Source organism: Mobula hypostoma, chromosome 9 (genome assembly GCF_963921235.1).
Source record: "Mobula hypostoma chromosome 9, sMobHyp1.1, whole genome shotgun sequence".
Lineage (NCBI taxonomy): Eukaryota > Metazoa > Chordata > Chondrichthyes > Myliobatiformes > Myliobatidae > Mobula > Mobula hypostoma.
In genome coordinates, this window is record NC_086105.1 from 150,355,708 (window position 1) to 150,499,886 (window position 144,179).

At 44.5% G+C, this 144,179-nt stretch overlaps 1 protein-coding gene across 1 annotated transcript; it reads left to right on the top strand.

The window, feature by feature from the left end:
- Nucleotides 1-16,576: 16,576 nt before the first annotated feature.
- Nucleotides 16,577-69,829, top strand: sbk1 (SH3 domain binding kinase 1). The gene is made up of 4 exons (XM_063059478.1): nucleotides 16,577-16,850; nucleotides 25,081-25,277; nucleotides 47,044-47,246; nucleotides 55,198-69,829. The coding sequence occupies exons 2-4, from the start codon at nucleotides 25,088-25,090 to the stop codon at nucleotides 55,984-55,986; spliced, it is 1,182 nt and encodes a 393-aa protein (XP_062915548.1). The 5' UTR covers nucleotides 16,577-16,850; nucleotides 25,081-25,087; the 3' UTR covers nucleotides 55,987-69,829.
- The last annotated feature ends 74,350 nt before the right edge of the window (nucleotides 69,830-144,179 follow it).

Consider the following 144,179-nt stretch of genomic DNA (forward strand, 5'->3'; position numbering starts at 1 on the left):
AAGAGAAAAGCACTAGCTCACACAACCTATCCTCGTAAGACATGATCTCTAATCCAGGCATCATGTTGGTAAATCTCCCCAGTACGCTCTCAAAAGTTAGAGAGAATCTGGTATTACTGAGTATTTTGAGGGCAGTGCCTTGGGAAGAATATCTTAACACTGGAGATTAATGATTACGTTAATCAACACTCAACATTAATGATCTTAGGAATGGAAGGGTTAATGTTTGAGGAGTGTTTCATGGCTCTGGGCCTGTACTCGCTGGAGTTTAGAAGAATGAGGGGGGGGTCTTATTGAATCCTACCATATCAAAAGGCCTGGATAGAGTGGATGCAGAGAGGATGTTTCCTACAGGGGGGAGTACAAGACCAGAGAGCACAGCCTCAGAATAGAAGGACGACCCTTTAGAACAGAGATGAGGAGGAATGTCTTTAATCAGAGGGAGGTGAACCTGTGGACTTCAATGCCACAGACATCTGTGGAAGCCACATCATCAGATATATTGAAAGCAGAGGTTGATAGTTTCTCGATGAGTTATGGTGTCATAGGTTACAGGAAAAGGGCAAGTGAATGGGGTTGAGAGGGATAATAAATCAGCCATAATGGAATGATGCAGCAGGTTCAATGGGCTGAATAGCCTAATTCTGCCCCTATGTCTTATGGTTGTATGGAAATCTATCGATCTAAACGAGTGTCTCCACTGTTCATCTCTCCCGGTTTACTTTACCCCACCCTGTCCTGAATTATCATTGTAATTACACCATCAGATACAAGAGTAGAATCAGGCCACTCGGCCCATCATCTGCTTCACCATTCCATCATGGTTGACCTATAGCTTTACCCCGCTCAACACCATTCTCCCGCCTTCCCTCTGTAACCTTTGTCAGGTTAAACAACAACCTGTCAACCTCCGCTTTAAATGTACCCAATGACTTGGCCTTTACAGCCGACCATGGCGATAAATTTCACAGATTCACCACCCTCTGGCTAAAGAAATTCCTCCTCATCTCTATTCTTGTCATGAGCGCTGAGGTCTCTGCAGATTGCTGTAGAGCATCGAGCTAATGCGGTTCTTGAACCCCTGTATTTACTAATCGTTCTGTTAATGAGAGCCATTAAGCCCTTGTACTTTCGGTTTAATCTTGTCACCTGTTTCCCACGTTCTATGAAGACTCTTGTTCAGCGCCTCTGCGGACTGATTGTGTCAGAGAAAATGATTTGTCTCACAACGTGGCTCAGTTGCTCTTTCCATGCTCTGTTGGTATTCCTGTGTCTAACCTCTGATTTCTGTCTCTTCATTGGGAATCTGTCATTCCTCCGCCCCTGCGTCGAGTTGTGAGCCTTGGCATTCCTCTACTCCTTTTTTTTTCAACATACAAAATATCTTTATTACGAATTCAGTGCTATATATACAAACCAGTGACTAACACAATTACCACACTACAAATAGACATTACACATTAAACCAAACTGTTTCCATCTCTGTCAGTGATGGCAATTACCCCCCCGTGGAGCCCCACGGTCCCGGAACGCCTCTATGGTCGCCGTGGACAGCGCGCGTTCCTTCTCAATATTTACCCGGGCACAAACATACCCCCTAAACATTGCTAGGCAGTCTGTCCGGGCAGATCCTGTTTCCAAGACCCACGGATGGCAGTTTTGGCCAGCCCCAGGAGCAAGTTGAAAAGGACGTCCTCATCCCCCCATGCCCCCCTCCTTACTGGCTGACCGTATATAAATAGGGTGGGGATAAAATGCAACCAGGAGGTGAGAAGCAGCCCACGCAGATACGCAAAGAGGGGCTGCAGCCTCAGACACTCCATGTACATGTGGTACACGGTCTCCTCCAGCCCACAGAAGTGACATGCGGCTGGGAGATTCAGGTACAAACTAAAGAACCTATTGCAGGGCACTGCTCTATGCAGCAGCCTGTACACTAGATCCCCCAGGTGCATGGGAAGAACACCCTCATAAAGGGACTTCCACTGGGGACCCCTCTCACCTCCAGGAGGAAAGACCGACCGCCATGGTGTGTCGGGATGGTGGACAAGGGCAAGGAAGTGGAGGGTGTGGAGCAGCAGCCCATACAGATACCTCCTACTTGCAACCCTGAATGGGACTGTGGGTGTCGAGGGGAGATGGCTCAAGTTTTGTGGACTCAGCTCTCGGATAAGATTGCGGGGCCTGGACATGACAAGCAGCTCAGCCTGGCCATCACTCCAGTCCTGTGTCCAGTGGTGAGCTGCTCTCCGCAGCTCCTGGGTTGAGTGACTCCAGCGACAGAGAAAGCCTATGGTCGTCTTCATGTGGGTCCAGTCCTCCAAGAGCGTACCGTGACAGATCTAAAGAGACGTCCCTCCAATTCTGAGGCTGTGCCCTCTGGTCCTCGACTCCCCAACTACAGGAAACATCCCCTCCACGTCCAGTCTATCTAGGCCTTTCAGTATTCAATAGGTTTCAATGAAATCCACCCCACCCCCGAACACCATTCTTTTAAACTCCAGAGAGTACAGGCCCAGAGCCATCAGAAGCTTCTATATGGTAATCCTTTCACTCAATTCCCTGGTCTGGTGTGGGAATTGCAAGGCATCTATCCACAAGTCCCTACAAAAGATTGTGAGAACTGCCCAGAGGATCATCACCTCTGTTCCACCCATCAGAGACGTGTGTCAGGAGTGCTGTGTATGCAGGGCGATGATCCCTCCCGTCTGTCTTTGAACACCGCCCCCCACCATCAGGCATGAGGTTCTGTAGCGTTAGGGCAAGAACTGTCAGGATGGGAAAGAGCTTCTTCCCCCGGACTGTGAAACTACTGAACTCCCTGCCTCCACCCACGTCTCATCACGTATGAAACACCAGTATCGATATACTGTTTACTTTTTAAACTTGCATCATAAATGTACCTTATGTTGTTCACCTTAGTCCGGAGAAACATTGTTTCACTTGGCGGTATACATGTGAACGGTTGTATGTTGTTTCACTTGGCGGTATACGTGTGAATGGTTGTATGTTGTTTCACTTGGCGGTATACATGTGAACGGTTGTATGTTGTTTCACTTGGCGGTATACATGTGAACGGTTGTATGTTGTTTCACTTGGCGGTATACATGTGAACGGTTGTATGTTGTTTCACTTGGCGGTATACGTGTGAATGGTTGTATGTTGTTTCACTTGGCGGTATACATGTGAACGGTTGTATGTTGTTTCACTTGGCGGTATACATGTGAATGGTTGTATGTTGTTTCACTTGGCGGTATACGTGTGAACGGTTGTATGTTGTTTCACTTGGCGGTATACATGTGAACGGTTGTATGTTGTTTCACTTGGCGGTATACGTGTGAATGGTTGTATGTTGTTTCACTTGGCGGTATACATGTGAACGGTTGTATGTTGTTTCACTTGGCGGTATACGTGTGAATGGTTGTATGTTGTTTCACTTGGCGGTATACGTGTGAATGGTTGTATGTTGTTTCACTTGGCGGTATACGTGTGAATGGTTGTATGTTGTTTCACTTGGCGGTATACGTGTGAACGGTTGTATGTTGTTTCACTTGGCGGTATACATGTGAACGGTTGTATGTTGTTTCACTTGGCGGTATACGTGTGAACGGTTGTATGTTGTTTCACTTGGCGGTATACGTGTGAATGGTTGTATGTTGTTTCACTTGGCGGTATACGTGTGAATGGTTGAGTGTTGTTTTACTTGCTGTTATACGTGTGAACAGCTGAACGGTTGAATGACAATAAACTTACCTTGAATTTTAACCTCTTCTGGACCCTCTCAATGCCAGCACATCTTTTCTAAGATAAGGGGCCCAAAACTGCTCTCAATACTCCAAGTGCGGTCTGACCAGTGCCTGATAAAGCTCCAGTATTACATTCTTGCCTTTATATTCTAGTCCTCTTGAAATGAATGCTAACATGTTGCTCTCCTCACCACCAACTCAACCTGCAAGCTAACCTTTAATCCCAAGTCCATTTGCACTTCTGATTTTTGAATTTTATCCCTGTTTAGAAATCAGTCTGTAGTGGTCTATGCCTTTATTCCTTTAATCAAAGTGCATGACACTGTCCTCCTTCCCTGTAATGTGAAGGGTTAGTTTACTTGCTGGTTGAAAGCTGCTTCCGTCGTGCTGCTTGTTGAACGACACATTCAGGGGATGTAGCAGCTCATTCCCATTGGTGGCCCTGTGTGCCACGGCACCAGTGTCCAGTTCCGCGTGCCTCAGGGGTATAAGAGTTGCACGTGCGAGAGACTCGTGAGCTTTCCTTTGTCTCCAGGGGCTCCTCTTCACGCTGAGGTCATGATCAGTGCTGAAGAACGGTTGGGAAAGTGTGTGGCAGATATAGGAGGGCCGACACACACCTATTTGTTTGTTGAATACTTAGTTTTGTAGCTGTAGGGTGTCTAAGACCAGAGGACACAACCTCAGAGTAGAGGGGCATCCTTTTAGTACGGCGATGAGGAGGAAGTCCTTTTGTGAGAGAGTGATGAATCTGTGGAATGTTACCACAACTGTGGAGGTCAAGTCATTGGATATATTTAAGGCAGAGGTTGATAGATTCTTGACTGGTCAGGGCATGAAGGGATACGGGGAGAAGGCAGGAGATTGGGGCTGAGAGTAAAATTGAATCAGCCATGATGAAATGGCGACACAGACTCGATGGGCCAAATGGCCTCATCCTGCTCCTATATTTTATGGTCTTGTGAACAACCTTGAGATTCGTCTTCTTGCAGGTGGCCACAAAACAAAGGAACACAACAGAACTCACAAAAAACCCACATCACAAAGAATGTCAAACTCCAATCTGCAAAAAAGGACAATTCATGCAAATGCAAACAAGTACCAGAGAGAACATGATCTGCAGAATCACTGAAAATGAGCCCACAGGCAGAGAGCCGGTCCAGCGCTGAGGTGACAAAGTAGTGACCTGTGGTCTACCCTCCGCCTCAGCATCTTAACTTTTCAATCTGACTCAGCGTGTAAATGGCTAAACACCAGTTCTCCTTTCACTCTCAAGCCCGAGCTCCACTGCTTCAACCCAGACCAAAGTCTCAACGTGGCCTCAAGTCTACTCCAGCAATGGCCGCCGCGGCCATACCTGCATTCTCAAATGCCCAGTTCACCAAATCCTTCAGAATACCGCAAAAACGCCAGGTCGTACAGACGGTTCGAAAGCACGACCCCCAGAGGGAAATTACAGGCTGCAGTGATCATAGTAGAGTAAAAGAATCTTTAGTAGAATAATTATTACTTTTGTTAGTTGCCCACAAAGCATCAGGTCAAAACATGACTGGGTAAGTCTTCCTGGGATTAACCATTAATCCTCGGTCAAACGTCTGCAGACTAAACCTCAGCCTCTGTCGTCTACCAGAGACTTTTACCAGTGGGATCCAGGAGTGAGGATCAAATTGGGTAAATGCCTTGGTTCGGTGGAACTAAGCAAAGGACAATAGAGCAACACCGGAGGAACTCTGCAGGTCAGGCAGCATCTGTGGAGGGAAAGGACAGTCGATGCTTTGAGCTGAGACCCTTCATCGGGTTGGCTGTCCATCAGATAGGAGCAGAATTCGGCAACTTGGCCCAACGAGTCTGCACAACCTGATTGCTATCTCAGGAACACACCACAAAGGCCACCTCTCACATGGCCGAGGTCACCTCACCCTGATAGCACCTTTTAAATTTATTTAGAGATACAGCACGGAGTGGGCCCTTCTGGTCCTTTGAACTGCCACCCCAGCAAGCCCTGACAACTCTGATCTAACCCCAAGCTAATCACGGGACAGCTTACAATGACCGGTTAGATTACCCGGTCTGCCTTTGGACTATGGAGACCCAGAGAAAACCCACACAGTGCACAGGGATGTACAGAGACTCCTGACAGGGGATGGCTGACACCCCGAGCTGTAATGACGCCTCCTTACTGTAGTGTAATCAAGGTCCTGCGTCTTTGCACAGTCTTTTTCCCTCTTGCTCCTCATTGTTTTGCATAATTTATGCATATTTCCTGTAAAAATGATGCCCTGTCTTATGTGTACGTGAAACTGGTGCAGATGGGCCATTTCCTACCTGTACCTCACTGTAACTGTGAACAGGACAATAAACTGAATTTGATATGCTCCTGATTTATACTTCACAATAAAGAGGTTTGCGGGTGATCACACGAGCCAGCCGGTGGTGTCGTGGCATCTGTACCGGACTTTGGGGCGAGTGGATCTGCGTTCGAATCCGGCCAGCTCCGTGCATGCTTTCCATCCGTGCTAGGCTGAGCGTCGAGCCGGCAACTCGGCCTTGTAAAAAACAGACAAACGCTAAAGAAATGGCAAAGTTACTGCCTGCAGAGTGGAACCACAGCAAGATGATCACACACTGGCTCTGTGGTTGACCATCAGGAGAACTTTACTCTGGCCTTCATTGAAAGGCAGAACTCAAGAACCCCGATCCCAGCGAGTTCATTCTGACACGGAAGTAGTCAGTAGCTCAGAGGGAATGGCCTGACCTGACCAGTCCTGTGGGACTCCAGGACCGACCCCACACCATGTAGATATGACAAAGACTTTGCTGTGGACACTTCACAGAAAAGGTGCCTCAAGGAGCAACAATTTATGTGCATTACTGAATAACATAATGTTTGTAACAATACAAACATTTTTCTTGAAGACAGAGAGGAAACAGCTGAAAACTACTGGCTTCATTGTCACAGGTGTCACACCTTCCTAAGACATTCACTCCTTGACGATTCCCTGAAATTCCTTGTCTACGTTAAGATATGTGACAGCTTCTACAAGTTCAAGCTCAAGTTTAACTACTGTTCAACCATACATGGATATCCATGAATATAGCCAAACGAAACAGCGTTTCTCTGGGCCCAAGGAACAAGACACAGTATCAATGGTCATACACGGCACAGGACACATTTAGCATGTATAAGAGAGCAGTACAATACTGTCATACAAAGAAATATAATAGCCCAAGTCCCTGAGTGTTATGTCCTGTAAATTGATGGTGCATGGGTGTTATTGGTAAAAACAAGGAATTCTCAGCAGTCTGCAGATGAGCATACACACAATCCAGCTTGTCATTCCACAGAAGGGCAGTACCTGCAGGAGGGGCCAGCTCCCAACCCGGCATGGACAGTGCGCTACACCACCTCTGGAGTCTCCTCTCCTGGGCTGCTGCAACAGGTAAGCCCACGGCTTGAGGCCTAGTCCTTGCTACAGCTGAGGACATACAGCTGTCTCCACCGTCTGCCTCGCCAAGGAAAATGGACTTGCATCAATTTACGTTATCATTATCCGACAGGGTCTTACGACCACAAGAGAAGCATCCTAGCCAATCACATGCAGTTAGACTGCACACTGACTCCAGTGTCTACTACAGGAAGGCAGAAATATGGTCTGTAGCCAGTTCAGCACCTCGCTGACGGGGTACATCTGCAGTCCCTGAAGTTCTTAATGCCCAACATTGTCTTGCAGTCGTAAAACGGACAAAAAACCTTTGGTTGACCCCAGGGAGGCTGCTGCATCCAAGCACTCCGCCATCTTACCGAAAGACTGACCTCATCTTACCAACTAAAGTCCCCTTCTCCTGCCAGTTACTCAAAATTTGACCTGATTGTGGATGAAACGTCACTAGTTTTGGAGTGCAGTGACCTGGCCAGGTAACCTGGGTTAGTGTAGTTGCCTTGTTGACCGTTACCTCCAGCACGTTTCTGGTAAACCAGACGTAGTTCACCAATAACCATAGAATCCGAGGTATTCTTTCCACATACAAAGCACAGCAGGGTAAAGACAGGACGTGGGCACCGGAGATTACGGTAAACATTGTTGGCCTCTATCATTTAACTCTCTGTATGGAGAGCATCCATAACAATGGTTTTCACTGGACCTCAGCACACAAACAAATTCACCTACTTACCCCGCAAACTTCAAACTTTTTGAACCCAACTCACTTAGTCCCAATCCCTTGTTTTCTGATTGGATCCCAGTTAGGCAACAGTTTGATGTAAAATTTTCATAGCTGTTTTTAAATGATTCACTTGTTTGGCACAGCTCACCCCTCTCCACATGGTGTACATTTCCTATGGCAGAACGTATCGAGCACATTGCTACCTCTGACCAGGGTGACCCAGGATTACAACAGCGTTTGCGGGATGTGTAACTAACTGTCTGCTGAATCGGTGACAATTTCTCTTCCCCCACACAGACGCTGCTCGACACGCTGAGTTTCTCCGGCAGATTGTTTGTGGTTCTGGATTCCACCATCTGCCATTCTGTTGTCTCCAGTGTGTACAGCCAGTGAACCATAAGCAGCAGACTCAATCAATAGTTAAGCATCAGTTAAAACAAATAGGACATAGATAACTGTGACCTTGTCCTGAAAACAGGGAGTGCCAAACCCCCAGCAGGTTTTGACAGTGTCTGTGAAGACCGGAACCCAGTTCACATATTGAACTCTTTGTCACAACTCCAGATTCCCAGCATTAGTATTCTTTTCATTATGATTTGAAATTGTACTGTTACAGAGAATTGCCTCTCTGTTCAGTTATGGGGCTTACTTTTAATCTCACCATATCCTGTTCGTACGGTGGTGAATAACAGACAATTACACTTGCTTGCACGTTACATACTGTACATAGCATATAAACTCACAGATGACACAAACTCACCAACTGACGCCTGGCCCACTTCATCGTGTTTTCCCGTGGCCTTGTCTGTCTCGGGGGCAGTTTATGAAGTCAAGTTTATTGGGTATCAGAATCAGGATTACTATCATCGGCACATGTCCAGAAATAAGTTGTCTTTGCAAAAATCAAATCGAAATAAAAAAGTAGTGAGGTAGTGTTCATGGGTTCAATGTCCATTCAGAAATCGGATGGCAGAGGGGAAGAAGCTGTTCCTGAATCACTGAGTGTGTGTCTTCAGGCTCCTGTACCTCCACCCTGATGGTAACAGTGAGAAAAGGGCATGCCCTGGGTGATGAGGGTCCTTAATGATGGATGCTGCCTTTTTGAGACACCGCTCCCTGAAGATGTCTTGGATACTACGGAGGTTAGTGCCAATGTAGCTAAGTTTACAACTTTCTGCAACTTATTTTGTTCCTCCACAGGAGCCTCCCCATACCAGATGGTGATGAGGCCAGTTAGAATGCAAAAGTCTGCATGTGTAGGGATGCCATGCAAAGCTTACCTGCCGTAACATCCACGGGCACATGGCGTCATGCAAGGAGCATCCACAAGCACATGACCGGCAACCAGTCGGTGTTTGGGATTGATTAGCAAGAGCAAATTAAAGGAAGGCAGGGGCGAAGGTAACAGCCAGTGTCTGAGTGGGCAGGGTCAGAGTGGTGATCTTGGGGCTTTAGCTCTTCGAGGCTTCAGTCAGAGAAAGGAAAGCAAGAGAAAAGCTCAGCTTTTTCCTCATCCCTTCTTTATATCTGCTCAGCTAGGACAGCACCGATGCTAGGCAGGATAGTTGAATGCTACTCTTGCAGGATGTGGGAAGGCAGGGAGACATCCAGTGACCCTGACGACAACAGTTATGAGAAATGCATCCAGCTGCAGCTTCTAACAAACTGCGACAAGGAGTTGGAGCTGGAACTAGGAGGCTGAGTGAGTGATAGAGAGGACATATAGAGAGGACGTTACACACAAGGTGCAAGACACAGGAAACTGGGTGACAGTCAGAAAGGGGAAAGGGGTTAAGGAGCCAGTGCAGAGAACCCCTGTGGCCATCCTGCTCAACAACAGGTATATCACTTTAGATACTGTGGGGGGTGTGGGAATGACCTCGCAGAGGAAAGTCACAGTGGTCAGGTCTCTGACACTGAGTCAAGCTCTGTAACTCAGAAGGGAAGTGGGAGGGGGGGAGAGGAGAGGAACGCTGTTGCAATAGGGGATTTGTTAGTTAGGGGAACGGACAGGAGGTGCTGTGGGCAAGATCAAGAGTCCTGGCTGGTATGTTGCCTCCAGGGTGATGACGACACCCCCCCCCCCCCGTTAGACTGGTATTAACCTCTGTTTACCACATCCTTCTATTGCAGAAACCCTGTGTAATCCTACCATCTCTTCTTACCATGCCTAAGCGGGAGGGTGAACAGCTGGAGGTCACGGTCCTTGCAGGTACCAATGACACGGTGGGGAGACTGACTCGGTTCGACATAGGGAGTTCAGGGAGTTAGGTGCTCAGTTAAAAGGAAGAACTTCCAGGGTTGTGATCTCAGGATTGCTACTCATGCCATATGTTAGTGAAGCCAGTATTAGGAAGGTTATACAGTTTAATACGTGGCTAAGGAGTTGGTGTAGGAGGGAGGGCATAAGATTTTTGGATCATTAGGCTCTCATCCAGGGAAGGTGGCACTTGCACAGAAGGGACAGCTTGCACCTGAACTGGAGGAGGACTAATATCCTAGCAGGAAGGTTTCTTAATGCTGCACGGTGGGGTTTAAACTAGTGTTGCAGACAGATGGGAACCAGAATGCCAGAACAGGTAGTGGAGAGGTTATGGAGGCAGATGTTGATAGGACCTCAGACCAAGACAGAAATCAAAAGGTTGAACATGGTGTGACTGGTGTCCTGAGCTGCATATATTTCAATGCCAGACGTATGGTAGGAAAGGCGGATGATAGCGCTGAAGATGAGGTAGCTGGTTTACAGACAGAGGCAACGTGTAGTGAGGAGAGGCTGCTGATGGGGCAAAATTGCAGTCAACAGGATGAGTTGTAACATAAAAGGTGGACAAAATCGAAAAAAGTGAATAAAGGACTGAAGGTGTTATATTTGAATCCACGCAGTGTATGGAATAAGGTAGATGAACTCGTAGCAGTTACCAATTGGCATGTATCACTGAATCATGGCTGAAAGAAGATTATAGCTGGAAGCTTAATGTCCAAGGATACACATTGTATCAAAAAGACAGGAAGGCAGAGGGGGGCGGCATTGCTCTGTTGGTAAAAAATTAAATCAAATCATTAGAAAGAGGTGACGGGGTCGGAAGATGTTGAATTATTGTGGATAGAGCTAACTGCAAGGGTAAAAAGACCCCCAAACAGTAGTAAGGATGTGGCCTACAAATTACAACAGGAAATAGAAAATGCATTCCAAAAATGCAATGTTACAATAGTCATGGGGACTTCAATATGCAGGGAAATTGGGAAAATCAGGTAGGTGCTGGATTCCAAGAGGGGGATCTTCTAGAATGCCTATAAGATGGCTTTTTAGAGCAGCTTGTGGTTGAGTCCATTGGGGATCAGCTGTTCTGGACTGGGTGTTGTGTAATGAACCAGAATTGATTAGAGAGCTTAAGGTAAAAGAACCCTTAGGAGCAAGTGATCACAATATGATCGAATTCTCCCTTAAATTTGAGAAGGAGAAGCTAAAGTCAGATGTATCAGTATTACAGTGGAGTAAAGGGAATTACAGAGCCACGAGAGAGGAGTTGGACAGAATTGGATGGAAAAGAACACTGGCAGGGGTGACGGCAGAGCAGCAATGGCTGGAATTCCTGAAAGAAATTCCAAAGGCACAGGATATATACATCCCAAAGAGGAAGAAATATTCTACTGGAAAGAGACACAACTGGCTAACAAAAAAGTCAAAGCCAAAAAAAGAAGGCATATAATAGAGCAAAAATTAGTGGGAAGTTAGAGGATTGGGAAATTTTAAAAAATCAACAGAAGGCAACTAAAAAAGTCATTAAGAAGGTAAAGATGGAATATGAAAGTAAGCTAGCCAATAATATTAGAGAGGATACCAGAAGTTTCTTCAGATACATAAAGTGTAAAAGAGAGACTGGAAAACGATGCTGGAGAGGTAGTAATAGGGGACAAGGAAATAGAGCACAAACTGAATAAGTATTTTGCATCAGTCTTCTCTGTGGAAAACACTAGCAATAAGGCGGAAGTTGCAGGTGTCAGGATCCTGAGGTGTGTGAAGTTACAATAACGAGACATAAGGTTCTTGGAAACTGAAAAGTCAGCGGAGGTTTGAGGTCAGAGTTTTCCTTCTCCTGGATGAGCTGCCAATCACAGCTGATGAGCCTATCTGCCTGAAGAAGCTGGTTTTAAGGCACCAGTAATCCACCTTTGCCCTTTGTCCTGTCAGTAGAAATGGTAGCTGGGCTTGGTAGCTAAACCACACGTGAAGGCCAGGAGCTGGACCTGGTCGTCAGAGGCTATTCGAGATGTATGCCACTGGGAGCATTTAATGGGTAGTGGGAGCTTGTCCCTACTATTCCACCCCTCCCCCCGGCTATGACAACCTTAAGGAACCAATTCAGGCTTCTCTATAGACCTACCAAACTTTCTGAACATCTGGCACTAACAGGGTAGAGAACACTGAACATCTGGTTTGTTATTTTCTTTTGAGATCCAGCACAGTGACAGACTCTTCCGGCCCAACGAGCCCTTGCCACGCCACCCAATTACACTCGTGCGACTAATTAATATACGAATCTGTACCATAGCATGTGGAGGAAAGCCACACGGTCACAGGCAGAATGTACACACGCCTTATCTTCAGTGACAGGAATCGAACCCAGGTCGCTGACACTATAAGGCGTCATGTTAACTGTTTAACTACCATGCCACTTTGTGATCGGCAGTTAACATTTCTCAGGTGCTCCTCTACATACGTTCAGCTGTCTGAATGTGTGAGTCTGCAGTGAGATGGCCCATCGGCCCGGAGAGCAACAAGGACTAGGCTCTCGTGCCTCTTGCAGCCACCCAGCGGGGGTGGTGTGGGAGACGGCAGAGGTGCAGCGGCCACGCTGGTGTGGGGGCTGGCCTCGCCCATCAGTGCTGCCCGCCAGTGTTTGCTTGGTGGAAGACAGGCTGGATTGCTGTTGTCTGCGGACTGCTACAGGCTTGTTTTTGCCGGCACCATCAATCTACAGGGACATGACTCTCGGGGACTTGGGCTAGATTATATTTTTTGTACATTCGCTTGTGCAACTATATAGTTGCTGCTATCTTACTTGTGCCGTGTGCTGAGGGTGGCTGTTGGTACCATGCTTTGCTCCATGGCCCTGGAGGAACACTGTGACGTTTAGCTGTGTTCATGACAATTAAACTTGAATGTGAACTTCAGTACAGGGCCTGCTCGGGGTTGTACATGCAGCAGGGTGACACTAGAGGGCGCACAGAGCCCAGCGCTTCCAGCCTGGATCCTGCTCTTCTGCCGCAGGGACGCCGCTGACTTTGGGCCTTTCCTTCTCCCAGCCTCCGCTCCCCTGCTGCCCGGGTCTCCTCATATCCCACTCCATCACTGAGGTACTGAAGAGGAGACAGATCTGTTTAAAGATCAGGAAATTGAGGGCAATGTGGAACTGATGCAGGAGAAGAGATGAGAGCTGGGGCTGACCCGCTGTGACTGGGACAGGTTTGACGGATGGGTCGAGCGGCTGACTCCTGCTCCCAGTCGTTTATGATCCCTGATTGTCAGCGCTGTGGAAAATGGTACTGCAGCGGTTACTGTGACGCTATTCCAGCTTGGGGTATCTGAATTTCGGAGCTCAATTCCGTGTGTGTACGTTCCTCCCTGTAATCGCGTGGCTCTCTTCGCACAGTCCGAAGCTGTGCTGGCGAGTAGGTTAATTGTGAGCGGTCCTGTAATTAGGCTCGGGTTAAACCGGGGGGTCGGTGGGCGGCACAGCTCATCGGGCCTGTTCCATGCTGAATCTCTAAATAAACACAAAATAACATAAAAGGTGGTACATCTATTTAAAGATCAGGGAATCGAGGGAACTGGTGCGGGACATGAGATGGGGCCCGGGGCAATCAGCTGTGACCATGACAGGCTTGATGTAGCCTGGCCATCTCCTGCTCCCAGCTGCTTATCAGCACGGTGGGAAATTTGACCCAATGGGCTGAGCCTCATTCATGGCGGGGCACGAATAGTGGAGCTCACTCCAGAATGGGGTACATGAAATACCGAACGGTACATCACACGAACAGGCCATTCGGCCCACAATATTGTGCCAATCCAATTAACTTATGATCAAATGGCCAACTAAACTAATCCTCTCTGCCTACATAATGTCCATATCCCTCACATTCATGCGCCTATCTAAACATTTCTTAAAAGTCTCTAATGTTTCTGCGTCTAACCCACCCCAGGCAGCACGTACCACTCTGTGTGTAAAAAAACTTGGCTCTCACATCTCCTTTGAAATTACCGCCTCTCACCTTTAATGCATGCTCTCTGGTATTAGACATTTCAACTCTGGGAAAAGATACTGTCTGTCTACTCTATCTCTGCCTCTCACAATCTTATAAATCTTTATCGGATCTCCCTCAGTCTCCAGCGCTCCTGAGAAAACAACCCAAGTTTGCCCAACCTCTTGCTGTAGCACAAAGCCCTCTAATCCAGACAGCATCTGATGAACCTCAACATCCTTCCTATAATGGGATGCCCAGAACTGTTTGCAACGCTCTAGATACTGCCTGACTAGAGTTCTATAAAGCTGCCACATAACTTCCTGATGTTTGAACTCAATGCCTCGACTACTAAAGATAAGCATGCCATTTGCCTTCTGAACCACCCTAACAACCTGTGTAGCCTCTTTTAGGGAGAAATAACCTTGGACCCCGAGGTCTCTCTGCTCATCAATGCTGTTAAGGGTTTTACTGTCTCTTTACGTTTGCTCAAGGTGCAACACCTCACATTTGTCTGGGTTAAACTCCACCTGCCATTTCTCTGCCCACATATGCAACTGATCTATAGCTCACTGTATTCTTTGCCAGTCTTATCCACAACACTGCCAATCTTCATATCATTTGCAAACTTACTAACCCAGCCATCTAAATCCGTGTTGGTGATGAGGGGGGAAGGGGTTATCTGACTCCCTTCAATAGTATGGAGGAGGTATTGGGGAGTCACCAGTATTGGGACAAGGAGGAATTCCCCAGAACAACACCATCCACTGGGTATATCTTTCTCTTGTTTGCTCTCCCCAAAGGATTCCCACATCAGGGGTAAATCCCATATGCCACAGCTCTGCCAATCGTCCCAGGTCACCTGGCCTGTCATACCCCAACCACCAAACCCCCTCACCACCGACTAGAATAGTTTAAAAAATGAAAGATAAAGATTAGCCTTATCTGTACACCAGAATATACCGTGAAATGTGTCGACATGTCTGAGGATGTGCCGAGGGCAGCTCGCAAGTGTTGCCGCATTTCCAGCACGACACAGCCGCCGTGTCCACAATTTACTAACCCTAACCCACAAACACCAGGGATTCCGCAGACGCTGGGAATCCAGGGCAATTCACGCAGAATGCTGGAGGAACTCAGCAGGCCAGGCAGCATCTATGGAGAGGAATAAACAGTCAACATTCCAGGCCAAGACCCTCCATCAGGATCAGTTATGATGAAAGATTGGACAAACTTGGGTTGTTTACACTGGAGGCTGAGGGGAGATCGGACAGAGATTTACAAGATTATCATAGATATCGAGCAACACGCAGAAATGCTGGAGGAACTCAGCAGACCGGGCAGCATCTATGGAGAGGAATAAACAGTCTCTTCCATAGATGCTGCCTGGCCTGCTGAGTCCCTCCAGCATTTTGTGTGTATTGCTTTGGATTTCCAGCATCAGCAAATTTTCTTGTGTTTGTAATTACGAGTTTAATTAGTTTGTCACAACTGATATTATGCTGTACCAGAAACACCAATTCCTAACAGAGAAAAAAAACCCTTAGCTTCAAGATAGCAACAACCTCCTGGGTTGAGGCAAGAAATAAAGACAGTGGTGAGCTGTAAATATGTGGGATGTTTGCAGGATGTTCCACCAGACACTGAAGTGGTACTGGAGGGAGAGTTTCAACCCTGTCAGTTCAGAGTGACAGAGCTCCTCCCAGCCCCTGTTCTGTCTCTGTTCCTTTCTCAGATACTGTATTGTATCTGCACCCACCACCCACCACCCAGAGCCCGTGTAGTCCAAATCCTAAACATGAATTCCTGACCTCTTCCTATAGATGCTGCCTGGCCTGCTGCGTTCACCAGCATTTTGTGTGTGTTGCTGTAATTTCCAGCATCTGCAGATTTCCTCGTGTTATGCCACAATGTTATATTTTGCTTTGCCAATCCCCTCCACTGCTCTGGTTCAAGTTATATATCTTCACCCCCCCCCCCCAATCATTCCCATGTACTTAATATTCTTTTCTACAGAAATAAATCTCTTCTGGTGGGATAATTCACATAAATTGGGTTTGGTAACGAAGACTGTTTCGTTGGTGAATTGGTAACTGCATTAAAATCAGTTGTACTCCTAGACCCAGGAGGAGGGACTTGAGACCAGAATAACCTGGCGCTAGGACCCAGCGCTGTGAAGGAGAAAGGACTCGACGCCTGAACGAGAACGACGCTAGGATCCCACGTTGAACGGGGAGGGTTAACGCCTCACTCAGACGGGCGCTAGGACCCAGCGCAGTACAGAAAGGGTTTAATGCTTGACTAAGACGTGCGCTAGGACCCAGCGCTGGTGTGGGGCGCAGCATTATGTGAATGAGCGATAGTGAGCTGTTGTTCCAGTGGGGCAGCGAGCCGAGCCGAGTCGAGCGGAGCGGCATGAGGGTCGGCGTCAGTCCTGCAGCAAACAAGGAGGGCAGAGCGTGAAGCCCATCCCGGAGAGACAGGCAGCGGGCAGAGAGGAGACGGAGCGGGGACAAAGGAACACGACTGGGACCCTGGCGGTTGCTGAGGAGGCGAGGGGTGTACGGTCACTCTTGCAGCCGCGGTCCGCCCCAGGGAGGCACCCCCACACTTCCAACTGGGCAACAGACAGGAGAGGCTGGACGCGCCGCGGGAGCGGGAGCATGTGGAGGAGGCTCGGGTGTCCAGGAGCTGCAGGTGAGCGCGCCGGAGCCTGCCGCCGCCCATTCAGGTGCTTACAAGGAACACAAAGAGCCTTCCCCCCTCCCCTCCCCAGTTGTGGCTGGGCTCCGGCTGTGGGTCTGCTCGTCGCCGGCTGCCCCGGGAGGTCGCTGCAAGAAGGTCGGAAGCGGCTGCCGTTTACCCACTCGGGATGGTTTGACACGGGCAGTGATCCGGTGGGTTTCCCGGGCCCGGGGCGCAGGCAAATTCAGTGTGAGGGATCGAAGCGCTTGTCAGAGTGTCCGCGGTTCGAGCCCTTCCTTCTCCCGCACTTGAGTGTCCACTTGTTTTTTTTCCAGGTTTCACCCGTTACAACCGGGAAGAGGGGGCGGGGATTTCCAGCGCCCACCCACCGGGATCCTCCCTCCAGTGCTCGCTGTTCTCCCGGGGTGCTGGCGGTTAAACACGGCGTTCTCACTCGGCACGGCCAGTTGAACACCCAGAACACAAGCGCAGCCCCCGGATGAGTTTTGTTTTACCTGACGGATTGTGTCTCGGATTTATCCCAGTCCCGCCTATCTGTCACCCTTGTAGGAGGCTTTCAGGTCTCTCCACGGACTTTAGAGTTCCGTAATGCCGAGACTCAGTTCACCACGGAGTTTCCACCCGGTTAAACTTTATATGGCTCCGGTCTCGGGTTACACCCTCCTTCTCCCGGAGCACAGTACCATGGTTTCCCGCCCGTTCCGATAGTTTTAAACCGAGGTCATTAACACAAGAGATGCTGGAACTTCAGAGTAGCACACACAAAATGCTGGAGAAACTCAGCGGGTCAGGCAGCAGCGATGAACAGTCGACGTTTCGGACCGACAACCTTCATCAAAGTCCTTAATCCTCTCCATAGGTGCTGCTCGACCTGCTGAGTTCCTCCAGCATGATCATAAACCGAGATCCCGCGAGTCCCCATCGAGTTACCATAAACGTCCCGGGACACAAGCGATGTTCTCCCCTGTGTTTGCCTCCCCCGCCTCGGATGTTAACACAGAAGCGGGAGATGCTCAATTAGAGCGGTGGGATGTTGCCGTGCGCGCACTGGCCAGGGTGCTGGCAGATCCACGGCGCACTTTGGGACGTCCAGCGCGACGTGTAGAACTGCTGGGTTCTACCGGAAAGTCTTTCGGAGACTTCTCTGCAAGCGTCCTCATGGTTTGTGGCGATCTGACTTGACCCGACATCTGGGTCCCACGACCTCACCCTCCGATGACGCCCAGTTGCCGACACGGGGTACTCGCGGAAGGGGTGGGAGTGGATGTCTGACGAATGCTGACCCAACTAGTGACCCCGTGGACAAGAAGGTCTTGTTTACCAGATCCTTTCACCAGAGCGTGTGTGTGTGTATCAGATCCTTTCACCAGAGCGTGTGTGTGTGTTTCTTGATCTTATTGTATTTCTGTGTGCCGCGTCGGAACAATTACTGTTTCTTGTTCTCCTTTACACTTGGGTACAGGAAATAACATTGAGCAAGCTTGAATCTTTAATCCTACTCACTGGTCCACAGTAGACACGGACATAGAATGGGGAAGGGCTCACTAGTGAAGCCCTGGGAACGAAAGGTCCATGTGCTTATTCGAAGCCCATGCCGCGCGAACCGGACTCAGGCCATCTCCCAGCATGTTTTTCTGAAAGAAGCTGATCGAATTTGCATTTGAATGAATTGTAGAGTTTCCCAACAGTGTGGAGAGTGGGTAGCTCGTGTCGGTCTGAGTGAACCCTGCCCTATGGCAGGAAACAATCTGGGGGTGGTGGGAACTGGCTGAAGGGGAAGAAATATCAAATGCCCCGAGTTAATGGAGCTGATTAAAATCAGCGGCTGCCGGATGAATGTGCTGAATTTCAAATACTCTCGTTTAACCTGGCTGACGCAAGTAATGGAATTATGTCATGTCCTCAGAGAATGGAAGTGGGGAAGGAGAGAGACAGGTGCAGTACCTCCAACCCGCACTCCTGTGGGAAGTCATTAATATGAAGCTTGCCTGTCTTTGACCGAGATAGAATGTGTTCCAGTTTGTTCAGATGCTCTCTGTTCTGACCGCCTTGTTTTCCCAGCCACACTCTCCTCTGCTGGTCACTGGACAGGAGGGGTTCTCGCCCTGCCGTCCCCTCGGCCCGTGGCGTGAGCCTGCTCCACAGTCACCTGAGGGTCTGCTGATAGACAATCCCCGAGGAGAGCGTCATGCTCGACTTGAGAGACGGCACTGCTTGTACTTACACTGGAACTGTCTGCACACACAAAGTGCTGGAAGAACTCAGCAAGTCAGACAGCATTTATTAATATATCTAAAACAATTAACGTTTTGGGCTGGAACCCTTCATCAGCACCGGAAAGGGCAGGAGCAGAAGCTTTGACCTCCATGTACGCTGCCTGGCTTGCTGAGTTCCTCCAGTACTTTGTGTTTCAAGATTTCCAACATCCGCAGACTCCCTTGCGTCAAAGGAGCAGAAGTCGGCCATTCGGCCCATCGAGTCTGCTCCGCCATTTTATCATGAGCTGATCCATTCTCCCATTTAGTCCCACTCCCCGGCCTTCTCACCATAACCTTTGATGCCCTGGCTACTCAGATACCTATCAATCTCTGCCTTAAATACACCCAGTGACTTGGCCTCCACTGCTGCCCGTGGCAACAAATTCCATAGATTCACCACCCTCTGACTAAAAAAATTTCTTCGCATCTCTGTTCTGAATGGGCGCCCTTCAATCCTGAAGTCATGCCCTCTCGTACTAGACTCCCCCATCATGGGAAACAACTTTGCCACATCCACTCTGTCCATGCCTTTCAACATTCGAAATGTTTCTATGAGGTCCCCCCTCATTCTTCTAAACTCCAAGGAACACAGTCCAAGAGCGGACAAACGTTCCTCATATGTTAACCCTCTCATTCCCCAGAATCATTCTAGTGAATCTTCTCTGTACCCTCTCCAACAACAGCACATCCTTTCTTAAATAAGGAGCCCAAAACTGTACACACTACTCCAAGTGAGGTCTCACCAGCGCCTTATAGAGCCTCAACATCACATCCCTGCTCCTATACTCTATTCCTCTAGAAATGAATGCCAACATTGCATTCGCCTTCTTCACCACCGACTCAACCTGGAGGTTAACTTTAAGGGTATCCTGCACGAGGACTCCCAAGTCCCGTTGCATCTCAGAACTTAGAATTCTCTCCCCATTTAAATAATAGTCTGCCCGTTTATTTCTTCTGCCATACACTTTCCAACATTGTATTTCATTTGCCACTTCTTTGCCCATTCTCCCAATCTATCCAAGTCTCTCTGCAGACTCTCTGTTTCTTCAGCACTACCGGCCCCTCCACCTATCTTTGTATCATCAGCAAGTTCGTCACCTGAGTGGGAAGTGGATGAGGGAAATGAGAGCTGGAATTGTCTGCGGCAGCCGAGAGCCGTAAGCAGCAGGCCTGTACTCCCTGCTCCTTCTGATGAGGAGCAGGAATGCTCATTTCACATTCTGTGTTCCTCAAGTTCATGGTAAAGGGAGCTTAAACCTACAATCTTTCTCATTGGTCATGGCTTGGACAGAAATCTATCTAGAGTCACAGTACAGACCCTTCAGCTCACAATGTTGTACCAACCTTTTAACATCCTCCAACATCAATCTATTCCTTCTCTTCGACATAGTCCTCCATTCTTCTGTTATCCATGTGCCTATATACCAGTCTCTTGTGATATTTATTTATTTAGAGATACAGCGTGGACCAGTCCCTTTTGGCCTGATGAACCACTGTGCCCAGCAACCTGTTTATTTAACCCTCGTCGAACCACAGGACAATTCACAATGACCAATTGACCTACTGACCGGTACGCCTTTGGACTGTGGGAGGAAACTGGAGCAGCAGGAGGAAACCCACACCTCGTCACAAAGAGAACGTACAAACTCCTTCCAGACGGCACCAGAATAGAACTCTGAACTCTGACCCCCGGGGCTGTAGTAGTGCCACACTGACCTCTAGACTACCTTGGCATGCATATTTTAAAAGTGTTAAGTTCCATCATTTACATCGAACTTCACCACAGCACCAGGATAAGTTATGGATAGTTACCTCTGATTGATCGTTAAAAGCTGCAGAAAGTTGTAACTCAGCCAGCTCCATCCTGGGCACTCGTCTCCCCAGCGCCGAGCACATCTTCAAAAGGTGATGCTTCACAAAGGCAGCATCCAACATTCAGGACCCCCGGCCCCAGGACATTCTCTCTTCTCATTGCTACCATCAGAGAGGTGCAGCAGCCTGAAGACTCAATGTTTTAGGAACACCGTCAGATTTCAGATTTTATTATTACGTATTGCTGCCGTAGAGCAACAAATTTGGTGACATGCCATGGTAGAGTGGAGGTTTTGTGCAACACTGTAACAGTTCAGGGTGATTTGGAGCTCAATTCTCGCACCGGTCTGAAGGAGTCTTTGCACCTCCTCCCAGTAGAATGTGTGGGGTTTCCCCGGGTACTCTGGTTTCCTCCCATGGTCCAAAGACATGTCGGGTAGGTTAGTTGGTCTCTGTAAACTGTTCTATGAGTAGGCCAGGGTAAAATCAAGGTTGTGGGGTTGCTGGGCAGTGCGGCTGGAAGGGCCCATTCCACACTGTATCACTCAACAGATAAATACTGAGCCTGACCCTGATTTACTGTTGTTACCACAGAGCTATACAAGCATAGAAAAATAGACCGCTCGGCCCAACTGATCCATTCTGACCCAGCTGCCCAACTGAGCCTGTGCCATTTCTGTCTGTTAGGCCCACATCCCTGTAAATATTTCCTATCAACATGTCCATCCAGTGTCTTTTAAATATCGTAACGGTACCCATCTCTGACACGACAGCTCATTCCATATTCTCATCACCTTCTGTGTGAGGTGGGTGGGGGCATTGCCCTTCACCTTTCAATCTTTCCCCCCTCACTTTAAACCCATGCCCTCTAGTATTGGGCTCCCCTCCCCCACCAGCCGGCTGACTGCAATGGGATATATAATGGGCAAAAATCTGACGTTTTCCGCTGTTCCCCAGAGATTCATTACTGTGCAAAAGTCTTGTGCACCCCAGAGTTTTTATATAAATTTTGTTTTAGATATTCTGAATTAGTGTGTCAGTAGAAAAGTGCAAGAAATGTTAATTTTCCAAAAAAATTATATATTATATTAGAGAGAATTCTTATTTCATTAAAGAAAGTAACATTAATTTAAGGTTCATCCATCGTCATCGATGAAGACCTCGACGCCATTAGTACTTTTTACAAGGTCGAGTTGCTAGCTCGACGCTCAACCCAGCGCAGATGGAAAGTGTGCAAGGGAGCCGGCTGGATTCGAACTCGGGACCCCTCGCCCCGAAGTCCAGCACTGATGCCACTACGCCACCAGCTGGCTTTGATGGTGTCGAGACTAGCGTGTGACTTGGATTTAAGTGAGGGAGAGTTGTGCAGCGTCAGCCTTGCTCTCTCTTCCCAATTCCCATCTGGATCCAGTGGCAAGACAGAGTGAAGACGGCTGGAGATGGGACTAGGCGCAGTGGATGATCAGGACATCTTCTGTGTCTTGTCCTGCTCTACATGTTCCACGATGTTCGCAGAGACCAGCTTCTTGACAGTTGGACCTTCCGCTGGTCTCGTCCGCCCAATCCGCCGGAGTCTGTCTTCACATGCTGAGATAGACAACTCCCTATCTCACCGAGGGTTTGAGACCCGTCCGCTATCCTCACCTGGTTTAGCCGGCTTGTTGAAGCCGTTGCCCGGGGTGTGGCCGCTGTCGCATGCAAACAGCTACGGGGAGCCACAGGTGAGAGCTGAGTGCCAGGTGGGGACCAAAGGTGGACTAACCGCCCTGAAAAGGACGCGACATGTTCGCCTACCAGAGGTGCTACCCCTCCCTGACACCCCACCCCAGGGAAAGTAACATATTAAGTAATAGACCAGTTTTCAAATAAAATGGTAATTACTTTGCAGGTATGTAGCCCAGTATATGATTAAACAAAGATAACAAACAGGTGCTAATGATCAATGACAGAATGAGTTGAATGAATTAAACTGATTAACAAATGGAAATGGGTGTAGAAGGAATCAAACTGGGTGAAGGACAACCAAACTAAAAGGTGAGGGTGTGCTGACGTGAGTTAAACCTTCAGATCATCAATTCTTACACCATGGCAAGACTGAGCACAGCAACAAGTCACAAGGTGGTCATCCTGGTCTCTCCCAAGCAGAAATTTTGCAGCAGACAGGACTTTCAAGATGTGCTGCCCAAGCTGTTCTGAAGAAGCATGGAGAAACAGGTGAGGTTGAGGAACAGAAACACAGTGGTCGGCCATGGAAACTAAGCGCAGCAGAGGAGAGTTACGTCAAGCTAATGTCCCTCCTAAACTGGAAGAAGTCCAGTACTACCAGCTCTGAGCTCACAGAAACCACTGGAACCCAAGTACACCCCTCTACAGACTGGAGAAGTCTTGATAAAGTCTTCATGGAAGAATTGCTGCCAAAAAGCATTCCTCTGAAGTGGAAACAAAGCCAAGAGACTCACCTATGCACAAAAGCACAAGGACTAGGGTGCTGAACAGTGGCAGCAAGGCTCTGCACTGATGGGTCAAATGTTCAAATTTTTGCTCCAACAGGACCATAAGGTATAGGAGCAGGATGAGGCCATTTGGCCCATCGAGTCTGCTCCGCCATTTTATCATGGCTGATCCAATTTTCCTCTCAGCCCCAGTCTCCAGCCTTCTCCCCGCATCCCTTCATGTCCTGACCAATCAAGAATCTATCAACCTCTGCCTTAAATATACATAAAGACTTGGCTTCCACAGCTGCTTGTGGCAAAGAATTCCACAGATGCACCACTCTCTGACTAAAGAAATTCCTCCTCATCTCCTTATGAAAAGGATGCCCCTCTATTCTGAGGCTCTGTCCTCTGGTCTTAGACTTCCCCACTATTGGAAACAGCTTCTCCACATCTATTCTATCATCATTCAGTAGAAGGCTGTTTGTCTGTAGAAGAGCGCTACATGGAGGAGAGTCTGCAGCCACCAGTGAAACACTCTGCAGGTTTGGGGCTGTGTATCTGAAAATGGAGTTGGTGATCCAGTCAGAATTAATGGAATTCTCCATGCAGATTCTCATCCATCAGACAATATCATCAGGGAGGCATCTGATCAGTCCCAACTTCATTCTGTACCAGGACAATGACCCAAAACACACAGCCAAGGTCATAAAGAACTATCTTCAGTAAAAAGAAGAACAAGGGATTCAGCAACAGATATGGAATGGGCTCCACAGAGCCCTGATCCCAACACCATCGAGGCTGTCTGGGATTACTTGGAGAGACAGAAGCCAGCGAGACAGCCAAAGTCTGCAGAAGAACTGAGGCAATTTCTCCAAGATGCTTGGAACAATCTACTAGCTGATTTTCTTATAAAACTGCACTAAGAGAACTGATGCAGTTTTAAAGGCAAAGAGTGGTCATACCTAATATTGATTTGATTTAGTTTTTTTTTTACTGTTTACTGCTCTTTTTAGTAATTTTTTTTGATATTTAGAAACTTTTCATTTCTCTAGTTTTCAAGGCATCTTTGCTTTACAAATTTTCTTTACACATCTAAGACCTTTGCACACGACTATAAACTCGCCACTGAAATGGCATGTAATGCTTTAGTGAATGAGATTGTTCCTGTGGTTTTTTTAAAAAAACCTATTGGTACTCCCTTTCTCCCTATCCCTTTGCTTCTACCCTCTGTCTGGTACCGTTTCTTCTTCCCAGTGGACATGGCCAACTCCCCTCTCCTATCAGATTCCTTCTTCAGCCTTTTATCTTTGCCGCCTACCATCTCCCAGTTTCCCACTTCATCCCCATCCCTACCGATCCACCTTCCCCCTCACCTGGGTTCACCTATCTCTTGCCAGCTTGTACTCTCTCCTCTCCTACCGTCTTCCTTTTTGGCTTCTTCCCCCTTCCTTTCCAGTGCTGAAGAAGCCCAAAACTTAAATTGTTTAATCCCCTCCCCTTCCCCCATAGATGTTGCCTGACCTGCTGAGTTGCTCCAGCATTGTGTGTGTGTGTGTGTGTTGCTCAAGATTTCCAGTATCTGTATAATCTCTTCTGGGGAGAAGGTGTCTGGACTGAAAGCGGGAAGGTAAAAACCCAATGTCCAGGATTACTGTGTCAAAGTTGCCCCCTGCCACCACTGGCCTGCTAATCGCTTATCTTCTGACACATTTCCAGTGCTAGGATGAATGTTTGTGGGACCGAGCAGGAACCAACCCGGAGCTCGCACAGCATGGTGGGCGTAACCGACGACACGCAGGGTTTGACCGTGCGGAGCCTGCTGACCTCGGACATCCACAAACACTACGATTTCATTCGAGAGCTGGGAAAGGGGACGTATGGCAAGGTGGAACTCGTGATTCATAGAGTCGCAGGTAATGTGAGACGGTACACAGGCTAACCTCATGGTGAGCTGGGCTTGTCAGTGATGAACAACGCACCAGATACAGTTGTAAAGTGAGTGAACGCCGTGAGTTTCTAATGGGTCTGTCTTTCAGCAGAGCCTCTCGGGCAGAGATAGACAACAGGTGCAGGAGCAGGCCATTCGGCCCTTCGAGTCTGCACCGCCATTCACTGTGATCATGGCTGATCACCCACAATCCATATCCAGTTCCTGCCTTATCCCCATAACCTTTGATTCCACTATCTTTAAGAGCTCTATCCATCTCTTTCTTGAAAGCATCCAGAGACCTGGCCTCCACAGCCTTCTGGGGCAGAGCATTCCATATATCCACCACTCACTGGGTGAAAAAGTTTTTCCTCAACTCCGTTCTAAATGGCCTACCCCTAATTCTTAAACTGTGGCCTCTGGTTCTTGGCTCACTCATCAGCGGGAACATGCTTCCTGCCTCCAGCGTGTCCAATTCCTTAATAATCTTATATGTTACAATAAGATCCCCTCTCAGCCTTCTAAATTCCAGAGTATACAAGCCCAGTCGCTCCAATCTTTCGACATATGACAGTCCCGCCATCCCGGGAATTAACCTTGTGAACCTACGCTGCACTCCCTCAATAGCAAGAATGTCCTTCCTCAAATTTGGAGTCCAAAACTGCACACAGTACTCCAGGTGTGGTCTCACCAGGGCCCTGTACAGCTGCAGAAGGACCTCTTTGCTCCTATACTCAATTCCCCTTGTTATGAAGGCCAGCATGCCATTAGCTTTCTTCACTGCCTGCTGTACCTGCATGCTTACTTTCAGTGACTGATGTACCACACAGAAGCAATTGTATGGTGTTTGCCAGCCTCTGTGGCAAATCTTTCTCTGCAGCACCTGACTGGGGGCATCTGGGCACTTGACAGCTTGGGGGTGGTGTGTGAAATAGGACAGAGCCTCTGAGTATGTGTAAGATGAGGGTGGTGAGGAGCTGCAGGGTCTGGGTGCTGATGCTGGGAAGTTCATAAATGAATGGTGGATAGGAATGTCAGACTGGGTAACAGCTTCTTTCCCCAGGCTATGGACTAATGAATACCCTGCCGTCATCGAGGTCTCGTCACTAGGACAGTGAACTGCTTATCTGTGCTGCGCTTTACTACTTGCGTTTTGAATTATATTTTATTAACTCATTTACAGTATAATATTTTGGTTTATGTGCTGTGTGTGTACACGTTGTGTGGGTGCACCATGGTCCAGTGGAATGTTGTTTCGTTTGGTTGTATACATGACAATAAACTTGAACTTGAAGTCATTCTAGGGAAGTGTGAGGAGGACACACAAGACAAGTAAGTATAAAATTAAAGAAATGTGGTGAGATCTTGGATTGTGCATCCACAAGTCACTGCACAAAGAAAGGCAGAAGATATACAGTGGTAGTTATGAAAGGAAACAGGAAACAAGAGAAGATCTGCTGATGCTGGAAATCCAAGCAACACACAAAGTGCTGGGGGAACTCAGCAGGTCAGGCAGCACCTCTGGAAAAGAGTGAACAGCTGATATTTCGGGCTGAGACCCTTCAATACTATATAGACCTCATTGTTGGGGGAAAAGCTCTGTTCAATTCAGGCTGCCACTTCCGTTGTATCCTGGGTAATGGACTACTTGACTGGCAGACCACAGTTCGTGCGGCTTCACAGCTGTGTGTCAGACATGGCTAGAAACAGCACTGTACTGGCTCCCTTCCTGTTTACTGTGTACCTCAGACTTTAGATACAATCTGCAGAAATTCTCTGACTCAGCAACAGTTGGGTGTATAAAGGGTGGACAGGAGGATGAATACAGGGTGGAGGACTTTGTCAAATGTGCAAGCTGAGTCATCTGCAGCTCAACATCAGTCAGACAAAGGAGATGGTGATGGACTTTAGGCAGACTGAGCCTGCATTGCTCCCTGTTACTATTGATGGTGAGGATGTGGATGTGGTGAGGACCTACACGTACCTGTGGGTGCACCACGATGACAGACTTGAGTGGAGCACCAACACAGAGGCTGTGTACAAGAAGGGCCAGAGTCACCTCTACTTCCTGAGGAGACTGAGGTCCTTTGGAGTATTCAGGCCTCTCCTTCACATGTTCTGCCAGTCTGTTGTTGCCAGTACAGTCTTCTTTGTGGTGGTGTGCTGGGGCAGTGGCATCAACACAGGTGATGCCAACAGGCTCAATAAACTGATTAGAAAGACTGGCTCTGTTATAGGAGTCAAACTGGACACACTGGAGGCTGTGGTGGAACAGAGAACCCTCCAGAAAATCCTGGCAATTCTGAAAAATGTTTCCCAGCCTCTGCAAGTCACCTTGTCTGAACAGAGGAGCACTTTTAGTAACAGACTAGGACAACTGTGCTGCTCCAAAGAGCGCGATATGAGGTCATTCTTACCCTTGGCCATTAAACTCGATAATGAGTCAACCTATAGCAGGGGAAGTGATGACCCCCTCCTGTCAGACTGTCATTAACCTCTGTTTAGTTCTGTTTACCACATCGTTCTATTACAGAAAACCCTGTGTAATCTTACCATCTCTTCTTATCTGGACGGTGTGAATATGCACCCATTACTGTATAATATGCTAGTTCTTGCACTACCGTCTTATCACTGTAACTCTTGTAATTTTTTACTTGTAAATCTTGTACATCTTATTTTTAAAGTAACTTTTAAAATTCTTCTGATGTTTGTATCTGTGTTACTGTGTAATGCTACAATGACTCTGTAATTTTCTTCAGGATCAATAAAGTATCTGTCTATCTTCATCAAGACTCAAGGAGTAAACAGTTGACATTTTAGACCGAGACCCTTGCAAGGTTACTGTATCAGAATGTAAAAGTAAGCATGTAATGCTGAGGCTTTGTATGGAATTGGTCAGACCGCACTTGGAGCAGTTTTGGGCCCAAGTCTCAGAAATGTAGTGCTGGCATTGGAGGAGGTCCAGAGGAAAATTATGAGAATGGCCCTGGGAATGAGGAGCATTTGAAGGTTCTGGGCCTGTACTCACTGGAGATTAGAAGAACGAGGGGGGAAATCTCCTGGCATGTCATCTGAAGCTTTGATGAACTTCTATAGATGTGTGATGACTAGTGGACTACATTGACTAGTTGCATCATGGCCTGGTATGGCAAGACCAAAGCCCTTGAATGGAAAAGTCTATGAAAAGTAGTGAATACATCTCAGTCCTCACGGGTAAAGTGTCCCCACTACTGAGCATATCTACATGGAGCGTTGTCGCAGGAAAGCAGCATCCATCATCAACGACTCCACCATCAGGTCCCTTAACCATCACCTCTTGAACCAGAGGGGACAAGTTCATTCAACTTCACTCACTCCAGTAGCGAACTGTTCCCCTATGGACTCGCTTTCAAGTACTGTTCATCTCGTGTTCTCTATTTATTGTTATTGTTGTTATCTCTCAGTTTATTGTCCTTTGCACATTAGTTGTTTGTGCATCTTGAGTGCGGTCTTTCATTCTATTGTGAATGCCCACAAGAAAATCTGATGGCTATATATGGTGGCATATACGTATGTACTTTGAATTTCAAACTTTTAAAGGTGAGCGGAGGAACATATGGGGGAATGTCAGAGGTATGTTTTTTTTTACACACACAGAGGATTGGGTATGTAGAACGCACTGCTAGGGATGGTAGTGGACGCAGATACATTAGGGGCAGTTATGAGACACTTAGGCAAAGAAAAATGGAGGGCTAAGTGGAGAAGGTTAAAAGGTCGGCACAACATTGTGGGCTGAAGGGACTGTTCTGGGCTGTACTGTCCTAAGTTCCATGTGGTGACTGGGTGGATCGTAGGGGTCATTGTGGATGAGGCTGAGGGATGCTGGAGTTGGTCTACGTGTTGTTGGGAGGCAAGTGCACTGGATTTGCTTGTCAAAGACCAAGGTCAGGACCCTGACACTATGAGTTTACCACTTGGACTTTTTCGAACAGTGATCAGAGGTGAAGCCACTGAGTTTCTCTCAGCTTGCTTCCCCGCTTCTGCTAAGCGACCTGGCACACTTCACAGCCCGGGGTGTCGTGTCTCACAAAAGAGCTCGTGCTGAATGTACTGAGGGTCACGCCCTGTCAATGTCACTGCGTACAGCCTCGCCTCCTCCAAGCCCATTGTTCGCCAGCTGGCTGTGGCAGGGAGCTGGCTGAGTGTTGTCAACAAAGGGAGAACTCTAAATGTTTGAAAGACAGCATCTGAGAGTGGGTTTGTACAATTGACGCCCTCTGCTTCTGACTACGCTCTGAATTGGCCAATTCCTTACTCCTTTTAATTAGCCTATTTTTCAGTGATGTAATACGGATGCTGTATGTAGGTCAGTTTGAGCTTCCTCCTGGCATGGCTACTGCTCTGACCAAGTAGAGATAGTTAGAGCCGTGAAGCTAAATTTTATTATTTTTTATTTAGCGATATGGCTCAGAGCAGGCCTTCTGGCCCAATGAGTGACACCCCCAGCAATCCACCTATTTAACCCTAGCCTAATCACAAGACGGTTTTACAACGATCAATGAAACCCACATGTTTGGAATGTGGGAGGAAACTTCAGAACCCAGAGGAAACCCATACACACACAGGAAGGACAGCGGTGGAATTGAACTCTGAGCTGCAATAGCATTGCACTTACCGCTACACCATCGTGGCGCTGTTGAAACCCCGTGCCTTGCTCGCGAACTCATAGCGGCTCTAATTCCAGTCCAGCTCTGTGCTAAGATGTCCGAGGGGTAAGAGTAAATCAGATACTTGAGTGTAAAACAGCCCTGAAAAAGGCTTTTGCTGTTTCCAAGCCATGAGGAGTTGGTTAATTGCAGCGGAGAGTTCCAAATGTGAAGATAATGAAATATTATCTGCAGCTCAATGTGAAAAAGACTAAGGAGCTGGTGGTAAACCTGAGGAGAGCTAAGGCACCGGTGACCCCTGTTTCCATCCAGGGGGTCAGTGTGGACATGGTGGAGGATTACAAATACCTGGGGATACGAATTGACAATAAACTGGATTGGTCAAAGAACACTGAGGCTGTCTACAAGAAGGGTCAGAGCCGTCTCTATTTCCTGAGGAGACTGAGGTCCTTTAACATCTGCCAGACGATGCTGAGGATGTTCTACGAGTCTGTGGTGGCCAGTGCTATCATGTTTGCTGTTGTGTGCTGGGGCAGCAGGCTGAGGGTAGCAGACACCAATGAATCAACAAACTCATTCGTAAGGCCAGTGATGTTGTGGGGATGGAACTGGACTCTCTGATGGTGGTGTCTGAAAAGAGGATGCTGTCCAAGTTGCATGCCATCTTGGACAATGTCTCCCATCCACTACATAATGGACTGGGTGGGCACAGGAGTACATTCAGCCAGAGACTCATTCCACCAAGATGCAACACAGAGCGTCATAGGAAGTCATTCCTGCCTGTGGCCATCAAACTTTACAACTCCTCCCTTGGAGGGTCAGACACCCTGAGCCAATAGGCTGGTCCTGGACTTATTTCCTGGCACAATTTACATATTACTATTTAATTATTTATGGTTTTATTACTATTTATTATTTATGGTGCAACTGTAACAAAAATCAGTTTCCCCCGGGATCAATAAAGTATGACTATGACTATAAAGACTAGCAGTTCCACTTTGTAACACAAGAGGTTCTACAGATGTTGGAAATCTTGAGCAGCACATGAAATGCGAGGGAATCGAGCAGGTCCGGGAGCATTAATGGGCATAAATGAACAGTTGAGGTTTCGGGTTGTAACTCTTCATCACAAATGATTCTGTCATCCTCCCTCACATACTGTTCTGTTCATTTCTGTCCCCAAACAGTTCTTGGGGACAGGAACTCATTGTAACCCAAGGACTGGTTGTATTTCAGTCCTAAATGGCCTACAGCTTCATTTGAGACTTTAACCCCTAAATCTAGACTGCCTCCAGGGCATATGACCTCCTGACACCCATCCTGAACTGTGCTTGTAAAACAAATTAAACACTTCAGTCTCCCATCTCCCATCAGACTGAACAGAGAGTAGAGATGGCACAGCAGCAGTTTGTGCAAAACTTTATAGTTCCAGCGATCGGGGTTCAATTCCCACCGTTGTCTGTAAGGAGTTTTTGTGTTCTCTGCGTGACCAGGTGGGTTTCTTTCAGGTGCTCCAGGTTCCTTCCACAGTCCAAAGGTGTATGGGTTAGGGTAAACGCGTTGCGGCCATGCTGGGATGGGGCCAGAAGCATGGCGCTTGTGAGCTGTCCAAGCACGATCCTCAGACTGCGTTGACCAACACAGTTCAAGATGGTCGTGGGGCCACTGCAAGTGTTGTTGTGCTTCTGGCGTGAGCTACTTAATCCCTCCTTGATGGAGGACCCATATTGGCAGGAGGCAGTCTGGTGAATATTGGTACACTTCTTCAGTAGGAAGCCCGTACAGAACCATACACCATAGTCCAGGAGTGCCTGTTCCAAGACGGATATAGTTGTGTGTCGGTACCCAGCAGCAGCGCTGGCTCTGCTCATCAGCAATCCTCTTGAGGTGTAACCTCAGCCAATGCAGCTGACTTTCACCACAGCCTTCTCAACACTTCCTCTTTTATCATCTCCTAGCCTACCCACCATCTCCTTTTATCGCAAGCGAGGAATCATCTCTTTCCTTTATAGCAACATGTAAAGTACTCAATTAATTCTTCAGGCAAGTCCTCTGCTTTCATGAATAAGTCTCTATTTTTGTCCCTAACTCTCTGCTTACAATTTCTATTCAGGATTGTTTAGTGTCACTTCCAGTACAGAAGTGTAAAGGAGAATGAAATAATTATTACTCCAGATCTGATGCAGCACAAAAAAACCCACAAAAAGATAAAGAACACAATAATAAAAAAAACACAATAAATAGAAATAATATAGCTTATATACATTGATTGTATTTCTATAAAGTGACGCTGGGTGCAGGAGTGTCTGTACACGAGGTGACTGACAGGAAATGATAAAGTAGTGGTGGTTGGGGGTATGGAGGGGTGGGTTAGTGGGTGGAGGTGTTGATCAGCCTTACTGCTTGGGGAAGGTAACTGTTTTTGAGTCTGGTGGTCCTGGATGCTATGTAGCCTCATCCCGGGTGGGTTAGTGGGTGGAGGTGTTGATCAGCCTTACTGCTTGGGGAAGGTAACTGTTTTTGAGTCTGGTGGTCCTGGATGCTATGCAGCCTCATCCCTGATGGGAGTGGGACGAACATTCTATACATTTCATGTTGGTCTACTCTCATTTCCTTGGCCTTCATTACTTCCTTTGTTATTTTCCTGAGCTTTCAGGAGTCAACTTGGTTCCCAGTTGCATTATCAAACCAGTGTCACACACCCTGCATCTGTACCCCGCCCACTCTCAACCCACTTTTTGTTTCACCTTTCAAAAACTTTGGTTTGGAGCAAAGGAGGATGAGAGGTGACGACAGAGGTGTATAAGATGACAAGAGGTATAGACTGAATGGATGGCCAGAGATTTTCCCAGCAGAAATGGCTGATACCAGGGGGCATAATTTGAAGGTGATTGGAGCAAAGTAAAGGGATGATGTTGGAGATTTTTTTTACACAGAAAATGGTGAACGTGTGGAATGTACTGTCAGAGTGGTGGTAGAATCAGATACATTACAGGCTCTCAGGCACATAGATGATAGAAAACTGGAGTGTCTGTAGGAGGGAAGGAGTAGATTGGTCTTGGAGTAGGCACGGCATCGTAGGCCAAAGGGCCTGAACTCTACTGTAACGTTCTATGTTCATTAGCTTGTCCTTTTGTAAATGTTCACTTATATTTTTGTCTAGTTATTTCCCACTGTCTTTTTTTAGGCTGATCAACTTTAGTTACTCTATATGTTCCTTTGATCCCTTTTCACAGCCAAAGTACATCAGCAGCATTCCAGATCTAAGGCAGCGTGCGGTGGTGAGAGAGGGCCACAGAATGATACCGTTACACTGTTAGAATAGAAGACATAGGAGCAGAATTAGGCCATTCGGCCCATTGAGTCTGCTCTGCCATTCCACCATGGCTGATTTATTATCCCTTTCAACCCCATTCTCCTGTCTTCTCCCCGTGACCTTTGACAACCTTATTAATCAAGAAGCTATCAATCTCCACTTTCAATGTACCCAAGACTTGTCCTCCACAGCCATCTGTAGCAATGAGTTCTCAATGTGTAAAGAAATTTTTAAAAAATGTTCTAAATGGACGTTCCTCAATTCTGAGGTGGTGCCCTCCGGTCCTAGGCTTCCCCACTGTAAGGAAATATCCTCTCCACATCCACTCTATCCAGGCCTTTCACCATTCGATAGGTTTCAATGAGGTCACCCCTCGTTCTTCTGAATTCCAGTGAATACAGGCCCAAAGCCATCAAACGCTCTTCGTATGACAAGCCATTCAATCCTGGAATCACTTTTGTGAACCTCCTTTAAACCCTCTCCAGTTTCAGCATGTCCTTTCTAAGGGACCCAAACCTGCTCACAATACTCCAAGTGAGGCCTCACCAGTGCTGAATAAAGTCTCAACGTTACATCCTTGCTTTTATATTCTAGTCCTCTTGAAATGAATGCTGACATTGCATTTACCTTCCTCACCACAGACTCAACCTGCAAATTAACCTTTCTGGAATCCTGCACAAAGACTCCCAAGTCCCTTTGCACCTCAGATTTTTGTACTTTCTCTCCATTTAGAAAATAGTTAACCCTTTCCTTCCTTCTACCAAAGTGCATGACCATACACTTCCCGACACTGTATTCCATCTGCCACTTCTTTGCCCATTCTCCAAATCTATCTAAGTCCTTCTATAGCCTCTCTACTTCCTTAAAACTGCCTGCCCTTCCACCTATCTTCATATCGTCTGCTAACTTTGCAACAAAGCCATCAATTCATCATCCAAATCATTGGCATATAATGTAAAAAGAATCGGTCCCAACACAGACCCCCGTGGAACACCACTAGTCACCTGCAGCCAACCAGAAAAAGGCTTCCTTTGTTTTCACTCTGCCACCTGCCAATGAGTCCATGCTAGAATCTTTCCTGTAATACCATGGGCTCATAACATGTTAAGTACCCTCGTGTGCAGCACCTTGTCAAAGGCCTTCTGAAAATCTAAGTACACAACATCAACCGATACCCCTTTGTCTATCCTGCTTGTTATTTCTTCAAAAAGTTCCAACGGATCTGTCAGGCAAGATTTTCCTTGAGGAAACCATGCTGAGTACGGCCTATTTTATCATGTGCCTCCAAGTACCCTGAGACCTCATCCTGAATAATTGGCTCCAACATCTTCCCAATCACTGAAGTCAGAGTGACTGGCCCATAGTTTCCTTCCTTCAGCCTCTCTCTCTTCTTGACTGGAGTGACATTTGCAATTCATAAGATATCAAACAACCAATGTGCAAGAGACAACAAGCTGCAAATTGCAGATACAAAAAGAAAGATAAATAAATAAGCAATAAACATTCAGAGCACGAGTCCAAATATTGCAAAATCAGTTCACTGAAGTGAAGTTATCCACTCTGGTTCAATAGCCTGATGGTTGAGGGGTAATAACTGTTCCTGAGGCTGAGGCTGGTGGTGTGGGTCCAAAGGCTCCTGTACGGCAGCAGTGAGGAGGGAGTGTGAACTGGGTGGTGGGGTGAGGGAGTCCTCGATGACGGACGCTGCTTCCCTGTGACGGTGCTCTGTGTAGATGTGTTCAATGGTGGGGAGGGCTTTACCGTGACAGACTTGACTGTAGTCTTTTTAGTTGAGTGTCATTGTTTTTTCCATACCAGGCCGTGATGTAAGCAGTCAATGTAAACCTCACCCCTGTGAAAGTACATGCTGACAAGATGTTCTCCAAAAGACAGAGATAAGAACCAGATTGAACGCGAAATGATCTGTGACAAATGGCAAGACTTGATAACAAGTGTAAAAGGGATCAGTGTCTGAAGCAACCTCACTACGAGCTGAACTAAAATTACAAAGTGGAAGTTCACCAAAGGAGGGTCATTCAAGCACTGATATTCCTGAGCAGAAGTCCTCCTAAATACAGAAAATCTTCACTTTGTAATTAAAGAAGAAGTGTGTCCAGACCTCGGTGGGACGTTTGGAGTAGACCACTCAGCCCATCAAGTCTGTCCCACCATTCCATATGATCATGGCTGATCTGTCCCGGAGCTCAGCTCCTATTCAAAGCCACAAACCACAACCCTCACTTCCATGATCTTGAAATATTGAGCAGCGAGCTCTGTTCAACCTACATGCAAGGTAAAGGAAGGGTTTAATACTTCCGAGTCATACCATACAAACCAGACGAGGCCTGGAAGAAAAATAATTCAAGAATCTTAGAGTAACACAGCATGGAACCAAGGTCCTTCGGCTCATCTCATCCATGTGAACCAGGTGTCTGTCCAAGCTATTCCCATTGGCCCATACTTGGCCTACATCCCTCCAGACCTTACCTAACTCCATACCTTCCATTTTAAATGTTGTTATTGTCCCTGCCTGAAGCTGTATACACCACTCACACACTCAGTGTTTCAGGAACAGATTCTTCCCCTCCACCATCAGATTTCTGAATAGACATTGAACCCATGAACACTGCCTCACTATTTTTGCACTACCTATTTAATACTTGTATAATTTTATTTTCTATACTCTTAATGTAATTTATAGTTTTTATTATGATGTATTGCAATATACTACTGCCACAAAACAACTAATTTCATAACATATTCCAAGGATATTAAATCTAATTCTGATTTTGCCCCTCTGGTGCCTTTTTAAATCTCATTCCTCTCGGCATAAACCTGTGCTCACTATTATTTGATTTCCTTTCCCTGGAGAAAAGACTGAGTGCATTCACCCCCATGGTTTTATACTCCTCTGTACGGTCATCCCTCAGTCTTCTGCACTTCAAGGATTAAAGGTCTCATCTGCCCCACCTTTCCCTATAACTCAATCAGAATTAGGTTTATTATCACTGATATGTCGTGAAATTTGTTTTCTGACAGCAGTACAGTGCAAGGCATCAACAAAATGTTAGGGGTGGCACAGTGCACAGTATCACAACGCTTTCCTGTGGTTCGATTCCCACCGTTGTCTGTAAGGAGTTTGTACATGACCGCATGCTCTTTCTGGGTGCTCTGCATTCCCCCCACATCCAAAAGGCATATAGATTGGTCAGTTAGTTGGTCGTGTGTATTTGGGCAGCGCGTGCTTGTTGGTTCAGAAAGGCCGGACCATACTGAATTTCTTGATTAGTCAAGGCATTAAAGGTTTCAGGAAGAAGGCTGGAGAAAGATAATAAATCAGCCATGATGGAATAATGGAACAGACTAGTCTAATTCTGCTCCTCTGATTTATGGTCTAAAATGACTATAACTTACAATTATACATGAATAAAATGAGAAGTTCAGATTACTTCGTGGACTGTTCAGAGATGTGATGGCAGAAGGGAAGAAATGTTTTAAGATCACTAACACCCTGTCTTTGATATTCCATATTTGGTCCAGGACATCACACCTCATTTGCCTTAGTTTCTTAGCTTCCATGACCTTCTCCGTGTATTCGTTAAAATAATCTCCTGTGGCTCTGTACGTAAATGGCCATGCTGGTCTCTAAGGGGACCTATTCTCTCCCTAGCCATCCTTTTACTTTTGATATACCCATCGAATTTCCTTAATCTTGCCCGCCACATCCAGCTCATGCCCTCTCTCTGCCCTCCTGATTTCCCTCATGTTATTCCTGCTATTTGCCTCCTTTTTCCTGAGCACATTGAAGCAGCGATCCCTAAACTTGCCAGATTTGTCCTTCACTCTAACAGGAACATTTTGTCCCAGAACACTTGATGTTGTACTTTGAAGCACCTCCCACTTGCCACTAACTGCCCCTTTCCCTGCAAGTGGTCGCTGCAGGTTGACCTCTACAAGTTCCTGCCTAATGCTTCCAAAGGTGGCACTGTCCCAATTTTTCGAGGTTAAAATGCTGAAGCCACAAGCAGCACTGCAAGGCACATCGGAGATCGAGTGGCCTGTGAGAATGGATACATTATTTTTCGGGAATATCTTGGCAACAGAAGCAGAAAAAGCAGCTGTCTGTCTAAAAAAGAACAAATTACATAGTTTATTTGTGGAAAAGGCAGATCTGAAAACATCATACCCATCGGAGATGATAAGACCACCAACTGATAACAGTAAAAGATGAACCACGTTGGACAAAGAATTGCTCATCAGGGAGCTACTTGAGCAGGAAACAAACATCCGGGAGGCAGAGAACCATTTTGATATCAATGCAGATAGATGAACAATGGAAGAGATTGCAACCTAACAAAATCCTTTCAGAAATGGGAAACCCCCTGGTGTGAGTTCATTAAGACAGAATTGTTCAAAGTCCTGAGTTTAGAGATTGATCCTAACCCCTCTATCCAAAGGGAAACTAGAAAAGAATGGCACAGGAACGGGCACTTTGGCCCACGATGTGCCGAACCAATTAACTTAGTAATCAAGTGGCTAACTAATCCCTTCTGCCGCCCCAATGTTCACAGCCTTCCATTTTCCTCACATTCATTTGCACATCTAAATGTCTCTTAAAAGCCCCTAATGTTTCTGCCCCAGGCAGCGCATTCCAGGTACCCCCCACTCTGAGTGAAAAAACGCTCCTCATATCTCCTTTGAAATGACCACCTCTCACCTTAAATTCATGCCCTCTAGTATTAGACATTTCAACCTGCGACAAAGGTTCTGTCTGTCTATCTATGCATTTTATAATCTCATAAACCTCTATCGGATCTCCCGTCAGTCTCTGCCGCTCTAGAGAAAACAACCCAAGTTTGTCAGCCTCTCAATATAGCACATACCCTCTAATTCAGGCAGCATCCTGATAAACCTCTTCTGCACCCTCTCCAAAGCCTTGATGTCCTTCCTATAATGGGGTCCCCAGAACTGTATGCAATGCTCCAGATGTGGCCAATCTGGAGTTTTATGAAGCTGCAATGTAACCTCCTGACTTTTGAACTCCATGCCATAGGCAAGCATGACATTTGCTGTCTGAACCACCCTATCAACCTGTGCAGCCCCTTTCAAGGAGCTATCAACCTGGAAAATGGACTAATTGGGTCAGAGTGAAGATTATTGTTACAATAATGGGTGTGATGTTGAACTTTTATCTTTTATGTTCTGTGGAGATTAGATCTCTGCATCGATACATTTCTGAAAATGGGTTGAGCAAACAACTGATATCCAGAGGCCTCAGGGCTTTCTATGAAAGCACGAATGCAAAGACTGAACTATTGTATAATAATTCAGAGTAGCTGTTGCAGCTATGGACAGGAACATGCATCGGAAAGTTTCAGATGCATGTGGACCAAACGCAGGCAAATGAGACTACCTCAGGACTGGTCAGTGCAGACAAATCGGGCTGAAGGGACAGTATCCTTGTTGTAAAATCTTCCACAAACCTCAAATCAGGGTGAGGGGCCAGTATTTTTGGTGTAAAAGCCTGTACAAACCTCAAATCGGGGTGAAGGATGTCGATCCTTGATGTAAAATACTATAAAAACCTTAAATCATTGTTAAAGACCAGTATCCTTGTTGTATAGACCTTAACAAACATCAAATTGGGTTTGGGAATGAATATCCTTGCTGCAAAACCTGACATTATCCTGTCGCAAAACCCTATACAAAGCTCAAATCTGTGTGACAGGCCAGTATCCTTGTTGTAAAACCCTATACAAACCACAAATCGGGGTGAAGAATGACTATCTTTGCTGTAAAACCTTATAGAAATCTATAGAAATAGAAATTTAGAAATCAGCAGACCAATTTCTGCTCAATCTGTGGGCTTGTGAAATCCTCTCTACTCTGAATTCAATATCATTAAAAGGTTCTTCACTTTTGCATGATAATTATCGAATCCTGCAGCCGAGTAGCAAGCCCTTTGGCCCATCTATTCTTTGCTAGCCTGGTTGTCGGACTGTAACCCACCACACCCTCATCCATTTGTCTGTGCAGTCTTCCCTTACGTGTTGTGACTGAACCTGCATCTGTATTGTGGGAACCTTGTTCCACACACACCACCCTCTGAGTAAAGAAGTTCCCCTCATAATCCCCTTAAATACTTCACTTTTCATCTTAAACCTGTAACCTCTAGTTGTAGTCTCACCCAACTTCAGTGGAAAAAGACTGCTTGCATTCACCCTATCTATATCCTTCATAATTTTGTCTAACTGTATCAGATCTCCCCTCACTCTCCTACACTCCACAGAATAAATTCCTAACTCATTCAACTTTCCCCTGTAACTCAGGTCCTCAAGTCCCAGCAAGTTCCTCGTAAATTTTCTCTGCATGCTTTCAATCTTACTGATACGTCACCAGCTTCAATTGTAATTTCAACATAACATCCCAACTCCGGTACTCAGTGTCCTGATTTACAAAGACCAACGTGCCAAAAGTTCTCTTTACTTGGAGTATTATGTTCACTTCTGGTCACCTTATTATAGGAAAGATGTGGAATCTTTAGAGAGGGTGCAGAGGAGATTTACCAGGATGCCACCTAGACTGGAGAGCATGTCTTTTCAGGACAGTTGTGTGAGTGAAGGAAAATGAAAGGTGATTTGATAGAGTCGTATAAGATGATAAAGACTGATAAAGACAAATGTAGGTCCCCTGCAAACAGAAACAGGTGAATTGATTATGGGGAGCAAGGACATGGCAGACCAATTGAATAATTACTTTGGTTCTGTCTTCACTAAGGAGGACATAAATAATCTTCCAGAAATAGTAAGGGACAGAGGGTCCAGTGAGATGGAGGAACTGAGCGAAATACATGTTAGTAGGGAAGTGGTGTTAGGTAAATTGAAGGGATTGAAGGCAGATAAATCCCCAGGGCCAGATGGTCTGCATCCCAGAGTGCTTAAGGAAGTAGCCCAAGAAATAGTGGATGCATTAGTGATAATTTTTCAAAACTCGTTAGATTCTGGACTAGTTCCTGAGGATTGGAGGGTGGCTAATGTAACCCCACTTTTTAAAAAAGGAGGGAGAGAGAAACCGGGGAATTATAGGCCGGTTAGCCTAACGTCGGTGGTGGGGAAACTGCTGGAGTCAGTTATCAAGGATGTGATAACAGCACATTTGGAAAGCGGTGAAATGATTGGACAAAGTCAGCATGGATTTGTGAAAGGAAAATCATGTCTGACGAATCTCATAGAATTTTTTGAGGATGTAACTAGTAGAGTGGATAGGGGAGAACCAGTGGATGTGGTATATTTGGATTTTCAAAAGGCTTTTGACAAGGTCCCACACAGGAGATTAGTGTGCAAACTTAAAGCACACGGTATTGGGGGTAAGGTATTGGTGTGGGTGGAGAATTGGTTAGCAGACAGGAAGCAAAGAGTGGGAATAAACGGGACCTTTTCAGAATGGCAGGCGGTGACTAGTGGGGTACCGCAAGGCTCAGTGCTGGGACCCCAGTTGTTTACAATATATATTAATGACTTGGATGAGGGAATTAAATGCAGCATCTCCAAGTTTGCGGATGACACGAAGCTGGGTGGCAGTGTTAGCAGTGAGGAGGATGCTAAGAGGATGCAGGGTGACTTGGATAGGTTGGGTGAGTGGGCAAACTCATGGCAGATGCAATTTAATGTGGATAAATGTGAAGTTATCCACTTTGGTGGCAAAAATAGGAAAACAGATTATTATCTGAATGGTGGCCGATTAGGAAAAGGGGAGGTGCAACGAGACCTGGGTGTCATTATACACCAGTCATTGAAAGTGGGCATGCAGGTACAGCAGGCGGTGAAAAAGGCGAACGGTATGCTGGCATTTATAGCGAGCGGATTCGAGTACAGGAGCAGGGAGGTACTACTGCAGTTGTACAAGGCCTTGGTGAGACCACACCTGGAGTATTGTGTGCAGTTTTGGTCCCCTAATCTGAGGAAAGACATCTTTGCCATAGAGGGAGTACAAAGAAGGTTCACCAGATTGATTCCTGGGATGGCAGGTCTTTCATATGAAGAAAGACTGGATGAACTGGGCTTGTACTCGTTGGAATTTAGAAGATTGAGGGGGGATCTGATTGAAACGTATAAGATCCTAAAGGGATTGGACAGGCTAGATGCGGGAAGATTGTTCCCGATGTTGGGGAGGTCCAGAACGAGGGGTCACAGTTTGAGGATAGAGGGGAAGCCTTTTAGGACCGAGATTAGGAAAAACTTCTTCACACAGAGAGTGGTGAATCTGTGGAATTCTCTGCCACAGCAAACTGTTGAGGCCAGTTCATTGGCTATGTTTAAGAGGGAGTTAGATATGGCCCTTGTGGCTACAGGGGTCAGAGGGTATGGAGGGAAGGCTGGGTTCTGAGTTGGATGATCAGCCATGATCATAATAAATGGCGGTGCAGGCTCGAAGGGCCGAATGGCCTACTCCTGCACCTATTTTCTATGTTTCTATGTTTCTATGATAAGAGGCATAGAAGGAGTGGACAGCCAGAGACTTTTTCCCAGAATGGAGATGGCTAATACAAGGGGGCATAATTTTAAGGTTGGAAGAAAGTACCCCCCTGGATGTCAGAGGTAGGTGGGTGTGTGGTAAAGGCAGATACATTAGGAACATTTAAGAAACTCTTAGATAAGCACATGGATGAAAGAAAAGTGGAGGACTATGTGGAAGGGAAAGGTTAGATTGATCTTGGACTTGCCACAACATTGTGGGCTGAAGGGCCTGTACCGTGCTGTACTTTCCTGTGATCTTAAACCAAACTTGAAAGAGCACAGCTCAGATAAGCCTCAACGCTTCTCCTTGTGTTCTACTGGTGAATGATATAACATCACACAAAGAAAAATTTCTGTGCCTTTTCTGCACAGAACAGCCTTAAACCTGTACGTACGTATTGAAACAATGCAGTGTGGAAGATACTGCCAGGAGTACGAGAGACAGACTGGTCATGTGCTTCAGGTGGGAACTGCTTTCATCACCAGAATATCAGAATCAGAATCACGTTTAACGTCACTGGCATGTCTTGTGAAATTTGTTGTGTTGTGGCAGCGGTACATTGCAATACATAATAAAAAAAAAGTACAACATATACTAAAACATTAAGTTAGTAGAGCAAATAGAGATCAAAAAAAAAAGAAAAGAAAATGAGGTAGCGTACATGGCTTCATTGTCCATTCAGAAATCTGATGGCAGAGGGGAAGAAATGCTGAGTGTGTTTCTTCAGGCCCCTGTACCTCCTTCCCGATGTCACAATGAGAAGAGGCCCATGCCCTGGGTGATGGGGTTCCTTAATGATGGTCTTCTATAGGCAAGCAAGAAATAGTGCCCTCTGAAAATAAAGTGGCTGTGGAAACTGAGCTGGTAAGCCGGGGAAGTATTGAAAGATTTGACAGAACAAATGGAGTAGAAGAGCTTTGTCCTTGCTCAAATGTGAGAAGCTAACGTAAGTACCAGTACACAAGGAAATCTGCACATGCTGGAAGTTCAAGCAACACACATAAACAATGCTGGTGAATGCAGTAAGTGCCAGTAATTATCCAGAGAGAGCAGATTTAGTTTGACTACAGCAAATGTGCCCACCCTAACCTGCCATTGATCATACATGACTTTTCCTTATCAAACCCCTATGCTGGTCTTTGATTAATGTGTAACTCTCCAGATGCTGATTTATACAGTCCTTCAGAACATTTTCCAAAAATATTCTCTGATTGGCGTTCGTTACTTCTTTAAGATTGCTTCAATCTCTTTCACCTATCCAATCTGCATCCACAATCTTCCAGACTTCTGGCACAATGCCTCTGACCAGAGAGGATCAGAAAATGGCATTGAGAACCTCTGCTCTTTGCTTTCTGGCATCTTATAATTGCCTGTGATACATCTCATTTCAAAGAAGTTCAGTTTCTTAATATTTCTCCTTTCTATGTTAATCAGATTCCACAATCCTTAACGACATCGTCTGTTTCCCTGTCTGCTCTGAGCAATGCTGTCAGCCTTCTGCTTTGAAACTTAACATGAAAGCTGGAGTCCTGTCTGCAAACGTTCCCATAGAAATATTCAAGTTAATTGTCGCCATCCGATTGCTGCGTACGGAATGTTGTTGGTACAGGATGACGGCTGCCTTGCTCTCTGGCACTACAACCTTAAAGTACACGTTAGTGTGAAGTGTTACTGTAACATCTCCTGCTCCTGTATCAATTTTCCTTTGCAGTTTGTTATCTTGTGAGAGAATTCTAACTGGGTAATGTGTGAGTCTGTCTCTACTTTGTACAACCTGTGTTGGTTGTCTGTCATATTAGACAGTGATTGGAACCCTGTATGGGAGAGTTTTTACAGTGGAAAAGCCACAGCACCAGAGCAGTTCCACTCTCCACCTCAGCGGTCTAGGTCCAGTGGTACGAGTAGTCTTCACAAACAGGGGTCTTCCTTGCTTGCTGAGGAAGCCCGTGACTAATTCTGTGCCTTGTCATGCCCCTCGCTCTCCACGAAGTGTTGCAGAACCACCTTCCTGGCCGTTGGATCTCATCCGCCCAACCCGCCAGAGCTAACTTCGCATGCTCGGGCAGGCACGTCCCATCTCACTGGGGTGCGATGCCTGCCAGCTACCCTCACGTGGTTTAGCCAGCCTGTCGATGCAGTGTACAGGGAGTAGCTGCTGTCATATGCAAACAGCTGCTTGGAGCCACAGGTGAGAGCACGGAGCCTCCAGTGGGGCACAAAGGTGAGTGAGCTGCCCCAGAATGGATACCACAAGCCACATCGCCAGAGGTGCTTCCCATCCCTGGACACCCCATACACCCCAAAAACCTGTACAACCTGTAGCCACTGTTTAACTGCTACATCCCTTCCCTTAAGCTCTGTGCCTGTTGCTTGTTGTCCACACTAAGGTTTGGCTTTAGTTGAATAACAGGGGTGTCAAACTCATTTTAGGTCAGGGGCCGGATTGGGCAAAATGCGACTTCATGCGGGCTGGATCAGTTGTGCATGCGCGTGCTCCCACAGCTTTCGTTGCCCTCGTTTTTTCAATCTGCTCTCATGTGTCTCAGTCTCTGCTATAACTACAAAGTGTTTCACTTTACGAATTTCATTTCTTATGAAGAAGATTGCCCAGCAAGCATTATTTTTATGATTGGTATTAACTTACAGTCGTAGGCTACAAAAAAGTTGTGATGAGAGAGAGAAAAAACGATGCTATTTTGGCTAAGATTGTTTTGGGAGCCAAACCCTTTCCATTAATAAACCACTTGAAATCGAACATTAGACACAAATGTAGACCTAACGAAACAAATTGTAAATGTAGGCTACACAAGTGCACCTAATTTTTATTAGCCTGCTTTCAGCAATCAAACTCAGACAATGAACACAGTTAATCTCTAATTTTTATTGAAGTGATCACATTTACAATAATAGAATAGTCAGAAAATGAATGAATCACAATATTATGACACTCAATATTTCATAATGCATTTTGCTTACATGTCGCAGTGCATCGAACAGTGTCACTCATTTTTCACTTGCTGCTTCCAGACACCTGGCATCTCTTGGCTTTAACCAGCCTGTCAACATCAGGGACCAGTTTCTGGGCAGTTGTGATTTTCATAATCTCATTTAGATGTCTGTGTGTCAGCTGCAAGCGCAGTTTGGATTTGTTAATGTTCGTTCTGGAGAACGCCTGCTCACAGAGATATGTTGTCCCAAACATGCAAAGGATCTTTAAGGCAAAGTCTGTCATCTTGGGGTACATCGGTCCCAGGTATTGATAGAATGAGTCCAGACCAACAGTCTCAAATCTATATTTGAAAGCTGAGTTACACTGAATTTCAATTAGTTCCATTTGGAGTTCCTTCGGCAGATCTGATGCTGCGTTGACGGCAAACGGTGAGCAAAATAGTGAGAATTCCTTCTTGAGCTGAGTGAACACTTGGAAACGATTCTGAAACTCACTTTTCAGCCGTGATATTTTGTCCTTGTACCTGTCCATGTTGTCACTATTCCCATGAGCGACACGCACAGACTGCAATGAGGGGAAATGAGCTGGGTTGCTCCGGGATAGTTACATCTCCCACAGGCCTAATTTAATTTGAAAGGCATGAATGCTGTCGTAGCATTCTGTAACAAGTTTGTTGTGGCCTTGCATGTTAACATTAAGCACATTTAAGTGCTCTGTTACATCCACCAAAAATGCAAGATCATGAAGCCAGTCTGGGTCATCCAACTCTGCCACTGGCTTCCCTTTTTTGTTCATGAATAGTCCAATTTCTGCACGTAATTGAAAAGAACGTTTGAGTACAACCCCTCTGCTCAACCAGCGGACTTCAGTGTGGTAGGGTAGGCCTTTTCCAATATTACTTTCGGACAAAAGAGTGTCAAATTGCCGATGATTGAGTCCCTTGGCTCTAATAAAATTAACCGTTTTGATTACTACATCCATGACATTGTCCATTTTCAGGCTCCTGCTACATAACGCCTCTTGGTGTATAATACAATGAAAATTCCAGAATTCTTGCTCTGGATTCTCTATCTGAACTTTCTCTCTGAGTTTCACAACAACACCTGCCTTTTTCCCGACCATGGACGGTGCGCCATCTGTTGCCACGCTGACAGCGTGACCCCAGTTAACCCCCAGTCTGTCCAAGACCTCGACAAGGCTGGAGAAAACGTCATTCACCGTTGTGGTGTTTGTCATGGGCACCATCTCCACAAACTCCTCGGTGACTGTCAAAGATGCATCAACACCACGAATAAATATTCCCAGTTGAGCTACATCAGTCACATCAATTGCAATAGAGAAGGCAATAAATAACTTCATTTTGTCTTTTAGTTGACTGTTCAAATCTCCTGCAAGGTCCCCGATTCTCTCTGCCACAGTATTTCGTGACAAGCTGATATTACCAAAAGCCTGACTCTTCTCAGGGCACCAGCTCAGCCGCAGTCAGCATGCATGCTTTGATGAATTCCCCCTCTGGGTATGGCTTTGATGCAGCGGCTATTTTGTTGGCAATAATGTAGCTGGCCTTGACAGCTCCATCATGAGTCTCTCGACTTTTGGTGAACACTGATTGCTGTGTTTTCAGAGCTGCTTCAAGCTCATTTACCTTTTGCGTTCTGAGTCGTCCTGCGTACTTGTCATATTTTTCTCCGTGTGACATCTCATAGTGTCGTTTGATATTGTACTCTTTTGTCACAGCCACTTGTTGCGAGCATATCAGACACACAGGTTTGCCGTTGACCTCACAGAGGAAAAAACTATCTTTCCAATTATCGTTCCATATCTGACCTTCAACGTCAACTTTTCTTTTCTTGGAAAGCACTTTGAGCCACAGCAGCAAACAGTCTCAGCCTTGCTACAGGTGTTACTTACCTGAGGAGTCTGTGTGTTTATACTGTGTCTGATGATGTAAGTGGGGCCCTAGTGGTCTTCAGTGCAGGGTGGTAGGTGCTTGTACACTGCGGGTGGTTAACTGCCGCCTGTTGTTTTCTAAGTACACACAACAAGCTGCTGGTGCGGCAGGCGGCACAGACAGCGGTGGGAGAGACAGCGGCTGCCGTACAGATACATAATAAATGGTCGTGAATATACTTTTCCCCAAATCATCCCACGGGCCAGACTGGACCCCTTCGTGGGCCGGTAGTTTGACACCCCTGTTGTACAATAATGTTAAAGATTACAGGCCTCTCTTTCCCAATCAGGCACTGCCGTCACAGTTTACTGCATCGGGCATCTTTGCATTTTCCGTCTGATATAGCTGTTCTCTTTCTGTGTCTCTCTGCAGGAATGAAAATGGCTTTAAAGTTTTTGAATAAAAGTAAAACGAAGCAGAAGAATTTCCTGAGAGAGTATAGTGTCACCAACAACCTCTCCTCCAACCCTTTCATCATCAAGGTCTTTGACGTTATCTTTGAGACAGAAGACTGCTACGTGTTTGGCCAGGAGTATGCACCAGGAGGTGACTTGTTTGACATCATTCCTCCTCAGGTGAGTCACCTAAGGACAGTCATACAGAACAGAAGCCCAACTCATCCATGCCTTACTATGCTAATTCCATTTGCCCATGTTAGGGCCATCCATGTACCTGTCTAAATGCCTTTTAAATGCTGTAATTGTGTCTGCCTCTGCCACTTCACTGACTGTATAACTGTGCTCCCTAGTATTAGGCTCCACACCCGTCTACGGAGCATGAACAGGTCTTTTGGTACATGATGATGATCATCATAATGTTATAAAATTACCTCTCAGAATAAAGCTGGCCCATCCAGACAACATCCTGTTGATTCTCCTCCCTACAGCCTTCCTGCAGTGCGTAACCAGAACCCCACACAATACTTCACCCATGGATCCACTCCTATCCTACGTTTTTCCCCAAGTTTTGGGAATCTCTGGAATTCTGCATGTAAGGCCATTTCATATCCACTTTATGTTCTAATTTCTTTAAGTTCTCTCCTATATCCGTTATAAACCTCAAAGGATTGCCTCAAAACCAAGTACCTGAATTATGGTTCCTTTCTCTTTTTGTTCAGACCTTCAACTTCCTTTGTGAGTGAAGATTCCCTCGGTTTACCATCTTCACTTCTTACCCATACAAAGACATTTATTTTTATTTTTATTTAGAGATACAGGCCCTTTTGCCCTTCAAGCTGTGCCACCAGCAAGCCCCGATTTAACCCCAGCCTAATCACGGGACAATTTACAGTTACCAATTAACCCACCGACCGGTGCGTCTTTGGACTGTGGGAGGAAGCCAAAGGACCCGGAGGAAACCCATGCATTCCATGGGGTGGGTGTACAACCTCCTTCCAGAGGACACCAGGATTGAAGTCTGGACTCCGACTCCCCACACTGTAATACCACAGCGCTACCATAGCACTCGTGCTGACCCAGGACTCTTAACGGTTTTGCTTTTAAATTCCTCCCACTTAACGGATGTTTTCCCCTCGCCAGTGGCTCCTCACAATCTCCTTTTGCCAGGTGCCGTCCTATACTGTTGAAACCAGCCTTCCCCTAATTCTATTACCAGGCGTATTTTTTTTCATGGCAAGCTTGAAACTTGCCTAACTATGGCCACTGTTCCCTCAGGGCACCTCAACCATTTACCATTTGCATTCCCTCACATAAGGCTATGTACTGTAGAACTGCCTACATTGTCGTTTTAAAAAGCTACAGTTGCTGGAAATTTTTAGCAACACACACAAATGCTAGAGGAACTCGAAGATGTAATGCTGAGGCTTGATAAGATATTGATCAGACTGCACTTGGATCGTGTTTGGGCCCCATATCTAAGAAAAGATGTGGTGGCATTATAGACGGTCCAGAGGAGGTTCATGAGAATAATTCTGGGAATAAAAGGTTAACACATGAAGATCATTTGATCAGTTTGGGCCTGTACTCACTGGAGTTTAGAAGAACTGGGGTGGGGGGGGGCGTGGAAATCAACTGAAACCCATTGAATATTGAAAGGCCTAGATAGAGTGAATTTGATGATGTTTCCAATACTGGAGGAGTCTAGGACCAGAGAGCACAGCCACAGAACAGAGGGATTCCATTTAGAACAGAGATGAGGAGGAATTTCTTGAATGGTGAATCTGTGGAGTTCATTGCCACAGATGGCTGTGGAGGCAAAGTCATTGGGTATATTTAAAGCGGGTGTTTGATAGGTTATTGATTAGTCAGGGCATCAAGGGTTCCGGGGAGAAGGCAGGAAAATGGGGTTGAGCGGGATAATAAATTAGCCATGATGGAATGGCAGAGCAGATTTGAAGGACTCATTCAACTCCTATTGCTTATGGTCTAACTCAGCACATCAGGCAGCATCTATGGAGGGGGAATAAATAGCTGACGTTTTGGGCCAAGACGCTTCATTAGGACTGGAAAAGCAGGGGGCAGAAGTCAGAATAACATCTCGGCCTGAAACATTGACCTTTATAGATGCAGCCAGACTTGTTGAGTCCCTCCAGTATTTCGTGTGTGCCACCCTTTTAATGTTCCAGACCCAAGGACAATTCTGGTCAATATTAGGAAGAGAGTGAACAGCTTTAAATTCTTGCATGCTAACGTATTGGCTGATCTGTTCTGGGCACAGCACGTAGAGGCAATCAGAAGGAGGGCTTCTGTACTCTCTCTGATTAATGCGGTTCAGCTTGTCACCGAACACTACAACAAACTTCTATAGATGTATTGTTGAAAGTATCCAGACTGGTTGCATCATGATCTGGATACAGCAATTTGAATTTACGAAGCTATAGAGTAGTGGTGCCTGCACAGTACATCACAGGTATATCTCTCCCTACCATTGGTAGCAGCTTCAAGATGTACTGCCTCAAGAATATAGCATCTGTCATCAAAGATCCCCACAATCTGGGCCGTACCATTTTCCTGCAGCCCCTATCAAGTTCAAGTTCGAATTTAATTATCACTCACCTATACACAGCATTGTTCTGGGGCCAAGGTGCAAAACACATTACCCACAGCACACAGCACACTGTGAATAGCACGTAGCACAAATGGGACATATCGTTACGATTTCAGAAAACTGTACAGTCACAAAGAGAAAAAATATATACAGTATAGCCCATCCCTCAGTGGCATGACTATAGATCAGGGGTCCCCAACCTTTTTTGCACCGCGGACTGGTCTAATATTGACAATATTCTTGCGGACTGGCCGATGGGGTGGGGGGGAGAACCGGAATATAGGTAATAAGTCAACTATAAGTCACTTATAAGTGGCTAATACACTCAATTTCTTTTCTAAAAGGGTTTATCTAACTAATTTAATATTAAACACAGCGCATATTTTCCTCGCAAACAACAGGAATTCTGCAGATGCTGGAAATTCAAGCAACATACATCAAAGTTGCTGGTGAACGCAGCAGGCCAAGCAGCATCTATAGGAAGAGGTGCAGTCGATGTCGACTGCACCTCTTCCTATAGATGCTGCTTGGCCTGCTGCGTTCACCAGCAACTTTGATGTATGTTGCATATTTTCCTCGCATGAATATAGTGATGAGTCAATTATAAGTCACTTATAAGTCAATAGCATCATAACATTTTAAGTAACGTTTGGATATTAAACACACAGCACATATTTTCCCCGTATGAACATATAAAATCATTGCGACACACCAATATCGCTGAATCAGTGGGAGCCCTGGGCTTGTTTCCCTGCAACAAGACGGTCCTATCGAAGGGTGATGGGAGACAGCGATACTTGAATGGGTTCCTTATGTCCAGTCTATTCTGCAATTTAGTATTCATTGCAGAAAATCCTGCTTTGCAGAGATATGATGTTGCAAATGGAAGCAACGTTTTCAGTGCTTTCGTGGCTATCTCAGGAATTCAGCCTTGACTTTGATCCAGAATGCCGGCAGGGATGTTATGTCAAACATACTTTTCAGCCCACCGTCACTTGCAAGCTCGAGGAGTTGATCTTCTTCCCGTGCTGACATGGATGATTCACTGGGGACATTCACAAATGGGTCACGGACCCATTCCTTTGCACGTCTTGGGTCATCTGCGGTTGGGAAGTGACGTTTGAATTCTGCCGACAGCGAAGATAGGTGAGAAGGACAGTGCAGGCTCAGTCTCTCCCAAAATCCCAGCTACTGTTGGGAACATGTTAAATATGCCCCTGTCCACTCACCGTCCCCACAGTTCCAGTTTAGCTGTGAAAGCAGACACTTTATCTGCCAACTTGAAGACAGTTGTCATTCTCCCCTGAAGTGACAAATTGAATTCATTGAGCAGGTTGAAGATGTCACACAGATAAGCGAGTTTTGCAATCCACTCCTCGTCACTGAAGTGTGCTTTCAATGGTGACTTTTTTCTTGAAAGAAATCTCTGTAGCTGCTCTCTTAACTCAAAAACCCTGGCCAGGACTCTCTCCCTTGATAGCCACCTGACGTCAGTGTGTAAGAGAAGGCGTTTGTACTCTGTATCCATTTCCTCGCAAAGCTGCTCAAACAGACGTGAGTTAAGGGCTTTTGCTTTGATGTGATTGATAACTTCAACAACGTCACTCAATATGCTGTTAAGATCAGGTGACATTTTTCAGCTGCCAGCATTTCCCTGTGTGTGACACAGTGTGTAGACTGACATTCAGGAGCAACCTCTGACTCGGGTAGTGAAACCAGACGGCCGTCCGGTCATAGCTGCAGCCCCAACTGTGCATATTCCAACACAGAATGGCCAGTCCAGTTTGCCTGACATGTAGTCATTCAAAGACTTGAATAGTTCTGCCCCAGTTGTGTTAGTTGGCAGCGGCAGTGCACACAACATATCCTCGTGCACACTGTCTTGAAATATATATCGCACATAAACCAGCAGTATTGTCGACATCGGTAGACTCGTCGACCTGGATCGCGTACCATGGTCACTCATTAAGCCGTTCCAACAGCTGTGCTTCGATGTCCTCCGCTATGTCATTGATTCTCCTTGATACTGTGGTAGCTGAAAGAGAAATCTGTGCCATCTTGTTAGCTGTAGCTTCTCCCAACAGTTCACAGCACATGTTCTTGGCAGCAGGCAGAATCAGTCCTTCACCAACAGTGAAAGGCTTCTTAGCCGTAGCAATACGGCTAGCCACTAAGTACGACGCTCTCAGAGCAGCAGCGTTTATGAAGGTGGTGACGCTCAGCACTTGCTTCTGTCCCGCTTGCTCACGATTTTCCCTCTCAAAAAAACTCAACAGGTTTGTCTGTAAGTGCAGGGTGCTTGGACTCAAGGTGCCGAAGCAGTTTTGAGGGCTTCATTGCCTCATTAGACAGCTTGTCTCCACATATTAAGCAAGGCTGCAGGACCGGATGGTGTCACGACCAGGGTGCTCAATGCCTGTGCCCCTCAGCTATGTGGAGTACTTCACCATGTATTCAACCTGAGCCTGAGGCTCCGGAGGATTCCTGTGCTGTGGAAGACGTCCTGCCTCGTCCCTGTGCCAAAGACGCCGCGCCCCAGCGGCCTCAATGACAACAGACTGCTGGCATTGACCTCCCACATCATGAAGACCCTGGAGAGACTTGTTCTGGAGCTGCTCCGGCCTATGGTCAGGCCACACTTAGATCCCCTCCAGTTCGCCTACCAGCCCCGACTAGGAGTTGAGGATGCCATCGTCTACCTGCTGAACCGTGTCTACACCCACCTGCACAAGCCAGCGAGCACTGTGAGGGTCATGTTTTTTGACTTCTCCAGTGTGTTCAACACCATCCGCCCTGCTCTGCTGGGGGAGAAGCTGACAGCGATGCAGGTGGATGCTGTCCTGGTGTCATGGATTCTTGATTACCTGACTGGCAGACCACAGTACGTGTGCTTGCAACACTGTGTGTCTGACAGACTGATCAGCAGCACTGGGGCTCCACAGGGGACTGTCTTGTCTCCCTTTCTCTTCACCATTTACACCTCGGACTTCAACTACTGCACAGAGTCTTGTCATCTTCAGAAGTTTTCGGATGACTCTGCCATAGTTGGATGCATCAGCAAGGGAGATGAGGTTGAGTACAGGGCTACGGTAGGAAACTTTGTCACATGGTGTGAGCAGAATTATCTGCAGCTTAATGTGAAAAAGACTAAGGAGCTGGTGGTTGACCTGAGGAGAGCTAAGGTACCGGTGACCCCTGTTTCCATCCAGGGGGTCAGTGTGGACATGGTGGAGGATTACAAATACCTGGGGATACGAATTGACAATAAATTGGACTGGTCTAAGAACACTGAGGCTGTCTACAAGAAGGGTCAGAACCGTCTCTATTTCCTGAGAAGACTGAGGTCCTGTAACATCTGTCGGATGATGCTGAGGATGTTCTACGAGTCTCTGGTGGCCAGTGCTATCATGTTTGCTGTTGTGTGCTGGGGCAGCAGGCTGAGGGTAGCAGACACCAACAGAATCAACAAACTCATTCGTAAGGCCAGTGATGTTGTGGGGATGGAACTGGACTCTCTGACGGTGGTGTCTGAAAAGAGGATGCTGTCTAAGTTGCATGCCATCTAAGTTGCATGCCATCTTGGACAATGTCTCCCATCCACTACATAATGTACTGGTTGGGCACAGGAGTACATTCAGCCAGAGACTCATTCCTCCGAGATGCAGCATAGAGCGTCATAGGAAGTCATTCCTGCCTGTGGCCATCAAACTTTACAACTCCTCCCTTGGAGGGTCAGACACCCTGAGCCGATAGGCTGGTCCTGGACTTATTTCATAATTTACATATTACTATTTAACTATTTATGTTTCTATTACTATTTATTATTTATGGTGCAACTGTAACGAAAACCAATTTCCCCCAGGATCAATAAAGTATGACTATGACTATCACACACAGGGGGCTTGGAGCGTGCGAGTCACCGGTTGCATTAAAGCCATATTTTATGTACGACTCATCGTATTTTCCATTGAAGGAAACTTTCTTTTTTTTTTGCAATCTTGGCCTCAGCTGTCTCTGCGTTATCATCATCGTTAGACCTTTTATGTCCCCTACCACCTCTTCCAAAGAAACTCTCAAGCGACATTTGTTTTTTACTCATCGAGTAGTTGTAGGTTAATGGCCGACTGATGACCTCGTGTGGGTAATGACCTCGCATGCATTCAAATTCAATAGTGGGCATGACAGGGAATGAGGAAAGGCGCAGCCGACTCATATCGCCAAATCATATGGTTTCCTCGTGGCCCGGTAGCACATGCTTTGGTTGGGGACCACTGCAATAGATTATCCTGGTCCAGCTTGTTCTTCTACTGAGCATACACTGGAGAGCAGCACTGAGCGAGCACCAAAAGGCAGTACTGAGTAAACACTGGAGGACAGCACCCAACCCAGCACAATTCCAGCACGCCCAGCAGAGGCCCCTGCTCTCTGCCCTGGGTGGCTGTAGGTACAGAAGCCTGGGTCCAAGAACAGTTGTTCCTGTTCAACCGTTCAGTTCTTGAACCAACCGGCAAATGTAATGATTCCTCCCCTGCACCCCCACCCCTACAGATGCTGTTGACTTGCTGAGCTCCTCCAGCAGATTGTTTATGCATCTCCAATTGGAGAATGGATATGCGCTCAGATCAAGTGGAATTCAGTCAGCTTCAGGTGTAACAGTAAAAGTTCAGTCTTTGTCACTGCTGGTCTGGAGACTAATGTACAAGGTGACAAGAGGCATAGATCGAGTGCATAACCAGAGCCTTTTGCCCAAGGCGGATATGGCTCATATGAGGGACATAATTTTTAGGTGATTGGAGGAAAGTATAGGAGGGATGTCACAGGTAAGTTTTCTACTAGAGAGTAATGACTGCAACATGCAGATACATTATGGGCATTTAAGGGACCCTTGGATTGGCAGATGGAAGATAGGAAACTGAAGGGCTAGGTTAGATTGTTCTTGGAGTAGATTAAAAGGTTGGTACAACATCGTGGGCCGAGGGGCTTGTACAGTGCCGTAACGTTCTTGGTTCCAGTTTCTTGAGTAGAAGATTTTTACATATTTTCATTTTTCCAAATGACACAGGAGGCCATTTCAACCCATCAAGCCTATGCTAGAATAATCCCATTCCCACACAAATATTCCCTATAACCTATTCTCCTCACATCCCCATCAACTCCTCCTAGATTCTGCCAGACACCCACACATGGGGTACCTCACCCTGGACAAGTAACGTACCAACGTGCACATCTTCAGGATGTGGGGGTGGGGGGGAACCAGAGCACCTAGAGGAAACTACAAGGTCGTGGGGAGAATGTGCAGACAATGCCGGAGGTCAGGATTGACCCATGGTTGTGAGATCTATGGGTATATGGCTTTATGGTTATGTGTCAGTTACGCTGCTCTGCCTTGTATGTGAACTCAAGAATCATGAAGTGCTTTGACTCTCGAGTACTAGTTGGTTGCACAGTCATAGAGGTCTTCCCATGGTAGAGGTGGAAGTCAGGACTGGCTGAATCTGACTGTGTCCTCTCTCTCTACAGGTGGGCCTGCCTGAAGAAACGGTGAAGCGCTGTGTTCAGCAGTTGGGATTGGCCATTGATTACATGCATAGCAAAAACCTGGTCCACAGGGACATCAAGCCAGAGAATGTGCTCCTGTTTGACAAAGAGTGTCGACGGGTCAAGCTGTCTGACTTTGGGATGACTCGCAAGGTAGGGTGCAGAGTGAAGCGTATCAGTGGTACCATCCCCTACACTGCTCCCGAGGTCTGCCAGGCCAACAGGACTGAGGGCTTTCTGGTGGATTGCAGTATTGACATCTGGGCCTTTGGTGTCCTGATCTTCTGCATGCTGACTGGAAACTTCCCCTGGGAGGCTGCCATGCCATCTGACATGTTCTATGAGGAATTTGTGCGGTGGCAAAGAGGTCGTCTGAATGGGTTTCCTTCACAGTGGAAAAGGTTCACAGACGAGGCCCTCCAGATGTTTGAAAGGTTGCTGGCTGTCAATCCTGACAAAAGATGCTCTGTTAAGGAAGTCTTTTATTTCCTGAAATGTGACTTGATGGTGGAATTGAGGAGAAGGGCTTCTTATCGATGTAGAACCCACTCCTCTGATAAATCAGCTGTGCCGGCACACAGACGTGAGGGATCGGCTCCCAACATGCCCACACCTTTGAGAAGAAACCTCCTGTCAGAAGCACCAGGATCCAGGTTTGCATCCACATCAACTGAGTTGAGTTTGCAAACATCTGGGAGCAGGATGGACGGAAGACAGGACAAGAGCAAAGGCCGAATGATTGGTGCAACTGCAATTGAAATCTGTGTTTAATCCCCTGATCCACTAGTAGGTGTTGCACTGGTAAAGAGAAATAGTCTGCGAATACTTTCAGTCCTCGGATGCTGCTGGGTCCTTCTTCAAAGACACCTGAAACTAGTAATATGTGGAAACAATCCAGGAGGATTCATTTGAGATGTGTCTTATGTAGAAGGCCTCATAGCCCTAGCTTTACAGTCTGCTTCAGAGGTGCAATCTACTTTTGGACAGAGCGTGGCAGAGCGCTGGAGGTGGGGTTGAAAAACTAGACCTCAATCAAACAAACATCTGATCACTGGGACCAATATTTAAACTCAGTTCACAGATTAAAAATGCAGGGTTTTGGCTCTGAGGGTCCAACTTCAGAGGTACTGGTACCATTCTGGCCCAGCCACTGCTTAATCTTGAGCCTGCAGCGTAAAGTGGTCCCTGCCTTATGCTACCGGCTGTTCTTCAGATTCATCTCGTGAGGCAAATTGACTATGAAGGGAATTACAGCCGAGTCCAGTCCCTGACACAAATGTGCATGGTCTTCTTAGATGGTTGACAGTGAGTAGGAGAGAGGAGGTCCGTCACACAGCAGTCAAGTGAAGCCAACTGGTCAGTGGCTCACTGCTTTCCCTAGGTGAAGCTCTTTAGGAATGGTTTAAAGCATGGTGTGTTACTGATTACCTTGAACATCATTTTCAAAGATGTACAAAGTATTAACATACTTCAAATATGCCATTTGATTCGACTGCCCCAATCTTCATCTCCCTCTTAGACCATATCACTTTTTCTTTCTCATGTCCTTAATTGTTTAAATTGTTTTGCCCTATAACTGGCACCGTTGTATGGCAAACCCACTCTCTGGAGCAGTGCGGTCCATATCTCACTACCCTCTGGACAAGTATTTTACTTCAGAGATTTTTGTTGGATTTACTAGTCATTACCTGATGTTCACAGTTGCCTGTTCTGGTCCTAGCATTTTCCTTTGATTGTTTTAAAGACTGATGGCTCTAAGATAGGTGGTGTAGTGGACAGTGAGGAAGGTTATCAAGAATTACAGGGGAATCCTGTACAGCTACTCTAGGTAGGTGGGCCAAGGAATGGCAGATGCAGTTTAATTCAGATAAGAGCGAGATGTTACATTTTGGAAAGTCAAATTAAGGTAGGACTCTCTGTGAATGGAAGAACCCTGGGCAGTATGGCAGTAGGAGAGGCTTTAGAAAATAAGTACATGGCTTTCTGAAAGTGGATTCACAGATAGGGTGGTGAAGAAGGCTTTCAGCCACTTTATTTCATGGTCTTCAATCTTGAAAACAAACTGATTAAACACCATCTTATCATACGGCTCTTTGGATGTCCACATACATCGTATCATAACACTTCCCTCATGGACAGATAGATAGATAGATATACTTTATTGATCCCGAGGGATCAATATGGACTCTCTCCATATACCCTTTTATGAAAGAGGAGGTGGTGTTTGCAGTTTTCCAGTCCTTGGAAAAATATGCAATCCAAAATTCTGCTATTTTCTACTTCACATCCCTCAGTAACCTAGTTTACATTCAATTTGGTCCAAGTTCTTTGTTGGCATTTCTAGAGCCTCTTTGGCTATCCTGCATTTCAAACTACATTGAGTCTTTTGTGGTAAGAGAGGAGAGGAAGTTGCATTATTAAGGAGAACATAATTTCAGAGGATATTCAGGAGGAAGTGTCCAATGAGAATATATGGTTAGAGCTGAGAAAGTGGTGGTCACATTAATGGGATTGTATAATAGGTCCCTGACAGCGAGAATAAAGGGAGTAAATATGTAGGGAGGTTGCAGACTGGTGTAGGAATAGAAGAAAGAAGAAAGCCCTTAACTCTGAGTGGAGTCATTGGGATGCCATCAATACGGCGTTTTTTTTAGCAGGCTTTCTTGTTTTTATGAGGCTGAGTTGCTAGCTCGACGCTCAACCCAGCATGGATAGAAAGCGTGCAAGGGAGCCGGCTGGATTCGAGCTCGGGAGCCTTCGCTCCGAAGTCCGGCGCTGATGCCACTACGCCACCAGCTGGCCAGGTGTAGGAATAATAGGGGTTAAATAGTAGGTAATCTCTGATATTGATGGGGATTGTCATAGTGCTAGGCAGAATGCAAGTGTGTTGAGGAACATTTTCCAAAGCAGTGCATAGATGGCTTGACAGAGAAGAGGCTACACTCAATCTCACCTCAGGAAAATAGTCTGGGCCAGTGGCTGATGTGTCAGTGGAGGAGCACTTTAGAACAGTGACCATGATTCTCTCAGCTTTACAATAGCTAAGAGAAAAGATAGAACTGGTCTACAAGTCAGATGTCCCATGTTGCGGAGAGGCTAATTTTGCTTTCATTGGACAGGAGTTTCAAAGGTTGACTGGGAGGTGCTGTTAGCAGGTGAAGGGATATCTGGCAAGTGGGGGACTTCTAAAAGTGGAATAGGAAGTGTTCAGGGACAAACATGTCTGTATAATGAGTGAAGGGCAAGGTTGGCAGGATTAAGGAACCCTGGCTGAGGAGAGATACGGAGGCTTTGGTCAGGAAAATAGAGGCATATGTTATGTACGGGTAGCTAGAACAAGCGAGTGCCTTCAGGTGCATAATTGAGTACACTTAGAAAGAAAAAAAGGACATGAGCTATCCCTGGCAGATGAGGTAGTGCAGAATCTTAGATCATCTTGGTGGTAAGAGAAGGAAGGTAGTGGTGGAGAAGTGTCTTTCAGATCAGTGGCCTTGGGCCAGTGGTGTGCCACTGTTGTTGCCATGTACATTCATGACTTGGATCAGAATGGAGGTGGCATGATATATCAGTTTACAGACAACAACAACATTCCTGGTATGGTGGACAGTAAAGAACCTTGTCTTAGGTTACGACAGGATATTGATCACTGGGAAATTGGGCAAAGGAATAGCAAATGGAACTTCGCTTGCACAGGTTTGAAGTGATGCACTTGTGGAGGGTAAACCTGGAAATGACATGCACAGCCAGTGGCGGGGGCTTATTGTGCTTCAGAATGGAGAGATGCAGGAGGACAAGCACATAGCTCCCTGAAAGTGGCAACACAGGTACTGAGGAAGACATACGGCATGCTTGCTTTCATAGACAACATTGTACAACAGTTGGGACGTTACGCTGCAGTTCTACAAAACACTGGTGAGACTGCATGGAGAATCGCGTGCAGTTCAGGCTGCCACACTGTAGACAGGAAGTGGATAAGGTACAGAGGATTCACAGAGGTGTTGCTGCAGCTGGAGGGTTTGAGCATTAAGGAGAGACTGGATAGGCTGAGACTGTTATCTTGGAGTAAAGGAAGCTGACTGGTGACCTTGTAGAGATTTATAAAACTGAGAGGTGGAGATATGGTAGTTGGTCACAATCTTTTTTCCCAGGACAGGGAAGTCTTTTATATAAAAAAAAAGAAGAGTGAGCATAGGTTTAAGATGGAGGAGGGGGAACATTTAAAGTAGTCTAGGAGTAAGTTTTGCACACAGGGGTGGGTTACAGTGGGTTCTGTAACACACACAAAATGCTGGAGGAGCTCAGCAGGCCAGACAGCATCTATGGAAAAGAGTACAGTTCCAGCATCTGCCGATTTTCTCTTGGTGGGGTCTGTACTTTGGATGAGCTACCAAAGGAAGAGATAAGAGGTTGATATGAAAAGAAAAAAAAAATTGGACAGGCACATGGCTAGGGAAGATTCAGAGAGATGTGGGCCAAATGCAGGCAAACAGGATTAGTTTAAATAAATATCATGGTCAGCATGGACAAGATGGGCTGGAAGGCCTGTTTTGTGCTTGATACTGTATGAATCTCAGTGTACTGCTGAACTTGGCAAACAGGGGATACAAGTTGTCTTTTGTATTGGTGATAGCAATCAGGCCTTCAACAGGGAGGGTGAAATCTCTAAGGTAGGAGCCGGTGATGGACAGGGTGATGTAGGTGTAGTTGAAAATGTGGATACACAAAGTTGAGAAAGTTCTCAACTATTTTTAATGTCCTGTAGTAGGAACCATGAGAATGTAAATGTGAGGCATCAACTTGAAGAAAAATGGCTTTTGAGGGACATTTCTGTGGAACAGGATTAACCTACATTTGGAAAGCCAGGATAAGATCAAACAGGCGCTGGATACTGACAACATGTCTCCCAATCCCCACCCTCCCAAAGACAGATGCTCTGATAATGAAATGAAGTTTCCAGCCTGCTCACATATCCCATTTCAAGGGAAAACTCCCCCAGTTATAATGTTGTTACTGATGCTGCTTAATTGGGGAATGAGTCACTAATTTTCTGTCTCTTTTCCTACCCTGTTCTGGATGTGTCCCTTCTGCTGGGTACCAGCACAGCATTATGTTGTGTGAATGGGTAGGTGCTTGGTAGTCGAAAAATGACATTGACCCCGTCTGACATAAAGGCAAAAGAGCAAGCTGAGATGGACAGAAAGTGGGGTGAAGGACGATGCCGGGTAAAGGTGGACATCATGTTGCCCAAACTTCAGGTACATTTCTATGTTTAAGTCCAGTCCTGTAAGCTTAACTTTAGAATTTGCAGAGTATTGTGTGCAGTCTGATCACATACCTACAGGAAAGATATCAATAACATTGAAAGAGTACGTGGAAAATTTACAAGGATGTTGGTGGATCTTGAGTACCTGACCTGTAGGGAAAGGTTGAACAGGTTGGCACTTTATTCCCAAGAGTGTAGGAGAATGAGGGGAGATTTGATAGAGGTGTACAGAATTGAGGGCTATAGATAGGGTAAATGCAAGCAACTTTTTTCCACTGAGGTTGGGTGAGACTAGAACTAGAGGTCATAGCTTAAGGGTAAACAGTAAAATATTTAAGGGGAAGGGAAACATCTTCATTCCGGAGTGGTGAGATGTGAAACAAGCTGCCAATGGATGTGGTGGATACAGATTAATTTCAACATTTAAGAGAAATTTGTATAAGTATTTGGATGAAAAGGGTATGGAGGGCCATGGTCCGGGTGCAGATTAATGGCACCAGGCAGAATAAGAGTTTGGCACAGATGGGCCAAAGGGCCTGCTTTTGTGCTGTGCTGTTCTTGATTCTATGAAATAACCATATAACAATTACAGCACAGAAACAGGCCATCTCGGCCCTTCCAGTCCGTGCCAAACTCTTACTCTCACCTAGTCCCACCGACCTGCACTCAGCCCATAACCCTCTATTCCTTTCCTGTCCATATAGCTGTCCAATTTAACTTTAAATGACATCGAACCTGCCTCAACCACTTCTGCTGGAAGTTTGTTCCACACAGCTACCACTCTCTGAGTAAAGGAAGTTCCTCCTCATGTTACCCCTAAACTTTTGCCCTTTAACTCTCAACTCATGTCCTCTTGTTTGAATCCCCCCCCTACTCTCAATGGAAAAAGCCTATCCACGTCAACTCTATCTATCCCCCTCATAATTTTAAATACCTTTATCAAGTCCCCCCCCCAACCTTCTACACTCCAAAGAATAAAGACCTAACTTGCTCAACCTTTCTCTGTAACTTAGGAGATGAAATCCAGGCAACATTTTAGTAAATCTCCTCTGTACTCTCTCAATTTTATTGACATCTTTCCTATAATTCGGTGACCAGAACTGTACACAATACTCCAGATTTGGCCTCACCAATGCCTTATACAATTTCAACATTACATCCCAACTCTTAAACTCAATGCTCTCATTAATAAAGGCCAGCAAACCAAAAGCTTTCTTCACCACCCTATCCACATGAGATTCCACCTTCAGGGAACTATGCACCATTATTCCTAGATCCCTCTGTTCTACTGCATTCTTCAATGCCCTACCATTTACCACGTATGTCCTATTTTGATTAGTCCTACCAAAATGTAGCACCTCACATTTTTCAGCATTAAACTCCATCTGCCACCTTTCAGCCCACTCTTCTAACTGGCCTAAATCTCTCTGCAAGCTTTGAAAACCTACTTCATTATCCACAACGCCACCTATCTTAGTATCATCTGCATACTTACTCATCCAATTTACCACCCCATCATCCAGATCATTAATATATATGACAAAACAACATCGGACCCCGTACAGATTCCTGAGGCACACCACTAGTCACCGGCCTCCCATCTGACAAACAGTTATCCACCACTACTCTCTGGCTTCTCCCATCCAGCCACTGCTGAATCCATTTTTACTACTTCGATATTAATGTCTAATGATTGAACCTTCCTAACTAACCTTCTGTGTGGAACCTTGTCAAAGGCCTTACTGAAGTCCATGTAGACAACATCCACCACTTTACCCTCGTCAACTTTCCTAGTAACCTCATCAAAAAATTCAATAAGATTTGTCAAACATGACCTTCCACACACAAATCCATGTTGACTGTTCCTAATCAGACCCTGTCTATCCAGATAATTATATATACCATCTCTAAGAACACTTTCCATCAATTTACCCACCACTGACGTCAAACTCACAGGCCGATAATTGCTAGGTTTACTCTTAGAACCCTTTTTAAACAATTGAACAACATGAGCAATATGCCAATCCTGCGGCACCATCCCTGTTTCTAATGACGTTTGAAATATTTCTGTCAGAGTCCCTGCTATTTCCACACTAACTTCCCTCGAGGTCCTAGGGATTATCTTGTCCGGACCCGGAGACTTATCCACTTTTATATTCCTTAAAAGCGCCAGTACTTCCTTTTCTTTAATCATCATACTTCCCATAACTACCCTCCTTGCTTCCTTTACCTATTACATATAGCCCAGTAAATATAGTGTTCATCGATATGCCTCACTCGTGTTCAGAGTGTTACATTTGTAAGGTTTATATTTGTTATTAATTCTTAGAGTTAATCACACCAGTATTTCAATAATATGCAGCAGTGGGTTTATGGAAATTGTTTTCCGTATCCACTCGATATGTAAAAACCCAGCAGTAGATGTACACAGCAGTAACCATGAGGATTTAGGTTCCTGGTGTTTCCCTGCAAATGAGAAATCACGCTTTGTATCATTATAAGGCAGGAGAATGGGGTGGAAAGGGATAATAAGTCAGCCATGATGGGATGACAGAGAAGACTTGATGGGCTGAGTGGCCTAATTCTGCTCCTATGTCTTATGGTCTTATTATCAATCCACTACAAATGAGTTGCCCAACCTCCGGCTGGAGTACAGTCCTGTTCTTATTGGTGGCACTCATAAGGAACAGGGTAGGATTCAAGTAAATTGGTAAATCTGTTCATTGTTGTCACATGTACAAAGATACAATGGAAAAATTGCCTTACATTCTGTTCATACAGATCAATTCATTACACAGTGCATTGAGGTAGAACATGGGAAACAACAATAGAATGCAGAGTGAAGTGTTAACGGCCACAGAGGAAGTGCCGTACTGGGGAAACGTTTTGGAGCGAGGTCACAATGAAGTAGTTTGTTTATTAAACTAGGGGACTGCTCAATAGTCTTATAACAGCAGGGTAGAAACTGTACTTAAGCTGGTGATAGATGCTTTCAGGCTTTTGTATTTTCACCTTGATTAGGGGGAATGTCCACGGTGGGTGGGGTCTTTGAACATGCTGGCTGTTTCATCATGAGAGTGTGGTATAGACAAAGTTCATGGAGGGGAGGCTGGAGAGACTGATATAGCCATTGAGTTGAGCTGACCATCAACCACCCATTTACAGTGATTCTCATTTAATTGTCCCCATATTCTGTCACTCACCTTCCTACAATGACTCATCTATGCATGAGGGAGGAAATCACAGCACATGGAGGGAGCCCATGTGGTCACAGGGAGAACGTGCACTGAAGGTCAGCGTTGAAGCCAGCTCACTGGCTCGAACGCAGCATCTCTGCACCCCCATGTCTTTCCCAGAAGGGTAATCAGATAAAACAGCCACATCAAAGGGACTCAGGATTCTAGGTTCAAGATTGTTTAATGTCGTTGCCAGTACACAAGTATAACAGAAAACAGAATGATTGTTACTTCAGATCCAATACAGCACAAACAAATCAACAAGATGAAAACACAATAAATATATATAAATAGATTTGTGATGCTAGCCGCAGGAGTGTCTGTACATAAGGTGACTGACAGGAAATGATAAAGTAGTGGTCGTGAGGAGTATGGAGGGGTGGGTTAGTGGGTGGAGGTGTTGATCAGCCTTACTGCTTGGGGAAAGTAACTGTTTTTGAGTCTGGTGGTTCTGGTGTGGTTGCTATGTTGTCTCCTCCCTGATGGGAGAGGGACAAACAGTCCTGAGCAGGGCGGGTGAGATCCTTTATGATGTTACTGGCCCTTTTCTGGCACCTTTCTGTATACATGTCCTTGGTGGATAGGCTGGTGTTGGTGATGCTTTGGACAACTTTGACTACCTGTTGAAGAGCCTTCCTGTCCATCACACTGAAGTTGTATACCATGCAGTAATACAGCTTTTTAGGATGCTCTCTACTTTGAATCTGTAGAATGATGTGAGTATAGATGTGCAAAGTCCAGCTCTCCTCTACCTCCTCTGAAAGTAGAGACATTGGTGAGCTTTCCTGATAGTGTAGAATGTGCTTTGCCTATTGGGAATATGCTTTGGAAAGTGAGGTAACAGCTAGTCTTGAGATATTTTATCTATTAATAAAATGAGTTTTCAGAAAATCCACAAGATAATGAACCTTGATTGTGTGTTCTCTGGCTAGAATGGGTTACAGCCTCAGAATAGAGGGATGTTCTTTTAGAACGGAGATGAGGAGGAATTTCTTTAGCCTGAGAGGTGAATCTGTGGAATTCTTTGCCACAGGCAGTTGTGGAGGCCAAGTCTTCTTATATATTTAAGACAGAGATTAATAGATTCTTGATTGGGCAGGGCATGAAGGGATATGGGGAGAATGCAGGAGACTGTGGCTAAGAGGAAAATTGGATCAGCCATAGTGAAATGGTGGAGCAGACTCGATGGGCCAAATGGCCTAATTCTGCTTCTATGTCTTATGGTCTTATTACACCCTTGTGCCACCACTATCAAAATAATAGTTGGAATTCCAATCACTTGGCCACAATGAAGATACTAATATCAGTTAAAAGTAATAGACGTTGAGACCGGGAGGTTTTGTTAATAATAACCCCAGCACTGTGGCACTACCAGAGAGATCCTTCCCACCTCCTCTGAGATTTTACAGGAACACGAGTGAAGTAAGTGCGATCCAATTTCAATCCCTGATCTTCATCGGCATTTTTGAATCTGCTTTGGTAACCTGGAGTTCTACTTCTGGTTACTCTAGCAACATGTGTGGGAGTTGGTTTGACAATGGCACCCTCCAAGTGCAGTTTGGTGGTTTGATACCAATGTTAAGGATAGTGGTTGGATGAGCTGTTGAATGACTGGTCTTCAGAGAATGGATATTTTCAGGCATGGAAGGAAAAAGGAAGCAGAAGGTTCAAAAACAAGTTTTGCTTTCGCCTACTTTATAAAGTAAAGTATAAAGTATAAAGTATTTGCCGTTAATAGAACACAGACCAGAACAGAACCATACAGGCCCTTATTCTTTGACATCCTGAGTTGCCGGCCATTGCAACAGTCCTCGTAAAAGTGGACATTACTGCCAAGAGCTTTTGTCAAATCAAAACTCCCCATTCTTGTTTATCCTCAAGAAACTAGCAGCATTCAGCAGCTGAGGCTGACCGTGAGAGATCCGGGTAAAGGGTCAGCTGCCCTTGTTTGGAGCAGCTTTCTGTGTAGACTGGTCCATCAGTAACACATGGAGCTTAACAAACTTTAACCTCATTCCTTTTCACTATGGTAATATTAAAATATTGTTAACAGGATGTGTATAAAATTATATCAATGATATAATATTAATCTGAGTGTAAGGTTAGAAACACTTTTTAAAGGAAAGGTGGTGTCACAAGGATTACTGTGACTGCTTCTCTGGTTAAATGTTACAAGCCCCAATGGAATATATATTTCTCCTTAAGCTCATTACCCGTATTGGGGCATAGGCTGCCTACAGTAGCTTACCAGAGTCCTCTATCCTGGGCCAGTCTTTCAAGTTGTCCATCAAAGATCCTTCCTCTCCCAGGGATGAGGTCTTTGGAGCTCTGTTGGTGTTTTTGTAGCTCTGGGTTTTTGTGGGATAGGGTTGCTAGTCCCATGTCCAACCCTCCTTTTGCAGCCGGGTGTGGGCTGGCCACGGCGGAGTTGATGGAATACATTACACCACGTTTTTGGACGCACAACACTGAACTGTGGTATTAGCAATGTAGTGAAGAAAGAATTTTAAATAGAGCACTTTGTGTAGAGAAGACTATAACTGTTAGTGCTGCTATAAAGGACTGTGGTCCCTCTGTGTGTGTGTGTGTGTGTGTGTGTGTGTGTGTGTGTGTGTGTGGTTTGCAATAATTTTAGAAATAGAGCTTTTGTAGATCTACTTATATAACAAGGCTCCTTTTACCTCAGTTTGGAATATGTACTGACCTCAATATTGTTGTGTTAGGAAGAGAAAGTAAATATATTGAATGTTAACCGAGTTTTAAGAACTAATCTAAAGTTCTGGTAATTCTGCTCATGTTGCTGAGAGACACAACAGCCCTTACAGCACTCTCTCCTGAATCCAACAAACAACTGCTAAACTCCCCTACATGTAGCTTATCACCAGTTCTTACATACTTCTATGCACGTGTGAATTTTTAAAAACCGGTATCTGCTCGGTGGAATCTTCTTTCAATGAAACAAAGTGGAGTGCAGTGCCCAGGGTGCTGGACAGGCAAATACATTTGAAAGATTCTCAGATAGGCACATACTTACTTCACCCATACTGGGACATGGGCTGCCTGCTGACCTTAGCTTGGCAGAGTCCCCCATCCTGGCCAGTCCTTCAAGCTGTCCCTAGGTGTAGCCCATCAAAGACTCTCTTCTCCTAGGAATGAGGTCTCTGGAGCTTCTATAGTGCTGGGTTTGCACAACTCTCTTCCTTTTGCAGCAGGGCTTCGATCTACCCATGCTGTAGTTAGATAGACACATGGATATTAAAAAAAAACAGAGTTATGGGCTGTGTAGGAGGGTTTTACTGATCATACTCCATGACATTACAATTGTTGTATCTGTGTCCTGAGCTGTTACCTGTAACAATGTTGAGAGGACTACGCTCTATATCTAACCCCGCTTTATATCTAGCCTGGCCATGTTTACAAGAGTCATGATCATATTGAGGCTTGGTCTGCCCCACCTTTCAATATGATCGTGGTTAGTTTATACTGGCCTCCTCAGCTCCTCTTCTGTGCCAGTTCCCCACATCCCTCAAATCCCCATCTTTCAAGTTCAAAGTTCATTGTCATCTGATTGTACATATATAGAACCAAACAGAACAACGTTCCTCCAGACCACGGTGCACCCACAAAAAATCACACACAGCTCATAAACTGAAATATTACTATAAGTAAGTTAATAAAATAGAATATAATTTCTATTTTGTTTACAGTTTATTTATTTATTTAGAGATGCAGCACGCAGCAGACCCTTCCAGCCCAATGACCAGCAACCCACCTATTTAAGCATGATATTGTGCTGACCTCTATAAAATAGAGCTATTTATAATGAGCGATTGACCGGTAAGTCTTTGCACTGTGGAAGGGAACTCACATGGTTACAGGGAGAGCATGCAGACTCGTTATAGCCGGTGCTGGAATTGAATTTTGAATGTCCCACACTGTAATTCCATTGCGCTGACTGTTACACTGTGGTGGTGTGTAGCTTACCTATCAGGTGACATCATAGAGAAAAGCAGGAAGATCAGTATGAATACTCCACCAGAATCAAAATCAAGTTTTATTAACATTAAAATACATCTTACCATTCGGTAAGATCCTGGCTGATCGTGTGCCTCAGTGCCACTTTCCTAATCAACCTAATATCCAAAAATCAGTCACTGTCCAGTAACCAGACTCTAAGAGACTCCACAGCCCTCTTTGGACAGATTCACCAATAGGTGAAGAAATTTTTTCTCATCTCTCCCCTGACATGTATGTACTTTGATAATAAAATTTACTTTGAACAGCCAACCCCTCATTTTGAGACAACTCCTGGCTTGTTAGTAGCAGAGGATCCAGTGCCAATGCCAATGGTCACTGTCTCCTGGTCCAGAAATGACCTGTTTACTCTTTATTTTCTGTCAATTCACATCAATCTATCGCCCTCAATAGCGTTGTAGTTTTATTTATGTGGCAGTTTATTGAAGATTTTGAAGGTCAAAGGACATTTATTATCAAAGTATGTACACCGCATATAACATTGAGATTCACCTTCTTGCAGGCAGCCACAAAACAACGAAGCACAGTAGAATCCACGAAAAGCCCCACACAGCAAAGATCGACAACGTCCAATGTGCAATAAAAAGTAAGCAGGCAACACACAGCACGCGAGCCACAGAATCCATGAGAGTGAGTCCACAGCCACACAGCCAGTTCAGCACTCAGGCGAGTGAAGCCAGCTCAAGAGCTCGATGGCCACAGGCGACAGTTGTGGCCAAATGCACAAGATGTACTGCTAGTCCTGCAACTTATAATCTAAAAATCTAGAGGACTTGTGTAATAAAATATTCCTTTCAAACATCCACATTGATTCTGCTTAGTCCTATGACCTTACAGGTGCCCCGTCTCCACTTTAATATCAGGAGCTAGCATCTTCCGCATGACCGATGCTGGTAGTACCTCTATGGAAGGGGTTCCGAGCCTGGGATACACAGGCATCTCAGTTAACGGTAAGGTTCCTTCCAAACCTCTTCAGGAGATTTTACAGAACTCACTCTGAAATCGGAGAAGATCTTGGGGTTGACTTACTATAAGCCCAGCTCAGAAATTTCCTGAGTCACCCTATGCGATTCATTGCCACAGAGAGCTGTGGAGCCCAGGTCACTGTGGACATTTAAAGTGGAGTGGATTGGAGCTTGATTAGTCAAGCCAGCAAAGGTTACAGGGAGAAGGCAGGAGAATAGGGTTGAGAGGGAAAATAAATCAGTCATGATGGAGTGGCGGAGTAGTTTCAATGGGCCGAATGGCCTAATTCTGCTGCTATGTCTTATGGTCTAATATCTTTCTGTCTGAAATGCCAATTCTCAAACAGCTGACAGAGTGAGTGAGACCAGCAATGGTTTCCAATAATCACTATATTCATTACGAATGATGCAACATTTCAAAGTGGGGTTACAGGGATTTAATAAATTCAAAGACACTCTCAGTGAAATTGATGAATTTCACTGTTTTTTTTCTCCACATCATTTAAAGGATGAACAATGGTTATCTGTCCCCAAAGTACAAGTATAATCATATAACTAGGGCCCCACTGTAGCGTAGCAGTGAGCACAATGCTATTACAGCTCCGGATGTCAGACTTTGGAGTTCAATTCTGGTGACACTGTATACCCTTCTTGTGAATGTGTGGGTGCTCCAGTGCCCACAGTCCAAAGACAAACCAGTTTGCAAGTTTATTAGCCATTGTACACTGTCCCGTGCTTTGGCAGGGGATAAACAGGTGGGCTGCTGGAAGGGTCTGTTCCACACTGTATCTCCAAATAACAATAACATAAATACTCTCAAATTAATAGATACATAGAGGTATGTAAGACACATATCTATATTCATAGGATATGCACAGATATTAAATAGCCACCTTAGCTGAGGCTGTTGTCATACACAGTCAACTCCAGGGATCTACAGCACCCCTGGCCTTATAATCAGTCGAAAGCATGTGCTGTTCTGAAGACAGTTAATGCAATAATAACCATATGCAATCATATCCCATTCTACACTGATATATGCAGAACATGAACTATTGATACGTTATCCTCCAGTATTCTGAGTGTAAAGAGGCCACTTAGTTGTGTTGGCAATGATTCTGCAGATGTGGAATTTTCCCATGTTTTCATGTGAATACAATAAAAATGATTTGGTTTGAAATGCTCTTTTTGTGTCCTTATTTCTACCTTAAAGTGAATCTGACAAACTGGACAGTCTACAAATGAAAATCTCAACTTGCACAGTTCAGCAGCGAACACTGGCCAAAGAATGTGAAACAAAACACCAGGGATCATGAAGATAGTAAGAGGATGGTGTAGATAGTAGACGATGGTGAAGGTAGTAGGAAATGATGATGAAGATAGTAGAGGATGGTGAAGATAGAAGATGATGCAAGTAGAAGATGATGAAGATAATAGCGGATGGTGTAGATGGTAGAGGATGATGAAAGTAGTAGGGGATGATGATGAAGATTGTAGAGGATGGTGAAGATAGAAGATGATGCAAATAGAAGATGATGAAGATAATAGCGGATGGTGTAGATGGTAAAGGATGGTGAAGATAGAGGGTGAAGGTAGTAGAGGATGATGAAAACAATAGAAGATGGTGAAGATAGAGGAATCTTATCTGACCTGCAGAGGAATTTGCAGTGGGAGGGGAAAGATCCAGTTGTCGTGCTCCATGTGGGTGTCAACAACATAGGTAGAATGAGGAAAGGGATTCTGCTGAGGGAATTTGAGCAGCTAGAGTACCTGAACCATGATGGGACCTGGATCCTGGTGAATCGCATAACTAGGGCTGTGGATAGGGCTTTGAACTAAATAGGGGTGGGAGAAGGGGGCGGATGGTGGAATTCAACAGATTGGAGAAGTGTGGATAAAGTAAAACAGAAAAGTATGGATAAAGATAAAGAAGAAGCAAAAGTTAAAAAAGGGAAAAGTGGAATGCAGAAAAGTCAAGTGCAAAAGAGATAAAAACGACTTGATTTTAAAAGTACAATGAGTGTAAGGGCACTTTATCTGAATACCCATAGTATTCATAACAAGGTCAGTGAGCTTGTGGCACGGATCTGTTAAAGGGGTATGATTTAGTGGCCATTACAGAAACATGGTTGCAGGGTGGAGAGGATTGGGAAATAGATATCCAAGGATACCACATAATATGGAAGGATAGGCAGGAAGGTAAGGGAGGTGGAGAAGCGCTCGTATGTAAGGATGAAACCAGGGTGATAGTAAGAGACGATATAAGATCTAAGGACCTCTATAGGACCTTGATACAACAGCTATCACTAAAGAGGTAATGCTGAGCAAACTTGTGGGCCTAAAGATAGACAAGTCCCCTGGTCCTGATGGAATACTGAGAGAAATGGCAGAGGTTTCATAGAGGCTTTAGTGATAGTTTACCAAAATTCTCTGGACTCTGGGTACATCTCAGCAGACTGGAAGAAGGTGAATGTCACGCTACTGTTCAAAAAAGGATGTAGGCAAAAGGCAGGTGACTATAGGCCAGTTAGTTTAACATCTGTAGTTGGGGAAATGCTTGAAGCTATCATTAAAGAAGAAATAGTGAAAGAAATGGATCCATCAGGCAGACACAGCATGGATTCAGCAAAGGCAGGTTCTGTTTGACAAGCTTACTGGCGTTCTTTGAGGATAGAATGAGCGCAGTGGATAGAGGGGAACAGAAGGACGTTATTTACTTGGATTTCCAGAAGGCGTTCAATAAGGTGCCACATAAAAGACTTATCCATAAGATAAGGATGCATAGAGTTGGGGGTGACGTATTAGCATGGATACAGGATTGGTTAACTGATAGAAAGCAGAGAGTTGGGATACATGGCTGTTTCTATTGTTGGCAATCAGTGGGGAGTGGTGTGCAGCAGGGGCCAGTGCTGGGCACGCAACTGTTCACGATATATATTAACGATCTGGAAGAGGGGATTGAGTGTAGTGTATTTAAGTTTGCTGATGATACTAAATTGAGTGGAAAAGCAATTTGTGCAGAAGATATGGAGAGTCTGCAGAGAGATATAGCTAGGTTAAGTGAGCTGGCAAGGGTCTGGTAGATGGAGTACAATGTTGATAAATGCAAGGTCATCCACTTTGGAAGGAAAAATGAAAGAGCAGATTATTATTTAAATGGTAAAAAATTACAGCATGCTGCTGTGCAGAGGGACTTGGGAGTGCCTGTGCATGAATCACAAAAGGTTGGTTTGCAGGTGCAGCAGGCCATCAAGAAGGCAAATGGAATCTTAGCCTTCATTGCTAGAGGGATTGAATTTAACAGCAGGGAGGTTATGCTGCAACTATACAGGGTACTGGTGAGGCTGCACCTGGAGTACTGCGTGCAGTTCTGGTCTCCTTACTTGAAGAAGGATATACTGGCTTTGAAGGCAGTGCAGAGGAGTTTCACCAGGTTGATTCCAGAGATGAGGGGGTTAGAGTAAGAGGAGAGATTGAGTCGCCTGGGACTGTACTCACTGGAATTCAGAAGAATGAGAGGAGATCTTATAGAAACATATAAAGTTATGAAAAGGATAGATAAAATAGAGGCAGGAAACTTGTTTTGACTGGTAGGTGAGACTAGAACTAGGGGACATAGACTCAAAATTCGGGGCAGTAGATTTAGGATGGAGATGAGGAGGAACTGCTTTTCACAAAGAGTGGTGAATCTGTGGAATTCTCTGTCCAATGAAGCAGTGGAGGCTACCTCAGTAAATATAGTTAAGACAAGGTTGGATAGATTTTTGCATAGTAGGGGAATTAAGGGTTATGGGGAAAAGGTAGGTAGGTGGAGATGAGACCATGGCCAGATCAGCCATGTTCTTAATGAATGGTGGAGCAGGCTCTATGGGCCAGATGGCCTACTCTTGCTCCTATTTCTTATATTATGTTAGGTGATGATGAAGATAGTAGAGGATAATGAAGATAGCAGAGGATGGTGAAGAGAGTAGAGTATCGTGAAGATAGAAAAGGAGGATAAAGATAGTAGCAGATCATGAAGATAATAAAAGGATAGTGAAGATGACAGAGAATGATGAAGAAAGTAGAAATTGATGAAGATGGTAGAGGAGGGTGAGGGTAGTCGAGGATAATAAAGATAGTAGAAGATGGTGAGCTAGTAGAGGATGATGAAGGTAGTAGAGAATGATCATGAAGGGAGTAGAGCATGCTGAAGATAAAGGATGATGATGAAGTTAGTAGGGGATGGTGAAGGTATTAAAGGATGATGAAGAAAGTAGAGGATGATGAGGGTAAAAAAGGATGATGAATGTGTAGAGGATAATGAAAATAGAGTATGCTGAAGATACCAGAGCATGATGATTAAGTTAGCAGAGGATAGTGAAGATAGAGGATGATGAAAAGAGTATCATGAAGATAGAAAAGGATAATGAAGATTGTAGATGATGGTGAAGATAGCAGAGAATTATAAAGATGATAGAGGATGGTGAAGATAGGGGATTATGAAGATAGTTCAGAATGGTGTAGATAGTAGAGAATGGTGAAGGTTGTAAACGATGATGAAGATAGTACAGGTTGGTGAAGATATTAAAGGATAATGAAGGTTGTAGAGGATGATGACTAGAGAACGGTGAAAATGGCAGAGGATAATGATGATGAAGATAGTGGATGGTGAAGATAGTAGAGGATGATAATGATGAAGATAGTGGATGGTGAAGATAGAGGATGATGATGAAGTTAGTAAAGGATGATGAATATATTAGAGGATGGTGAAGACAGTAGTGGATGGTGAAGATAGTAGAGGATGATGAAGATAATAAAGAATGGTGAAAATAGTAGAGGATGATGATGAAGATAGTAGTGGATGATGATGAAGTTAGTAAAGGATGATGAATGTATTAGAGGATGGTGAAGATAGGAGAGGATAATGAAGAGGAGGATAAAGATTGCTAATCACAGCTGGTCTGTCTACAAGAGGTATAAATACAACTTGAATGAGGACCGAGGAGAGTTATGAAACAATACTAGCATTGCGGTTAGTGGAACGCTACTACAGCTCAGAGGGTCAGAATTCAGAGTTCAATTCTGTCACCATCTGTCAAGAGTTCTATGTCTTCCCCAGGAATGCAAGAGTTTCCTCCAGGTGCTCTGGTTTTTTCCCACAGTCCAAAGACATATGGGTTAGTAGGTTAATGGACCAGATGGCCTACTCCTGCTCCTATTTCTTATGTTCTTATGTTAATTGGTTATTGTAAACTGTCATGTGATTCGGCCAGGGTTAAATAGGTGGGTTGCTGGACAGCATACCTTGGTGGGTCGGAAGGGTCTGTACTGTGCTGTATCTCTAAATAAAATAAAACCAATTAATTAACTGCTGACTGTAAAACTGAAATAAGAGAGAATGCTGGAAATACCTCAGCAGCTATTAGCACCTGTGGGAGTGAAGAAAAACCAAGTTAATGTGAAGGGTTGGTAACATCTCACCAGAACTGAGTAGTTGGTTATCTGCAATTACTGAATGCAGTGTTAAGTTCTGAGAGGTGTTCCATACCTTGATGAAGTTGAAATATTGTTCTCTGAGCTTTTGCAGAATATTGCTGAAACAGTATAGGCGGTCAAAGGCTGAGGCTGAAGCGGGAGCATTCAGGATGAAGTAGTAAATTAGATTAGACATTGGCTTTGAGGGAGAGTGGTAGCAGAGGACATGTTGCATCATTCAAGGGATATGCACAGAGAGATTGCAGAGATGACCAACAGGAACAAGAAACAATCAAGGAAGTTTAATGTCGGTAGTAGGTAAGTTATTGGAGGGAGTACTAAGAGACAGAATCTACAAGCATTTGGATAGACAGGGGCTTATTAGGGAGAGTCAACATGGCTTTGTGCGTGGTAGGTCATGTTTGACCAATCTGTTGGAGTTTTTCGAGGAGGTTACCAGGAAAGTGGATGAAGGGAAGGCAGTGGATATTGTCTACATGGATTTCAGTAAGGCCTTTGACAAGGTCCCGCATGGGAGCTTAGTTAGGAAAATTCAGTTGCTAGGTATACGTTGGAGAGGTGGTAAATTGGATTAGACATTGGCTCAATGGAAGAAGCCAAAGAGTGGTAGTAGAGAATTGCTTCTCCAAGTGGAGGCCTGTGACTAGTGGTGTGCCACAGGGATCAGTGCCGGGTCCATTGTTATTTGTCATCTATATCAATGATCTGGATGATAATGTGGTAAATTGGATCAGCAAATTTGCTGATGATACAAAGATTGGAGGTGTAGTAGACAGTGAGGAAGGTTTTCAGAGCCTGCAGAGGGACTTGGACCAGCTGGAAAAATGGGCTGAAAAATGGCAGATGGAGTTTAATACAGACAAGTGTGAGGTAATGCACGTTGGAAGGACAAACCAAGGTAGAACATACAGGGTTAATGGTAAGGCACTGAGGAGTGCAGTGGAACAGAGGGATCTGGGAATACAGATACAAAATTCCCTAAAAGTGGTGTCACAGGCAGATAGGGTCGTAAAGAGAGCTTTTGGTACATTGGCCTTTATTAATCAAAGTATTGAGTATAAGAGCTGGAATGTTACGATGAGGTTGTATAAGGCATTGGTGAGGCCGAATCTGGAGTATTGTGTTCAGTTTTGGTCACCAAATTACAGGAAGGATATAAATAAGGTTGAAAGAGTGCAGAGAAGGTTTACAAGGATGTTGCCAGGACTTGAGAAACTCAGTTACAGAGAAAGGTTGAATAGGTTAGGACTTTATTCCCTGGAGCGTAGAAGAATGAGGGGAGATTTGATAGAGGTATATAAAATTATGATGGGTATAGATAGAGTGAATGCAAGCAGGCTTTTTCCACTGAGGCAAGGGGAGAAAAAAACCAGAGGACATGGGTTAAGGGTGAGGGGGGAAAAGTTTAAAGGGAATGTTAGGCGGGGGCTTCTTCACACAGAGAGTGGTGGGAGTATGGAATGAGCTGCCAGACGAGGTGGTAAATGCGGGTTCTTTTTTAACATTTAAGAATAAATTGGACAGATACATGGATGGGAGGTGTATGGAGGGATATGGTCCGTGTGCAGGTCAGTGGGACTAGGCAGAAAATGGTTCGGCACAGCCAAGAAGGGCCAACAGGCCTGTTTCTGTGCTGTAGTTTCTATGACTGGCATTATTCAAGACAAGGACGGGGACATACTCTTTGAGAATGACAAGGTGGAAGGTAGATAGATGTAGGTTGTGGAATCAGTTCAGTATTGCGGTGACTGAAGTTATCCATGCCTGATAGTTGTAGGGTAATAACTGTTCCTGAACTTGGTGCTGCGGGACCTAAGGATCCTGTACCTCCTTCCGGATGGCAGCAGCAAGAAGACAGCATGGCCTGAGTAGCGGGGTCTTTGATGATGGATGCTGTTTGATGGATGCAGTGCGTGAGTGGGCCAGTGAAGGAGTGGAGTTTTGAGGCTTTGACTCGAGAGATTCTGGCAGTTTTGGCAGTTGGTCTGTGCAATCAAGTCAATCAAGATTTGGATAGATCAGCAGAAAACCGTTGACTAGACAATCAAGATTTGAATAGCTCAGACTGAGCAGAAAGCAGCTGATTGGGCAGTCGAGGTCAGGTGACCAAACATTTTGAAAAGCTCAAACAGATAAATAGAGGATAGCTCAAGCGAAGCCGCCAGTGCGTGAGTGGGTCAGTGAAGGAGTGGAGCTTTGAGGCTTTGACTCGAGAGGCTTCGACAAGAAGAGGCAGAGGACAAGCTAGCTCGCAGTTAGTTTTTACCATGTCTCCTGAGACGGTGATGTGTCTCTCATGTGAGTTGTGGCAGTCCTGGGGGAACTCCCCTCTCCCGCAGAGTCACATCTGCCAGAAGTGCATACGGTTGGGCGATCTGGAAGACCGTGTAAGGAATCTGGAGCAGCAGCTGGATGACCTTTGACTCATAAGGGAGAATGAGGCAGTCATAGATGAGAGCTACAGGGAGGTAGTCACACCTAGGCTGTCGGAAGCAAGTCGTTGGGTGACAGTCAGAGGGGGGAAAGCGAAGGTGAGCAGACAGGTAGTGCAGAGCACCCCTGTAGCCATTCCCCTGAATAATAAGTTTACCGTCCTGGATACTGTTGGTGGGAACGACCGACCAGGTGTGAGCCACGGTGGCAGGGCCTCCGGCACTGAGTCTGACCCTGTGGTGCAGAAGGGTGGGACGGAGAAGAGGAGAGCTGTCGTCATTGGAGACTCTATAGTCAGGGGAGCAGACAGGAGATTTTGTGGACGTGAGAAGGACACCAGCATGGTTTGTTGCCTCCCGGGTGCCAGGGTCCGGGATGTCTCTGACTGGGTGCACGACATCCTGGTACGGGAGGGAAAGCAACCAGAAGTCGTGATACATGTTGGGACCAACGACACAGGCAGGAAGAGGGATGAGGTCCTGAAGTGTGAGTTCGGGAATTAGACAGAAGGCTGAAGAACAGGACCTCAAGGGTGGCGTTCTCAGGATTGCTGCCAGTGCTACGTGATAGAGATGGTAAGAATTGGAGGAGATGGCAGTTGAATGCGTGGCTGAGGAGTTGGTGCAGGGAGCAGGGTTTTAGATTTTTAGATTATTGGGATCTCTTCTGGGGAAGGTGGGACCTGTACAGATTGGATGGGTTGCACCTGAACTCGAGGGGGAGCAATATCTTTGCAGGTAGGTTTGCCAGCATGGTTCGGGAGGGTTTAAACTAATTTGCGAGGGGGATGAGACCCAGAGCAATAGAGCAGTGAAAGAAGTGCATGGAGTAAAGCCAGATCTAACATACAGAAAGGCTTTGAGGAAAGAGAAGCAGAATAAACGGTGTAAAGACAGTAAGGTAGAAGGGCTGAAATGTGTGTACCTCAATGCAAGAAGCATCAGGAACAAAGGTGATGAACTGAGAGCTTGGATACATACATGGAATTATGATGTAGTGGCCATTACAGAGACTTGGCTGGCACCAGGGCAGGAATGGATTCTCAATATTCCTGGATTTCAGTGCTTTAAAAGGGATAGAGAGGGCGGAAAAAGGGGAGGACGGGTGGCATTACTGGTCAGGGATACTAATGCAGCTACAGAAAGGGTGGGTAATGTAGCAGGATCCTCTTTTGAGTCAATATGAGTAGAAGTCAGGAACAGGAAGGGAGCAGTTACTCTACTGGGGGTATTCTATAGGCCCCCTGGTAGCAGCAGAGATACAGAGGAGCAGATTGGGAGGCAGATTTTGGAAAGCTGCACAAATAACAGGGTTGTTATCATGGGTAACTTTAACTTCCCTAATATTGATTGGCACCCGATTAGTTCCAAGGGTTTAGATGGGGCAGAATTTGTTAAGTGTGTCCAGGATGGATTCCTGTCACAGTATGTGGACAGGCCAACCAGGGGGAATGCCGTACTAGATCTAGTACTAGGTAATGAACCGGGTCAGGTCACAGATCTCTCAGTGGGTGAGCATCTGGGGGACAGTGACCACCGCTCCCTGGCCTTTAACATTATCATGGAAAAGGATAGAATCAGAGAGGACAGGAAAATTTTTAATTGGGGAAAGGCAAATTATGAGGCTATAAAGCTAGAACTTGCGGGTGTGAATTGGGATGATGTTTTTGCAGGGAAATGTACTATGGACATGTGGTCGATGTTTAGAGATCTCTTGCGGGATGTAAGGGATAAATTTGTCCTGGTGAGGAAGATAAAGAATGGTAGGGTGAAGGAACCATGGGTGACAAGTGAGGTGGAAAATCTAGTCAGGTGGAAGAAGGCAGCATACATGAGGTTTAGGAAGCAAGGATCAAATGGGTCTATTGAGGAATATAGGGTAGCAAGAAAGGAGCTTAAGAAGGGGCTGAGAAGAGCAAGAAGGGGGCATGAGAAGGCCTTGGTGAGTAGGGTAAAGGAAAACCCCAAGGCATTCTTCAATTATGTGAAGAACAAAAGGATGACAGGAGTGAAGATAGGACCGATTAGAGATAAAGGTGGGAAGATGTGCCTGGAGGCTGTGGAAGTGAGCGAGGTCCTCAATGAATACTTCTCTTCGGTATTCACCAATGAGAGGGAACTTGATGATGGTGAGGACAATATGAGTGAGGTTGATGTTCTGGAGCATGTTGATATTAAGGGAGAGGAGGTGTTGGAGTTGTTAAAATACATTAGGACAGATAAGTCCCCGGGGCCTGACGGAATATTCCCCAGGCTGCTCCACGAGGCAAGAGAAGAGATTGCTGAGCCTCTGGCTAGGATCTTTATGTCCTCGTTGTCCCCAGGAATGGTATCGGAGGATTGGAGGGAGGCGAATATTGTTCCCTTGTTCAAAAAAGGTAGTAGGGATAGTCCGGGTAATTATAGACCAGTGAGCCTTATGTCTGTGGTGGGAAAGCTGTTGGAAAAGATTCTTAGAGATAGGATCTATAGGCATTTAGAGAATCATGGTCTGATCAGGGACAGTCAGCATGGCTTTGTGAAGGGCAGATCGTGTCTAATGAGCCTGATAGAGTTCTTTGAGGAGGTGACCAGGCATATAAATGAGGGTATTGCAGTGGATGTGATCTATATGGATTTTAGTAGGGCATTTGACAAGGTTCCACACGGTAGGCTTATTCAGAAAGTTAGAAGGCATGGGATCCAGGGAAGTTTGGCCAGGTGGATTCAGAATTGGCTTGCCTGCAGAAGGCAGAGGGTGGTGGTGGAGGGAGTACATTCAGATTGGAGGATTGTGACTAGTGGTGTCCCACAAGGATCTGTTCTGGGGCCTCTACTTTTCGTGATTTTTATTAACGACCTGGATCTGGGGGTAGAAGCGTGGGTTGGCAAGTTTGCAGACGACACAAAGGTTGGTGGTGTTGTAGATAGTGTAGAGGATTGTCAAAGATTGCAGAGAGACATTGATAGGATGCAGAAGTGGGCTGAGAAGTGGCAGATGGAGTTCAACCTGGAGAAGTGTGAGGTGGTACACTTTGGAAGGACAAACTCCAAGGCAGAGTACAAAGTAAATGGCAGGATACTTGGTAGTGTGGAGGAGCAGAGGGATCTCGGGCAACCACAGATCCCTGAAAGTTGCCTCACAGGTGGATAGGGTAGTTAAGAAAGCTTATGGGGTGTTAGCTTTCATAAGTCAAGGGATAGAGTTTAAGCGTCGTGATGTAATGATGCAGCTCTATAAAACTCTGGTTAGGCCACACTTGGAGTACTGTGCCCAGTTCTGGTTACCTCACTATAGGAAGGATGTGGAAGCATTGGAAAGGGTACAGAGGAGATTTACCAGGATGCTGCCTGGTTTAGAAAGTATGCATTATGATCAGAGATTAAGGGAGCTAGGGTTTTACTCTTTGGAGAGAAGGAGGATGAGAGGAGACATGATAGAGGTGTACAAGATAATAAGAGGAATAGATAGAGTGGATAGCCAGCGCCTCTTCCCCAGGGCACCACTGCTCAATACAAGAGGACATGGCTTTAAGGTAAGGGGTGGGAAGTTCAAGGGGGATATTAGAGGAAGGTTTTTTCACTCAGAGAGTGGTTGGTGCATGGAATGCACTGCCTGAGTCAGTGGTGGTGTCAGATACACTAGTGAAGTTTAAGAGACTACTAGACAGGTATATGGAGGAATTTAAGGTGGGGGCTTATATGGGAGGCAGGGTTTGAGGGTCGGCACAACATTGTGGGCCGAAGGGCCTGTACTGTGCTGTACTATTCTATGTTCTATGTATATGTTCTATGTCTTGCACAGTACTGCTGCCGCGAAACAACAAATTTCATATCATAAGTTAGTGATAATAAACCTGATTCTGTTTCTGAAAATAAACATACAGATATCTGAAGTTGTTTAAGACGTTGGTGAGGCCGAATTTGGAGTATTCTGTGCAGTTTTGATCATCTCTCTACAGGAAAGATATCAATACTATTGAAAGAGTGCAGAGAAAATTTACAAGGACATTGCTGGGACTTGAGTTATAGGGAAAGGGCAGAACTTTATTCCCTGGAGCGTAGGAGAGTGGGGGTAGATTTGATAGAGGTATACAAATTGATGAGAGGTATAGACAGAGTAAATGCAAGCAGACTTTTTTCATTGAGGTTGGGTGAGACTGGAACTAGAGGTCATGGGTTAAGGGTGAAAGGTGAAATGTTCAAGGGGAACATGAGGCAGAACTTCTTCACTCAAAGGGTGGTGAGAGTGTGGAACAAGCTGCCAGTGGAAGTGGTAGATGCACGTTCAATATCAACATTTAAGAGGAATTTGGATAGGTACATGGACTGGAGGGGTATGGAGGGCTATGTTCCAGGTTCAGGTCAACAGAATAAGGACCTGTTTCTGTGCTGTAGTGTTCTACAGCAGACAATTCAGAAGGCACATGATATGTTGGCCTTACCGCAAAGGATTAGGGATACATAAAGAACTTTTGCTGATATTATGTGGGCTGTACTGTGACTTCATTTCTGAATTTTGGTCTTTGTATTTAAGAAAGGATACATTGGCTCATGAACCTATGGTATAGATTCATTAGACAGATTGATGGAATAGGGAGCCTGTTGTAAATTTCAACAGGGTCTATATTGAATGCTGTTTAGAAAAAAGGGAGTTATCATTGAAGAATACACACAAAATGCTGGAGGAACTCAGGGGGCCAGGCAACAATGGAAATGAATAAACAGTCCATGTTTTGGGCTGAGACCCTTATGATCCTGATCAGGGGTCTCAGCCCAAAACTTCAATTATTTATTCCCTTCCATAGATGCTGAGTTTCTCCAGCAACTTGTGTGTTGCCCTAGTATATAATGTAATATGGATTATTTGATAAAAGGGCATTGTTACGATTTGTCATGGATAAAGCAGTAGCTGATTAGCAGGAATAGGAATAAAGGGATGCTTTTCAGATTGGCTGCTGGCGACTGTTCTATTCCACAGGCAGGTCTTTGTTGGGACCATTTCTTTACATATTGAATGTCAATGATTTGGATGATGGAATTGATAGTTTTGTGGCCTGGTTTGCAGATATAAGGATAGGTGGAAGGGCTGATAGCATTGACGAAGAAGAGAGTCTGCATAACGACTTAGACAGATTGGGAGAATGGGCAAAGAAGTGGCAGATGGAATATGGCATAAGGAAGTGTATGGCTCATTGTGTCATCTGACATAATAAGGCATTGATCAGACTGTACTTGAAGTATTGTAAACTATCTTGAGTCCCTTGTCTAAGAAAGGATGTGTTGGCATTGGAGAGGGTCCAGACTCTTGAATGTCAGTATGTGACTCCAAAGGAAGTGTGTGAGAATGATCCTGGAATGAAAGGGTTACTGTATGAAGAGCATTTGATGGCTCTGGACCTTTACGCATTGGAGATTAGAAGAATAAGGGAGATCTCATTGAAACCTATCGAATATTGAAATGCCTAGATAGAGTGGATGTTTCCCATAGTGGGTGAATCTAGGACCAGAGGGCACAGTCTCAGAATAGAAGGACACCTCTTTACAACAGAGGTGAAAAGGAATTTCTTTAGCCAGAGGGTGGTGAATCTGTGGAATTCGTTGAGCTAGGTTATTGGGTGTATTTAAGGCGGAGGTTGATAGGTTCTTGATTAGTCAGGGCATCAAAAGCTACATGAAGAAGGCAGGAGAATGAGGTGGAGAAGGAAAATGGATCAGCTATGATGAAACGACAGAGCAGATTCGATGAGATGAATGGCTTAATTCTGCTCCTATGTCTTATGGTCTTATGGATGGATCTCTGCCAATCAGAGTATTTAAGAATGAAAGCATTTTAGCACAAAACAATAAGGACAGGTTAATACAATGTAGAAGGATGGAACTGATAAAACTTTTCATATCCGAGATAAACATGCAAACTATGGTGAGAATACAGGTAGAAATATAATAACGAGCAGGGACTGAACCCTCTAGGTATCGCAAGAGATTTGCAGTGCTAGGAAGAGAATGTTCTGATGGACTATCATTGATCTGTTACGTACTGCAAGAAGTGTGCAGTGATAGGAGGGGAGCTTTCCAATGGACTATCATTGATTCTCTATGTATCATAAGAGGTGTACAGTGATAGGACAACGTTCTGATGGACTATCATTAATTCTCTATGTACTGCGAGAGATGTACTCTCGTGCATTAAGATGGGGATGGGAATTCAGAACTCTATTACAGGAACAGTAGGAAGTACAGAGGTTATTTGTTTAATATCATCAATTTGTTATTGGAACCAAGTTATAAGTAATATCAAATGTAATAGTTTGAGGGATTTCTTCTCACTGCTTGTGGTGATCAGGAGAAAGCTGCCTGTATTGACTTTCATTATTGATTGCAATTCTCATAAAGTCTAAATAAGTTTCAGTTTCCAAATCTGCTAGGAAACTGAGAAACCTTGGTTCAATGTCAAGTCAAGGTAAAGGTAATTAAATTTACGATGTCAAAAGACAAATTTAATTGCAAGAGCATCTACTCACCCTTATTGTTAGTCCTCATTCCTTATGATCCAGGCACCATGTACTGGCAAACTTAGACCTGTCAGCCATCTCACTGTTATCTTCTTTGTGTCAGTGTTAAGATTCTCAGATGCCCCGTGAGATCAAACCAACAGTACACCAGGATGAAGGAGGTCAGCAGTCTGTGTCTGATCTGTCGTCCAGCACAAATCCAGGTTGCAAACATGTTCTAGATTTAACGCAGTAGCAAAGAGTCGGGTTACTTTGTATTCAGCTACCTGTTTCAGTCCAACAATTAACATTAGCTGAGGTAGCATATTATAGTGCAAATTGAGAGTGCCAACTCTGTCCAAAATTGGGACCGATTAAACACCCTGTACTCCAGTTCTTACCCTGCCTTCTCCATACATTCACTTCTAGTGTGGATCTTTTATGGAGGCTCGCTGTTGGTTGGGATCAACCATGGACGTTGCATCCTAGCTGTTTGTAAGCCAGGGTAGTTTGATATGGAGAGCAAACTGTTGTCCACGTAGCAGGTTCCCCCTCTCCATGCAACTGACCAACCCAAAGTATCTGGATTTTCCAGAGTTGCCAGTCAACGTTCAGCTCAACGTAGGACTTCCTTAGGGATCCACATCAAAGTTGCTGGTGAACGCAGCAGGCCAGGCAGCATCTCTAGGAAGAGGTACAGTCGACGTTTCAGGCCGAGACCCTTCGTCAGGACTTTGATGTCTGTTGCTTGAATTTCCAGCATCTGCAGAATTCCTGTTGTTTGCTTCCTCAGGGATTCCAGCTCTGGAGTTTTCCTCGAGGTTTACTCCCGAGGTCTTCCCCATGAGTGGGTATAGCACAAGACAATGGAGGTTTGAGATCAGAGTTTTCCTTCTCCTAGATGAGCTGCCAATCACAGCTGATGAGACCCATCTGCCCAGAGTGACTGGTTTTAAGGCACCAGTAACCTACCTTTGCCCCTTCTCCTGTAGGTAGAAACGGTTCAGCTGGGCTTAGTAACTAAACCACACGTGAAGGCCAGGAGCTGGACTTGGTTGTCAGAGGCTATTTGAGACACATGCCTTTGGAGGCATTTAATAAGTAATGGGAGCTTATCCCCACTCCTGGCTATGACAATACTAAGGAACCATCAACTGGGGTAGCATATTATAAATTGTGAACTCCCAACTCAATCCAGTGAGCAGATTTGGGCTCATTATCAAAGAAAAGGCATGTAGGCATTGGAGAAGGTCCAGAGAAGGCTGAGAATGATGCAATGAATGAAAGGGTTAATATATGAGGAACGTTTGATGGTTCTGAGCCTGTACTCGCTGGAGTTTGAAAAATAGGGGCAGGGGTGTGGGAATCTCATTGAAACCTATTGAATATTGAAAGGCCTAGATAGAGTGAATGTGGAGATGTTTCCTATAGTGGGGGAGTCTAGTACCAGAGGGCACAGCCTCAGGATAGAGAGATGTCCATTTAGAACAGAGAGAGGAGGAACTTCTATAGCCAGAGGGTGGTGATCTGTGGAATTCATTGCCACAAGCAGCTGTGGCAGCCAAGTCATTTGGTATGTTCAAAGAAGAGGTTGATAGGTTCTTGATTAGTCAGGGTGTCAAAGGTTATGCGGAGAAGTCAGGAGAATGGTGTTGAGAAGGATAATAAATCAGACGTGATGGAATGGCAGAGCAGCTTCAATGGACTGAGTGGCCTAATTCTGCTCCCATGACTTATGGTCTTACGGTCCATTTTACAGTGTGTTATACAAGTTCTATATGTCTTACAGTCCAATTTAGTGTGTTATACAAGTTCTATATGTCTTACGGTCCATTTTACAGTGTGTTATACAAGTTCTATATGTCTTACGGTCCATTTTACAGTGTGTTATACAAGTTCTATATGTCTTACGGTCCATTTTACAGTGTGTTATACAAGTTCTATATGTCTTGTGGTCCATTTTACAGTGTGTTATACAAGTTCTATATGTCTTACGGTCCATTTTACAGTGTGTTATACAAGTTCTATATGTCTTGTGGTCCATTTTACAGTGTGTTATACAAGTTCTATATGTCTTGTGGTCCATTTTACAGTGTGTTATACAAGTTCTATTTGTTTGAATTTGAATCAGCAAGTAAAGGCTTCTATTGAGAAACATTGAAGTCTCTTGTCCAATATTTTTAACTGTGAACAGACTTCCATTGTTGACTAACAGATGTGCTGATTACTGACATTTTTCCCAGTGGAAGTGTGCTACTCAAACAGTCTCCCCTGTGAACTTTCAGGTAAAACTCGGAGAATTATTTGTCTGAAGAGTTGATTATTCTGAAAGCTGCAACGAGATTCCAACATTCGAGCAGATTGAAAATCGTTGCTAGAAGATGAGTTTAAAATGACATTGGAAGATTTTGTTTCATAGCAGCCAGGCCTCGCCTTGAAGATCAAAAGAAAGGAAATCATGGTTGTTATCCAGCTGATGCAGTGCTGCATAGCTCATGATTGATTCAACTACCTCAGAGTAGAGTTTCAAATGGCCTTGTAACAGAGAGCTTAGGAACTGACATCAAGCTCAAGTTCAATTTATTGTCATTCAGCTGTACACATCTACTGCCAAATGAGACCGTGTTCCTCTGAACCAAGGTGCACAATATGGTACATATACATAACTTACTCACATAACATATAAAGTTATACTACCACTAGCAAGTCAACAAATAATGAGCATTTGCGACACAAATCTTTTAGGAGACTCCTGGACAGGTACATGGAGCTCAGAAAATCAGAGGGCTATGGGTAACCGTAGGTAATTTCTAAGGTAAGGGCCTGTTCAGCACAGTTTTGTGGGCTGAAGGGCCTGTATTGTGCTGTAGATTTTCTATGTTTCTGAATTAAAAAGTAAACAGTATAACACTACTGGGGCTTCACATGTGATGAGACCTGGGTGGAGGCAGGGAGTTCAGTATTCTTACACACTGGGGGAAGAAGCTGTTTCCCACCCTAATATTTCTTGTCCTAATGATACAGTACTTCCTGCCTGATGGGAGGGGCTCACTTTTTGGATAGATGGGAGGGATCATTGACAATGCTACGGACATCTCACCTTGTTGGGAGAGCTAAAGTAGAGAATCCGACTAAAGGAAAATAAAGCAAGCAAAGCAAAGACTAGGGATAATCATCACAGAAACATTATTAAAATGTCAGTGATCACAAGATGAAAAGGCTTTGATATTTCACAATAAAGGTTGTGTGTGTCAAACTGAGTTTAATACATGGCCAATAGTTGATAACAATGAGAGAAAAAAAACGACTTGGGTTGAGTCATAGCAAAGGCATGATGGGACCTAATCCCTCATTTTTAACTTCATTCGCGGGTCACTGATTTAATACTGAAGATGAAGTAATTGGCTTGGCAAACGGTAAACTTCACTTCCATATTCTGCTACCAGGAAGGTGGCAGGTTTGTACCAAGCTGTAGTGTAATGGTACAGAGGCAGCTGTGTTTAAAATGGTATTTGTGTTCCCTGACACAATGGCAGTCACTTCACCGCAGATTAATTCAGTATCTGAAGCACGTTGGGATATTTCTGAGAGTAATAATAATATATCATGATTTTCTCATTGTAGTATAGCTTCAATCTCTCCTGGGGTGTTAGTACCCAAGAACTGGAAGTAGAAGTTAGTAATTCAGCCCATGGAGCCTGATCTGCTGTTTACATTAGATCATAGCTAGTCTTTTATCTCAGTACCATTCTCCTGCACCAAATCCCTAAATATTTCAAATCCCTAAATATTTAAACATCTATCAATTTGTCTTGAGCCTTCAGAACCTTCTGGGGTAGACAACTCCTAAGACTCCTTACATGCTGGGTGAAGGTATTCCTTCCCACGTCTCCCTTCAATGGCTGACTCTTTAATCTGAGACTGATAGCTCACCCAGAGGAAACATCAACTCTACATCTGTGTTGTTATAAGCTCAGTAAGAATTTTGTTCATTTCAATTAGATGTCCTTCTACTAAACTCAAGACAGCATGGGTCCAGTCATCTCAATATCTCCTAATATAAGAAATTCACCTTTCCATCATCCTGAGAACCTCTGCTGAACTCCCTCCACTGTAAGTATGCTTTTTCTTTGATGAGAGGCTTAATTTGTATACAATATTCTGGATGCAGTCTCAGAACTGGAGCAGGACATCGCTACTCCTTATACCCTATTGTAACAATGACCAATATTCTGCTTGGTGCATCTGCATGTTTACTTTTAGGAATTAATGTCTGGAAACACCCACTGTTTCTGTACACCAACACCTTTCACCTTCAAGAGGAGCACAACCTCGTCGTGGTTGGAGGCTTGCATGTCTCAATGACCTGGAGAGCTATGCTGGTTGGAGTCAGGATTTTAAGCTTTGGCTCTTGGTAGGGTCACCCATGCGAAAGAGGTCAAAGGGTAGAGGCCAGACTAAGAGTGGTCCACCAATCCTCCAGGTTTGGGGGTTCAGCTCAGGGCTAACAGGCTTGAGTGCAGCATCAATACAGAGGTTGTGAACCAGAAGGGCCAGAGTCGCCTCTACTTCCTAAGGAAACTGAGGTCCTTTGGAGTATGCAGGCCTCTCTTTCACATGTTCTACCAGTCTGTTGTCACCAGTACAACCTTCTACGTGGTGGTGTGCTGGGGCAATGGCATCAACATGGGTGATGCCAACGGGCTCAATAAACTGATTAGAAAGGCTGGCTCTATATAGGAGTCAAACTGGACATGCTGGAGGCTGTGGTAGAACAAAGGACCCTGCAGAAAATTCTGGCAATTCTAGACAAAGTTCCTCACCCTCTGCATGCCACTGCGGCTGAACAGAGGAGCCCTTTTGGTAATATACTAAGACAACTGTACTGCTCCAAAGAGCGCTGTATGAGGTCATTCTTATCCTCGGCCATTAGGCTCTAGAATGAGTCAACCTATAGCCAGGAAAGTGATGACCCCCCTCCAGTTAGACTGTTTGAGGTAACTTATTTTTTTAATTCTTTCTTACTCCTCTTCTAATATTTGTATATCTGCGCATTTGCAATGCTACTGGGACACTGTAATTTCCTTGGGAATACCGTCACACTCAGGTGTAGAAGGATTCTTCTTTGTTGTTTCCATAACAGGTTTTTTTTGACTAGTCAGGGTTGATAGATAGATAGACACTTCATTGATCCCACCTGGGACTTGCATGACTGACAGTAAACTGAGAGGAAATTACTGACACAATGAAGGAAGCCGTGAAAGCCACCAGAGATGGAAGACTTCATTGCTACCCTAAGCACCATCTAAAATTATATTCCATTTACCATGGCCTTGTCCACTCATTCAACTGTTTATAATGCTATTTACATTGTAATTATTTGCCGGTATTTATGCACATTTTATTCCATATCTGAACTTTAACTTCTAGCTTTATTTTTTATATAATTCTTTATTCTGTACAATTGTTGAATGTTGCATTTTTGTCATATGCCACACTAAAACATCACAGAAAATTCCTAATATATGTAAATGTATATGGTGAATAAAGTTGATTTGAGATGAGTTGAACTACTCTACATTCCCTTAACCTACCTTTGGATCGTCAACAAAGTCACATCTAACATACATGATCCAAAGTTCAAAGGAAATTTTATTATTTATGTACATATATGTCACCATATACAACCTTGAGATTTCTTTTCCTGTGGGCATACTCAGCAAATCTATAGAATAGTAACTATAACAGGATCAATGAAAGATCAACCAGAGTGTAGAAGGCAACAAACTGTGCAAATGCAAATATAAATAAATAGCACTAAATAATGAGAACACGAGGAAGAGTCCTTAAGATGAGCTCATTGGTTGTGGGAACATTTCAATGGATGGGCAAGTGAGTATAGTTATCCACTTTGTTCAAGAGCCTGATGCTTGTGGGGAGAAACTATTCCTGAAGCTGGTGGTGTGAGTCTGGAGGTTCTTGTACCTTCTACCTGATGGCAGCAGTGAGAAAAAAGCATGGGCTGGGTGATGGGGGTCTCTGATAATGGTTGCTGCTTTCCTAGAACAGTGTTTCATGTAGATGTGCTCAATGGTTGGGAGGGCTTTAACCGTGATGTACTGGGCCAAATCCACTACTTTTGTAGGAAATTCCATTCAAAAGCATTGATCCCTTCATCCAGATCACTGGCAGATCACAAACAATGTGAGTCCACCAGACACTTTTCTGCACCCTCTCTAGCTCTGTTTATTTATTTAGAGATACAGTGTGAAACAGGCTTTTCTGGCCCAACAAGCTGCACAACCCACCTAATTAACACTAGCCTAATCACAGGACAATTTACAATGACCAATTAACCTACTAATCCGTACATTTTTGGGCTGTGAGAGGAAACCAGAGCTCCCGGAGGAAACCCATGTGGTCATGGGGAAAACATAGAAACTCCTTCTAGATGGTGCCGGAATTGAACTTCAGACTCTGAGGGGTTATAACATTGCACTAACCACTACGCTACTGTAGCGCCCAATCACATTTATCCTGCAGCATAAGAGGAAACCTGATGGAATTTTTAAAGTGACGAGAGGTCCAGATTTCAGAGGACCTGTCCTGGGCCCAGCATGCAAGTGCAATTTAGAAGAAAGCATGGCAGTACCTCTACTTCCTTAGAAGTTTGCGAAGATTCAGTATGATATCTAAAACTTTGACAAACTTCTATAGATGTGTGGTGGAGAGTTACTGCTTCACAGCCTGGTTACGGAAACACCAATGCCCTTGAATGGAAAATCCTACAGATTATAGAGGATACAGTCCAGTCCGTCACGGGTAAAGCCTTCCCCCCCACTGAGCACATCTATGCAAAGCGCTGTCGCAGGAAAGCAATATCTACCATCAGGGACCTCCACCACCAAGGCCATGCTTTCTTGTTGCTGCTGCCATCGGGCCTTCAGGACTCATATCACCAGGCTCAAGATCAGTCACTACCCCTCAACCATCAGGCTCTTGAATCAAAGGGGATAACTTCACCCAATTTCACTTGCCCATCATTGAAATTCCCACATCCAATGGACTCACTTTCAAGAAATCTTCATCTCATGCCCGCAATATTTATTGCTTATTTATTTATTATTTTTTTTCTTTTGTATTTGCACATTAGTTGTCTGTCTCTCTTGTTGGGTGTAGTCTTTCATTGATTTGATTATGTTTCTTGGAATAATTCCAGCAAGAAAACAAACCTCAGGACATATATGTACTTTGATAACAACTTTACTTTGAACTTTGAAGATAGGGTATATAGTCAAATTATTTTTCCCCTGGGTAGAAATGTCAAACACCAGAAGACACCCCTTTAAGGTTAGAGGACAAAAATTAAAGGTGATGTGAGTGTCAAAATTGTTATGCTAGGAGTGGTAGGTGCTTGGAATAGGTTACTAGAAGTAGTCGCAGAATCGAGCAGTCACGCAGAGTTCAAAGGCTTTTAGATAGATATGTGAACATGAAGGTAATGGAGGGATATGGATGATACACAGGAGGACATTTGGTATAAATTGGCATCAAGATTGGCACAACATTGTGCACCAAATAGCCTGCCCAATGCTGGACTGTTCTATATACTGTGCCCCAGGAAACCTGAGTTCATTGTCTCAGACCTGTGCAATCTACTTTGTAGGTAATATTTTTTCTCTGTCAGAATGGATAATTTCACATGTGCCCACAATTTGCTCCAATTGCCAGATTTTCACTCACTCATCCTAACCTATCTATAACTACTTATGGGCTCCCAAAGTCTTTTTCACAAATACTTTCTTTCTTGTCCTCGTTTCATCAGCAAATTTTGCAACAATGCCTTCATCCAGATTATTTTTGTGAAAAGCTGAGGCCCCAGCAGTGATTGCAGTGGTACAGGACCTATTTTCAGCCAGTCATAAAAAAAAACTTATGCCACAGTTCCCTGTTAGGCAATCAGTCTTCTGTCCACACCAATACGCTACCTCCTACACCATGAACTTCTACTTCTTGAAAAAAACCTTTGATGCAGCCTAGAGATTTCATACCATTTCTCCCTAAATCACCTTAATCACATTATACAATATACACTGCATTATGAATGAACATTTTTATTCATAATGGATCAACCCTCTCCAGCATACTCACACCCACATCAATACTCGAAACTATACAGAAAAGGAATCATTCAGCTTAAGACGATAAGACCATATGACATAGGAGCAAAATTGGGGCATTCGGCCCATCAAGTCTGTTCTTCCATTCCACCTTGGCTGATGTATTATCCCTCTTAACCGCATTTCCTTGCCTTCTCCCTGTAACCTTTTACGTCCTGACTAATCAAGAACTTATCAACCTCTGCTTTAAATATACCTATGACTTGGCCTCCACAGCTGTCTGTGACAAAAAATTTCACAGATTCACCACCCTCAGGCTAAAGAAATTCCTCCTCATCTCTGTTCTCGAGGGACGTGCCTCTATTCTGAGGCTGTGCCCTCTGATCCTAGAGTCCCCCACTCCCCACTGTAAGAAACAACCTTTCCATATCCACTTTATCTGGACCTTTCAACATCCAGTAGGTTTCAATAAGATCCCTGCCCCCCCCCCCCACCATTCTAAACTCTGATGAGTATAGGCTCCTCATACATTAACCCTTTCACTCCTGGAATTATTCGCGGGAACATCTTCTGGATCCTCTTGAATGCATGAAATTCTTTCTTAAACAAGGGGTCTAAAACTGCTCATGATGTTCCAAGTGCAGTCTAACGAATGCCTTGTAAAGCCTCAGCGTCACATCCTTGCTCTTATATTCTAGTCCTGTCGATATGATTGCTAACACTGCATATGCAACAAACTTGTATAGACAGAGACTCTGTTACCTACTGAAATGATTTAATCCTCAAAACTCTTGATTAAGGAAGAGACTGTATTTATCCACTGAGTAGTTCAATGAGTTGTCCAACTACAAACCCCAGCCTACACTGAAATTGCTGACCTCAGTGATGATAAGAATTGCATGGTTTTCCTTTGTATCTCTGAATAAGAACGCAGAACACTACAGCACAGTACAGGCCCTTCAACCCACAATGATATGCCAACCTCTTAATCTACTCTCTGATCAATTTAATCTTTCCTCCTACATAGCCCTCTTTTTTATTGTCACCTGTGTGCCTTTCCAAGGGTCCTTTAAATGCCCCTAATGTATCTCAAACACCATCTCTAAATGTGCCATTGTCACAACTATTGTTGAAGGAACTTAATTTGATGTTCAGGAGGTGTACAGCAGTGAGGTCGATCATCCGGCTGAGTGGTGTTGTAACAACAACCTTGTACTCAACGTCAGTGAGACCAGGAAATGGATTGTGGACTTCAGGAAGGGGATGTGGAGGGAACACACACCAGTCTTCATCAAGGGATCAGTAGTGGAAAGGATGAACAGTTTCAAGTTCCTTGGTGTCAACATATCCAGACATCTATCCTGGGCAATATTGATGCAATTGATACAATTACAAAGAAGTCCTGACAGTAGCTATATTTCAGCAGGAGTCTGAGGAGACTCAGTATGGCACCAAAGACTCAAAGTTCAAAGTGACTTTATTATCAAAGTACATATATGTCACCATACACAACCCTGAGATTCATTTTGTTGTGGATATACTCAATAAATCCATAATAGAATAATAACTATAATAGAATCAATGAAAGACTGCATCAACTGGGCGTTCAACCAGTGTACAAACGACAACAAGCTGTGCAAGTACAAAAAGAAAGCAATAATAATAATAATTAATAAATAAGCAATAAATAAATAGAACCTGAGATAAAGAGTCCTTTCAAAGTGAGTGCATTGGTTGTGGGAACACTTCAATGATGGGGCAAGTTGAGGGAAGTTATTCCCTTTGTTCAAGAGCATGAAGGTTGATGGGTAATATCTGCTCCTGAATCCGGTGGTGTGAGTTCTGAGGTTTCTGCACCTTCTTCCTAATGGCAGCAGCGAGAAGAGAACATAACCTCGGTGGTGGGGCTGGGGGAGTTCCTGATGATGGATGCTGCTTTCATGCGTGTGGTAAACCATGTATTTAGGTTGTAACTGGGTTACCTGTCTGGACATGCCGGGACATGCCCCTCTGCTGACCGCTCCTGTGGCTCCTCCCACAGACCCCTGAATAAAGGCGATTGTGTCACTGCTCCTCCCTCAGTCCAGGACAGATACTCAGCATAGGCGTTGGTCCATTTACTGTTAATAAAAGCCTTTCAGTATTTACTCTACTTCCAGTCTTTTGGAGTAATTGATAGTGCATCAATGCGTCAACGTTTCATGTAGATGTGCTCAATGGTGGGGAGGGCTTTACCCGTGATGGACTGGGCCGCATCCACTACTTTTTGTAGGATTTTTCATTCAAGCACATTGATGTTTCCATACCAGGCTGTGATGCCAGTCGATAATTTCTACGAATTTCTACAGATGTACTGTGAGGAACATTTCAATTGGTTTTATCAGCATCTGGTATGGAGGGGTCTCGAACAGGATCAGAAAAGCTGTAGAAAGTTGTGAACTCAGACATCTCCACCTTGGGCACCAGCCTCCACAGCATCGAGGACTAATTCAAAAGGCCTTGCCTCAAAAAGGCGGTGCTGCATATTTAATATTTGAGTAATATTGTAAATATGTTGTTGATTAAGCATTCTTGTTTGTTTAAATAATTCACTGCAAGTTATATGTAAAAATATATGAATTGGACACGTCATCGGTTACCACGTGATATCAGCACTCCTTGCTTAAAGTAAAACACAAAGTTAGACTCACATTTTGGACTTCTGTGTCTTCCTTTGAATTAGTTTAATTTTTTGATGTTACAAAACATAACAGGCGGCATCCATCATTAAGGATCCCGTCACCTGGGATGTGCCTTCCTCTCAGTGCCTCCATCAATGAGATGGTACAGGAGCCTGAAGACACACACAATTTTTCAGAGAGCTTCTTCCTCTCTGCCATCAGATTTCTGAATGGACATTGAACCCATGGATACTACCTGAATATTTTTATTGCTCTCTTTTTGCACTACTTATTTCATACTTAATTCCTCTAAAACGTATTTCTTTAGTAATTTATAGATTTTTTATTATGTGTTGCAATGTACTGCTGCCACAAAACAACAAATTTCACGACATATGCCAATAGTACTAAACCCGATTCTGATTCTGACTCTAACACCACACTTACACCCGCCTCTCTGTGCAAAGAACCCTCCTCTGACATCACCCCCCTGACTTTCCTCCAATCTCCTTAAAATTATCTGCCTTGGTATAACCCTGGGGGAAAAGAGTCTCTGGTTGTGCACTCCATCTATGCCTCTTATCATCCTGTACACTTCTATCAAATCACTTTTCATCCTCCTTTGCTCCAAAGAGAAATCCCCTATTTTGCTCAACCTCTCCCAAGATATGCTCTCTAATCCAGGCAGCATCTTGATAAATCTCCTCTGCACCTTCTCTCAGACTTTCACGTGTTTCCTACAATGAGGCAGCTAAAACTCCAAGTGTGGTCTAATCAGAGTTTTGTAGAGCTGCAACATTACTTCACGGCTCTTGAACTCTGTCACCTGCCCAATGAGGGAAAACACTCCATACCCCTTGTTAGTCACCCTATCAATGTGCAGCAACTTTGACACATCCATGGACTTGGGCCCCAAGATCCCCCTGTTGCTCCACACTGCAAAGAATCTTACCATTAACTTATACTCTGCCTTTTAGTTAGATGTTTCAAAGCATATCGCTTCATATTTTTCCAGACTGAACACCATTCTGGGTGTGAGGATTTGTGTTTGCAATGTATTGATCCTCGTTATAGACTGGACTCTGACAGAATCGTAGTGACAGTCATGTGGAAGCAGCAACATGGGCTGAAGCCTGCACACAATAAGAAAGAAACAATCAGCTGTTTGCCTATGCATGGATGTGCTGATGAGCAGTGAGCTTTAGTGCACAGCTGTATAACGTCCTGTTGAAGGGTCTTGGCCCGAAATGTCGACTCTTTCACTTCCATAGATGCTACCTGACCTCCGGTATTTTGTGTCCATTGCTCTAGATTTCGAGCAACTGCACAATATCTTGTGTTTATGTATTATATGCTTTCACTTCATTGGCCTGTTTGAGATGGATCAGCTATGGACAGTCTGGAAGCAGGGAAAGGAGAGATTTTCAAAAGATGGTTGAATGAGCTCAGCTGTTTTGATCACGGTTTATTCCTGGAGTGTGCCAAGTGTATCTTACTTCCATTCATTTTTACATTCCTCACATGTAATGACGCTCAAATCAAAGAAATATTGGATTGTTCTTGGGATGCAGACTGCGGATAAATGTAACAGAACATGAGGTAGGTTTTGGAGCAAAAGACAAAGTGCCGGAGGAACTCAGCAGGTTGGGCGGCACCTGTGGGGGAGAAAGGAGTTGTTAGCATTTTGCGTTGAGACCCCAGTCAGGCCTGAGTTTGAGAAGGGAAGACAGGCAGAGTGAAGAGGAGGGGGAGAGGATGGGATTGAAGCAGTAGGCGATAGTTCAAAGTTCGAGGTAAGTTTATGATCAAAGTACATATATGTCACCCATATACAACCTTGAGATGCAAGTTCTTGTGGGTATTCAAAGTAGATACAATGAAAAACCACACACAACAAAGATGGACAAACAAACAATGTTCAAAAGACAACAAACAGTGCAAATACAAAATATAACTTGTCTTTTCAACATTGGTTGTTTCTCCGTCTCTGTCATGTGCAGTTTTTCATTGATTCTATGGTGGTTAATAATAAATAAGGAATAAATATTGATAACTTGAGAGGAAGAGTCCTTGAAAGCAAGTCTATAGGTACTGGGAACAATTCAGTGTTGGGGCGAGTGAAGCTGAGTGAAGTTATCCCCTCTGATTCAAGAGCCTGATGGTTGAGGGGTAATAACTGTTCCTGAACTTGCTGGTGTGGGTCCTGATGCTCCTGTACCTCCTTCCTGATGGCAGCAACGAGAAGAGAGCATGGTCTGGATGGTGGAAGCTGCTTTCCTGTGACAGTGTTCCACGTAGATGTGCTCAATGGTGGGGAGGGCTTTACCTGTGATGGACTGGACTGTATGGGACGAGGGCTGAAGGATGACAGGCAGGTGGAATGGACAAGAGGGGCTGAGGAGACAGAGGCTGCTAGCTGATTGCTGAAAGTACATCTGTAAACTGAAAGGTAGGCGGAGCCTGGTGGGGGGAGGGGAAGGAGAAGGTGGAGAGTACAATGCAGAGAGAGACAGAGAGGCTTGTGATTGCTACCAGCGTAATCCCTGAAACCCATGGGTTACAATTTGAGTCAGGGAAAAATTCTGGCACCCGATAAGACTATAATACATAGAAGCAGAATTAGGCTATTCAGCCCATTGAGTCTGCTCTGCCATTTCATCATGGCTGATCTCAGATCCCATTCAACCCCATACATCTGCCCTCTCACCATACACCTTGATGCCCTGACCAGTCAGGAATCTATCAACTTCCGTTTTAACTATACCAACGTGCTTGGCCTCCATCGCACTCTGTGGCAGGGTAATCCACAGATTTACTACTCTCTGGCTGAAAAAATTCCTCCTTACTTCTGTTCTAAAAGGTCGCCTCTCAATTTTGAGTCTGTGCCCTCTAGTTTTGGATAACCCCATCCAGAGGAAACATTCTCTCCACATCTACCTTATCTTGTCCTTTCAACTTTTGGTAGGTTTCAATGAGATCCCCACGCATTCTTCTAAATTCCAGTGAGTACAGGCCCAAAGCTGCCATTGCTCCTCATATGTTAACCCCTTCATTCCCAAAATCATCCTTGTGAACCTCTTCTGGACTCTCTCCAATGACAACACATCCTTTCTGAGATAAGGAGCCCAAAACTGTTGACAATACTCTAAGTGCAGCCTGACTAACTAGTGTTTTATAAATCTTCAACATTATCTCCTTGCTTTTACATTCTATTCCCCTTGAAATAAATGCCAACATTGCATTTGCCTTTTTACCACAGATTCAATCTGTAAATTAACCTTGCTCGAGGATTCCTAAGTCTCTCTGCACCTCTGATGTTTGAATTTTCTCCCTATTTAGATAATAGTCTGCACTATTGTTCCTTTTACCAAAATGCTTGATCATACATTTCCCAACACTGTATTCCATCTGCCACTTTTTTGTCCATTCTTCCATTTGTCTATGTCCTGCTGCAATCACATTGCTTCCTCAGCACTACCTACCCCTCCACCTATCTTTGTATCATCTGCAAACTTTGCCACAAAGTCATCAATTCCATTATTTAAATTATTGACAAATAATGTGAAAAGTAGTGGTCCCAATGCCACTAGGTACTGTTCCCTGAGGAACAACACTAGTCACTGGCAACCAACCAGAAAAGGCTCGCTTTATTCCCACTCACTACCTCTTGCCTGTCAGCCATTCCTCTATCCATACCAGTATCTTTCCTGTAACACCATAGGATTTTATCTTGTTATGCAGCCTCATATTAGGCACCTTATCAAATACCTCCTGAAATTCTAAATAAATGACATCCATTGCTTCTCCTTTGTCCACCCTGCTTATTACTTTCTTGAAGAATTCTAATAGATTTGCCAGGGAAGATTTCCCTTTACAGAAACTGTGCTGCCTTTGACTTATTTCATCATTAGTCACCAAGTATGGTCTTTCAAGGTCAGCAGGGTTTCAAGCAGTGAACAAGTGTTCTATGAATTTTTCCTCAGTCAATGCCCATGGCCCAGTTCAGTCAGAGATTGTTTTTGAGTAATTCCATGGTTCAGCCTTGTCCTTCACTGAAGGGCACAGAATCATTTATTCAAGACTGCTTAATATCATTTCCAGTACAGGAGAACAAAATAATTGTTACTCTGAATCCAATGTTGCACAAAAAAAACATAATAAGGAACACAATAATAATAAAAAGCACATTAAATATAAATACGCAAGGTAGCATACACATAGATTGATTTTATGTCCATAAAGTGATGTTAGGCACAGGAGTGTCTGTAAGTAAGGTGACTCTACCAGGAAATGATAAAGTAGTGGTGGTTGGGGGTGTGTTGGGGTGGGTTAGTGGGTGGAGGTGATGATCAGCCTCACTGCTTGGGGAAGGTAACTGTTTTTGAGCCTGGTGGTCCTGGTGTGGATACTACATAGCCTCCTTCCTGATGGGAGTGGGACAAACAGTTATCTGTTACAGCTGTCTTGGTGTACTCAAAGCTTTCTTCTCTGATCATACATATTAACTATATCGTAAAATACAATTGAAATATACAACCATCACAGGAGCTCTTATCTCATAATGTGTGTATAACATATACTTGACTATGATTTGCAAGAAAATGAACAGTGAGAACAGCAAGAGCCACATCCACCCCATGTTGATTATAAAATAAGTGTAATGTCAAGCAGAACTCACTTCATAAGGTGACATGATCACAGATTTTACTTTCAAGCAGTTCTTTAGCTCTTGGTCTGCTATTGGGGACTGAGGTGCATCATGAAAGAAGAATGAAGACTGAGACACCGGTCTGATTACACGACTGCCAAGGCGCAGTCACAAATGAACATGCAGCGATAACCATACGTGCAAATTCCATTGCTCTCCCAGCCCAACTATATTGACAAGTCACTTTTTTGGAAGTTTCAGTGATGCTCTTCTGTCAGAAAAATATCAGGAAAGATGGATTGTTCTGTGACTTTTTCATAGACCAAGGTTCTTAAAATAATGGAAGTGCTTGACAGGGTAGACAAGTTGATGGTGATTCCACTTATGTGGAAAATCAGAAATAAGGGACATAAGTATAAAAAAAATACTGCAAGGTACACTTAAGAAGTTACTAATATGTTCAGAAGACACTTCTTCATCCAGAATGTGGTAACAGCTTCAAACATACTACTGTGGATAAGGTGTAAGGACAAGCAAGCAGCACAGATGTCTTCTCAGGCTCAGAGAAGGCTTGTTTTCACTTCAGTTCCGGGAGTGGAAGATGCTTGTACATAGCTTCTCTTAACTAGGAATGAGTGTCACACACCAGCTCCTACAGGGACTTGACAATGTAAGGTCCTGGCCCATTGGTTGGAGGTCCAAAACCACGAGGTCAGTGGTAGAAGGTCCAAATCCACTAGTCCAATGGTAGGAGGTCCAAAGCCACTGAGTGAATAGTAGGAGGTCCAAAACTACTGGGTCAATGGTAGGAAGTCCAAAACCACTGCAGAACAAAAGAACTGAAAGTAGAAAGTAACTGAGACCCCAATATCTACTCTGCCTTTCAATAAGATCATAGTTGGCCTTTTACTTCAGTGCCATCTTCCTGCACTGACTCCCTATCTCTTGCTTCCCTTGATAACTAAATAGCATTCACAGACCCTTTGGGTGAAGAATTTTTAAAATTCACTACCTTCTTGTCTTTCCATCTCTCTCTCTTATTTTGAGACTGTGATCTTTAGGGTCTAGCCAAGGAGAACACCCTCCTGCATCTATCATCAAGTGCAGTAAAAGTTTGTATGTTTACATGCTACTGCTGTACAGACTTAGGGAGCACACAGTAACACACACACACACACACACACACACACACACACACACACACACTCTCACACACACACATACACACACACACACACACACACACACTCTCACACACACACAGTAACACACACACATACACACACACACACACTCAGTAACACACAGTAACACACACACACACTCTCACACACACACAGTAACACACACACATACACACACACACACACACTCTCACACACACACAGTAACACACACACACACAGTAACACACACACACACATTCTCACACACACACAGTAACACACACACATACACACACACACACACACACACACACTCTCACACACACACAGTACACACAGTAACACACACACATACACACACACACACACTCTCACACACACACAGTAACACAAACACACACACACACACACACACACCGTAACACACACACACACACACACACACACATACACACACACACACACCGTAACACACACACACACACACACACACTCTAAGCATACTGTGTATGATGTATTTTGACCATACAAATATAGGCACTGCCTCAATAATGCAAGGCTATCAGTCTAATTTATGACTAAATTATATGAAAGGGTCTTAATCTCATGGAGAGAATATTTCTTTCTTTTATTTATCCAGATTGTAGAAATTATTGATGATTATTGTCCACTTGTAATTGACCTGAAGAATGCAATGATGTCTTTCCCTCAAACAGTACTACAGCTGTGTGTTGGTAACCCTCATATTTATGAGGAATTTAGATAGAAGCATCAAGAAAAGATGGTATTGGATAGGGGCAATTAGATTATACACCTTCTACTATGTTGTAGAAATCCAAACAGGACCAGGCTCTGTTGTAAAAATCCTAATGTTTGGGGATACCATGGTACTCTACCCGTTAGCTTGAGGTGTTGAAGTTCAGGGTTAAATTCCAAAATCATCTGTAATGAGTTTGTACGTCCTGTGGATGCTTGGGTTGCGAGGTAAGATCAATGGGTTGCTGGATGGTGCAGCTTGTTGGGCTGGAAGGGCCTGTTCTGCACTGTATCTCTAAATAAATAAACATTAGAATGTGACTCCTGTCTAGACTTACCAACAATGACCACGCAAAAGATAATGCAAGGTACCATGCAGTGTCAAAACACAAGTGAGCACCAACTTGTGAGCGCAACTTGAGGAAAGGAAAGCAATAAGAAGTTTAAAAAATGATTTAGTGCTTTCCTGGTGTACATAATGAATAAACTCTTCTCGGTCTTCCAGCTGGGTACAGTTATCGATTTTAACCAACATTTCAGTGACAAACTCTGCCATCTTCATCAGGGCTGATGCCTGGGCATGTCTAGTCCATTGGTATTTATACCCTCGTAGACCATCCCTCGTGATTGGTTAGTCCTCATCCAATCAGGTGTCTGCTTTCCCATTTTGTTTATAATCAAATTCCTTAGTGTGAGAGCTTTGTCGTTATTAAAATTCTTTTCTCCTAATTTTATTTCAATGGCTTCCTTTACTAGGCAGTCCCAAAAGCCATTGGCGTGGCACAGTATCTTTGTGCTCTCAATGTCATTGCAAATGCAATGTTCTGCCACCACCGATTTCTCTGGAAACCCAAGTGGCTACACCTCCTGTGCTCCTTGATGCATGTTTCTACCGTGCATCCCGTCCGGCCTACATACGCTGCTCAAGATTCACAGAAGCCTGTAAATGCTAGCTGACCCATATAAACTGTGATTTGAGCTTCTTTACAGGTTTATGTTTGTGGATGGACATACACAAGCAGCTCTCCAACTTATTAACCAAGCTGCACAAACTTCTCACTGCAACTTTGCACACTGTCTCTGCTCTGCTGGAGCACACTTGGGCTTTCAGTCTCCTGAATTCCTTTGTAAGGAGTGCAAGTGCAAAGGATCTCAGAGTGACGGGATGGAGTATGGCCAAGTGGACAGGATAAAGAAGAGGAGAAGCAGAGGATAGAGTTGGGACTGAGTCACACCAAAGTATTAAAAGGGGTATTTTTTGTTTGTTCTAGTACCCTGTTAGTAATACCATAATCCTAGCTGTCTACGTTCAGTCGATAGGCAAGGCAGAGCAGTAGGATATGGAGAACAAGCTGTTGCCCGTGAAGCAGGCTCCTCCTCTCCACGCAGCTGATGAACCGAAAGGAATGGCAGAGACCGATGCAGTTTGGCATCATCGCAGGAGCTGCCAGTCAGCATTGAACTCAATGTAGGACTGCCCTAGGGATTCCTGCTCCGGACTTTTCCCTCGGGGTTTACCCTTGAAGCCTTCCCATGAGTGGGTATAGCTGCGACACAGCGGAGATTTGAGATCAGAGATTTCCCTCTTCTAGATTAGCTGCCAACCACTGCTAACAAGCCCATCTACCCAGAGTTACTAGTTTCAAGGTGCCAGTAACCTGCCTTTGCTAAGCCACATACGAAGGCCAGGAACTTGGTTGTCAGAGGTTTTTTGAGACACACGCTATTGGGAGCATTTAAAAGGTAGTGGGAGCTTAACCCCACTAGCACTTCCCCCTTCCCCTGGCTCCGATAACCTTAAGAACTAAAATAATCCTAAAGGAAGAACAAACTGGGTGTAGAAGTTCCCGAGATGCCACAAGCTGTGAAGATTTGGGAAAGCTGTAAGAACGGTTGCTGCCTGTGGACAGAAGCACTGAATATTTGGAGCAGCCCCAATATGTTTGGACTTTGGCTCCAGCACTCAGCAGCTTTCACTTCTCAGAAGCTGTGTGCTGTGTGCTGCCCGCTGCCCGCTGCCCGCAATCCTTCATTTTGCCTGGGTTTATTTTTGGATTCTGACAGAGATGAATATGCCGAGTTCTTGGCTGTTTGCTATCTGTTCCTGCGCTTGGCTCAGGTGCTATTATCAGAATGAGGACACGGCATTATCCCACGGGGCCTCCCGCTGCCATCCAATTAGGCCAGCATTCTAGCATGCCTCACATGGCACCTGTCACCAGGTAAGGCAGGGCACAGCTCAGGAGAGGAAATACGGAAATTCACAACAGGTCTAACATCATCCCAGAAAAGTTAATGTTAGAGAAGAAGAGAAAGGCAGGCAACGGTCTCCAATCCTAATCACTTGCCATCGCTGCAAAAGGTACTGATGGACCCACTGTGTACCTCCTTTTATATTTAGTTCAAGTTTATTGTCCCCTGACTGTACATATATACAACCAAATGAAACAAAGGCCCTTCAGACCACGGTACACCCACTCAACATACATTACACACAACACATAAATCAAAACATTACCATAACTAAGTTGATAAAATATAATTCAAAATGCACATAGTGCACAGCACAAGTAAACCGTATACAGCTCACTGTCCGACTGACAAGATCTCGGTGGTAGCAGGGTATTGATTAAAGTCAAGTAAATGTTGTTATTAAAGTTCATATATAGCACCATATACAACTTTCAGAAGTTGTATACCCCCCTTAGCTGAAGATCTTCTAACACCAGACCAAGCCGGGTTCAGGCCAGGCCGCTCTTGCTGCGGTCAAGTCCTGAACTTAACCCAGTATATTGAAGATGGCTTTGAAATGCGACAAATTACAGGGGCAGTATTCATTGACTTGACATCAGCATATGACACTGTGACTCACAGAGGCCTTCTAGTGAAATTATCTAAAATGTTAAAGAACGAAACTACAGTCAAAGTAATAAGAAGCCCCCTAGAAAATTGCAGATTTTATGTAGACATGAATGGAATTAAGAGGAGGTGGTGTCCACAAAAGAATGGACTACCACAGGGATCAGTCCTGGCACCTCTACTATTTAATGTTTACACAAATGACCAACCAACCTTTCCTAACACACGCAGGTTTATCTATACAGACGACCTATGCATAGCAACACAAGGTAACTCCTTCCAAGAAGTTGAAGTACAACTTACAGCAGTCCTCGAAGCAATGAAGCAGTATTATGAAAAATGGTCTCTGAACCCAAATCCATCAAAAACTCAAGTGTGTGCATTCCACCTGAGGAATCGAGAAGCACCTCGGAAACTCAAGATCTTCTGGTGTGGGAAGGAGCTCGAACACCATCCAACTCCAATTTACCTGGGCGTGACACTGGATAGCACGCTCTCATTTGCCACCCACATACAAAAACTCCTAGGGAAAGTTGGCTCTTGCAATTCTCTCTTGAAAAAATTAGCAGGCACGAAATGGGGAGCTAATGCTTACACACTCAGATCAACTACCCTAGAACTCTGCTATGCACCTGCAGAACACTGTGCACCTGTGTTGGGCAGATCAGCCCATGCAAAGAAAATAGACCCATTGTTTAACGAAGCCTGCCGAATAATCACGGGCACACTGCGCCCCACACCCACTAACATCATTTACAGACTTGCAGGCATTGCTCCCCCAGAGATCCGAAGACACACTACAACAAAAATTTAAAAAGGTAAACAGAACTCCGATCCATGGCACCCACTACATCATCATGTGCCAGTTTCCAACTGCCTAAAATCGAGGAAAAGCTTTGCTACAGTGAAAGAACTACCGTACGGAACATCCCCCCAAACATACAGGATTGACCTCTGGCAACAAACAGAAGCCAGAACCCCACCAAATAATACAGTGCAAGACCCCACAGAAACGTTACCAGAGGGGGCACTGCTTGACAGACAGAAGTGGTGCAGTCTCAACAGAGCGAGAGCGGGAGTTTGTAGGACGGGAGACAATATGGTGAAGTGGGGTTTAAAGACCAGCGAATCCTGTGAAAGGGTGCAGAACATTGAACACGTTCTGCGCAACTGCCCACTCTCACCTGATTTAGCTGACACTGACCTGCTCAACATCAACCAAACAACACTAGAGTGTCTGGTTGTCTGGTGTGACAAGCTATGATGATGACCATATACAACCCTAAGATTCATTTCCTTGTGGGCATACTCAATAAGTCTACAGAATATTAACCGTAACAGAATCACTGAAAGACCGCCCAACTAGGGCATTTGTTTTCCAGAGTGCAGAAAACAACAAACTTTGCAAAAACAAAAAGAAGAAATAATAATAATAATAAATAACAACAAATATTGAGAACATGAGATGAAGAATCCTTGAAAGTGAGTCCTTGGTTGTGGGAATATGTCAAGATGGGGTAAGTGAAGTTGAGTGAAGTTACCCCCTTTGCTTCAAGAACCTAATCGTTGAGGGGTAGTAACTTCCTGAACCTGGTGGTGTGAGTAGTGTGAGGGAAGAAGTTGTTACCCAGTTTGGCAGTCCTTGTCCTGATGTTCCTGTACCTCCTTCCTGACGGAAGTGGGCCAAAGAGACTGTGGGATGAGTGGTAGGAATCCTCAACAATGCTTCAGGCCAGTACTGATACTTCAGAACACTGCTTCCTTAGACTCTGCTTTTTCATTAGCACAAAACTCAGAAAGCATCTAAGGTGAGTGCATTGTTCCATTGCTTTTATGTTTCATGTAGCAGGTGGCCAATACTGTGCCAGAAAAGACAAGGTAGAACTACAGGATCTAAACCTTGAGACAGTGCAGGAGAGTTTACTGAGTCACGAGTTGACAGAACTGACATTGGCAATATAGCATCACCAACTAAAAAAGAGTCACAGACTTAACTGCTTCCAACAACCACAAACAGTCCTTTCACTTATTTGACAACTACCTTTCTCTCTCCAAAGATGTGTCTGACCTGCTGAGCGTTTCCAACTGTTCTGTATTAATTCATTTTCAGAACCTGCAGAGTTTTACATTTACACTGTAACAGATGCATGCCCTGACAGGAAGGTTCGGTCGAATTGTTAGGAAGGGTTGAAATTATTTCGGATTTCAAACACCTGCAATCTTTTTACGGTAAGATGGCAGTGCACTTGGATGCAGTGGTATCTCCGGGTCCAAAAGAAGGTGTAATTGTTCGTCCTTTACGACTCTGTCACAACTGGTTATCAAGAATGTCACGAACTGCGGGCCTACCCCACTAGCAGTTGCTCAACAGCAGTGGAACTGGACTGTGTTACGGCCTGCATCAGTAACCGAAGGAAGATGGCATGGTCCAACAAATGGCGAGGGTGGTCGTCTTAGATGTTTTTGTTGTGATTGCAAGATCCTGTTGAATACTGGTAATGTAGAATCTGATTCACTAGTGCACTGGTAAGACCAATGGCCTTGGTTGTGCTGTGGACCAGGCCCCCATTCATGCCTTGGGGGTCACCTATTGCCGCCACTGAGGGAGGAGACACTGGGGGTGGTTGCAAGCTGCTGGATTCTGCGCTGGGTTGGAGGCTGGCTCTCCAACTCGGTACTGCCCTCTAGTGTTTGCTCCGTGGGAGGCAAGCTGGATTACCTTCCTAGGAAGAGGTACAGTTGACGTTTCGGGCCGAGACCCTTTGTCAGGACTAACTGAAAGAAGAGCTAGTAAGAGATTTGAAAGTGGGAGGGGGAGGGGGAGATCCAACCTGATGGCATGAACATTGACTTCTCTAACTTCCGCTAATGCCCCACCTCCCCCTTATACCCCAAACATTACTTATTCATATACACACACTCTTTTTCTCTCTCTCCTTTTTCTCCCTCTGTCCCTCTCACTATACTCCTTGCCCATACTCTGGGTTTTCCCCACTCCCCCTTTTCTTTCTCCCTGGGCCTCCCGTCCCACGATCCTCTCATATCCCTTTTGCCTATCACCTGTCCAGCTCTTGGCTCCATCCCTCTCCCTCCTGTCTTCTCCTATCATTTTGGATCTCCCCCTCCCCCTCCCACTTTCAAATCTCTTACTAACTCTTCCTTCAGTTAGTCCTGACGAAGGGTCTTGGCCTGAAACGTCAACTGTACCTCTTCCTAGAGATGCTGCCTGGCCTGCTGCGTTCACCAGCAACTTTGATGTGTGTTGCTTGAAATTCCAGCATCTGCAGAATTCCTCGTGTTTGCTGGATTACGCTCATTGGCGGCTGCACTGCATGATATGCAGAACTGCTGCGGGCTAGTTCTTCCAGAAAATCGCAGGCCTACATCCATGCACCATCAATCTATAAGCCATGATGCTCAGGGACTTGCACTATATTATTATTATTTATGTATTTTTTTGTAACTGTATGTTTTTGTGCTATCATAATTATATGTGCTGTGTGCTTTGTGTGATGGTTGGCTCCGTGTTTTGAAACTTGGCCCTAGAGGAATGCTGTTTCGTTTGGCTGTGGTTGTATGACAATTAAATTTGAACTTTTAATAGTCACTCAGGGTTTAAATTAGCAGATGGACGGGCACTAATATTTGAGAGAAAGGAACCCTCGCAAGGTAGAAGGTCCCAATTGGAGTACCTGGTATGGCTCTGAAAACCAGTGCCAGCCAACTAGCAGGAGTATTCAAGGACATTTTCAACCTCTCACTGCAATGGGCAAAAGTTCCCATTTGCTTTAAAAAGACAACCATTATCCTACTGCCAAAGAAGAATAATGTGGGCTGCCTTAACGACTATTGACTGGTATACTCACATCGACAGTGATGAAATGCTTTGAGAGGTTGGTTATGACTAGACTGAACTCCTGCCTCAGCAAGGACCTGAACCCACTGCAATTTGCCTATCGCCACAATAGGTCAATGGCAGATGCAATCTCAATGGCTCTCCACATGGCTTTAGACCACCTAGACAACACAAACACCTACGTCAGGATGCTGTTCATCGACTACAGCTCTGCAGTTAATACCATCATTCCCACAATCCTAATTGAGAAGTTACAGAACCTGGGCCTCTGTACTTCTCTCTGTAATTGGATCCTCGACTTCCTAACCGAAAGACCACATTCTGTGCGGATTGGTGATAACATATCCTCCTCACTGACAATCATCACTGGCGCACCTCAGGGATGTGTGCTTAGCCCACTGCTCTACTCTCTGTATACACATGACTGCGTGGCTAGACATAGCTCAAATAACATCTATAAATTTGCTGACGATACAACCATTGTTGGCGGAATCTCAGGTGGTGACGAGAGGGCGTACAGGAGTGCGATATGCCAACTAGTGGAGTGGCCCTGCAGCAACAACCTGGCACTCAACATCAGTAAGATGAAAGAGCTGATTGTGGACTTCAGGAAGGGTAGGACGAAGGAACACGTACCAGTCCTCATAGAGAGGTCAGAAGTGGAGAGAGTGAGCAGCTTCAAGTTCCTGGGTGTCAAGATCTCTGAGGATCTAACCTGGTTCCAGCATACTGATGTAGTCATAAAGAAGGCAAGGCAGCGGCTATACTTTATTAGGAGTTTGAAACGATTTGGCATGTCAACAAATATGCTCAAAAACTTCTATGGTTGCACTGTGGAGAGCATTCTGACAGGCTGCATCACTGTCTGGTATGGAGGAGCTATGGCACAGGGTTGAAAGAAGCTGCAGAAGGTTGTAAATCTAGTCAGCTCCATCTTGGGTTCTAGCCTACAATGTATCCAGGACATCTTTAGGATGTCTCAGAAAGGCAGCATCCATTATTAAGGACCTCCAGCACCCAGGGCATGCCCTTTTCTCACTGTTACCATCAGGTAGGAGATACAGAAGCCTGAAGGCACACACTCAGCGGTTCAGGAACAGCTTCTTCCCCTCTGCCATCCGATTCCTAAATGGACTTTGAAGCTTTGGACACTACCTCACTTTTTTAATATACAGTATTTCTGATTTTGCACATTTTAAAAAATAATCTATTCAATATATGTAATTGATTTACTTGTTTATTTATTATGTTTTATTTTATTTATTTATTATGTTTTTTCTCTCTATCTCTGCTAGATTATGTATTGCACTGAACTGCTGCTGCTAAGTTAACAAATTTCACGTTACATGCCAGTGATAATAAACCTGATTCTGATGCAAAGAGGAGTGGGGATGTTAGACAGTTATGCAGAAGGAAGCATCTCCTAATAGATACAGTAAGGAAGGTTCAGAATATGTGCATGAATGCAAAGTGTGAGGAGTGAGATCGACGTGCAGCATGTACTGCTTCATCAATGCCTTTTATTTCTTCATCAGGGGCACAATTCCTATGAAACTGAAGCAGCTGATGCTAAACACAGCAAGACCTAGTCAATTTTCAAGCCAAGGCTGACAAGTGCAAGTAGTATTGGCACCACAAAACACAAGGAGATGGTCCTCCTCAAAGAGACGATGTTGGCCAGCAATATTCAATCTTTGATAAGTCCCTTGTCATAAGCATCCTTGGAGTCACCAGTTGTCAGGCACCAACAGGAACATACGGTTGCAACAGCAGATTCAAAGTTGACTGCCCTGCATTGAAAGATTCACTTGTTGAAAATCGCAAAGCCTTTCCACCATCTACACGGCATGTCAGGAACAGGATGGAAAACTCACTATTTCCTTGGATGAGAGCAACTCGACAACACTAACGAAGAGCAAAACCATCAGAATGAAATTGTCATGGTCCGGTCCGTGAAGTCCGCATTCCGGTTCACGGTCTGGTCCATTGACCCTTGCTCCAGGTTTTCCTGTCTACCCTGTTTCTGTTCCTGTTGAGCACTAATTGAGGCAGCTGATTCTCGTTGGGGCTGGCTGCATAAATACCTCCAGCGACCAGGGCATGGCTGCTGGATTGTTCTTGTCCTTACTCCTTGTATCCCTTCCCCTACCTTTTGTTTCCTCGCCTGAAGCTTTGCCTTGTCTTGCCGGTAACTCTCGCCTCGCCTGAAGTTCTTGCCTTGCCTTGCATTGCCTGAGGCCTTGCCTTGTCTTACTGGTAACTCTCGCCTCGTCTTGCCTGAAGTCTTGGCCTGGAGCCACCCTGTACCTAGCTCCCTTCCTGTCCATTGCCTCCGCCAGGTAAGTCAGGCCGTATTGCCATTACCCTGCCGTTAGTTCTGTCCCTTCCTGTCCCTTGCCTCTGTCGGATAAGCCAGGCCGTATTGCCGTTACCCTACGGTTGGTTCTGTCTCTTGCCTCCGCTGGGTAAGTCAGGCCGTCTTTCCGTTACCCTGCGGTTGGTTCTGTCCTTTCCTGCCCCTTCCATCCGTCGGGTAAGCCAGGCCGTCTTGCCATTACCCTACGGTTGATTCTGTCCCTTTCTGCCCCTTGCCTCCGTCAGGTAAGCCAGGTCGTATTGCCGTTACCCTGCGGTTGGTTCTGTCCCTTCCTGTCGCTTGCCTCCGTCGGGTGGAGTACCGTACCCTGCCCAGGAGGAGCTTCAAGACCCCAAGCCTCGAGCCTCACCTCAAGCCAAGCTTCAAGACCCCAAGCCTCAAGCCTTGCCTCAAGCCTCTGGTCTCCAGCCTCACCTCAAGTCTGAAGACTCCAGCCTCGTCCTGCCTGCCAGCCAAGTCACGTTCTTGCCTAGTTCTGGGGTCTGAGCCAGAGGCAAGACCCAGGTTTTGGGTCCTTGTCTAGTCTCTGGCTCGGAGTCCAAGCCCGGGCTCCTAGCTCTCTTGTCCAGTTCTGTTCCGAGTTCCCGGTTTTCGTGTCCATGTCCTAGCCCTCACCCTGTATCCTAGTCCTGTCCCTAGTACTTCAGTGTCTGTGTCTTGCACTTGGGTCCGTTCCCAGCCACCTCCTTATGACAGAAATAGTTTGCTTGTGGGAGATTATAGCCAATAATGAAGAATAAAAAGGACTTTACCCCTGGAGCATTGAAGAATGTGGGGAGATCCGATAGAGATATTCAAACTTACGAGGGGTATAGATAAGGTAAATGCAAGCAGGGTTTTTCCACTGAGGTTAGGTGGGATTACAACCAGAGATCATAGGTTAAGGGTGAAAGATGAAATATTTAGAGTCATCTAGTCCATGCTGAAACCATTTAAACTGCCTACTGCCATTGACCTGTACCAGTTCCTTGGCGTCCACATCTCGGCTGACCTCACCTGGACTGCCCATATCTCTTTTCAGGTGGGGAAGCCCCAACAGAGGCTCTACTTCCTGAGGATGCTAAAGCACGCTCTCCTCCCTCATCACCTGCTGATCAACTTCTATTGGACAACTATAGAGAGCCTCCTGACGTATTGCTGTGCAGTGTGATTTGTCAGCTGCACAGAACAGAACAGGAAGGACTTGCAGTGGGTGGTGAGGGTAGTAGAGCGGGTTATTGGCACCACATTACCCTCCCTCAGAGACATTTATACTGGCAGACTTCAAAAGAAGGCTACTTGTATTTCAAAGGATCCCACTCATCCTGGACATCACCTGTTTCCCCCTCTACCTTCTGGGAAGAGATACAGAGCATTAAGGACGAAAACAAAGAGACTCCTTAACAGCTTCTACCCACAAGCAGTGAAACACCCCCTTCCCTTCTCCTGCCCCCCTCCTAAGACGGCGGCAGCTAAATGCATCACACTTCCAGGAATGGCAGGTGTGCAATAGTCCTACCCCACCATCCATATATTATTAATTTTGGACGGCACTCCTGAGGTTTTAGAGTTTATTTTATGTATATATTCTTTGTCATGCTGCAAAACGTTGAGCTGCTAAACTGTGTTTCATTGCTCCACAACAATGACAACAAAGATATTCTTCTTCTTCTTAAATATAGAACATAGAATAGTACAGCACAGTACAGGCCCTTCAGCCCACAATGTTGTGCCGACCATCAAACCCTGCCTCCCATATAAGCCCCCACCTTAGATTTCTCCATATACCTGTCTAGTAGTCTCTTAAACTTCACTTGTGTATCTGCCTCCACCACTGACTCAGGCAGTGCATTCCACGCACCAACCACTCTCTGAGTAAAAAACCTTCCTCTAATATCCCCCTTGAACTTCCCACCCCTTACCTTAAAGCCATGTCCTCTTGTATTGAGCAGTGGTGCCCTGGGGAAGGGGCGCTGGCTATCCACTCTATCTATTCCTCTTATTATCTTGTACACCTCTATCATGTCTCCTCTCATCCTCCTTCTCTCCAAAGAGTAGAGCCCGAGCTCCCTTAATCTCTGATCATAACGCATACTTTCTAAACCAGGTAGCATCCTGGTAAATCTCCTCTGTACCCTTTCCAATGCTTCCACATCCTTCCTATAGTGAGGTGACCAGAACTGGACACAGTACTCCAAGTGTGGCCTAACCAGAGTTTTATAGAGCTGCATCATTACATTGCGACTCTAAACTCTATCTCTCGACTTATGAAAGCTAACACCCCATAAACTTTCTTAACTACTCTATCTGCCTGTGAGGCAACTTTCAGGGATCTGTGGACATGTACCCCGAGATCCCTCTGCTCCTCCACACTACCAAGTATCCTGCCATTTACTTTGTACTCTGCCTTGGAGTTTGTCCTTCCAAAGTGTACCACCTCACACTTCTCCGGGTTGAACTCCATCTGCCACTTCTCAGCCCACTTCTGTATCCTATCAATGTCTCTCTGCAATCTTTGACAATCCTCTACACTATCTACAACACCACCAACCTTTGTGTCCTCTGCAAACTTGCCAACCCACCCTTTTACCCCCACATCCAGGTCATTAATAAAAATCACGAAAAGTAGAGGTCCCAGAACAGATCCTTGTGGGACACCACTAGTCACAATCTTCCAATCTGAATGTTCTCCCTCCACCACCATCCTCTGCCTTCTGCAGGCAAGCCAGTTCTGCATCCACCTGGTCAAACTTCCCTGGATCCCATGCCTTCTGACTTTCTGAATAAGCCTACCGTGTGGAACCTTGTCAAATGCCCTACTAAAATCCATATAGATCACATCCACTGCAATACCCTCATTTATATGCCTGGTCACCTCCCCAAAGAACTCTATCAGGCTTGTTAGACACGATCTGCCCTTCACAAAGCCATGCTGACTGTCCCTGATCAGACCATGATTCTCTAAATGCCTATAGATCCTATCTCTAAGAATCTTTTCCAATAGCTTTCCCACCACAGACGTAAGGCTCACTGGTCTATAATTACCCGGACTATCCCTACTACCTTTTTTGAACAAGGGAACAACATTCGCCTCCCTCCAATCCTCTGGTACCATTCCCGTGGACAACAAGGACATAAAGATCCTAGCCAGAGGTTCAGTAATCTCTTCTCTCGCCTCGTGGAGCAGCCTGGGTAATATTCTGTCAGGCCCCGGGGACTTATCTGTCCTAATGTATTTTAACAACTCCAACACCTCCTCTCCCTTAATATCAACATGCTCCAGAACATCAACCTCACTGATATTGTCCTCACCATCATCAAGTTCCCTCTCATTGGTGAATACCGAAGAGAAGTATTCATTGAGGACCTCGCTCACTTCCACAGCCTCCAGGCACATCTTCCCACCTTTATCTCTAATCGGTCCTACCTTCACTCCTGTCATCCTTTTTTTCTTCACATAATTGATGAATGCCTTGGGGTTTTCCTTTACCCTACTCGCCAAGGCCTTCTCATGCCCCCTTCTTGCTCTTCTCAGCCCCTTCTTAAGCTCCTTTCTTGCTTCCCTATATTCCTCAATAGACCCATCTGATCCTTGCTTCCTAAACCTCATGTATGCTGCCTTCTTCCACCTGACTAGATTTTCCACCTCACTTGTCACCCATGGTTCCTTCACCCTACCATTCTTTATCTTCCTCACCGGGACAAATTTATCCCTTACATCCCGCAAGAGATCTCTAAACATCAACCACATGTCCATAGTACATTTCCCTGCAAAAACATCATCCCAATTCACACCCGCAAGTTCTAGCCTTATAGCCTCATAATTTGCCTTTCCCCAATTAAAAATTTTCCTGTCCTCTTTGATTCTATCCTTTTCCATGATAATTATAAAGGCCAGGGAGTGGTGGTCACTGTCCCCCAGATGCTCACCCACTGAGAGATCTGTGACCTGACCCGGTTCATTACCTAATACTAGATCTATAATGGCATTCCCCCTGGTCAGCCTGTCCACATACTGTGACAGGAATCCATCCTGGACACACTTAACAAACTCTGCCCCATCTAAACCCTTGGAACTAATCAGGTGCCAATCAATATTAGGGAAGTTAAAGTCACCCATGATAACAACTCTGTTATTTTTGCACCTTTCCAAAATCTGCCTCCCAATCTGCTCCTCTGTATCTCTGCTGCTACCAGGGGGCCTATAGAATACCCCCAGTAGAGTAACTGCTCCCTTCCTGTTCCTGACTTCTACCCATACTGACTCAAAAGAGGATCCTGCTACATTACCCACCCTTTCTGTAGCTGCAATAGTATCCCTGACCAGTAATGCCACCCCTCCTCCCCTTTTTCTGTCCTCTCTATCCCTTTTAAAGCACTGAAATCCAGGAATATTGAGAATCCATTCCTGCCCTGGTGCCAGCCAAGTCTCTGTAATGGCCACTACATCATAATTCCATGTATGTATCCAAGCTCTCAGTTCATCACCTTTGTTCCTGATGCTTCTTGCATTGAGGTACACACATTTCAGCCCTTCTACCTTACTGTCTTTACACTGTTTATTCTGCTTCTCTTTCCTCAAAGCCTTTCTGTATGTTAGATCTGGCTTTACTCCATGCACTTCTTTCACTGCTCTATCGCTCTGGGTCTCATCCCCCTCGCAAATTAGTTTAAACCCTCCCGAACCATGCTAGCAAACCTACCTGCAAAGATATTGCTCCCCCTTGAGTTCAGGTGCAACCCATCCAATCTGTACAGGTCCCACCTTCCCCAGAAGAGATCCCAATCATCTAAAAATCTAAAATCCTGCTCCCTGCACCAACTCCTCAGCCACACATTCAACTGCCATCTCCTCCAATTCTTACCATCTCTGTCATGTAGCACTGGCAGCAATCCTGAGAATGCCACCCTTGAGATCCTGTTCTTCAGCCTTCTGCCTAATTCCCGAAACTCACACTTCAGGACCTCATCCCTCTTCCTGCCTATGTCGTTGGTCCCAACATGTATCACGACTTCTGGTTGCTTTCCCTCTCGTACCAGGATGTCGTGCACCCAGTCAGAGACATCCCAGACCCTGGCACCCGGGAGGCAACAAACCATGCTGGTGTCCTTCTCACGTCCACAAAATCTCCTGTCTGCTCCCCTGACTATAGAGTCTCCAATGACGACAGCTCTCCTCTTCTCCGTCCCACCCTCCAGCACCACAGGGTCAGACTCAGTGCCGGAGGCCCTGCCACCATGGCTCACATCTGGTCGGTCATCCCCGCCAACAGTATCCAGGATGGTAAACTTATTATTCAGGGGAATGGCTACAGGGATGCTCTGCACTACCTGTCTGCTCACCTTCGCTTTCCCCCCTCTGACTGTCACCCAACGACCTGCTTCCGACAGCCTAGGTGTGACTACCTCCCTGTAGCTCTCACCTATGACTGCCTCATTCTCCCTTATGAGTCGAAGGTCATCCAGCTGCTGCTCCAGATTCTTTACACGGTCTTCCAGATGGCCCAGCCGTATGCACTTCTGGCAGATGTGACTCTGCGGGAGAGGGGCGTTCCCCTGAGACTGCCACATCGCACATGAGAGGCACATCACCGTCTCAGGAGACATTGTAAAAACTAACTGGGAACAAGCTCATCCTCCACCTCTTCTCGTCGAAGCCTCTCGAGTCAAAGCCTCAAAGCTCCACTCCTTCACTGGCCCACTCACGCTCTGGCCACTTCGCTTGAGCTATCCTCTATTTATCTGTTTGAGCTTTTCAAAATGTTTGGTCACCTGACCTCGACTGCCCAATCAGCTGCTTTCTGCTGAGTCTGAGCTATTCAAATCTTGATTGTCTGATCAACGGTTTTCTGCTGATCTATCCAAATCTTGATTGACTTGATTGCACAGACTAACTGCCAAAACTGCCAGAATCCCTCGAGTCAAAGCCTCAAAGCTCCACTCCTTCACTGGCCCACTCACGCTCTGGCCGCTTTCCTACATGTATAGTCCATAACATTTTCCCTGACTAGCAACACCACTCCTCCTCAATTCCTCCTGCTCTGTCACATCTAAAACAATGGAACCCTGGAATACTGAGCTGCCAGTCCTCCCCCTTCTGCAAACAAGTCTCATTAATATCTACAATGTCATAATTCTGGATGTTGATCCAAGCCCTGAGCTCAACTACCTTTCCTATGATACTTCTTGCATTGAAATATACACAGCTCGGGACACTAGTCACACCATGCTCAACCTTTGATTTAAAAGGAACCGGAGGGGAACTATTTCACTCAGAAGGTGGTGAGAGTGTGGAATGAGCTGCCAGAGGAAGTGGAGAAGCCAGGTTTGACTGCAACATTTAAGAGGAGTTTGGATAAGTACACGGGTGGAAGGAATATGGAGGGCTGTGCTCAGGTGTGGGTTAATGGCACTAGGCAGAGTAACAGTTTAGCATGGACTAGAAGGGCTGAAGGGCCTGTTCCTGTGCTGCAGTGCTCTATGACTCTAAAAACAGATGGCAATGGTTGTAGGGTAGAAGGGAAGAGCATCTGTAAAATACACAATTAAACAAGTTTGTTTCAGGGTGTGGAGGAAACCAGCTTGACAATGAGCAAAATTTCAAGGTTGCAGGTATGAATGTGCTCTGTAATAAATTTAGTCAATTTGTCATCACCAGCATAAGATTGAATTTGGATGGACAATGTACAAAGAAGGTCACTGATGTTGAGGACAGTGGGAAAGAGTAAACAACAGCAGTAAATGAAAATCAAAAGACTGCAGACACTTGAAATCTCCGAATCAGAATCCGGTTTAATATCACTGGCATATGTCATGAAATTTGTTGTTTTGTGGCAACAGTACATTACAATACAAGGGGTGATTGATAAGTTCGTGGCCTAAGGTAGAAGGCGATGAGTTATTAACTTCAAACCTTTTGCATAATCACTCGAAGAGTTGAACTGCAAGTACATGTAACGAGAGCAGTATAACTCACCTCCTTCTACCTTAGGCCATGAATTTATCAATCACCCATCTGTGGACACTTTCTGGAGGTCCAAGATCCGTTTGCTCCACAACCGCTGGACTAAGTGTGTAAATGCAGGAGGGGACTATGTTGAAAAATAAATGTGCTAGGTTTTCTAAAATTGACTCCTTCTACCTTAGACCACGAACTTATCAATCACCCCTCGTACATAAAAATAAAATAGAAATACATAATAATAAATAAAGCTATAAGGTGCTTACACAGAAGGAGAGGAGTTTCTCACATTTTTGCAGTTCTTTGTTCTGAGAGAAAGAGGCAAATTTCTGGTAATTTATAGCTTGGTTTCTCATTCTCTTGATTTCCTTCTCAGGTTCCTACTCCCTCATTTTTTGCTTCCAAGTTTTTTTGCAATATAATTAGTAATTTGTTGTTTTTTCTTAATTAGCCCATTTAAAAAACCTAGACGTCAGCAAGTCTGGAGGTCTAAGCCTTGAGATCGATAAGTCCGAGGGCCAAACCCCAATATCAGTGGATGTAAAGGTCGAAGCCCCTAGGCTGGCAAATCCGGAGGTCAGAGGCCCAATGTCTGTGAGTCCAGGGCCATGATCTCAAGGTCAGGGGCTTGGAGGTGACTTGCCATGGGGTTGGGAGGCCTATCTGTATATGTGTGTGTGTGTGTGTGTGTGTGTGTGTGTGTGTGTGTGTGTGTGTGGGGGCGGGGAAGGCATTTGTTTTGCTGTTGTTCCTTGTTGTATGGTAGCTGTGTGTTGTTTTGCTGAACATGGTGGATGTGCTATGTTGGTGCCACAATGTTTGGCGACACTTGCGAGCTGCCCCCGGCACATAGTTGGGTGTGTTGATTGTTAACACAAACAACACATTTCACAATATGTTTCAATAAGAAATAAGAGTGGAGTACTTTTACCAATATTCCTTACTGACCATCTTTCAAACAGTAACTTCAGTTCACTATCATAAACACAAGAGATTCTGCAGACGCTGGAATTCCAGAGTGACATACACACAAAATGCTGTAGGAACTCAGCTGGTCAGGCAGCAGCTATGGAAATGCATAAACAGTTGACGTTTCAGTCCGAGATCCTTCATCCAGACTGGAAAAGAAGGGGGAACACGCCAGAATAAAAAGATGGCGGGAGGGGAAGGAGGATTAGCTAGAAGGTGATCGGTGAAGCCAAGTGGGTGTGAAGGGTAAAGGGCTGGAACAGAAGGAATCTGATAGGAGACGAGAGTGGACCATGGGAGAAAGGGAAGAAGGAGGGGTACCGGGGAGGTGATAAGCAGGTGAGGAGAAGATGTAAGAGGATACCAGAGTGCTGCCACGTATATAAATGTACATACATACACACACACATGCAGAAACACAAAAATCATTAACACACAAGTCTACTAAGGCAATATAGACCTCCAGCAGAAAGGTACAAACATATAAGCACATTTGCAAGGTAACACACATACAAATCACATGGGATATACATGAATCCCAATGCCACACGTACAACACAGAGACACGAACAAGTGGGATACTCTGTATACTGCCTTGCCGTCTTCCTGATAAAGAAAACACCTATTCACTTTACTCCTATCAAATGAATAGTTCATTAAAGATTATACCTGTTCCAAAAATGCCTAATTGAAGACATGTAGACATACAGTGCACTTGAGTGTGAATGGCTAATGGATTTTACTGTCCTATTTGTCTTGTGGAATCGCAGCTCACATTCAACATGCCTTATAATTATTTATGAGGAGATTGCTACTGGAAAGAGCGGTTACTGTTTCTGTGCCAGCTCCCTGCTGTGTCTTTTGAGCTGCATTTCTCTGCAGCTTTGTGGCTTTAGCTAGTTTGTCACTGTCTGTGTGTCACTGTGAAACCTGCACTGCCCTCACTTCTGCCATCCCTGCAGGCACTGGATTGAAACCTGGCAACCTCAAATGCAAATCATATTAACTCCAGAAATAATAAGTTCCCAGTATTTTACCTTCCCCGAATGCTACACCGACGAAGAGAAGTATGCACAGCTCACTGCAAAATATACAAATCCCCTCGATGCAAACTGTGGCTGTCTAGCTCACTAGAAGCTACATTCTACTATAGGGGTACCTTTTCTCCCTCCTCCTTCCTTCTTCTACTGCCCATTCTGGCCTCTTACCTCTTCTCCTCACCTGCCTATCACTTCCCCTGGTGCCCCTCCTTTCCTTTCTCCCATGGTCTACTCTCCTCTCCTGTCAGATTCTTCTTCTTCAGTCCTTTACCTTTTCCACCTTTCACCTCCCAGCTTCTTACTTCACCCTCCTTCCCCACCCACCTGACTTCACTTACCACTTTTTAGTTTGTACTCCTTCCCCTCCCCCCACCTTCTTATTCTGGCATCTTCCCCCTTCCTTTCCAGTACTGATGAGGCGTGTTGGCCCAAAACATCGACTGTTTATTCATTTCCATCGATGCTGCCTGACCTGCTGAACTGCTCAGCATTTTGTGTGTGATGTTCTGGATCTCCAGCATCTGCAGAATCTCTTGTGCATATTAAATCATTCTGACCTTAGCTTGTGCTATTCCACCCTGTATTACAGTTAAACGTACATCTCTTATGGAAAGGCTCTAGAATATGGTACAGCTTAGAACAACACTCCTTAAAATATCATTGAAAACATTTCAAGAAACAACCCAGCTGTCTTTATTCACACACAAAGCGGGAATTTGATAATGTTTTATTTTATTTTATTCTTTTTTTAAATTCAGTGTAGAACAGGCCCTTCCAGCCCAACAAGCCACGCTGCCCAGCAACCCACCTATTAAAGCTATCCTAACCACAGGACAATTTATAATGACCAATTAATCAACAAACTGGTACATATTTGGACTGGGGTGGAGGTACTGGAACACCTGAAGGAAACACAAGTACTCACAGGAAGAATGTGCCAACTTCCTTACATAAATGAACTCCAAACTCTGATGCCCTGAGCTATAATAGCATTGCGCTAACCACTACATTACTGTGGCACCCTACGTTCCAACAGAAGCTGATATTGATCCCTATTGAACATCCCTATCTCCCAAAGACATCCTTGAATGAGCTGTGTGTCCACGCAAATGTCCCCAGAAGAATAGAAGAATCATAGATTTGAAAAATGCACCCCCAACAACTGGGAGAATTAGAGAGTGAAGAGATGGGACAAAGACTTCACAGATTGAAGGCAGAGACAGCGAAAGATGAGGGATCAAATAAGAAGGAAGAAAGAAAGCAGGGCAATGTAGACGGGGAATCAAAGGAGTGTGGGTGAGAGGGTGTGAAGATGAAAGTCTGCAGTGGGGTCAGAAAAGAGAAACTACAAAAAGGTACAACCAAAAATCTGGCCAGCCCCACTCAGCTACATCCCCAGGGTCTAACAATCATCGGCATCATTTGTCAAGGCACAATGTCCCTTTCCCTTCCAAGGGAACAGGTCTTAATATTCAAATCTGAGCTTGTGAGAGAAAAAAAAAAGAATTAAATAATTGTTGTGGCATAGAAGGAGGTAATTTGGCTCATAACTATTCCTTCTAAAATATCTACTCAATTTCCTTCCATTTCCACCAGCTCTATGGGCCATGATTTCCAGAATCAAAGGTGGTGATGAATCAGCATATAGGAGGCAGATTGAAAATCTGGCTGAGTGATCAAGGAACTGAATATTAACTTCAGGAGGAGGAAATTGGAAGTCCATGAGCCAGTCCTCATCAGGAGATCAGAGGTGGAGAGGGTCAGCAACTTTAAATTCCTTTATTTTATTTCAGAGAATCTGTCCTGGGACCAGCATTTAAGTGCAATTACAAAGGAAGCATGGTAGCACCTCTACTTCCTTAGGACTTCACAAAGATTTAGCATGACATCAAAAACTTTGACAAACTTCTACCGATGCGCAGTGGAGAGTATATTGACTGGTAGCATCATAGCCTGAAATGGAAACGCCAATGCCCTGTGTTATGTTTGTTCTTAATAAAGACAAATGTGGCATGGGTAAATGCCAGAACATTTTATTACTGAACTCTGCTCTACACTGAGCACTTGCGAACAGCTCACCATTGAAGCTTCTGATTCCAGGTAAACTGCCTGCTCTGTCCAATGGGAACTTAAGTTCTTTATTATGCACATAATAATAAATAAAGAGAACAAACACAATACGATGTCCTCATAAACCTGCAAGGAACAATAATCCTTTCCAACACAGATAGCTACATTCTTTAGCCAGTCCCCTTTTCATTCATCAACTTTCAGTCTGTCTCTGAGGTGGTTTAATGATCCTGTTTGGTCTGCTGTTTGTTTCCATAGGTGTATTGCTTGTGTTTGGTATATTAATATTTGTGACTCTAATCAACATGTTCACTGTCTACATCTGCTAGCCCCTTTGGTGTACTAACAGGTGATGCATTACAACTACGGTTTGGAGCTTGTGGTCGTAAATCCACACAATTCCTCCACAGTGGTGTCCCTTGCTCCATCTGGATCTGGTAAGGCTGTGGAGCTGCTTCCTCTTGCAGATATCCTTTCATGGACCATGTGCTAGAATCGTGATCTCAGATTCGCATTTGCTCTGCAGACTTCAGAAGTGGTAAACTTTTCACAGCCTTGACATGATACTGTTCCTGTTTCTCTTCTCTCTTCACTTTAGTCAATTTGACCTTGTGTGCTCCTTTAGGTGCCTACAGGTTTTTGTGCACTGGAAGGTCAGTGGGTATGAGTCGACCCATCAGCATTGGGGCTGGTGAAAGGCCATTCTGTAGTGGCGCACTTCTGTAAAGCATTAGACTTTTGTGGAAATCCTTTTATCCATCTTGTTCTTTCTTCATGAGGCCTTTCACTACCTTGACCAAACTCTCTGCTAGGCCATTAGATTTTGGGTGATGTGGGCTTGAAGTTATATGTCGAAATGTCCATTCATTGGCAAAGGACTCAAATTCACAGCTGGAAAATTGTGGTCCATTGTCTGATACCACTTCACAAAGAACTCCATGCCTCACTAACATAGCTTTCAGGAAAGTGATGACTGCTCTGCTGAACGTTGATTGCATTGTTGCAACTCTGGGTAATTGGAAAAGTAGTCTGTTACAACAATATGACTCTTCCCATTACAATCAAACAAATCCTCTTTAACTTTAAAGTACGGCCTGTCTGGTACAAGGTGTGATGTAAGCAGATCTGCTTGCTGCTTTGGTCTGTAGTTAAGACATATTTCACATGAAGCAGTGATCTGGCTGATGTCTTGGTTCATTCTTGGCCAGTATATCACTTCACAAGTTCTATGTTTACATTTTTCCTCACAAAGATGCCTTTCATGTATCTTCTGGAGCATTTCCTTGTGTAGTGACACTGGAATCACAAATCTGTCCCCTTTGAAGACCATATCTTCCACTATTGACAGTTCAGCTTTCCATGCCCAATAATCCCGAATACACACTGGACAGTCATTCTTAGTTGCTAGCCATCCTTTCCATATTGTATCTTTGAGTACTTTCATTGTTTCATCTGTCTCTGCTGCTTTCCTAACCTTCTCTGTTTTATCAGGAGATACCGGACTGGAGTTGACAATCATGTCAACATAGGTCTGTATATCAGCATTAATCTCTAGGTCTCTCTTTTCTTTCTTGTTGACTGCTTGAGACTATGCATCTGTGGCAAACATGTATTTTCCTGCTGTGTAGATGATCTTCACATCATATTTCTTCAGCCTTATCAACACATGCTGTATCTTCACAGGACAGTCATTCAGTGGTTTGGATATAATTGAGACCAGTGATTTATAGTCTCTCTCCACTTCAAAAACTCGTCCATAGATGTACTGATGGAACTTTTCATAGGCATATGTGCTGGCAAGAAGCTCCTTCTCTATCTGTGCATAGTTGACTTCTGCACTTGTTAAAGCCCTTGATGCACAGGCCACAGGTTGCCATATGTCATCATGGTGCTGCAGTAGTGCTGCTCCAAGGCTGTACTGGGACGCATCAGCTGAGATCCTAGTACACCTTTTCGAATCATAAAACTTCAGCAAGGGTTCTTCAGTTAGGACTATTTTCAGAATCTGGAAACATTCTTCTTGCTTGTCAGACCAAATTCACTCATTTTGCTGCTCAAGGGGAAGCCTAAGTGGTATTGACACAATCGAGGGTTGAGGGTTAAACTCAGCCAGGTAAGTCACCATCCCCAAGAAACAGCTCATCTTCTCTTTGCTTTGGACCCACACCATCAGGTTCAGGAACAGTTATTGCCCCTCAACCATCAGGCTCTTGAACCAGAGGAGCTAACTTCACTTACCCCATCACTGAACTGTTTCCACAACCAATAGACTCACTTTTAAGGACTCTTCATCTCATGTTCTCAGTATTTATTTCTTATTTACTTATTATTTGTTTCTCTTTTGTACTTGCAGAGTTTGTTGTCTTTGGCGCGGTGGCTGGTTGTCTGTCCTGTTGGGTATGGTTTTTCATTGATTCTATTCTGTTTCTTGGATTTACTGTGCGTGCGTACAAGAAAATGAATCTCATGGTTGTATATGGTGACATACATGTACTTCAATAATAGATATAGTTTGAACTTTGAAATATGATCTAAGTGACTTTGACCATGCAATAGCTATTGGTGCCAGATGGGATGATTTGAGTATCTCAGATACTGCTGATCTCCTGGGATTTTCACACACAACAATCTCTAGAGTTTACAGAGAATTGTGTGAAAAAAAAACATCCAGAGAGCACAGCTCTGTAGGCGAAATCACTTTGTTAATGAGAGGGGTTAGAGGAGAATGGGCAGACTGGTTGAAGCTGACAGAAAGGCAACAGTAACTCAAATAAGCATGTGTTACAACAGTGGTGTGCAGATGAGCATCTCTGAATGCACAACAGTTAAACCTTTAAGTGGATGGGCTATAGCAGCAGAAGACCACACACATATAGGAGAGATTCCGGAGGATTGGAGGGTTGCAGATATTGTTCCCTTATTCAAGAAAGGGAGTAGAGATGGCACAGGAAATTATAGACCAGTGAGTCTTTCTTCAGTGGTTGGTAAGTTGATGGAGAAGATCCTGAGAGGCAGGATTTATGAACATTTGGAGAGGCATAATATGATTAAGAATTGTCAGCATGGCTTTGTGAAAGGCACGTCGTACCTTACAAGCCTAATTGAATTTTTTGAGGATGTGACTAAACACATTGATGAAGGTAGAGCAGTAGATGTAGTGCATATGGATTTTCAGCAAGGCATTTGATAAGGTACCCCATGCAAGTAAGGAGAAAGTAAGGAGGCATGGGATCCAAGGGGACCTTGCTTTATGGATCCAGAATTGCCCACGGAAGGCAAAGAGTGGTTGTAGACAGGTCATATTCTGCATGGAGGTTGGTGACCAGTGGTGTGCCTCAGGGATCTATTCTGGGACCCCTTCTCTTTGTGATTTTTATAAATGACCTGGATGAGGAAGTGGAGGGATGGGTTAGTAAATTTGCTGATGACACAAAGGTCAGGGGTGTTGTGGATAGTGTGGAAGTCAGAGGTTACAGTGGGACATCAATAGGATGCAAAACTGGGCTGAGAAGTGGCAGATGGAGTTCAACCCAGATAAGTGTGAGGTGGTTCATTTTGGTAGGTCAAGTATGATGGCAGAATATAGTATTAATAGTCAGACTCTTGGCAGTGTGGAGGATTAGAGGGATCTTGGGTCCGAGTCCATAGGACATTCAAAGTTGCTGCACAGGTTGACTCTGTTCTGGCCTTCATGAATTGTGGGATTAAGTTTAAGAGCCGAGAAGTAATGTTGCAGCTATATAGGACCCTGGTCAGACCCCACTTGGAGAACTGTGCTCAGTTCTGGTCACCTCACTACAGGAAAGATGTGGAAACTATAGAAAGGGTGCAGAGGAGATTTACAAGGATGTCGCCTGGATTGGGGAGCATGACCTATGAGAATAGGTTGAGTGAACTCGGCCTTTTCTCCTTGGAGCGATGGAGGATGAGAGGTGACCTGATAGAGGTGTATAAGATGATGAGAGGCATTGATCGTGTGGATAGTCAGAGGCTTTTTCCCAGGACTGAAATAGCTAACATGAGGGCACAGTTTTAAGGTGCTTGGAAGCAGGTACAGAGGAGATGTCAGGGGTAAGTTTTTTACACAGAGAGTGGTGAGTGCATGGAATGGGCTGCCGGTGACGGTGATGGAGGCATGTATGATAGGGTCCTTTAAGAGACCCCTGGATAGGTACATGGAGCTTAGAAAAATAGAGGGCTATGAGTAACCCAAGGTAACTTCTAAAATAAGTACATACTTGGCATAGCTTTGTCGGCTGGAAGGCCTGTACTGTGCTGTAGGTTTTCTATGTTTCTACATACACTTAGTGGCCACTTTACTAGGTGCACTCCTGTACCTTTATCATGCTTGGGGAACTGAGTCCAGGCAAAAGAAGGAAAGATTGACTGAAACGAACACTGTAGGGCAGTTTGCAATGCATGCCATCGCTCAAATTACTCAGGTTAAACTTCAATAGTTGTCTGTGACAATATCAGCATTCATTGTAAATCATGAACAGTAAATCATTTCCAAACTGCATGTGAAGGGCATGATGGAGCTACAATATGACTACTGACACATAGCCATCATTGTAGCTACTGACACCTGGTGAAGCTGACAATGTACGTCAGAGTTCAGATTCAAAGTCGCTGGTGTAAAAGCCACAGCTGAGATCTGAAATTAAAGCAGAGGAAGGACCAACAAAATGTTTAGTGGCGGTATGGATTTCTTGTTGGATTTCCAATATTTTACTATTAATAGTTCATCTGTTTCTTAGCAAGAGCAGCTGAATGTTCAAGAGTGGCCCTGCTACTTAGGAAACTAAACCCTATGGCTTGATTGAGTCAATTGATTTTTAGCAGAGTGACTGGACAGCCTCAATCCACAGTTGGTCTCCCACAGATCCAGTAATCAATGGAACACTATTATTGCATCTATCACAGACAGGTTGATCTCTGACAGTTTGTCACTGGTGCTTTTCTCTCTGTTTTTCTTCCAAATGAATGCTCCTCTCTTGGACTGTGACCTAGCAGGTACTCATTCACTTTCTAAGACTGCCTAATATAATGCATCTAATCAGGTGGCATGGTAGCCTAGCAGTTATAACAATGCTTTACAATACCAGTGACGCGGGTTCAGTTCCCTCTGTTGCCTGTAAGGAGTTTGTACTTTCTCCCCATGCATTTCCTCTGAGTGCTCCGATTTCCTCCCACATTCCAAAGAAATACTGGTGGGTAGGTTAATTGGTCATTGTAAATTGTCCTGTGATTAGATAAGGGTTAACTCAGGGGGCTGCTGGGTGGTGAGTTGCTGGAAGGAACTGAATGAGAGAATGACCCCAGGGGTAAGCGTGGGAGAGAAGATACGACAGAAGCTTAAAATGTTATGTGAAAATACAACCGTCCAACATCAACTTAAAAAACATAGAACATAGTCAACAGCATAGTATAGGTCAGCACTTATCCTACTCTAAGATCAATCTAATCCTTCTCTCCAAGATAGCCTACATTTTTCTATCATTCATGTGCTGACATACAAGTTTCTTAATGTCCCTAATGTACCTGCCTCTACCACCACCCCTGCTAGGATGTTCCACATACCACCACTCTCTGTGTAAAATTCAGTGTTGGAGTTCTACGAACTTCCTTTACAGATGATTAGCTGAAATGATCTAGAACCATTCTACCTGGTTCCTGATATCTGTGAACTTGCACCTAACTGCAGTGAGAAATAGTTGTTAAGAACAGAAAATTGTTACTCCTTTCTGCCCTGTTTCAGGAATTGTAACCCTTCTCTACATTCAGAGTATCATTATCAAGGATGTGGTTTTGGGGTACTTGGAGGCATATGAGAAGGTAGGCCAAAGGCAGCATGATTCCCTTAAGGGGAAATCCTGCCTGACAGATCTGTTGGAATTCTTTGAGGAAGTAACAGACAGGCTGACAAAGGAGAGTCAGTGGAAGTTGCTTACTTGGATTTTCAGAAGGCCTTTGACAAGGTGCCATACATGAGGCTGCGTAACAAGATAAGAGCTCATGGCATTACAGGAAGATAGTAGCATGGGTAGAAGATTGACTGACTGGCAAAAAGTCAGAAAAAAGGGAGCCTATTCCGGTTAACTGTGGTGACCAATGGTGTGCCACAGATGTCTGTGTTTGGACTGCCTTGTTTCACACTATATGTCAACGATTTTGGTGACAGAATTGATGGCTTTGTTAAGAAAGCAGTGAGTCTGCAGAAGGACTTGGACAGATTGGGAGAGTGGGCAAAGAAGTGGCAGATGGAATATAGTGTAGAAAAGTGTATGGTCATGCACTTTGGCAGAATTAATAAAGGCACTGACTATTTTCTAAGTGGAGAGAAAATTCAAAACTCAGAGGTGCAAAGGTACTAGGGAGTCCTTGTGCAGGATTCCCTAAAAGTTAACTTGCAGGTTAAGTCAATGGTAAGGAAGGCAAATGCAATGTTAAATTTCACTTCAAGTGGACTAAAATATACTGTAAGAGCAAGGATGTGATGCCAAGTCTTTATAAGGCATTAATCAGACTGCACTTGCAATATTGTGAGCAGTTTTGGGCCACTTATCTAAGAAAAGATGTTCTGGCATTGGAGAGGGTCCAGAAGAGGTTCATGAGAATAATTCCAGGAATGAAAGAGTAAATGTATAGGGAACATTTGATGACTCTGGGCCAGTACTTGCTGGAGGACAGAAGAATGAGGTGGTATCTTATTGAAACCTATCGAATACTGAGAGGCCTGGACAGAGTGGTTGGGAGAGGATGTTTCTTATATTGGGTGAATCTAGGACCAGCGTCAGAATAGAGGGACGTCCATTTAGGACAGTGATGAGAAGAAATTCCTTTAACCAGAGGGTGCTGAATCTATGGAATTTATTGCCACCGATAGCTGTGGAGGCCAAATCATTGGATATATTTAAAGCAGAGGTTGATAGGTTCTTGGTTAATCAGGGTATCAAAGGTTACTGGGAGAAAGCAGGAGAATGAGGTTGAGATAAATAATAAATCAGCCTTAATTGAACAGCAGAGTAGACCTGATGGGCTAAGTGGCCCAATTCTGTCTTTTGGTCCGATTGGTGTGATGTTTTGCAAATGTGAATGAAGTTCATACTTCACATCTCCGTACCAAATGTCATATTGTTAATAAAAATATACTGGGAACACTGAGCAGGTCGGGCAAAACTGAATCAGAATCTGAACTGGGTTTAATAGCAATGGCATATTGTTGTGAAATTTGTTGTTTTGCAGCAGCAGTACATAAATAATAACAGAACTATACATTACCATGACGCATAGGAGCAGAAGTATATATCCAAAAGTTAAATTAAATTAGTGCGAAAAGAGAGCAAAAAAAGTGTAGTAGTGTACATGGGGTTACTGTCCATTCAAAAATCTGATGGCAGAGAGGAAGAGTCTGTTCCTGAAATGTTGAGTGTGTCCTGAATCTCCGGTCCCTCCTTCTTGATGGTGGCAATGAGAAGAGGGAATGTCCTGGATCATGGATGCCGCCTTCTTGAGGCATCACTTTTGAAGGTATCCTCGATGCTGGGGAGGCGAGTGCTGGCTGAATTTACAACTTTCTGCAGCTTTTTCCAATCCTGTAAAGCCGCCTCTCCATACCAGCAAACAACAGTACCGATGAAAAATCTTCAGCCTGAAATGTAAACTGTTTCTCTTCCCACAGATGCCGTCTGACTGCTGAGTGTTTCCAACATATTCACGAAGTCATAGAGTTATACGCATGGAAACAGGCCCAGCAACCCACTGATTTAACCCTCGCCTACTTACAGGACAATTTACAATGACCAATTAACTACTAACTTGTACGTCTTTGGACTGTGTGTGGAAAGTGTAGCACCTGAAGGAACCAGATGCCGTTCATGGGGAGGGCATACAAACTTCTTACAGAGGACACACAGAAGCTGAACGCCCAAGTTGGTGCAGTCTTTCGTTGATTCCATTATCGTTATTAATCTATTATGGATTTATTGAGCATGCTCACAAGAAAACAAATCTCAGGGTTGTATATGGTGACATACATACACTTTGATAATAAACTTACCTTGAACTTTGAACTGAACCCTAATCGAGCTGTAATAGCATCGCACTAACCACTACACTACCATGTCGCCCCATCCTATTTTTATTCCAGATTTCCAGCATCTACGGTATTTTGAATCACATCTACAAGTATGCTGATGATATAAAATGAGGTGTAGATTTTGGGGGGGTGGGGAGAAGGATGTAAAAAGACAAGGATGAAGACAACCTGAGCGAGTGGGTAGAGATCACGGCAGATGAAGTATAATGTTAAAAAAATGTAGTTATCAAGTTCGGTGGACAAAGTAGACAACTAGAGAATGTTTAAATGCTGAAAGATTTAGTAATGTTGACATTCAAAGTGACCTGGGTGTCTTTGAATACAAATCCCTGTAAGTAATATTTGGGTGCTACAATTGATTAAGCAAATAAATGGTATATTGCCCTTTATGTTAGAAGATTTAAGTACATGGGCAAAGGTGTTTTTTCTGCAATTTTAATGAGATTTGATGAGACTGCTTATGGAGTATTGTTTACAGTTTTGGTCTCCTTACCTAAAATGGATATAAAAATACAGAAAGTGCTACAGAGAGTCCAGGGATGTGTGTGTAGTTGCTATGTAGGAGGGAAGGGTTAAGATAAAACGTGGGCCCAATTTTGTGGGCTATAGGGCCTGTACTGTGCTGTAGTCTTTGTTCTCTGTTCTGTAAGTTGATGTTGGATGGTTGGATTTTCATATAGCAATGGGATTGCCGTACAGGGAGTGAACGAGTAGACTGGGCCTATGTTCTCTAAAATTTAGAAGAATTAAAGAAGATGTAATAGAAACTTACAAAATTCTTACAGAGCTTAATAATCTACAGGCAATGAGAATGAGAACCAGGGAGTTACAGTTTCAAAGTAAAGGGAAGGCCATTTAGACCAATACGAGAAGTAAATCTCTTCATCAAAAGGTGGTGAATGCTTGGAATTCTCTGTGCAAGAGGGCTGTGGAGGTCAGTCAATGTTTGTTCAAAAGTGTGACTGATAGATTTTTGAACGTTAAGTAAAACAATGTAAATAGTCTCGGGGAGAGAAAATGATGCCAATACAGAAGATCAGCAGTGAGCTTGGTAAAGTAGAGCAGGCAGAGGCAGGTGGCTGATCAGTCATGCAAAAAGCTGGGAAGATGAGGTGAATAGAATTGAATCCACATTCCAGGCCTGGGCAGCCAGTGTGACTGCAACCTGAGCTCAGTCCCTCTCCACTCCTCATCATCCCTACCTTATGTTTCCTCCACTTCAGTAACTTTGCCCTCCACCACATCACTTGTTCCACATGCACTCACATTCAATCCCCTCATCTGCCTACACACCCACCTTCACTATTCCTCACCTTCACTCTTACTCATTCTGCCTCACCCACCTGCCCAGTGACAGAGGGAAGGTCAGAAATGCGTTACGATAAACTGCATGCATGAACCTTCACTCACTTTGTTGGACCATGTGTTGGTTGTCTGTCATATCCGACAGTGGCAGGAAACGTGTGTGGAAGAGTTTTTAAAGTGGAAAAGACATTGCACTGGGGCAGTTCCACTCTCTTGACTTTGGAAGTACGGTTCCAGTGGTATAGCTGGTTGTCACATACCGGGGTCTTCCTTGTCGCAGTGGATAACTATGGCTTCTTCTGTGCCTTGTCATTCTCTTCGCACTCCACAAGGTGTTGCAGCATCATGTTCCTGGCAGACGGACCTCATTTGTGATCGCATCTGCCCAATCTGCCAGAACTGACTTTGAGTGCTCGGACAGGGTACCCTCACCTGGTTCAGCTCACCTGTTGTTACATGCAAACAGCTACTTGAAGCTACAGATGAGAGTTCTGATGGGGACCAAAGGTCAGTGAGCTGCCCTAGAATAGACAAGACAAGCCCCTTCACTCTCTCCCTGGACATACCATACACCACATTTGACCACGTAAACTCCATAAAAAATTGAACTGGTGATTTCATTGTAATTACCATTTGTAAAGATTATCTAGAGAAATTAAAGATATCACTAGATACCAATAGGTGCCAAAATAAAATAAAAAGTACTGACCCTAAACATCAATAGTCTGTTTCCCTCTATTGATGCTGAGATCCTTCAGTAGTTTGTTTTGTCCATCTGCAGTCTCTTGGGAGAGGGGAGCCATGGGAGAGGGAAGCGATGGGAGAGGGTCTCACAGAACTCTCATTGGAGAGGGTCTCACGGAACTCTCATTGGAGAGGGGAGTGATGGGAGAGGGGAGCGATGGGAGAGGGCAGCGATGGGAGAGGGGAGTGACGGGAGAGGGGAGTGACGGGAGAGGGGAGCGATGGGAGAGGGTTTCACGGAACTACTCCCCACTTTGCTACTCCATTGCAAAGTCTCTTCCCGCTCTAATGAGAGTTCCGTGAGACCCTCTCCCATCGCTCCCCTCTCCCATCACTCCCCTCTCCAATGAGAGTTCTGTGAGACCCTCTCCCATCACTCTCCTATATATCCACTGAAGCGCAGTGATTAGCATGACGCAATTACAGCTCAGGGCATTCTGGAGTTTGGAGTTCAGTTCCAGTGCAGTCTGTAAGGAGTTTGTACATTTTCCCCTCGAACATGTGGGTTTCCTCTGGGTGTCCCTGTTTCCTCCCACAGTCCAAAGACATCGGTTATTAGGTTAATTGGTCATTGTAAATTGTTCTGTGATTAGGCTAGTGTTAAATAGGTGGGTTACTAGGCAATGCGGCTTGTAGAGCCGGAAGGGCCTGTTCCATGCTGTATTGCAAAATAAAATAAAATAATTATTTCTACTGCTCTCTTCTTCTTCAACGCAAGGATGATGTTTTCCCTGGCTTAAGTGACTGCAACCAGTGATCATAGACCTCAAACAAGTGGTCACCCGCTCAAGAGAAAGAAGGGAATTTCTTCAACCAGAAGTTGATGAATCAATGCACTGATTGCAATTAACACAATGATCGATAAGATTCTGGATACTAGGGGAAATCAGAGCTAAGGAGTTTTGTTTGTCCTCAGCAACCAACTGCTTAGTTGAAGAATATTGCTCCTAGTCATCATCTCTGCATTCTACTCTGTCACATCCTATAAGAGTTTGACCTTTCTATAGGGAAAAATATTGGGACTGGAGCCAATTGGATAGTTCTACCAAACCATACTATGGTGGATCAAATGGTCTCCGTATATGCTACATCACTCTCTTTTTTATAGACTGCTACAACATGGAATCAGGCACCTCAGCCCGTCTAATCCATGCTAACCTAGACTTCAACCCACACATCAAACCATAACCTCTCCTATTAATGTACGTATCCAGACCTCTCTTAAATATTGCAATTAAACCTGTATCCATCACCTCTGCTGGCAGCTCATTCCACACTCGCACCATCCTCTGATGGTTTCCCCATCAGGTTTCCCTTAAATATTTCACCCTTAACCTATGACCTCTAGTTCTAGTTCACCCAACCTCAAGGGAAAGAGCCTCTATGTACATTATTCACCCTATCTATACCCCTCATAATTCTGTAAACCTCTATCAAATCTACCATCATTCCCCTACACTCCAAGGAATAAAGTCCTAACCTGTCTGACCTCTCCACTGATCACAAACTGTTTGCCAACTTTCCTGGAAAACAATATTATCTGCACTTCGGAAGCAAATAAATAGCTTTAGAACACTAAGAACGTAACAGTTTTTAGATAAATACATAGACTGTTATTTCCAGTTACATTACCTTTGATCTGCTACGTACTTGGAATGAGCCTCGATCACCTTTGCATCCCCTACATCAGAAGGAACTGACACACTTACCCTACACCTTGTTAACCCTCTTTGTATATTCTATGGTCTGGTCTATAAATTATAATATTTAGCACTAATTAGTTTCTCACATTGTCTGGAAAATGAAAATGAATACAAATATCCCAGGATGTTTTTTGCCTTGTGTCCTTAATTTGATTCCCTTCATCGCACACTGAGGCACATTCTTGGCCTGTGTGAAACTTTCAGGAATTATTAGTGTTAAACTTCAGCCTTTTTTGTCATCTTTGATTGCTTTCTCCTTGTCTATTGCCTGTTTTTTGTACTGTCAACAAACCTGTTTAAGCATTTGGTCTGTATATTGAGGTTAAAAATAATATGGATCCTACTGCTAATCTCATGCAGAACTCTGTTCAACACCTGCCCCTGTTCTGACATTATATCTTTCCTTGATAGTCTCTGTTTCCTATTTTTAACCTATTTTATTAGGTTTTATTCCAGATTCCTGTGACTTCTAACCTACTTTTAGTTCACAATTTAGACATGGTGTTGAGATTAAATAAACAATCTCATAGGGAGTTCCGTGGAGTCACGGATGCTGGAATTTGTCAGACTGGAGCTAATAAATAGATACTCCAGAAGAAATAAGAGCATTAGAAATAGGAGCAAGAAGCCATTCGGCTCCTCTAGTCATTCAATAAGATCGTATCTTATCTTCTTCCTCAAACACCACACTGCATTATCAGTTGATTCATTCAATATCTAAGAATCTATTGATCTCTGATTTGAATGAACTCAGTGCCAGATTGTCATTATTGCTATCATTTACAGGTTTCTGTCCAGTCTGGCCTTCAGAACAGAGTCCTTCATTTATTAATGATATCAGGTTTAGATCAGATTAGTCCACTATTGCCACTACCCCCCTTGTCCTAATAAAGTGGCCACTGAGTGTATGTTTGTGGTCATCTGCTGCTGTAACCCATCCACTTCAAGGTTCGATGTGTAGTACGTTCAGAGATGCTCCTCTGCACACCACTGTTGTAATGTGTGGTTATTTGAGTTACTGTCACCTTCCTGTCAGCTTGAACCAGTCTGGCCATTCTCTCATTAACAAGGCATTTTCACCCACAGAACTGCCGCTCACTGGATGTTTAAAAACGCAAACAACAACGAAGGGTCTCGGCCTGAAACGTCGACTGCACCTCTTCCTAGAGATGCTCCCTGGCTTGCTGCGTTCACCAGCAACTTTGATGTGTGTTGCTCACTGGATGTTTTTTGTTTCTCACAATATCCTCTGTAATCCTGAAGACTATTGTGTGTGAAAATTCCAGAAGATCAGCAGGTTCTGAGATACTCAGACCACCCCATCTGGCACCACCAATCATTCCATGGTCAAAGTCACTTAGATCACATTTCTTCACTATTCTGATGTTTGGTCTGAACAACAACTGAACCTCTCGATCATGTCTGCATGCTTTTATGCATTGTGTTGCTGATTTGATATTTGCTTCGGGATTAATAAAGTATATCTATCTATCTATCGTATTAATGAGCAAGTGTAAAGTTGTATCTAATAAACTGGCCACTAAGTTTATATTTCTGTCGATACTGGCATCATGTTTAACTTGCTCTCTGACCACTCTCTATCTGTTCTGACAATGGTTGTTTCTGTCTGGATGCATAATGGTTTGGTATGGCAACTGCTCTGCATGTGATCGCAAGAAACTGCAGAGTTATGGACACAGCTCAGCACATCACTGGAACCAGCCACCTATCTATGGAACAACCACAAAATGTGGGAGGAACTCAGCAGACCAGGCAACATCTATGGAAAAAGTACAGTCAACTTTTCGGGCCGAGACCCTTCGGCAGTCCTTTTTTCCACAGATGCTGCCTGACCTGCTGAGTTCCTCCAGCATTTTGTGTGTGTTGCTTGGATTTCCAGCATCTGCAGATTTTCTCTTGTTTGTGTACCTATCGATAGATTCTGACTGCATTTCTCGCTGCCTCAGTAAAACTATCAGCGTCATCAAAGGCCACACCCACCCCTCTCCCACTGGGAAAAAGATACAAAAGCCAGAAAGCACATACCGCCTGGCTCAAGAACAGCTTCTATCCTGCTGCTGTTAGACTCTTGAACAGACCTCTTGTATGATGAGATGGATTTGGTCACACAATCTACCTCATTATGATCTTGCACTTTATCAATGACACTTTTTTGGTAGCTTTTCCATCTTATTCTGCATTTGTTATTGTTTTACCTCATTCTAGCTCAATGCACTGTGTAATGATTGGATCTGTATAAAGAGTTTGCAAGACAAGCTCCTCACTGTATCTTGGTGCATGTGGCAATAATAAACCAATCCCAATGATTATCAAGTTCAGTGACTTTCATCATCTGCTGACTCTGTACCAATTGAATACCCTTTTAGCTAATTGCCTCTCAAGGTTCTTGCCTTCCTTTTACTACACACAGGTATTAACCAGCTCCTGTGTGGACTAGGTTTGGCAGCTACATCCACAAAACACTGACTTCCTCACTACTGTATAGCAATCTTTAGAGGAAGATGTATCTATTTATTAGCATAGTCAAGGTTCCAATCTAGTAGGGAGAACTGAATTTGATGTTAAATCCTTGAGTATTATAAATAAATTAATGAGCCTGTTCTGTCAACAGGGAACCTTGTTTTCTGCACTATATATTATAACTCCTGGTTTACAAAGTCCTGTAAAATGAAAGCCAAAATGTTTTCAGCTCTTTTGACAGTTAGGGCTGGCAGTCAACAGTATGTTTGCTGGTTTGTTGAATATCTGAGGGACATGAAGGACACAGGCTGTAGGAAAAACAACAACACACAGAGAGGAGAAAGTCATCCGATGCTTCCCGGAGATAAATTAAGACAAAGGAGCAGAATTAGGCCACTCAGACAATCAAATCTGCTCCGCCATTCCATCATGGCTGATTTATTATCCCTCTCAACCCTATTCTCCTACCTTCTCCCCGTAACCTTTGACGCCCTAACTAGTCAAAGAACCTAACAATCTCTGCTTTAAATATACCCAATGATTTAGCCTCCCAGCCATTTGTAGCAATGAATTTCACAGATTCACTACCCTCTGGCTAAAGAAATTCCTCATCTCTGATCTAAATGGATGTCCCCCCTGTCCTGAAGCTGTAACCTCTGGTCCTGGATTCACCCATCACCAATAGCCTGTGCTGGTCTAACTAAGTGGATGCCATGGCCAAGAAAGCTCACCAGTCTCTAATTCCTCAAAGCTGAAATAAATTTGGCATATCTCTGTCAACTCTTACTGATTTTTATCAATGCACCACAGAAAGCGTCCAATCTGGATGCATAACAGCTTGGTATGGCATCTGACTGCAAGAAACTTCCATCAGGCAGAAGATACAAAGGCCTGAAAGCACTTAACAGGCTCAAGAATAGCTTCCACTCTGCTGCTTTACGATTATTATGGTTAGTTGTGTATTTATATTTAAGTAATATTTGAGTAATCTTATATATATATTGATTAAACATTCTTGTTCTTTTAAATAATTCATTACGAGTTATATGTATAAATAAGTGAATTGCATACATCATCGCACTACCACGGGATACGTGCACGCCTTGCTTAAAGTAGGCATGTAGTTAAACCTGCATTCCTGGGCTCCCATGTCTTCCTTTGAATTAGTTTAATATTTTGAAATAACAAAACATAACACTGGCGACAAGATATTTTTAAAACTAACCCGAGACGGCTACTGACCTGTTAAAGTGCAGTGAGATATTCGAACTAAAAAAAAACGCAGCGAGGAACCTCAGGTAAAAAACACAGCCCAGCACGTGCAGAGACTGTCAAGTTAAAAAAAAGGCAGAAAACAGAAGAATTCATGGGTTCATAAAGAGTGAGTATTGGGTGATAATATCATAAAAACACAGAAATGGCTGGCGACATCAGAAGGACAGGCACGTTTAATTACACAACAAATAAATGGATTTTATATACTGAGCAAATTGAACAGTATTTTGAATCAAATAAAATAACCAATGAAAAACAAATACCAATTTTGCTGAAAGGAGTGGGTTTAAAGGCATACAGTTTGCTTCAAAGTTTAACTGCTCCAACTAAACTAGCAGAAAAGAGCTTTGCTGATATTGTCAAAGTAATTCCTCAGAACTGAACTGAAGCCATTGCTGATTGCAGAATGTTTTAGGTTTCATAAGTGGGAATCAAAAGGAAATGGAGTCCATTTCAGCATTTGTGGCTGAATTGAAGAGATGTCTGAGCATTGTCAGTTCAGTAATGGGACTAATGACACATTAAGAAATCTTTCAGTTTGTGGAATCTTACAAGAAAGCATTCAAAAAAGGCTCCTAAATAGCATACAATTTACATTTAAAAGAGCAGTTGAACTCACTGTTTCAATGGAAACCACAGATATTCAACTGAGTTGCAGTCAGGAATGAAAGTGAGTATGAACAAAATTGCGGCATCTTAACAGAAACAAATGAATGAATGAATTGTGTTACCATTGTGGCAGGGGCTCACATACACCAAACAAATGCAGGTTTAAGGATGAAACTTTTAGAAAATGTAACAAAGTAGGACACTACAAGAAGCATGTCAGGCAGACAAAAATAGAAGTACTGCACAGGGAAGAGAAAAAGCTAAAAAGTTAAGTTGCAGTTTCAAAAAGACTACTAATCTGCACACTTTTGATGAAAAATCTGATAATGATGAGAGTGACAAAGGTGATGTAGCCTTGAGATTTACAGTGTGAAAACTAGCAATAGATAAGCAATACAGTTTACACCAGAAGTAACAGTAAATTAATTAAAATGGAATTAGTCACTGGTTCAGATGTTTCAATCATTCCACAAAATGAGTTTAAACAACATTTTAAAGATACTAAACTGAAGCCTGCAGATATCTAACTAAGAACTTACTATGGAGAAAAGATAATTCCTGTGGGAATGACATTCATAACAGTGAAATACAATAACCAACAAGCCAAATTTCACAACATATGCCGGTGATAATAAACCCGATTCTGATTCTGATATCGAACTCGTATGTGTTAAAAACAGGAGGACCAGCATTGTGGGGACATGAATGGCCAAGGCAACTACAACTTGACCGGAGATCCACCTACCATTTGCATGCCACATCTCGAGTAATGAAGCCAACTGAAAGTGAATTAAGAAAGATACTGGATGATGCCACACATGTCTCCATGCCAAACACAGTGAACTGTTGCCAAACAGAAGACAAACAGGTGTTGGTGCCAACCTCCATGCCTCTGGCTGGAAAGTATATTGGACCAAGGAGGGACCGTGCTGCTCAGAGGAATTGTGAAAGTGACGAAAGCAGTGATCTGACTATAACAGTTTTTGTAGGTAACATATCTAAGAAAGCTTCTGATATGTTAATCATGCAGATACTTGGTTATAAGCTGGAAGAGAGTACTAGGAGGTTCAGGAAGGTTGCAAGCATTTGGATTTTGTGAGTATAAAGAACCAGAATCTTCTCTATGTGGATTAAGATTATTACATGGAGACAAACAGCTGCTTGTAAAAGTAGATGCAAAGACCAAAGCCCAGGTGATCAAAAAGAATGGAGTCAATGCAGATATGAAGACAGAGGATTTGTCAAATGATGTTGTGGATGAGGAAACCAAGAGGAGAGATCAGATCGTAAAGGGAGCAATAGAAGGATTTATAAGAGAATACTCCAGTGAATTAAATGCACCTTCCTAAGATCAAGATGCAGAAACTAAAAGAGGAAAAAAGAAGAAAGGTGTCTTACCACTGTCAGAATCACTTCCTGCATTCTCAGAGTCAACTCCTACAGAACCTGAGATTGTTTCACAGCCACAAGTCTCACCTGCCAAGTAGAGTGACCTTCCTTGTCAGGAAAGATGTTATCCCACGAGAGTAAGAAATCCTCCACAGCGATTAAATCTTCAGGCCTGAATGGGACAGTTTAAAAGTTACTGTGCTGTGTATGTCTGTATATAGTAGTTGCATTATATAGTATACTGTGTATATAATTGATGCATCCTCAACTGAGTTGGAGTTTATAGCTAAGCAGGGAGGAGTGTTGTGTATTTAATATTTAAGTATATTTGAATAATCTTGTATATATATTGGTTGATTAAGCATTCTTGTTTAGTTAAATAATTCATTACGAGTTATACGTATAAATATGCGAATTGCATACGTTATCACACTACCACGTGATAGCCTCGCATAGAATAAATACAAAGTGAGACCTGCATTCACTAATTCCTTTGAATTAGTTTAATGTTTCCAAGTTACAAAACATAAGTTATCTAGTATGATAAAATGGACCCTTGACTTCACAATCCACCTTGTCGTGATCTGGCACCTTATTGTTCATCTTCACTGTATTTTTTCTGTAAACTGTTAGACTTTATTCTGCATTTTTATTATGTTACCTTGTTCTACCTCAATGCACTGTGCAACAATTTGATCTGTATGAACAGTATACAAGTCAAGCTTTTCACTGTATCTCAGTACATGTGATGATAATAAACCAATTCCAATTACATAACATCAGATCATGTAATTGCAAGATAAATCCATGTAATTACCAAATAGAAAACCACTACCTGTTAAGGATACTGACTTTTCTATCCAAACCCCTTTAACAACCTGGGATTGAAGGGCACCTATTCAGAACAGAAATGCGAAGAAATGTTTTTTAGTCAGAGGGTGGTGAATCTATGGAATTTGTTGCCACGGGCAGCAGTGAAGGCCAAGTCATTGGGTGTATTTAAGGCAGAGATTGATAGGTATCTGAGTAGCCAGGGCATCAAAGGTTATGGTGAGAAGGCGGGGGAGTGGGACTAAATGGGAGAATGGATCAGCTCATGAGAAAATGGTGGAGCAGACTCGATGGGCCGAATGGCTGACTTCTGCTCCTTTGTCTTATGGTCTAATACTTGGCTTCCCTCAGCTGGACTGGACTGAACTGGACAAAGACTGGACCCTCGGCTCAGAAGGGAAGGTGGGAAAAGAGGAGAGCAGTAGTGATAGGGGATTCAATAGTTAGGGGGACAGATAAGAGGTTCTGTGGAAGAGATCGAGAATCCCGGATGGTCTGTTGCCTCCCTGGTGCCAGGATCTGCGATATCTCGGATCGAGTTCTCGGTATTCTCAGGAGGGAGGGTGAGTAGCCAGATGTTGTGGTCCATGTAGGGACCAATGACGTGGATAGGAAGAAGGAGGAGGTCCTGCAAAGAGAATTTAGGGAGTTAGGTGCAAAGTTGGAGGACAGGACCTCCAGGGTTGCAATCTCAGGATTGCTACCCGTGCCATGTGCTAGTCAGGCTAGAAATAGGAAGATAATGCAGCTAAATACGTGGCTAAGGAGTTGTGCAGGAGGGAGGGCTTCATGTTTCTGGACAATTGGGCCTTGTTCCAGGGAAGGTGGGACCTGTTCCGACGGGATGGGTTGCACCTGAACTGAATGGGGCTAACATCCTTGTGGGAAGGTTTGCTAGTGCTGCTCCGGGGGGTTTAAACTAGATTTGCAGGGGGAAGGGAACCAGAGTGTTAGAGCAGGTAGTGAGGTGGAGGAGGATAAAGGTCATGCGAGAACTGCAAGTATAGTGCATGGAGTGAAGCCAGATCTAACATATAAAGAGGGTTTGAGGAAACATAAACAGAATAAAGGGTGTAAAGGTAGTCAGGTAGAAGGGCTAAAGTGCATGTACTTCAATGCAAGAAGCATCAGGAACAAGGGTGATGAACTGAGAGCTTGGATACATACATGGAATTATGATGTAGTGGCCATTACAGAGACTTGGCTGGCACCAGGGCAGGAATAGATTCTCAATATTCCTGGATTTCAGTGCTTTAAAAGGGATAGAGAGGGGGGAAAAGGGGAGGAGGAATGGAATTACTAGTCAGGGACACTATTACAGCTACAGAAAGGGTGGGTAATGTAGCAGGATCCTCTTTTGAGTCAGTATGGGTAGAAGTCAGGAACAGGAAGGGAGCAGTTACTCTATTGGGAGTATTCTATAGGCCCCCTGGTAGCAGCAGAGATATCGAGGAGCAGATTGGGAGGCAGATTTTGGAAAGCTGCAAAGATAACAGGGTTGTGATCATGGGTGACTTTAACTTCCCTAATATTGATTGGCACCTGATTATTTCCAATGGTTTAGACGGGGCAGAGTTTGTTAAGTGTGTCCAGGACGGATTCCTGTCACAGTATGTTGACAGGCCGACCAGGGGGAATGCCATACTAGATCTAGTATTAGGTAACGAACTGGGTCAGGTCACAGATCTCTCAGTGGGTAAGCATATGGGGGATAGTGACCACCGCTCCCTGACCTTTAACATTATCATGGAAAAGGATAGAATCAGAGAGGACAGGAAAATTTTTAATTGGGGAAGGGCAAATTATGAGGCTATAAGGCTAGAACTTGCGGGTGTGAATTGGGATGATGTTTTTGCAGGGAAATGTACTATGGACATGTGGTCGATGTTTAGGGATCTCTTGCAGGATGTTAGGGATAAATTTGTCCCATGAGGAAGATAAAGAATGGTAGGGTGAAGGAACCATGGGTGACAAGTGAGGTGGAGAAGCTAGTCAGGTGGAAGAGGGCAGCATACATGAGGTTTAGGAAGCAAGGATCAGATGGGTCTATTGAGGAATATAGGGTAGCAAGAAAGGAGCTTAAGAAGGGGCTGAGAAGAGCAAGAAGGGGGCATGAGAAGGCCTTGGTGAGTAGGGTAAAGGAAAACCCCAAGGCATTCTTCAATTATGTGAAGAACAAAAGGATGACAGGAGTGAAGACAGGACCGATTAGAGATAAAGGTGGGAAGATGTGCCCGGAGGCTGCGGAAGTGAGTGAGGTCCTCAATGAATACTTCTCTTCGGTATTCACCAATGAGAGGGAACTTGATGACGGTGAGGACAACATGAGTGAGGTTGATGTTCTGGAGCATGTTGATATTAAGGGAGAGAAGGTGTTGGAGTTGTTAAAATACATTAGGACAGATAAGTCCCCGGGGCCTGACGGAATATTCCCCAGGCTACTCCACGAGGCGAAGGAAGAAATTGCTGAGCCTCTGGCTAGGATCTTTATGTCCTCGTTGTCCACGGGAATGGTACTGGAGAATTGGAGGGAGGTGAATGTTGTCCCCTTGTTCAAAAAAGGTAGTAGAGATAGTCCGGGTAATTATAGACCAGTGAGCCTTACGTCTGTGGTGGGAAAGCTGTTGGAAAAGATTCTTAGAGATAGGATCTATGGGGATTTAGAGAATCATGGTCTGATCAGGGACAGTCAGCATGGCTTTGTGAAGGGCAGATCGTGTCTAACAAGCCTGATAGAGTTCTTTGAGGAGGTGACCAGGCAAATAGATGAGGGTAGCGCAGTGGATGTGATCTACATGGATTTTAGTTAGGCGTTTGACAAGGTTCCACACGGTAGACTTATTCAGAAAGTCAGAAGGCATGGGATCCAGGGAAGTTTGGCCAGGTGGATTCAGAATTGGCTTGCCTGCAGAAGGCAGAGAGTCGTGGTGGAGGGAGTACATTCGGATTGGAGGGCTGTGACTAGTGGTGTCCTACATGGATCTGTTCTGGGACCTCTACTTTTTGTGATTTTTGTTAACGATCTGGATGTGGGGGTAGAAGGGTGGGTTGGCAAGTTTGCAGACGACACAAAGGTTGGTGGTGTTGTGGATAGTGTAGAGGATTGTTGAAGATTGCAGAGAGACATTGATAGGATGCAGAAGTGGGCTGAGAAGTGGCAGATGGAGTTCAACCCGGAGAAGTGTGACGTGGTACACTTTGAAAGGACAAACTCCAAGGCAGAGTACAAAGTAGATGGCAGAAATACTTGGCAGTGTGGAGGAGCAGAGGGATCTCGGGGTACATGTCCACAGATCCCTGAAAGTTGCCTCACAGGTGGATTGGGTAGTTAAGAAAGCTTATGGGGTGTTAGCTTTCATAAGTCGAGGGACAGAGTTTAAGAGTCGCGATGTAATGATGCAGCTCTATAAAACTCTGGTTAGGCCACACTTGGAGTACTATGTCCAGTTCTGGTCGCCTCACTATAGGAAGGATGTGGAAGCATTGGAAAGGGTACAGAGGAGATTTACCAGGATGCTGCCTGGTTTAGAGAGTAGGGATTATGATCCGAGATTAAGGGAGCTAGGGCTTTACTCTCTGAAGAGAAGGAGGATGAGAGGAGACATGACAGAGGTATACAAGATATTAAGAGGAACAGATAGCGTGGACAGCCAGCACTTCTTTCTCCGGGCACCACTGCTCAGTACAAGAGGACATGGCTTTAAGGTAAGGGGTGGGAAGTTCAACAGGGATATTAGAGGAAGGTTTTTTATTCAGAGAGTGGTTGGTGCGTGGAATGCACTGCCTGAGTCAGTGGTGGAGGCAGATACACTAGTGAAATTTAAGAGACTACTAGACAGGTATATGGAGAAATTTAAGGTGGGGGCTATATGGGAGGCAGGGTTTAAGGGTTGGCACAACATTGTGGACCGAAGAGCCTGTACTGTGCTGTACTGTTCTATGTTCTATGTTCCCTCCTAAGCCTCTGGATATGAGATCTTTCCATGGGTCATAACATCCTTCACCAAGGAACCAAGACATTCCGAATACAATCTTTAGAAGAGCAATCTGAAGCTCAGATCGAGATACCCCCAAAGAGAAAATGTCACAGCTAATGGAATTCTGGCAGAACATAACAGACAACATTGAAAGACAAAGAAGTGCCCTACACAAACCTGTTATCTGCACTTCTTTCAAAATTCAAAAAGTTCTTCTGATGGACTTGTTATGTTGAGCTAGCTGTTTCTGTTTTCATAATTAATGCAGCTGGGAATTAGAGAGAGAGTTGCCTCTATTTAGTGGAACAAGAGTGGGACAAGAGGTAGGGATGTGAGTGATGCTGAAGGAAAAGCCTGCTGGCAGCCAAACCTAATTAAAAACAAATTTATTGAGCTGAAGTTGCCTGTGATTATCCCATCAAATGAGAATTAGCATCTGCCGTGTTAAAAGGCTTTAAATAAACTACAGTTCTGAGTGCACAATTGGTGTCCTGCGCTCCGTTGCTTCCCACCCTGTATTTGTGCATTTCACATACACTAATTTGAAAGGACATCTTTATTCCCAATGGCAGGAATTAAAATCGTTACTCAAATGGTGAGTTAATGCACTGTGATTACTTTGACACTCCATTCAGCAGCTTGATTGTGTGTAAAGTCTCAGGCATCAAACTCTGCACCTGTGTGTGTCACAAAGGGAAGCTAAAGCTGACAGTGCTTCCTGGTACACGTGGCCATATTAACAAAGACAGCAACACACATCAAAGTTGCTGGTGAACGCAGCAGGCCAGGCAGCATCTATAGGAAGAGGCGCAGTCGACGTTTAAACTTCCTCTTCCTATAGATGCTGCCTGGCCTGCTGCGTTCACCAGCAACTTTGATGTGTGTTGCTTGAATTTCCAGCATCTGCAGAATTCCTGTTGTTTGCGTTAACAAAGACAGAATAAGTACATTGGCATCTCACTCAGTGCCTTTATTGCTTTGTGTATTTTCATTTCTGAGTTTTAAAAAATTCTGTAAATCTAAGTCATTGTAAATCCCACCAGTGTCTGTAAGGATTCATGATTCAAGATTGTTTAATGTAATTTCCAGTATACAAGTGTAAAAGAGAACAAAAGAATTGTTGCTCTGGGTCTCTTAAAAAACCTTATCATATCTACCTCCACCACCGTCGCCGGCAGCCCATTCCATGCACTCACCACTGTCTGTGTA

Excerpts from the sequence above, each read along its gene's own strand:
- sbk1 (XM_063059478.1), top strand. The coding sequence starts at position 25,088 with ATGAATGTTTGTGGGACCGAGCAGGAACCAACCCGGAGCTCGCACAGC. Across the intron at positions 25,278-47,043 it reads CGTGATTCATAGAGTCGCAG|GAATGAAAATGGCTTTAAAG; the intron begins GTAATGTGAGAC and ends GTCTCTCTGCAG. Across the intron at positions 47,247-55,197 it reads TTGACATCATTCCTCCTCAG|GTGGGCCTGCCTGAAGAAAC; the intron begins GTGAGTCACCTA and ends CTCTCTCTACAG.